The sequence below is a fragment of the Zootoca vivipara genome, chromosome 15 (assembly GCF_963506605.1).
Source record: "Zootoca vivipara chromosome 15, rZooViv1.1, whole genome shotgun sequence".
Lineage (NCBI taxonomy): Eukaryota > Metazoa > Chordata > Lepidosauria > Squamata > Lacertidae > Zootoca > Zootoca vivipara.
This window is the reverse complement of record NC_083290.1, coordinates 18,181,722-18,315,775: the sequence shown is the minus strand read 5'-3', so window position 1 is coordinate 18,315,775 and position 134,054 is coordinate 18,181,722. Positions and strand designations below refer to the sequence as shown.

Below are 134,054 nucleotides of genomic sequence, written 5' to 3'. Positions count from 1 at the left end.
ATAATAATAATAATAATAATTGGGCCTTGTTTTCCCTTGGAAAAAAGTTCCTTTGTGGAAGGAGTTCTACCCCTGCCACCGACAGCCTTCAGCCTGGAGACATTGCCAGATCCTCAGTCTCTCCTTTCTGTACAGCTGTATAGCTCAGTGGCAGAGCATCTGCTGCACATGCATAAGGTCCTAGGTTCAATCCTGGCAACATCTCCAGGTAGGGCTAGGATTGCCCCTTGCCTGAACCCCTGGAGAGGTGCTGCAGTTCCTGTAGGCAACCCTGAGTCAAATCAACCAACCTATGACTCAGGGTAAGGCAGATTCTTGTGGCCCCAAGAGACCACAGGAAAGGGGTCTATATAACTGGTGGATTTGTGGCCTGAACTACAGTGGGGGGTTGGCGTCTGGCCACAAAATCCTCAGGTAGTCATTCTTCTCAGCATCTGTCCCAGGAATGGGTTGGCCCTGATGTGACACTGTTGTTCCCTGATGGACTTAGATCATCTCTGGGGGGAACTTTTACTCCCAGTACTCTATACCTTACAAAGCCCGCTTGCTGCTGAGCCAGGTTCAAGCTTCTTGAATTAAAATTCACAAAGCCCTGAACAACGTGGTTCCGCGGTACCTCACGGATCGCTTGAACCCTTCTATTGTAGCTCGAGCACTGAGATAATTTGCAAGAGCGTCGCTGGGCGTCTTCTGAGTTAGCAAGGCTCATTTGACAACAACAAGGAACCAAGCCTTTGATGTCATCGGCCCAGCCCTGTGGAACTCTCTGCCACTAGAGATTCAGCAAGCACCCACATTTAAACACCCGCTGAAAACTTTACTGTTCTGCCAGGCAATTTAGAACACATATCCCACAGTGATTAACTGATGTCTGCTTTTAGCCTTTTAATATGAATTTGTATTGTGCGGTTTTAAGTTTTTATTGCTGTAAAGCGGTTTGATATATATATTTTTAATGACGTAGCAGTATACGGATATTTTTATAAATATCAGGGTGGTGCCGTGAAAATGGATGTTTTCTGCCGTTGCCCGGGTGGCATTCTAGGGATCTCTTCCCTCTGCCTTCTGTGAAACATCATCCACCAGTTGTTTCAGAGGTCTTGTAAAGACAACCCTTTTGGTGCGGGCTTTCCATGACCCATAAGATCAGAGCTTGCTACTACCGAATCTCTGTGTTTATAATAACGTTTTGCTGTTTTTTTGTCTGCATGCCTGTTTTTTATGACCCTCTGACTCTTCTTGTAACGGTAATGTGTTTTAAACTGTTTTTTAATACTGTGTTCTTAAATTGCCCCAGGACCTCATGTTGGAAATTGAAATTATTATTATTATTATGTTGCATCCCACTGAAATTAATGGATGTAGCCAGCCATGTCTATTAATTTCAATGGGTCAACTGTGAGTAGGGCTATTAATGGATGATGATGGCGACTTGGAGGTATTAAAATATTAGGTGGTTTTAAAAATACTTATAAATGGAATGGTTTGGGGAACAGAAGCAGAGGAAGATCAGGGAAAGCAAGGAGGAAAAAATGCTCTAGATGATATGGCCTACATAAAGAGATGAATCCCTTGTATCTACGGGGAAAAAACCTTACACTGCCTTACAAACGCTGCCTACTGGATGGGTGGCAGCAATTAGGTTTCTTCGGGAGGCAACGTTTGTGCGTCATACAGTCTCAGTTATCACAGCCTTGCCGCTCATGAAATGAGTAACCACAACAAACAAATGATGAGGAACAATAAAAAGGTGACTTCAGGATGCCTTAAGAAAAAGGCCTGTCGGCACAGGTTCATTTCATAGTGTCTGGATGAACAGCCGGTGAATCAGGCCCCAAAGGACTTGGTTTTCCGGAAAGCGGGTAGAAAGAGAACAAAACAAATCCCCCCCCCCAAAAAAACCTGGGTTTGTACGATTGCGCCTCCAAGTTCTGTGGCCTATGGAGTAACTTTCTGTGAGCAGGAACTTTGGGTTTTATTTATCTATCACGATGCATGGCTCAAGTCCCCCAGCAGGCGATGGCCCAGGGATTCCAGTGCTGTATTACCAGGGTTCAGTTTCCTGCAGAGTGCACTCACTGCAGACTGGCTCATCTCTGGCAAGACCTGCATTTATTTACAAGTTTATGGGGTGGGTGTGGGTGGAGGCTCACAGCTTAAACCACACCGGCAGACACCCCAGACATCTTGCATAGCTCCATTGAGCTCTCTGCCCCTCACCCTGATCTTGAGAAGTTTGCAGTGCTTACCGCGTTCCTTAGAGGAGAGGACTGCCCTAACGTATTTTGCAGCTTGAGGTAGGGTGGCCATCTGTCCTGCCTTGCAGAGGACCTCTGTTTGTAGGGCTGCCTGGTCCCACGTCCTGTTTCAACAAAAAGAACCCTAAGAAAAGAGAGTAATAAGGGCTGACAAACAGCTCAATGGGTGAGATGCAGTGTTCGTTTGTTTATAGCAGGCATCCCCAAACTTGGCCCTCCGGGTGTTTTGGGACTACAATTCCCATCATCCCTGACCACTGGTCCTGTTAGCTAGGGATCATGGGAGTTGTAGTCCTAAAACATCTGGAGGGCCAAGTTTGGGGGTGCCTGGTTTATAGTAATAGGGCTAGACTCAACTAATCCGGCACACTAGCAGAAGCCAGAGTAAGGATACTGCTAGTGCAACAGGGATTTCCTCTGCTCCCCTCATGCACAACCTCCCACCCCAAACTGCTCTGGAGTGCCAGGAGAACCCCCAGAACAGCATGCAGGGAAGATCATTCTGTTTGGCAAGCAGAAATTGATGGAATGATTCCATTAGTGCCACATTGAACTTCACCCAAGCTTTCTAAGCATGCATCTATGCATATACAGTGGAACCTCGGTTTATGAACACCTCGGTTTACGAATTTTTGGTTTACGAACGCCGCGGACCCATCTGGAACGGATTAATTCACTTTCCATTACGTTCAATGGGAAAGTTCGCTTCAGTTTATGAACGCTTCAGTTTATGAACAGACTTCCGGAACCAATTACACCCATGCTTCGGGTTAAGTATGCTTCAGGTTGAGTACTCCGTGGACCCGTCTGGAACGGATTAATCCACTTTCCATTACTTTCGATGGGAAAGTTCACTTCAGTTTATGGACGCTTCAGTTTAAGTACTCCGCGGACCGTCTGGAACGGATTAATCCACTTTCCATTACTTTCAATGGGAAAGTTCGCTTCAGCTTATGAACGCCTGAGTTTATTAACAGACTTCCGGAACCAATTGTGTTCATAAACCGAGGTACCACTGTAAATCAGCCCAGGGAAATGTTATATGAATCTGTACCCTCTTTGGGGGGGGGGGCAAAAAAACCCCAAGATGGCGTCCAGCACCTTCCCATGTTCAGAAGCTGACTAGACTGTTGAATCACTGCTGGAGCCGGTGACAGACCATCATTTTGCCACCCTGGACTCCTTTTGGAGGGAGGGAGGCAAATAAACTGGATAAATAAATAAATAAATCTCCCATTGCACCTGGGAGCAGCAGCAGGTTAGTTCAGGAGGCGAAGGTTCAGTCCGTGTGTGGCACAGACATCTCTGGCTTGGCTTCCAACACCTCACCGCCGCTTCCTAGACTCTGCAACCTGAAGCAGCCAGCTCACTCTGCCCAATAGTAGGGCCCTGCCCCGCCCCACCCCCTGAGCAAAGCCTCCCACTTGATTTGGATAGAGCCACCAATTCACATTGTTCTCTGCAGGATGACACAAACAGGAAGGTAAGGCTTTGCCCCAAGGAGCTTACAATTAAAATTTTTGACAATGCGGGAAGCAAAATTACGCACGGCATGGAGAAAGTTGACAGAGGAATGTTTTTCCTCCCTGTCCCGCAACACTCATGGACATCCAATGAAGCAGAATGTTAGAAGATTCGGGGCAGATAAACACAAGGACTTCGTCGTGCAGCGAACTATGGAACTCCCTGCTACAGGAGGCAGTGATCGCCACCAAACCTAAATGACTTTAAAAGGGGACCGGACAAATTCCTGCAGGAGAGGACGATCGAGGGCAACTAGCCACAATGGCTACGTCCTGCTTCCATGGGAGGGGAGAGTGCTCTTGTGCTCGAATCCTGCTTGCATTTGGTTGTCCAGTGTGAGAACAGGTTGCTGGACCAGAGGGGCCATTGGCCTGATCCAGCGGGCTCGTATTATGTTCTGGTGTGTGTGTGTCTCAGCAGGGTAGGGAAGAGGCAAGAGGATAGAGGAAAGTGTGGGGAAAGGCAGAGGCTGTGAGGGTGAGCTCTTTCCACAGGTGTGCCCACAGGCTGTTGCTCCGTCGCTGTTCCACATACTATTACTCCTTCAGTTACTTCCATGCATTGTATTCCTCGTGAGCAGGGCTGCCGAACTGCCAGGCAGTGAGAAGAGCTGCCTCACGAAGAAACCCAGGCCGAACAAAGAGAATTCCTCCCGTCTCATTAAGAAGCGAGTCATGATTTTGCTGGCTAAGTGCTATTTTTCATGTGGCATACATTACGGCCCACTTTGAAGGCCAGACCACGGTCGCTTCTGCTAGGGAGCTGGCCCAGACTCAATTTCCCTTCTCCCCCTCATGCGTCCGTAGGTGAGTTCTTTGTGCTTCTGCAAAAGTATCGCAGATTCCGCTCGAGAAGCGATACGTAGAAAATAAGGAGCCTGCTCCCCGCGACAGGATCATCGTAATCCATCAGCATAATAGATAACATAAGCCACTATTAGCCTTTAAGAAAATATTTTAATTAAAATACCTGCCTGGCGTTGCCAGCTTGAAAGCCAGATTAATGGTGCGCTTTAGAGTGAGAATGCAAAACAGTAGGAAAAAGGTCTTCAGGTGTCAGGGGGCCCAGAGAATTCTTGGCACCATGCCCCGTTCTCCACTTACAGACCTGCCCTACAGGGCAAATGGGGAGCTGCTCCACCAACCTCAAAATTTCAGACACACCTGCCTTCTTATTTGCAACGTGGCCAGGGGGTGTCACTCCTGCCTGCAAGCTTCCTCGTCGGTCTCAATGATGCTTTTGCAAAACCCATCAGGCCAGAGAACAGGGACAAAACTAGACTCAGTTGGTTCTGCTTGCCATTGGCTCTGGCGCCCCCTACAGTTGGGCTCCCTGCCTTCCATCCTACCAGTTGCAACGGGCACAAGACACCACTGCCTAGGGCAGTGTTTCCCAACCAGTGTGCCTCCAGATGTTTTGGGACTACAACTCCCATCATCCCTAGCTAGCAAGACCAGTGGTCAGGAATGATGGGAGTTGTAGTCCCAAAACATCTGGAGGCACACTGGTTGGGAAACACTGGCCTAGGGGAGTGCTACATGGAAAATGGATTTATTGACTGCATTCAGATCCCGCCTTTTTATCCAAGGAGCCCAAGGTCTTCCCCTGCTCATTTAATCCCCACAACAACCCTGTGAGGTAGGTGAGGGTGAGAGAAAGCGACTGGCCCAAGGTCACCCAGTGAGCTTCATGGCTGAGTGGGGATATGAACTCTGGCCTTCTGGGTTCTAGTCTGACACTCTCACCCAGCCTTTCTCAACCATGGGTCCCTTGATGCTGTTGGGCTACAACTCCCATCATTCTTAGCCAGCATGGGCAGTGGTCAAGGATGATGGAAGTTGTAGTCTGGGAACATATGGGGGGCTACCTACTATGCCACATTGGCTATAAAATGAAACAGTGGTGATGTGGAGGGGGAATGTAGGAAGATCCCTCCTCTTCAGAGAGGGGGGAGTTTGCGAGCGGGACCCGCTCCTCGCTGCGAGCAGGGGGCGGGGCCGGCCCCCTGCTCCACCTTTACCTGCCGCACTCAGGGCTGGCCAATAGGGCCAGCTGGGGGGCGGGGCTACCAGGTCTTTAAAAAAGTGTGGCAGGCTCCAGATCGCCCCTTTTCGCCCCTGCGCCTCATCGGATCTCCCACCCACCCGCCCTTTAGGTCTTCCCTTAGTTAGGATGTTCGCTTTGACCTTGCTATGGACTTCGGTTGGTCGCCTTTGGTTGCCCAAAGAGTCCTGGTAGGAGTTTTTTATCCAATTGGCTAATTGGCACCGGCCTCTTGGTTTTTCCGCCTACCTCATAGCAATTCGTCACAACTTCTTCGGTATTTGGCGGTAGGCATTGGAATATGGAGTTGTCTGGTGTGTTCGAGGACTGGTTGTGGCCATCATCCAACCCTCCTCTTATAGGGGTATCCCCTTAAGGGATCCGGTGGTCGTGGATCCCGCCCTACGCCCTGCGGGTGGCTAGGGCCATGGCATGACCCCCAGTGACACCAGGGGGAGCTTTCAGTTGTATTTGCATCAACAGGCTCCTTCCTTGGGGTGTTAACCTGATATGACCCCCCCCCCCCGGCAGAGCGGGGTGGAGTCACGCTTGGTAGTGAGTCCAATGCCTAAGCCAATACCTCTCACTTGCTTTAACCAATAAAGTTGTGGCCTTATTCTACCCATTAACCCTAATACCATGTGTCACTGTGTCTTCATTTATCGCGGGGGGCTGGTCCTCGAACCGCAAGGAACAGCTACAGAACTATTTTTCAGAGCAAAAGCAAATGCTATCATCTGCTGTAGCAGCAGGGAAATTGATGGTCCTTCCTTGCTCTGGCAAGTGAATGAGGTGATAACGAGTCTTTCAAGTTTTAGTTATCATTTGCGACAGATTAGCATACAGGAAGTCAGAGAATGGGGAAAAGAATCCAAGAGAGGCTGAATACTTCTTCTTTCCTTTGGTGGGGTTCCAGGAAGCTTAAATGGTATTACTTCTGTGCAAGATGCCTTACCTGTCTAATTAAATACTCAAGATTGCATTAAAGCTGGCTGAAGACCTTTTGTTAAAGGTCCATATGCTTTATTACAACACGGACACAGGAAGCTGCCTCATGCAGAGTCAGACCACTGGCCCACCCAGCTTTGCCTTGTCCACACTGACCGGCCATGGGTCTCCGGGATCCTTCCTAGTCCTACCTGGAGATGCTGAGATTCGAACCTGGGTCCTGTGCAGCCAGACGTCAACTCCACTGAGTTCAATGGAGCATAGCCCCAGGAAGTTACGCCCTGGATCACAGTCACCCTGATTCTCAGAAATCTATCTGATGTGTGCATGTGAAAAAATATGGAGCAACACAGCAGCCTGCATTTCTGACTCTCCTTGGGGACGTGGCGGTGTGGGTTGTCATAGTGAGAGCCTGCTCTTCAAAATTTAACTGCACCCAGAAAAAAAAATATATATACACCCAGGGTTCCCAGTACTGCATGTTCCTCCTAAGGAAAATGCATGAGGACGTTTGACAGAGCAAAATTGGGAGCTGGGCAGGGCTTGACTTTCCCTCACCATCTTGTGGTCCTCTGTAAATATCCCTGGGGCTGCTTTAAAGCTGCCTCCCACACTCACCCATCTCAGGCTGGATCCTGTAATCCTGAGCACATTGTAGGCAGGTCCTGCTCTTGTAAGGGATAATCAACAGGCAGGGGAGAGGGGGAGGTGTTAAGGCCCCCTCCCCCTGCCAATCATCTTCTGCAAATGGGCTGTTTTGAAACTGCGGGGCCCCCACTATGGATGGCAGGCATGTAGTTTGTTATGTACTGCAGCTCTCCAGATGTGGCCAGATGTGGCCAGGTCCCAGGCAGCATGACCAGAGGGTTAGGGATGATGGGACTTGGAAGTCCAGCAACATCTGGAAGAGATGAGAGGCGGCGTGGTGCAGTGGTTAGAGCGCTGGAGTAGGGATCTTGGAGAATAGGGTTCGAACCTCTTGCACTCAGCCTCGAAGCTTTGGGCGCTTTACCGAACCTACTTCACAGGGTTGTTGTGAGGATAAAATGGGGAGGAATGGAACAAAGTACGCCACCTTGTGCACCCTGGAGGAAAGGTGGGATATAAATGCAAGCAATAGATAAATAATACAGGGAGCCACAGGTTTTCCCCCCATCTGTTTCCCCTTTACAAATATCTCACCATCAAATGTGGGTAGGGGTCCACACACATTTCCTATGGCGAGGCTTACTTTCCTCAAAGGACCCTACTTAGAACTGCCCTGCTGGACTCCATCGGGCTTGTTCTCTAGCAAGCAGAACTACTTAGAAAGCAAAGTCGCAATGGCCATGGGTTAATCTGCCAGATCCAGAGGTATCATGCGTCTATATTATAATTTCAGTTGCAGCGGGAGAGCGTCTCTCACTGCCCTGACATTCTGCTTGCAGACTTCCCAGGGGCATCTGCTCGGCCACCGTAGGAAGATGGCTGCTGGATTAGAGAGACCTCTGCTCTGAATTGCAGGACTTTTCTTAGGTTTTTGTTTCCAGCTGGACTGAGGCCAGCCTGGGTGGAGGGAAGCTGGCTGCCCCCATAGCTCAATGGCAGAGCATCTTCTCCGCATACAGAAGGTCTCAGGTTCAGTCCCCCATGGCATCTGCAGGTAGGGTTGGGAATGACCCCTGTCTAGAAACCCTAGAGAGCCACGGTGTCTTAGAATCTTAGATAATACTAAGCAAGATGGACCAATGGTCTGACTCAGAGGAAGGCAGCTTCCAAAAAGAGTTTTTTGTTTGTTTGTTTTACAGAGGAACAGATTCCCTCAGAAGGTGGTGAGCTCTTCTACATTGGAGGTGTTCTAAGCAAAAATCTGCTCTTATTCCCTTATGGGGTACACAAGAGCCTTATTGGGTTCTCCATCGGTCGGAGAATATATAACAGAGGCCAACCAGAGAAGTTTGAGAAGCAAAGCCTTTATTTGCTGTTGCAACAGGGTCCTTCCCTCACGCAGGAGAACAAGGAAGGAATCCAGAACAAAAGAGAACCTCCACTTTTATCAGTTTCCCCATCACCAAGAAACGCCCCCAATACATCATTCCTATATCACAGCTATGTAATCAATACCTCACAAAAAAGGAGGGTTCAAGGTAGAAATCTGAGCACTTTTGACACCTCTCCTAGTCCTCCTATCACCCATCCCAGGTGTGAATTCCTAAACACAAAGAGAAATTAACATTTGATCACTGTCTTTTGTTCAGAGGAGTCTTCCATTGTGAATGAGATACCACTGACAGCGAATTATGGCTCCCAAGTTGCTAGTCATGTGGAAATGTGCGCATATGCTGATCCTTAAGCCTTCCTTAAGGCAGGGTTGAGTCCAAGCGGGAGGGGTGCGGGTCTCTGGAGTGGAGCAGAGGCGAAGAAGGTGGTGTTGCGAGGGATTCTGGGTAACTGCAGCTGTCAGGTTCGGTCACCCCTCTGTTCATTAGTAATGGTGCCCTGCAACCCCCCCCCAATATTATTTTATAACAGAGGTTTTTCAGCAGAGGTTGGGTTATAAGAGTTAAAAGGGGTCCTTCTCCGGGAGGGAGCCTGGACCTCCAGCAGAGCACAATTGAAATCCCCTTACCGGACCAGACCACAATTCTAGTGAAAAGCAAGGTGGCTAGTTAAGCCTGATCTTTATTAAAAGCTGTTGCAATAGAGACCCAGAACAAAGGTGTGCAAGCTCTTATATAGAAATTTTAAATTGCCCGCCCTGGAGTCCAAGACCGCCCCCAGAAACATCATAGATACATCGCAAAAGAAGAGGGACGCAGGTGGCGCTGTGGGTTAAACCACAGAGTCTAGGGCTTGCTGATCAGAAGGTCGGTGGTTCGAATCCCTGCAACGGGGTTAGCTCCCGTTGCTCGGTCCCAGCTCCTGCCCACCTAGCAGTTCGAAAGCACATCAAATTGCAAGTAGATAAATAGGGACCGCTCCGGCGGGAAGGTAAACGGCGTTTCCGTCCGCTGCTCTGGTTCGCCAGAAGCAGCTTTGTCATGCTGGCCACATGACCCGGAAGCTGTCTGCGGACAAACGCCGGCTCCCTCGGCCTATAGAGCGAGATGAGCGCCGCAACCCCAGAGTCGGACATGGCTGGACCTGATGGTCAGGGGCCCCTTTACCTTTTACAACAGAAATCTGAGTGCATTGTTTTTATCCTGTCTGGCAAGTTACCTGTTAATGGTCATTTGACTGGATTACCTAGGGAGCCTGGCCAGTCTTTTGTAATGATAAATACTTAGTTCCTGAGCCAGGTCACAGGCTCACACCCTATTCATATCTTAAATGTGCCCTTAAGACAGGATTTGTGAGGACAAAAGACAATGGGGAGGTTTCCCACTTTGACCTTGCAGAGAAATATTTGAGGTCAATTTGTTCAGGACTTTTTTTCTGTGGGGTTTTAGACATGTGGTTTATATATACAGTTATGAACATTTATCTTTTTTATATATATGACCTTAAAATTCTTATCACAGTGTCCATCTGCCAGGGCTCCTTCCGCTGTGTTTCCTGCATTGCAGGGGGTTGGACTGGATGATCACTGGGAACCCATCCAACTCTGCGATTCTGTGATGGAAAGGCTCAGCTCCCTCACCTCACGTATTACACTTTTATTACAACCTTGCATACAGTTGGATTCCTTTTATTATCTTGCCTTGCCATTGAACCATCACTTTTAATTAGAATTATCCCTCTGACCTCGCACTCAGTGGTCTGTCTCCTATGAACCAAGTGTCCTTATCTCCAAATTATCCCCCAGAACCAGAGCTGAAATTAAGCTTTCAAGGGTAATTCAGGTGGTCAGGATTCTATCCAAATATCTGCTCCTTTCCCAAGTGCAGATCTCACAGGTAGTTCTCATTGGAACTGACCAATGATATAACATGGCAATTCTTCATGGCTGCATCATAGGATGTTGTAGTTACAGGTAGGTAGCCGTGTTGGTCTGCCGTAGTCGAAACAATTTTTTTTTTTAAATTCCTGTATCTGAAGAAGTGCGCAAGCACACAAAAGCTCACACCAATGACAAACTTAGTTGGTCTCTAAAGTGCTACTGGAAGGAATTTTTTTTATTTTGTTTCATAGGATGTTGGAGTTTGGTAAATATATTGCAGTTGGGTATGGAAAGAAAAGAGTCTGGTAGGAAGGAAAACTTCAGATTTACGTATTAGTTGTGGCAAGCAAAGCCATTCTATGTACAGACTGTTTTTGGTTTTTTGTCTATAGTATATCCAAATGGAAGATTCAGCAACCCTGCTTAGGTCATATCCTCCCATTGTCAGCAAAGTCAACTTTGTTCTCAAGCTTCGCAGATAAGCCTCCCATTACTCCTGCGCCTCCCCCCCCCCAGTTGATTTCAAACTCCTGGAGTCAATTTTGGCTCCATCTCCGAACTGTCTCGTCTGCACGGATTATTACAAATGATCTCACCTTCCATTTCAATATTCAATCAGGGGCCTAATTAAAGTGCTCCTACTTTAAAAAAATGTACTGAAGGCTGACCTGATTACATCCTTTCAACTGAAGTGCTTAAAAAGAGAATGGAGGGATTTTGCTTTTTTTTCTTCACACTCACAGACCTCCCTACAAGCAGCAGTCTGAGTCTGAAAAGAACATAAGAAGCATAGCTGCCAGGTTTTCCCTTTTCTCGCGAGGAAGCCTATTCAGGATAAGGGAAAATCCCTTAAAAAAGGATAACTTGGCAGCTATGATAAGAAGAGCCTGCCAGATCAGGCAAGTGGCCCATCTAGTCCAGCATCCTGTTCTCACAGTGGCTGAACAATTGCCTGTGGGAAACTAGCAAGTAGGATTGGTAGTTTGTGGTATCCAGCAACTGGTATTCAGAAGCATCGCTGGCGCTGACTGGGAAGAAAAATTCACAATTGAGGAGCCACCACCGAGAAGACTCCATCCCCGGTCATCTTCACCAATGGTGGGCCAAAGATTAGGAACTCTGAGGCAGATCTTAACATGGGTTAACATGGGTTCTGGTATTCCTTCAGAGAATCTGGTCCTACCCAGTTTAAGGCAGAGGCGGGGAACTTGTGGACTTCCAGATGTTGCTGGACTCCAACTCCCACCAGCCCCAGCCAGCATGGTCAAGGATGATGGGAGTTGTAGTTCAGCAACCAGCCCTGCTCTATGGCTTTAAAGATCAGCGCTCCTTCTGCTTCGGAAGATGTTGGGAAGAGGTGCTGCACAGCACAACAACCCCATTCTGCCTTATTAGCAAAAACTTGATTCACTGTCAGATTTGGGCTTAAACAAGTCGTGCCTGAGCTACTTACACAAGACACCCTTTGGAAACACCCCCAGCTTCCCAGTTCCAGCTCCCTTCCAGCTCCACCTTTGCAGTCTTGACTCTGAAATGCAAACAATTGTGGCCATAGGCGTTTCCTGTTTGCATCATACCAAGGGCTCCTCCTTGAACTTTGGCTGCCGTGAAAATAAAGGGAGCCATCCTGAGTTTTAAGTAACCAGCACCATCACAGTTAGTTATTGATTAACTCGGCAAATATCATCTTGAAAACTGCATCTGGAGAAAAATCCATGGATAATTATATTACAAGTTGCTTGGGAAAGCCAAAATGCCTTCCTCATTTTGGATCAATGTTCTTAAGCAACAGCTTCATTTTTCCTTTACTTTCATAATGGGCCCTGGTCTCCTGTGAATTCCAAACAGTGTTTTTACACTACAACTCTATAGTACTATATAGCATGTTTGCTCACAAATAAGTCCCACTTGGTTCAAGGGTGTTTACCCCAAGTGTGTGTAGGATTGCAGCCTTAAGCACGTGACACTTTCATGCCCTCCCAACATTTCTCCAGCGGTAATAGGGACATCCTATCCATACCCTCCAACATTTTTTTCTGATGAAAATAGGCATGTCCTAAGAAAAACAACAACAGGACATTCCAGGATGGTTTCTGTAAATCTGGGCCGTCCCTGGAAAATAGGGACATTGGAGGGTCTGCACTTTATATATACTGTAATTTTTTTATACAGTGGTACCTTGGTTGTCAAACATAATCTGTTCCAGGTGTCAGTTTGAAGTTGACTCCTGAAACGGTTCAAAAACCAAGGCACGGTTTCCGATTGACTGCAGGGGCTTCCTGCACTCAATTGGAAGCTGGAGAAGCCATGTCGGACATTCGTCTCCCGAAAAACGGTTGCAAACTGGAACACTGACTTCCGGGTTTGTGGTATTTGGGAGCCAAAACGTCCGAGTACCAAGGCGTTCAACAGCCAAGGTATGACTCTATAATCTCCTGCACAGGGACACATGAAGGCTGATCCTATGCATGCTTACTTGGAAATAAGTTCCACTTAAGATCATAGGCTCTTTCCCCCAAGTAAAAGTGCACAGGACTGCAGCCTTAGCAATGTGACTTTTTAACCTGCAAACTTCCTGCATTACATCTCACAACAACTACAAATTACCGTAGGTATGCAGCCAGTGTGGATAATAACTGCAGACCTACCTCAAACCACATATGCTGTAGTGATTACTGGCATAATGAGTCTCAAATGCTTTTAAATTTCAAATGTGCTATATATAAAGCATGTAAATACCATTAAGCACCAGCTTATCATACCTGCTGTAAAATTCTAGGTGCGCCTTAATAGGTTTACAGCTAAAAGCAACATCCCTCCAGAAGCATAAGGCTGTTGCAACAAGTGACTGACTGAGGCGGAAAGAGGGTGGCCAGCTTTTTAGCAAACCTTGCTCCTGTGCTTTTCATAACAGCTGAATCTGCAGGCATTGCCAAGTCATTACACTTTTGTGGCAGGAAGGCAAGTGCTTTTGCTTGCTAATGCTTGCAAATCAAGTTGCTGTTACAGGTGCATTTGCAGGCCAGTGTGCTGCTCAGATGCAAACCTTTTAACCTGCTCCTTTCAAACCTTGTTTCCTAGGACTAGCAGCACCAAGAAATTAATGTCTAGTTTGGGGTGTACCAAGGGCTGTGCCAGGGCAGTGTTGCAAAGCATGACGAGAGCCTGGCATTTGAGCGGCATTCTAGTGGTGCTGCAGGCTTGCACGCTGGCATAAACGCTGAGGATTAGGGTGCCAGAGGCTCATATAATAGAGCTGGAGAGCTGGAAAAGACACAATGGTCCATTTACTCCCAACTGCTGGTTGTAGCAAAATAGTTTGTTCCGAAAGCAGATGCCCTGGAAATCTCCAATGAAAAAGGACCTCCGGCCTCCTTTGGCAGCTTTTTTATTATTACCAAACCGCTTTTACAGTTAGAAAGCGTGTCCTAGACCACACACAATTCCTCTAGCCTCGAAGGACGATAGCAATGGGGAAGAAGCATAGCGGAGTGGTAGAGCATCCTTTCCATGAAGAAGGTCCCTGGTGCTGGGACAACTCTGTTGCTAGAACATGAAACTCTTTATCTCCAGGTCATGGAACTTGGGCCCACATTGGGCAAAGTATTCCTGTAGCCCCTTCCAAATCTACAATTGTATGATTCTATGATTCCATCCCTTGCAGCATCTCTGGGGTGGGGGCTGGGGAAAAACCCCTATCTGAGGAATTGAAGAGCTGCTGCCAGTCAGTGTGGAACAATACTGAGCTCAGGTAAACCAATGAGTTGACACTATATAAGGCAACTTCTTATGTTCCTATGTCTGGATTAGAAAGGTGATTCTTTAGTGGCCCCATTGCCCTTTTCTGTTCAGGAGCAACATTGTTTCCAGTGAGGCCTGCTCCCCTAGTAAGGGGAGCCCTATGGCAGGGTCTCCATTCATCCTCAGATCAGGAATCACACAGTTGTGTTGCTGCCCTTTAATGGGGTTGGTGCCCCTGGCCAAGGCTAATGGCAGTTGCAACCCCAAAGAGCTGCAGGTCTTAGCTAATCCATCCTCATGAGAAGCGTATGAGCTAGGTTGTCACAAGAACATAATGTTGTTGTTGTTTAGTCGTGTCTGACTCTTCGTGACCCCATGGACCATAGCACGCCAGGCACTCCTGTCTCCCACTGCCTCCCGCAGTTTGGTCAAACTCATGTTCGTAGCTTCGAGAACACTGTCCAACCATCTCGTCCTCTGTCGTCCCTTTCTCCTAGTGCCCTCCATCTTTCCCAACATCAGGGTCTTTTCCAGGGAGTCTTCTCTTCTCATGAGGTGGCCAAAGTATTGGAGCCTCAGCTTCACGATCTGTCCTTCCAGTGAGCACTCAGGGCTGATTTCCTTCAGAATGGATAGGTTTGATCTTCTTGCAGTCCATGGGACTTCATGGATCAATGCCTTGTCGTGGCGAAGGGGCTTGAAGCTATGAGCTATGCCATGCAGGGCCACCCAAGATGGACAGGTCATAGTGGAGAGTTTTGATTAAACGTGATCCACCTGGAGAAGGAACTGGCAAGCCACTCCAGTATCCCTGCCAATAAAACTCCATGGACAAAGACAACAAGAACATAATACTGTAACATAAAAAGTGCCTGCTGGGTCAGGTCAGCGGCCCGCCTAGTCCAGCATCGTGCTCTTAACAGTGGCTGAACAATACCTGTGGAGCCTGCAAGCAGGACCAGAGCACAAGAGATCTCTCTTAATATGCGATTGCAGAAACTGGTATTCAGAAAAATTGCTGCCTCCCCCTGTGGAGTCAGGCCTAGTAGCCATGAATAGCCTTCTCCTTCATGAATTTATCCAATCCTTTTTCAAAGTTGGTGGCCATCACTGCCTCCTGTGGGAGGGAGTTCCATAGTTTAACGATGCGAATGGAGATTTCAATTGAGACGGCATGAAAAGCAGCATTTGCCGTGTTCTGACGCTTAGCAACCCCCCCATATACACCCACCCGCCCTGACTGCGATGAATTTATGCCTCTCATTTTTTCTCAACGCAAAGACACCCGCCAGGTACAGTTGGAACTACAGCTCCCATTAGCCTTCGAGAGTGGCGCAACGCCCACTTAGGCTGCTGGGAGTCGTAGTTCAACGACAGCGCCAGGTTGCGCAAGCCCCGCCTCCTCCGAACACCGCATTGTGCTGGCTCTCGCCCTCGATTGGCCGACACTGGCGGGGCGGAACTGGAGCGGAGGAAAATGAAAAAAGGAAAGAAAAGAAAGCGAGCGCCTCGATCTCTCTTATTGGCTAAGAGATCAGTCTATTCAAAGCGGGGCGGGGGGGGGGAGGGGAAGAAGCTCTTTCCCTTCTCCAAGCCCGGCCCACGCAGGGGCTGTTGCTCCTCCCACGCGGGTGACGAAGGCGGCGCTGAGGCTGGCGCGGCGGCAGTTGCTTCCAAGCGGCGGCGGAGAAGGGTAGCCTCAGAAGTAGAGGATGGAGACGGTGACGGCGGGGGGCAGGACGGGCACCACCGAGCGGCTGGGATGGTCGCTGCTGCTGCTTTTGGGGCTCACCGGCCCCGCGGCGACGCTGGCCGGCTACATCGAGGTAAGGAAGAGGAGGAGGAGGAGGAGAGCACCCGCTGAGGGAGCCGAGAGCGCTTCCATGGCTCCCCTCACCACGCGCCTCCTCCGCACCGACCACGCTCGCCTCAGTCGGGGGACCTGGGAGGGTCCTTCTCCGGCCAGGCTCGTCCTTCCCTCCCCTCAGATCTATTTCATTTTTAGCCTTAATTCCCCCACCTTCCAGAAATCCTCCTTATTATCTATTGATTCATTGTGTAATCCTAGGATGAGTGATTATAAACTAGGTTTATTGGTATTTATTTTATTTATTGCATTTGTATCCCAACCTTTTTCTTGTTGCTGCCATGTCCGCAACAACAACCCTGCGAGGTAGGTCAGGCTGAGAGGGGCAGTGACGCACACATCACCATCACCAGCAAAGCTCGCATCCAGTGAGCTTCATGGTGGCTGAGTGGGGCCGGGGATTTGGACCCCCTGGTTTCTTCCGAGTCTTAGCCACTGACCACTGCCCCCCACCCAAGTATGTAGCATAATTAATGTTTTATCATCATCAACATCAGTGATGTTCCTCACAGTAGTAATGAGAGCGAGTGATTATCATTGTCGTTGTAATTTTTCTGCCCTTCACTATAAGGTCCCAGGGTTGCAACATTGAAACAGGTACTAGTAATGGTTTAAAAAGACTTACAGGTCCGAAATATATACACCTCCAATGTTAGAAGCCAGGGTAAATAGGGGATCAGTGCTACAACATAGTACTGTATTCAGTGTATATGGAATGCTTCTGTGTCGCCAGAGTTCTCCAGGATTACCCTTACAACCCCCTTGCAAGGTAGGGCTCTGCTCCACTTTGATCCAGCAGGACTTGTCTTTAATACGGGATTTCACCTTGTGTAATATGTTGACGGGTAAAAACAAGGCAGTGGTGCCTCTTGGTGCTGCTGCGTACAGGTTCATCAAGATTTCATTAGGACAGTTCCTCCAGTGTAGCATTCATGCCCTTTAAATCTGAAGACTTCAAAGGACTGGGTTGTTTTCAATTAGGATACTTGAGCTAAACATTTTAATAGGGAGTTGGACTTGATGACCCTTAGGGTCCATTCCAACTCTACAGTTCTATGACTCTACTTCCTCCTCCTCCAGATTCTGTAACTTACCATACCTTGCCCTTCAGTGCCTATGGCTTTCTCTCTCCCTCCCCCCCAGTCTTCCAGGAATTTCTCTTGCCCGCCCTGCTTTCCTACTTCCACCTCTGTGTCCTCCATTTGCTTACAGCCATTTCCTTTCTCTCTCCCCCACCCTGCCACTTCAACACTCCCACAATGAGAAATCCTGTCTCTTTCTGTACAATCTGCCTTAAGCAACAACCCCTTCAATCAGAGATTTTAGTGTTCTGGAGGTTTTTGCCCCCCCCTTCCCCGCCCCTCCCAAAAGAAGAGAAAAGAGCTGCGGGGGGGGGGGGAGAAGATTGTGCCTCATTTTCCACTGTCCTTAATCTATCCCTTCTCCTGGCATACCTGGCTCTCATGACGAGATAAGGAGGGAAAGGCCCAGAAAGAACCCTTGCTGAGATTTCTGCAGTGCATGGCAAAATGTCTCACTTAACCATTTCCAGCATTGGTTTCGGATTTGCATTGTATATTTTGTGTGTGGAAAGTACCTTGCTTCTGCTGTATTTGTGGTGTTGTTCTCAGTTCTTTCTCAACCTGGGGGGAAACACTGCTGTGCTAGAGGGTGTGTCATACTCAGCCCCTTCCTGAGCCTCCTTGGATACTGTAGTTTTCCACTTTCCTTGAAGCGTAGTGATCTCAAGTCTGTTGTTCTGCAAGCTGAGGTGTTCCTTACCTGCTTGCTTTGACAGTCTTTCTGTGTTGGATATGAAGCTGATCAGTGTGTCCGGTTTCATCCAGCATTTTAAGTATTCTTATCCAAAGATAACGACTTGGTAGAAAACAGTGCTGCAAAACTAATTTACGATGTTGCCGGTATTTTATATTCTAAATCTAGCAAGCTCTTACCTCTTCTGGTGCCATTTCATAACAGGATTTTGCCTGTGTTTGTGAAAGCATTTCAGGGCTCTTGATATGTAAGGCATTGGGGGCTTAAATGAATATGGGTTTTTGCCAAACCTTTATGGGATAAAAACAAATGGTTTTCTGTAGGAGTTCAAGAAGGGATGCTGTAGTGGTATGCCAAGAATTTGGATTGCTATCTTAAGATTGAGTCTGAAACCTATCTTCTGAGTCTTTGTTTTACCCTGGATGTGTGCTTGCAAATGCATGAGAACTGACCTCTGCATTCTTGGCACAGTAACAAGAAATGTGAGTGTCAGATTGGTCTAGAAGCTTAGAGGACAACTTTGTAGGGAAAAATCATTTGTTTTCTGTTATCTGCTTAATATATCCTTTCTAAATCTTCTGGTTTCAACTGCCTATTTCATTGTCTTTCAGTTTCAAGCTTTATCAGAGCATAATGGGTATTTATGAAACATTTAAATACTTCCTCTTCTTAGATGACATGGAAGACCTGCCTTCCCATCAACATTATTTTAATTCTCAAGGTCCACATTAAAACATAATACAGAAATTTCTGCACTGTAGGATGGTTTTGGGCAGAAGTTAGCTAGAGAAGCAGGATATAGCACATAGGTAGTTCAGCAGAACTACAGTAAGTCTACCTTACACAAATAGAGATGTATATACCCATCAATAACATATTCAAAAGTGTTCAGAAACATATTTCAGACATTAACTCAGCTTTCAAAGCAGCCCTGCAGGGATAATTTTTCATGGATTATTTTAAAAGAAGATCATACTGTTTACATGGGAATTGCCTTGTTCACATTGCTAAATTCTACAGAATATGATCTTGAGCAAAAAGATAGACTCGTATCTCATATTTTGCCCTTCAGAATTCACTATGAGGCTTCCCAAATTCATTGGCTTCTCAAGTTTTGCTTATATGAAAATTATTCAGATTCCTCAACAATTGTTTGCAATGTGATGACAGTTCAGTGACAATAACTGATCTTGAAAAACCTGCCAAGATTCTACCAGGTTGATAGCAAGACTCAATGAGGCTGGGATTCCAGCTAAAGCCCCTCTCAGATTACTTGGCATGGAGGGGGGGCTTCCTGATTATGGGATTAATCCCTCACACCTGTTAAAATCTCTTCCAACTTCCTCTCGCATATCCGAGACAACTTCAGCTGCTTGTTTGTATCCTGTCTGGAAGCTGTATCATGTGCAGGAATTAGTGGCAAAGGCCTGCCTTACTTCCTTCCAGTATAGAGCTATATATGCAAAGCAAAATCTCAAGTATGTATTGATTACGTAGCAGCCATTGAAGTGGAGGCTGTAGCTAGACAGAAGGCTGCCATCTAAGCTTACAGCTTTGTGTGGTAGGTTAGCAATGGACCTTGCCGTCTAAGTTCTAGACATCCGTGTTGCTATTTTAATCATGAGAATAAAGAGAGAAATTGGGGTACTTTGGGTCTGAAAACATATTGCCCAGAGTAACTTTTGTTGGTTTATGCCCATTTGCCTTCCATAAGAGGCCTTAATAGTGCTTAATAAAGTTTAGTTCTATCACCGAAAAAACAACGCAACAGTAGATTTGGCATCTGTCAGGTGGATTTTCTTTCACTCAATTATCTCAGATAACCAGTCCCTGTCCCCAGGACACCCATTAATCTGTTTAACATCTACGACATGCCTGTTTTCAGTTTGTGCCTCATGTTTGGATGTGCATGTATGTGAAGTTCAGAATGTTGAGTAAGGCATTCTTCATAGGCCGTTCAATGGAATGGCAAAAGAAAATTGATCACTACTTCTTAGCTGTCTCTTCCCAGACAGGGCAGATTTGCTGGGTTCTACTTGTTTAGACACTTCTGCCCTACATTTTGGCCACAAAGGTTCCTAAGGTAGTTTACAATGAATAAAAAGGCCATTATCAAAGATCCAATCTATAAAAAATATCTATAGCAAGGAGGAAATGGTTCTAAGGGCTTGGTGGAATAAACTTCTTGACAATTTATCTAAGGGTCAGAAGAGAAAACTAGGCATGCTGTTTTCCTCTTTTAAATGATCTTATTAGCACGAAATGGTATTTTTGCACACTGGCATGCAGGAAGAGATGAAATGAACTCAAACTAGATGCTTACCTGCTGGACTACTAATATATTTAGAGCTGCCCTGAAATGGAAACTGGCTGCACTGAAACAAATCACTCTACAGTATTAGTGTGCCTTCTTTGAAGGGGTGAAATTAAGATTGTTGACTTTGAGCTGCAGCTCTGTCTGTTAATGCATTCTGTATACACGCTTTTTGAAACTATCTGTTTCATTTAATTTAGCACATGGTTTCTGATCTGTAAATTCACCTACACATTAAAGAACAAAGTTATGTCAGGTTCCAAATTGGATATAGCAGCTCATGAATCAAATATATATATATATATATATATATATAGAGAGAGAGAGAGAGAGAGAGAGAGAAAACATAGAAGCTATGCTTCATATAGCTTACCTTGACATTCTTTGCTGCAGCAGGCACATAACTTAAAAAAATGGGTTTTTAAAACAAGTCATAACAATGAACTTTAAACAACATTAAAGGTTATAATACAACTTTGTCCATTGCTTGTCTTCACTGCAGATCAAGTTACATGAAAGAAATAGAACTTGTTGCACTCAATTCTGAGTAATAGTTGGAGTAATTTGAATTAACATTCTGACCCTGTTGGTGTTTCATTGTGGAATTGATTTTGCACATTTACATTTCTAGTTGTTACTCATTCCAATAAAATTTCTACAGCTGGAATTTTTGTTGTTATGGATGAGTTGCCTTCTGGAAGGTATTGTACATATAAGGACAGAAGATGGATGTCACACAAAAATCTAGTTTTGAGGAACTATGGTATCCTCTGGAAATGGCAACTTCCAGCTTTAATAGTGTCTTCTAAATCAGAACTTGCAATTTGTTTATAGCCTTCAGCTATACACTCTATGCATTCAACCTTTTTATAGTACACAGCTCATTGTGCTCAATTGCTCAATACGTTTTGAGCTAGTAACTTTACCCTTGAAGTCTTATAAGCAGCATATACAGCTTCTATGTACTGCTTCATTAGTTCCATTTTCAAGTGTGCATTAACTTTAGCCCCTGTTCTTAAAATATTCCCTTTCACATCTTTTGTTCTCTGCACAGCTTTCTCAGGTCATGAAACAGAAAAGGTCTTGAACAGGCGATCTGCTCTAAATGTTTTTGCTTGCTTACCTTTTCTCATATACTTCATTCTGCTTTGGTGCAGCATTATGGCAAAACTTATTACTAGTACTGCAGGTATGCAAAAGCTACAGTACTTATCACACCTATCTGTAACTATTTAAATCTTAGCAGATACAAGAATGCTCATTGATGAGGTTGAAATTATGTCTTGATTTATTTTTCTCTGTAGGAATTAGAAGGCAAAACTAATGGATCATGCAAATAGAGATTTGCATGATGTGCAGTTGAAGACTATGGGCACAGTCTAGCCCATGTTTGTTGTATGACGTGAGTTGTATTCTAGCATGTATAGACTTGGCTGGTTGGCTAGATTAAAGTAATTGTTTAAAACTGTGTATGTGCCTGTGAAATGGATTGTGCACAGAATAGCAAGCAGATCTAGTAGCTAGCTGTTCTTAACTACTTATTGTAGCAGAGCTTACTGACATACTGCTTTAGAACATTTTTAGGTGCTGCCCACAACCCTTCCCTGAATTGCAGTTTTCTTGGAGAACCACTGTACTTGCTGACCAGAGTTGAAAACTAAAAGCTGAAGTCAGACTTGACATATGATAATGGGTTATCAGTAGTAGGTCCACCACATTTTCCTCCATGATTGCAGTAGTGCAAATTGTCGGCCAGCATGTAATGCTTGCTAACAGCTGTGGTTTTGACAGCTTAAGATACTGTCCATGGAGGTAAAGTGGTGAAAGAAAAACCCTTCTGTCTTCTAAAATGTGGCCTGTAGAGGTGAAATAGGAAGAGTTGAGATCTATGTTTGGTAGATTGGTAAAGCTCTGTTTTTTTTTAAAGCCAAAAGCCACATACCTACCTATTGGAGACAGAACTGTAGCCTCCAGGCTGGCTGCTTGCTTCTGTAACCCTGGTATGGATGATTTATGCTGTTTTATCCTGTTCAGGTGGCATATTTTCTGGACGATGATTTTGTTTTTGGTCTGTTGGCGTTGTTTCACTGATGTATTACATTTTATGTTGCTCGCTATAACCTTTAGTCTACAGCAAAGTACACATTGTCTATTCTTATATTGATACAGCATAGTTTGCAAACAGCAAAACACAATAAAAATGAGTGTAAAATCTATTTAGACACAATCATCTGTTTCCTCCTAAAACTGTTATGTAAAATGCTATAAGATGTTTTTTCTTTGTGGCAATGGAAGTGTGTTAATTTTTCTTAACCCTGCTTCAAGATATAGTCTAGTATTGCAAATCACCCTAAATGCCTGGCAAACAAAAAGGTACAGTACTAGAAATTGCAGCTGGAGATTCCCAATTAAGTGCAATCACAAACAGAATGCACTGAACATCAATTTTAGATGTGCTTCAAAAGACTATCAGTTTGCAGGTAATACTTAGCTACCAAATATTTTATGTTTCCCCTTTGAAAAAGTACGTATTTAATCCGGTATTGTTCATGTCCCTCTTCTTGGTATTTCCACATTTGATTTATTTTGATCAATTATGGTATTATTGGAGATAGTATGTTGGATTTGATAATAGAAGTTGGCACATGGCCATCAGGATCTGTATTTAGCAAGTTTACTTTTCATTTGCAAAGCCCCCCCCACAAATCTTTGTTTTGTTATGTTATCCAAATGCTATAATCTGTTAGCATTTAGTATCGGTTGTCAACAAGGCTGTGGTCTGTTAAATTTGTGGACACTGGGAATGCAGTGGCAATATGTACAGTCTTTTGGGCAACTGTAATCAAGCTTTATGTATTTTTGTGTTGAAAGTAATTTGCTACGTTTGATAACTGGCAAGTGTAACTATTGGGCATAATTCATGTCTAATTCATTGGAGACAGTTTATTTTTGTGGTTGGCATGCATACTTTTGAGTTTCTCAGTGGTCCATGTCTAAACTAATCAAATCTGACATGAATATCCCCCATTTCTGATCTTAAACTGGAAAACAGTCCAGTTTAGTACAGTGTCTTCATGCTTTTGCTCATGGGGGAAATCTTTAAAATTATTCATCATTTTCCTAGCCATGGGCTACAAGGCCTCAAGATCATCAGTGCTATAATCAATTTGCCCTTCAGACCAGCTCATCATTGATGGGATAAAAATGCATGGTGACAGCACACTGACTGATGTCTGAGTCTCTTTCATAGTGGAAGGAAGTTAAGACTGGTGGTATGCTTTTTCATTCTTATAAAAATTGGTTTACAATTAATTCTGTTGCCTGCATTTTGGGGAAAGTGTATTTTTGGCAAGATGTCCAGGAAAGTCTTCTTGTAAGCTTGTAGCAGTTTTTATTTTGTAATTGCTAATTTAGAAACATCTGAGTATTAAGAGACTGAGGGCTAGCATGCACAGTATTCTTTCCTACCATGGCATCACTTCCTGCATGTTCAGCTGGAAAATAGGTTCATGTCCACATGTAGGCACAGCAGTGGCTAGTTGGATGGGTGAGATGATCTTGGAAGGCCATTGTCCTGCTTTTGCCTCTTTCTGGTGAACTTGAGCTCTAGTCTGACTTCTGCCATGTAACAACCAGTCTCTTAATTTAGTGACTTAAATCTAACAATTTGTAAGGGAGCTAACAGCTTCTGTGGTTAACCATACAGACTGTGGTAGGCCTACTGCAGTCAGGATAGAACAGCAATCCAGAGGTAAAATTCTTCAAAGAAAATGTCATGTTTCTCCACTTGAAGCAGGAAGCAGTAGGGCAATTCTTCTTGCAGAATGTAAACCTCACATTTTAGAGTTTCTTTAACAACAAACCATAATCTGCCATGGTGGAAAGAATTAAGAGACATCAAAGAAGGCATGCACATCTAGAGTTTAAAAGTTTAACAAATTTGCTCACAGCACATGCACTTGGCAGTTTCTTGTAATGATTACAAGAGTGCCTGCTGAAAATGTATAGACTGTTTTTCAGGATCAAACAAAACCAGTTGAACTGGCAGATTCTCTTTGCCAAGCACTGTAATTTACTTCTTAATTTTATATTACCGTTAAGCTTTTTTCTAAGCATAGATTTGTGTTGCCTTTGGCTGAACCATCCTTTGAATTTTGTTACATTGTTGCCCTGGTATACAATTTTCATAACTAAGTATGGATACCAATATGTGATTCAGAAACTTGTTAAAGGATTGGCTTGCTTAGTGATGATATTAATACCATCATGTTGTTGAGACTTCTCTTTCTCTCAGCATCAACAAAAGTGGGTCTGAGGGAAGAAACAAATCCTCTTCACTTTTTACTTTGGTCATGCAGGTGTAAATGAAAGGTTAATTCTTGTTATCGGCAGATTTATTAGTGGTGGAAGGAGATGCAGGAGTTATAGGACTCTGCATTTCAATAGATATTAAGGTCCTGTCTGGACCTTGGAGCCTATAAAACCACTAATTGAAGGACTGTAGTCTTCCTGTTCAGGTGGGAATGCAATTTTACAGCCAAGCTATTCAAATAACTGCAAATCTGATATATTTTAATAAAGTTGCTGTTCTTTCCGAGATGTTTCTCTTTGCGGAAGTAAACCTGACGCTTTCTTCCTTTTCTTCTCTACATACTTGCATTATTTCTTTAAATAAAAAGTTGCAATCAGGGCTGTATTTGTTCCTCTTGTCTTTGTGGTTCTTAGCATGATATTTAAAGTTTTATCTATAACTTTAATATAATGTGTTAAATTTAAATATATTTTTATCTAGAAGCCCTTTATAATTGCAGAGAGAAATTTCATAGGGTTGTAGGAAAGAACCAGAAAGTGGTTTGCCAAGAATTGGGAAGTAGTGAATCACTGCTCTTTAGAGCTTCCCCTTTTCGTAACTTCTTCTTCTGACATTGTGGGCAAGATTTTAAAATGGTGTTTCCCAAACTTGGGTTTCCAGCTGTTTTTGGACTACGACTCCTATCACTCCTAACTTTCAGGACCAGTGGTCAGGGATGATGAGAACTGTAATTCAAAAAACAGCTGAAGACCCAAGTTTGTGAAACCCTGTTTTATATATATATATATATATATATATATATATATATATATATATATATATATATATATGCCTCAGGAGAACAAAGCAGATACTCCCAGTGTAACACATGCGCACAGGTTTTCCAGTTTTTGTATGTGTGAGAGCACGCAGATTTGCCTCTGTGGATATATTCCGAAAACTCTGGCACCTGGAGAGTGTACACTAAAATCAGTTGTATGGGCTGCTTCATACTTTATAAATGTTGTCCATGGAGTTGCTGTATAGGAAATAATAATATCCTTTTCATTTGTGAAATGTGTTGCCTTCATTTTGCCAGGAATGCATGGGTCAGCTAGCAGCTGTTGATTCATGACCCCTGCACTCAAGGCAAAATAAGCATAACACACTTCATAAGGTGTTCCTGCCCTCCCTCCCTCAGCTTAAGTATAAATGAATGGCTGTTTCCCTCACCTTTATTGCATTTTCACTGAACGTAGGGACAGTGCTTTGTGCTAGCAAGTAAATACTGAGTCACAGGCTCATCATTGTATTAATCAATTCAAAGCAAGAGTTAAGCCTTATATGATACCAATATAACTTGTTCCTGTGTAATGTAGGTGGTGGTGCCAGCAAATATATGAATATATTGACACCAAGTGTCATTTTGTAACAAAAACATATTTCAGTTGAAGTTGCCAAGCTATCAAAAGCATTATCAAAGTGAAATGGACAAAGATGCACCTTGTCGATGCAATGGCAAGAAATTCAGTCTAGGGTTTATCCATCCATGCTGAACGGTCCTAAGCAATATCTGCTCCATGACTTTGAGTTACTGTTTCTAGTCCTCTTTCATGTAGTAAAAAGGAGACATCTATACTGTAGTCTGGAGCAGTGGTTGGCAAACACACCTTTGGCTAGGGAAAAAAAGCTCATGGTTCTCTAGGCCATGGTTTTGATGTGTTATCTCTGAAATGCAAACAATGCTTACCATAATAAGATAATCCCTTGCTATGGTAGACTGGGTGATGACTTTCTATACGCCTGTGCCAGTTACAATTATCCTTGAAAGACTGATATGCGAATTCAGCACCATTTTGCAGATCAGATATCTTATTTTGTGTTTCCTCATTAACTGCCTCATGCACCTGGACATAGTCTCAAAGAGGATATGACCTCTAATCAGTAACTAAACATGTAAATATTCAGAGATGTTAATTCCAGCACTGAATATGTATAATTGTTGAATAGAGTTGGGCACCTGTAGTTTTCCATTGGTTTTGAGTGGGGTGTGTGTGTGTGTGTGTTTATGGCTATATTAAGTGCTGGATAGCTTTTTTACTCTTCCATCATAGCTTGATCTCACTACTTTGTGACCACTGAATTTGTTAGTTTGGGGGTGATGTGTGGCTACACAGTGTTTGCCTTTAGGTTCCTGTTAAGGATAAGAGTTCGCTGAAATCCCGGGGTGCTGGGCATTTTAATTAAAAAAGCTTGTCTTTTATTTATTCTCCCACCTTTAGAAGTGAACTGGGTGGACATGAGACAGGTTCTTTTCAGTTGTAGCATTGTGTTTTTTGAATTACTTCCTGAGGGAGCCTGCCTTGTACTGCTTGCTTTTCCCTAGCCTTTAAAGCAAGCTTCTAGATCTGGGGTCAGCAAACTTTTTCAGCAGGAGGCCAGTCCACTGCCCCTCAGACTTTGTGGGGGGCCGGACTACATTTTTTTTTGGGGGGGGGAGAATGAACAAATTCCTATGCCCCACAAATAACACAGAGATGCATTTTAAATAAAAGGAGACATTCTACTCATGTAAAAACATGTTGATTCCTGGACCATCTGTGGGCTGGATTTAGAAGGTGATTGGGCTAGATCTGGCCCCCGGGCCTTAGTTTGCCTACCCATGTTCTAGATGCTGTTTCTATGATGGTGCAGCATTATGTGTATTTTTCTGCTGCCTTTATATTTCATTGTACTATTCCTAAGGGGGCTATTAACGGGCTTGGGGGAACCCTAAAGTTTGCAAGAGTAGAGTTTTCCTTTTAAAAATTGGGTTGAATTGAGGGTGCATAGTCACTGGTAGGATGACAGGTGTGTGAGAATGAGAGAACCACTGGATGAGCAAATATTTCTTGAGTACTTGGTAAGGGCGAAGATGTTGAAAATCATGGTTTGGCCCTGGCTGTTGGGGGAAAAGATGATCCCAAGATCTTTCCCAATTGATGAATGTGTGTGTAATGTGATGGTAGTAGTAATAATAATAATAGCAATAATAGTTGTTGTTGTTATTAATTTGTATGGTTAGATTTTAGTGCCTGCTGTGTCAGCAACAGACAGACTCATATTATCCACATAGATCAAGCAGAACTGCAGCATATCTTAGTAATGTTTTTTTTTAAAGTTCTCATTGCAAAAGAGAAGTCCTACTTTTGAAGCTGGTTGCCCACAGTTGAAATAATCTAGGTCAGGAGCAAGGAATACCTAGGAGTCTAAAGACTGTTCCTGGTGCTCACCTTTTTAAAGGAAGTTATGAACTCCTTGTAAAAAAATGTTTCTGGGGATGCTGAACGATTGTTAAATGTTTTATTACATTGCAGGGGGGAGCAGGGAGCAGACGCCTTCCAAAAAGTGCGTAACTCTAAAACAAAGGCAACTTCTTTAGCTTTCTTTGTGGATTAAACTTTCATAATTCCTGTGGGAAAGCGGTAATTTATCATCCTATAAGACTAATTACAGAGGTTAGTGGGAGGAGGAGGGATAGGTACTAATCCAGTCACAGTAATTACCATGACCTTGAATGAGTCCTCTGGCTTTGCACTAAATTCTACCAGTAAAACTGATCTGTTTATCTAATGCACATATGTATCAAGATTTGACATTGCTTCAGTAAAACAGGAGTCATCTAAATGCATGCAAAAAGAAAATAAACTCCAGTAGCAACATGCACCACATTTAAAGGAGTATCACTAACTTTGATTCGAGATAAAAAATACCATGGCTTGACAGTTAATTTAGTTGATTAGTCTTGGGACAAATCTTGTATCTGATGTCCTGGTACTGTCATATTCCTTGGATATCCAAGAAGATTGAGGAATTCAAAGAAAAATATATTTTTGCTTACATTTAAATAAGTAATGTTCCAGACTGTTTAAATTACTGTTTTATGGTGGCATAAGCTGTTGTGAACAAGAGCCTACCTTATCAAATGTTTTGGTACACACAATTCACACTCATGCACACAGGCAAGAGAAACAAAATATAAACATGTCAATGATATACAGTACATGATCTGAATGTCATTTTAGGGGAATTTTTGCAAATTTATTCAGTGGGGGGTCTTTTTTTGGGTGTGAGGAATTCAAAACTGCTATTTTTTGTGATTGGACAACATTTAGCTTGGTAAATCTATGTTTGATTAAAAAGTGCATAAATTGCTATAAAAAAACCAAAGAATTTTTACTTTACCTTCTAAATATGTCAGGTAATGTTTTTTAAAAAATAGTTTCTCTGCATAAAACATATCCTGATAAGCATACAACATTAGCTTGTCATCATAAAACAACATTAGGAAGTAATTACAGTACATCAGTTAATAAGATATACAGTATAAACAAGTTTCATCAGTTTTTTTTAGTCAAGTTTAAGTCGAGTTTAAAATTATTGGAAATGTCACAAAAACGTTCAAAAGTAAATATTATGTATGTATTTACCAAGCAAAACAAAACTACTGTATATTTAAACACAATATCTTTTGAATTCCCAAGTCATGTTGCAACTTTTTAGCACCCCTCATTTTGGGAATTTGAAATTGGATGAAAAATTCAATGTGTCCTAATTATGTACTGTGTCCATGCTGAGGAAGCAAAACTTATTCAAACAGTGCAGTGTATATCCACAGCAACTTTATTATAACAATTATAATTAGAAGTACTAGTATCCATATTGATAAACTATATTGAAGAAAAATGCAGCCATAATGTTCCCAACATCCACTTCTGAAATGTAAAAATTCGAAAGGCTGATGCGTTCTTCCAAGGTATTTTTCTGTCCAAGACTACAAAATAAAATAAGCTGAGTTGCTTACACATGACTGTGCTGCCTCCTAAAAGGCATTAAGATTGGGTGATGGTAGCATATTCCCTTGAACCTTGATGTTGGCCGTAGAGTAGATCTGTGCACTAGGGTTTCCTATAGAAATCAGGTGAAACGAATTCCAGAAAACCAGAGAAGTATCGGTATGCTGTTATGCACCGTTTCAATTCAGAGTCACTGAGTGGCTGGTATTATCTAGGTGCACCAGATATGACTACAAGCAATAATTATTCTCCTCTTGCCTGAGTATGTTGTTGCAAATACTAGCTTTTAAAAAGCTAAAAAATACTAAAGCTTAAAAGAGTTGCTCATCTTTAGATCTATGGCTTGTTATGTTAGGCATTAATTAGTTTTCCTGAGCTCAAGCCATCTAGCTGCTGAATAAAGGCAGGAAGAGCAACTAGGAAAAAACAGTTTGAAGCACAATGCAGAATTCTTTCCGCGCCAACAATAATTTCAGAAAACTGATGGATTAAAAACCTTCTACATCTACCTCCTTAGTCTCATCCTAAAAGGCATGCACATCACAGGTGAACCATATATGAACCTGAATCATATGTGAACTTGATCTACTGTATTTGTGTAAATTATTATTATTATTAATAATAATACCATCCAGTGAATGTATGACTGTGACCTCAGAGATTAAAGTCTACAGCCAGTAGAGGTTTGTAGTCTTGTGTGTTCTTTCTGCCTCCCAGTGTTTTTTCAAGTGCTGGGGAGTTGGTGCGGAAGGGAATACTTGAGGCTAGCTCCTGATCGCATACTATCTCTAAGGATCAATTTCCTAGGAACAAATTCTTTGTCCTTGCTGAAGAGAGTGAATTACATCAGTGCTCCAAAGAAACTGCTGGAATTTTCAGTACACTGAAGTAAAGTGAGAGCTAATGGATCACTGAAAGGTTATTCAACCTCTGAATAGTTCTAGAACAGACATTCCCATGGGCTGAGTACACTGAAATTTATGGCTAAGTCTGCATAAGATCTAAAGAGTAATGTAAGCGTACTTCATACTACAGACTGGCTCAAACTACACTTGGCTGGTTTATTTGCAGCATTTGCTTCATGTAACAGCTTTTCCTGGCTAAATCAAAAGTAATGGCAGTGATTAATTCTTTTTACATCTAGCTTAAATGAAGATGGATCATAAAAGCTGGTTGGTCAAAGTTCTTGATGTAATGAAGTAGTTGTGACTTTAAGACAGGGCAGAGAACCCGTGACTCTTCAGTTGTTGCTGGACTTAAACTCCCAACATCCCCAACCATTGACCATGCTCTTGCATCTACGGCTATTCTCAGTCTAATTAAGGCACAAGTCATTGTTGTTCAGTTTGATTAATTTCACTCATTTGTTTTAGTTTAGTTAAGTATTAAAAAATCTAAGTGGTTACACAAATTACAATTGAAACCACAAGCAGTGAATCGATACATAACAGCAAAATACACTAAATATCCAGGAAAAAATTAGGCACAACATTAAAGAAGAAGTGCTGAAATTATGCCTGTGGCCTGTTACAATGCTTTGAAGAAAAGGCATACAGTGGTGCCTCGCTTAACGAATGCCCTGCTTAACGAAATTTCCGCTTAACGAAAGGTTTTTTCCAGCGGAGGTTGCCTCGCTAGACAATATGAAAAATTTGTCTAGCGAATCGCGGTTTCCCATAGGAATGCATTGAAATTCAATTAATGCGTTCCTATGGGCAAAAAAAAAAAGTCAAAAAAAAATTCAATGCATTCCTATGGGATTCGCTAGAGGAAATTTTCGTTATAAGAAAAGACCTGTGGAACGAATTAAATTCGTCTAGCGAGGCACCACTGTAGTGACCGACAACCAGGGGCGTAGGAAGGGGGGTGCCCCGGGTGCCATCATGGGGTTCCCCCCAAAACAAATTATCAAGGAACAATTACTGCCCTACTAGGGCGGTTCATAAATAGCTTTTTTTTTATTTTTAAAAAATGCCTGCTCCAAAGGTCCTATCTTTGGGATTATATAGCTATATATTAAATTTCATGCATATCAGTTAATACCTTGACCCTCCTCCACGGAAATAGCTGTTTACTTGGCCGTTTTCCTATGTCGTGAAGGCTGAAATTTCAATTCAGTGGAGCTGAATGAATAAAACAAAACCTCCCCTTCAGTAGTTTCAAGCACTACTACAGGTTCCACATAATATCTGTACTGCATTGTTTACTGTGACAGCACCTGCACTTTGGAACTCCCCACCTATTGCTACAAAGCACGTGCCTTTGCTAGACACTTTTCAGGCACCTGCTAAAAGCATTCTTCTTTAGACGAGCATACCTAGATGCTTAGGAAGTTGAAGTAATCTTAATCTGAATATTTTAGCTTTTGTATGTTTTAAAGTAGGATTGTTAATTTTTCTTGATTTTACTGCTGTGGTGTTTTTTTGTTTTTTAAAATAAATTTCATTAAATACTGTAAATAAACAATAAATATAAATAAAATAATACAAGCAAAAACACAATCCATCCTGTAGATTTAAGTATCTGTCCATAGTCACCTACTTGTTATCGGAGGCCCAGAATCCACATTCCTTTGTTAGAAAATACGAAATAATGTAAAACCATTTTTGCAGGCAAAAGAAGTTGGGGGGGGGCGAGAAATTTTCCGCACCGGGTACCACCTGACCTTCCTACGCTTCTGCCCACAACCCTAAAGAGTTACTAATAGTGAAGGCAATGCTGGACAAACATGGCAGCCTCATGTGCTCCTTTCATGACATCATTGGAGGAAGTTGATAGGATACCTACAAACTCAATGAATGATCCCCCCAACTTCCTTTAAGGATCAAACTCTTCCCATGAAATAGTTCAGTTCTTAGGTCCCAGCACCTAGTGTTATTTTAGGAGATAACTATTGCAGCTAACCAGTGGTCACTCTCTCTTTTGCAACCAGCACATTGACCTGCTCAGTTGACATCTTACTGGGCAGCTTTTCACACTCTTGACAGCTCATCCTTGACTGAGAACCGCAGGACAGGAGCCCTTTTGTTTGCGTTCTTGCCAGACATGAGGTTTAATACAATTCAAAACAAGGAGCCACAGCTGAATTATTAGTAGCAGTTAGGACAACTCCTGTGTCCACATTGAGCCTTTCTGGTTTATCTAATTGCAAACAAACTGAAGCTTCCAGGTGGGCGCATACAGTGTGCTTTTGATGCTGGAAGTTTACATTCAGTGACATCGTGCTTTCTGGAACACTTCTTATTTTACTTACACATATTTACTGTCTCCCCAGCCTGGTAAAATCAGTTTCCGGCTTGGGTTATTATCTCTAGCAAAGATTAGGTGGCTGGCTGGCTGGCTGGGTCTGGGAAGTGATCTCGGCTTCATTATAGAAAATTGGTACAGCTGCTGGAAAAGCTTACCTTGAACTAGTAATAGAAGAGGAATTTGTTTGGTCCACATTTTACAAAGCAGTAATCTGATGACCAGAAATTGCTTATGGATCAGAGTAAAACTCAAAGTCACATTACACATTTCATGAAAATTGTGTTGTAGCATTTGGTGAACAAAAAGTATGTGCACATGTATTATTTAATATGTATTGTATGGATGAATACACTGAAAAGGGTACATTTTACGCAAGTATGTTCACAATGTGTACAGTTTAAATGTGAACTTGTCTTTCCGCAAAATGGGACAGAATGGGACCTTTGATTGAATGCCATAAGGCTGAAATGGGAACAGGATTAGGCTGTTCAGACTGTCACACCATGGAACCCAGAATATCTGAGCAGCAACAGGGTGGTAGGTAATATCCCTTCCTTGGGCAAGGTGCTGGAGTGGGTGGCTGCTAGCAAAATCCAAGCACTCTTGGATGAAATAGATCCATTTAAATTGAGGTTTAGTCCTGCTTTTAATATAGGGACCCAGGTGGCGCTGTGGTTAAACCACTGAGCCTAGGGCTTGCTGATCAGAAGGTCGGCGGTTCGAATCCCTGTGACGGGGTGAGCTCCCGTTGCTTGGTCCCAGCTCCTGCCAACCTAGCAGTTCGAAAGCACGTCAAAATGCAAGTAGATAAATAGGAACCGCTACAGCGGGAAGGTAAGCGGCGTTTCCATGTGCTGCTCTGGTTTGCCAGAAACGGCTTTGTCATGCTGGCCACATGACCTGGAAGCTATACGCCGGCTCCCTCGGCCAATAATGTGAGATGAGCGCACAACCCCAGAGTCGGTCACGACTGGACCTAATGGTCAGGGGTCCCTTTACCTTTACCTGCTTTTAATAATGAAATAGCCTTGATCACTCTGTTGGATAGCCTTTGTGGGAGATGGGTGTGTGTGTGACCTTGTTTATTATTCTTCACTATCCAGTTTTTAGATCTGATTTAAATCTTTTTAGAAGTCTGTGGCTTTTATTATGTGAGCCTTCCAGATAATTTCTTGTTTTAGGGTCGCCTATAAATAATGTAAATATGTTGGTAGAATTACAAGTAAACAAATCTCCCCCTGCCTCCTATATTGCTTAACTGTGCAGTTGTTTGTACAAAAGTCTTTCTGTTCCGAATAGCCTTATATAAATTGTCCCAGTTTTAGTGCCTTGGGTTAATCTATTTCAGTTTATTCCAACCCAAGTTAATGTGCACAAGTCTGTGATCCTGCTGTGTGCCTTCTTAAATATTAGAACCAATAGTCTCGCTCTTCCAGTTAGTTCATGCTGCAATTACAAGATGTGACACCAAGTGTTTGCTTTGACAAATCCTCTTTGGTGTCTCATGGGTGAACTTGAATCCAAGTTTTGTTAGAAGTGCTCTGCAGAGTGACAATGCATACTAATCTCAGGAGTTTATTGCTATTGTCTAACGTAAAAACTTGTTCACACAGCATCCTGCATTCAGAGGTCTTCCATTAGTCTCTCTACTTAGTTTTTGTTGTAGTGGAGTCTGGGGCCTGCTGACTAATAAAGTCAAATGCAGATGGGAATCAGGATGATTGTTGGGGAGAATTCAAACTGCTGTTCTCTTGTTCCTCCATTAATCCCCCTTCCAAAAACTTAGCTTCTAACTCTAGGGTTACCATATTTCAAAAGTTGTTGAGCTTTTTTTTGGGGGGGGGGGATAGAGTTGAGCCAAAATCTACACTACTGGCATGGGTTGCCATGCACAGTATGTAAATTGTACATTTTTCCCCCTGTTCGGTTTACAATACTAACAAGTCAAATGAACGTACTAAATAGGATCCACCTAGGGCATCAGAACCTTTTCCAATTTTTTAAAAAATTGAGATTTCACATCACTTGCCTCATATGAACCACCAGGCGGGGGTGGGGCTGGTTAAAAGCTGATGTAAAAGCTCTGGTCTCAGTATTGGTTGATTTTGAGGCTAAATGATGAGGACTAATGTCAGGGGTCCATTTACCTTTACCTTTTAATGTGCTTTTAAGTAAACATTCTTTCCATGTGTACTTAGATTGCACCAATAATCACCATAAATACTTGAGCAAGCACTCACGACAAATTTTGCATCCTGCATAAAGTAAAACAAAGAGCAGTTAGGCCCCCACCCAGGACAATGAAAATTTCAGAGACCTGCCTCAGCTGTGCAAATGCCATCGTAGAACCTGCTGCTGTTTTGAAGGAAACACATAGTTTAGCAGCCTGTTGGCTGGATTAAGATTCTCTCCATTCCAGGGGACATGATTAAAAGTCTTTTCATCTCCACTGGCTTCCGGTGGCATAGAAACTGTTGTAAAGTGGAGCAATTAAGGCAGCTAGACATTAAAAATGAAAAATAAATCAATATTGTGGTTGGATGCAAAGACATTGAAAAAAACACAACGCATCCTGGAATTTTCCTCCCATCCGTGCCCCATTCCAGCCTTCAGATTAATGTCGATTCTTGATCATTTATTTTGCAACCCAGTGGAAATTTTTGAAATTGACTTTGTTCAAGAAAAAAAAAACAAGCTTCACCAGCTTTGCCCTAGACTGGGAAAATGCACATACTGTCCATTTCAATGAAGTTACTAAAGAGCAGAATATGTCTTTGTGGAAAGCAAATTTGCAGCAGAATTTGGCAGAAATTGCCCAGAACATCTAAAGAAAAGCCTTGAAGGCTTTTTGCAGTGGTGGTGGGAGAGCAACTAGTGGGATGTCACAGATGAACCTAGTATGAGGTTTCTCAGCCACATATGAGAGTGAAACCTGCTACAGTCATACCTCGGTTTACGATCGCTGTGGTTTGCGATCGGTTTGCAACCGCCGCGGACCCGGAAGTGCTTACATCTGGGTTCCGTGGCACGTGGATGCGTAGAAGCTATCGGCGCTTCGCGCACGCGCATAAGACAATTGAATGCTTTGAGCAGCCTGATTGGACTCTGATGTTCAAAATGTTGTGTACATGGTACTGGCTAAGCACTGACCTGTACTGCTGGACATGAAATGTTCTTTTCTGTGGTTCATATATCTACCTGAAATTGCTTTAGGTAACAGGAACATCTTGAGGGTGAGTGACTCATTTAGCTTATTCACTTGTGAATAAGTATTTTAAATGTCTCTATGGCAACCTGTCTCCAGTGATATGCAAACAATCCAAGGAGGAGCGATACCTTTCCCTTAGTAATGGGATATGCTTCCCTTAGTAATGTGGCGATAAGCTGAAAAGATGGCTAAAATAAACACTTCAGCATTAATGTTTAAACACAGCATCCTCTTGACTTTAAGATCTCTGTTTGAACAAAGTTCATGCTGGTTCAGAACATATTTTGGATGAATTTCTAATAGGCATAGCTGACTTTGCAGCTTCTTGCACTTGATTTTGCTGTATACATTTGTTAGTACCATTCTAAGAAAGAAAATTACAGTGGCTCACAGTAGGATAGACCTTATAAATCCTTTGCATGTTATAAGTCAAAGTCCAGGACTATTTTTGCACAATGCAGCATGTGAACACCCAAGGTTAACATTCCAGACACGCCCTGTCTCCTGTTTCTCCTGGCACTGAACACTGTTCCACCCTCTCTTTCTGAAACGTTTCATTTGCTTGCTAATATGGTCTTCAAACGACAGGCATTTGCATTTGTCCTCCCCTGATATTTGAGTAATTCCAGGTTGTTCAAGACCTGTATGTGAATACCATAGTGTGTGGTAGAAAGGCTCGTTTTAATCAGCCTACAGACTAGAAATCAGTGTGCCCTGCATGCAACTTTTGTCAGTTGTAAACAGATTTTGCTTAATGGAGAAGCTACATGAAGGCAAAGAAGGGAGTACAACCTTTATTTTATATTCATTTCAGACTCCCTTTACTTTTCTGTAGTACAGTAAATGGATTCTGTAGACTAGGAAGGCAATTAAGACTGAACGTTCCAGGTCTGTAGCAGGTACTTTGAAAGTGGGATACCATAGCTCAAGGGTAGAAAAAATATTTGGCTTCCCAGTAGATGGAAGACTGCCTTTGAGCCCAAAGTGATAAGGAGGGGAAAGTTGTGTTGTAAGAATTTAAGAGAATTATCTAGATAAAGGGTCCGATTCCGGGTGGAATCCTGAACCCTGGCAAGACGGTTTTAGAAATCCCTGCCAGCGCAAAATTAACAGAGACCAGACCAGAGGTCTAATGGAAAGCAAGGCAGATAGTTAAGCCTGATCTTTATTAAAAGCTGTTGCAACAGGGTATTCCCCCCCCCAACACACAGGAGGGGGGTGGGAGAGACCCAGAGCCATGCATGCAAGCCCTTATATAGACAATTTAAATTCCCGCCCTGGAGTCTAAGACCACTCCCAGAAACATCATAGATACATTTTTTTTTATTTTTTAAAAAGGCGGTCTCCAGCAGAAATCTGAGTGCGTTGTTTTGGCAAGTTACCTGATTGCATTATTTGGCTTGACCACTCTTTTGTTATTATAACTACTTAATTCCTGAATCTAGGTCACAGGTCACAGACTCACACCCTGCTCATATCTTGAATGTGCCCTTAAGACAGGATTTGTGAGGACAGGATTTTGTGAGGAAAGAGACAATGGGGAGATTTCCCACTTTGACCTTTCAGAGAAATAGTGAGGTCAATTCATTCAGGACCTAAACTGTGGGGTTTCAAACATGTGGTCTTATATATACAGTTATGAACCTTAAAATTCTTATAACAATTGGAAGGGTTTCCAGAGGACATGGGCACAGGGAGCTGGTGCTTTGTTTGTTAGTACAAATGAGAAGCTACACAAGTGTGGAGAACAAGAGGTTTATGGTGTGGATTCTCAGACTTGCCTGCAAGAATTCAATTCAAGGGATCAGGCTCCCTTGACTTGTTTGTACAGTGACTTAACAATGTGTTCAGAGGACAAAACACACTCATAACAGGCTGGTTATTGAGGCTAAAGTCAACCATTTATCAGTTAATGTGCAAGATTGTTTAAGACAGAAGTCATTCCTCTCAATAAATTTGCCAAGCTGCCCCTGAAAGAAGTCTCTTATCCCAAATATTGAGCCTTTATAAACGAATCTCTCTGTGCCATTGTGTTTTCTTCTTTCCTTCCTGTGAATATGCTGTCCCTCCCTTCCCAAAGAGAATATGAGGCTGTTTTCTAGAAGTGTTAAGAATGTTCCTGGTGTTGGGGCCAAACAACTTTCTTCCTAATTTAGACAAAGTATTGGAAGGAATCCTCTTCTGAGAGAACAAAGTAGTAAATCACAAATTCTCCATTTGGGTCACTGGTCCAGTTGGTGTATTGATGTCTGGTTTAGGTTGAGTTTCCAAACTTTTGTACCTGTAGTATGTCGTATAAGCCGAAGTTTTTGGCTTTCCTTGCATCAGGTTCAGGCCCTAGGCAGAGAATAATTTGTTGGCCTTACTAAATATTTGTCATCTTCTTTAGAATGTGTTATGGAAAACACTGAAACCATCATGGGATATATTATTAAATGATTAGTCACCAAGTATACTAGGTTTATTGATATTGGATTCTCAAAGGGAACTGAAAATTGTAATGAAGGTTGAAAATGGCAAACAGTAATGATGAGATTCTGCTTCACTATCTAAAATTGTACCCCTCAAGTTGATTTTATTTGGGGAACAGCAGCAGAGTGAAGCTGCTATAAGTGAAGCTCTTCAGCTCTGCTAATTCATAACTTCTGGCATTGACAGTGAATGCCATTGCATCTTTACTGATCGAGTCCTCTTTCTTCAGGGGCAGCTTAATTTAGCCTGAAAATTTCTTGTCTTTTTGAACTGGTTCGGGCAATTGTATCTTGCCTTGTTAAGTTGAGATATGCAGCAAGTCTTGCTTGTGCATGGAGCCCCTTGGTTCCTTGCTTTCCTTTTAACTATACTGTAGTTTCACATTTAACCCAAAGTGGGAAAACAAGGTTAGTAGCTTCAGTACAAGCCAGGAAATTAAACCAGATTCAAACCATTGTTTAGTATCTTGGCTTGTTCTGAACCTGCAACCTTCTTTTTCAGTCTGGAAGAAATAGCTAAATACCGTATTTTTCGCTCCATAAGACGCAACCCCCCCCCCAAAGTAAGAGGAAATGTCTGTGTATCTTATGGAGCGAATGCATGGTCCCTGGAGCCGAATTGCCCAGGGCGGAAAGCAGATAGCCTTTAGCTCTTTCTTTTAAAAAAAAGCGTTAACAAGAGGGAAAGAGAACTCAGCTGATTGCAAGAGATCAGAAGGGAGACAAGAGAAGCTAGCTCCCTTCCCGGCCCCACCCCCTTGCCCAGGCTTCCATTGTTGTGTTTCCCCAGCAACATGTGACTGGCTGATTAGATTATCTGTCTGGAAACTGTAGAAATGGCTCCCTTTCATTTTCTTTCCTAAAGAAGCTGCAGAACTGTGAGTTGAACTCCATAAAAACAGGGTTTCTCCCCCTTTGCAAGGTAAGCTGCACAGCTTTGAGCTGATACTCAAAAAAATTGGAGCTTTCCCCCTTTGCAAAAAAGCTGCACAACTGTGAGCTGATCCCAAAAAACAGGGCTTTCCCCCTTTCCTCCTCTAAAAATTAAGGTGCATCTTATGGAGCAAAAAATACGGTAGTTATAGTAAAATAGGTTTGATGGCATGAGGTCTATGCATGAACAAAAGACTTGCACATATCTTAGTTTAATAATCTTAGATATGATGCTCCAAATGTGGCTGTTAGATATGCATACTTGGACGTATACACACTTTACTTTCCTGATTAAGGAAATGTGTTTTGAGTTCCTTTGTCTGTTTTGAAATGCTGCAGAAGGGTCACATTTATCAGTAAAGAAAGACATGCATGACACACACACACATCAGTGGAAGGAATTAAGAGGTGGCTTTAAGGACCAGTTTGCCTTGTATTCGCCTTCCAGTGGGCAGAAGGAGCAACAGCCCCCTGGAAGTGTGGCCATGCAGCTTAGTTTATTAGTACCAGTAGCAGGTTTGGATTGGTCTGTCATGCTGCATTGCAGTGAGAGGAAGTTTTCAAGTTCTGAAGGCTCATCATATGCATGGTGCAAGAGAGGGTAGTTTTTATGAAGTACAAAGTTCTTTCCTCAGTTCTTTTCTTTCCAAAGTTCTTTTCCTCAACATGGTGCAAGTGTGGTGGGCTTCTAGCTGTTGCTGTTTTTAGTTTTGTAATTGGATTGTTTTATATGTATTTTTAACACGTTTTATACTTCTATTCTGTTTATAACCTCCCTTGGAAGATCTTTGCCATGAAAGGTGGGATATAAATTTCTTAAATAAAAATATGGAAAAGCTAGTTGTGTGTAACATCAACTTCTTTTTCTCCATAGGCACTTGCTGCCAATGCCGGCACAGGATTTGCTGTGGCTGAGCCTCAGATTGCCATGTTCTGTGGTAAGCTTAATATGCATGTCAATATCCAGACTGGAAAATGGGAACCTGATACTTTTGGGACAAAGAGCTGTTTTGAAAGGAAAGAAGAGATTCTGCAGTACTGCCAGGAGGTAAGCAGTCATTCTTTGTAGCTGGTGCAACCTTTGTTTAGATCCTGGTGACTCATAACTCAGCTAAATTTCCCAACTGCAGTGCAGTCCCTTCCGCAAAGCACTTTGCCACAACAGTTTATGTAGAGATCATGAGGAAGTACCACTTGTGACGTAGTTCCCCTGTGCATGAAAACTAGATTTGTGTTGCCCTTGTCTGTTCAGCATTTTGCAAAGGCTTCCATTGTAAAAGGTTTGGGGATTGCATTCCTTTCTCTGTCTAGCTATTCTGAAGTATTTGCAATGACATACATTTTCTGTGTGTGTGTGTGTGTGTGTGTGTGTGTGTGTGTGTGCGCGCGCACACACACACACACACACACACACACACACACTGCATATCTCTAATTGCCTTGTTACCTGAGGTAAATAGTGATAGTTCAACCATCATTTAGATCCTGATGACTGCTAACTTCAGTGATAGTGCATCAACAAGAAGAAGTGACAAAGAATGACTGTAAACTGCAGATTCTGGCCTGATACAATCGCATTTCCTGTGTTTTACCTGGCCATGCCAACCAGGATACTAACCCCAAAGCCATCATAATAGCTGTGCTAGACGATTGGTGTTACAACAGCAGCACGTTTCAGCTTCTTTAAGGTGCTGCATTGGTAGCAACAATCTGATAGTGCCCACCCAAGCAAATAGAGGAGGAAGATTTCAGCATATGTGTAAGTCATGCATATGTTTTTGTGCTTAGGAAGCAAAGAACCAGCAGCATTGTGTTGGCAGTTGTGAATTTTGGGAGATTTTTTTTCTTGACAGGTCTGTTTTACCCATGATAAAATTTGATTTTTCTGCAACTTCCAAGGCTGGAGTATTTTCAAGCCCAGAATAACTACCTTCAGGAATTTCCTCATCTGTATAGGAGATGGTCAGGTCTGAGTGGTGTTCAATTTAAATATCTACCATTTAAATATCAATTTAAACACCACAAGACACAACCAGAATTCACTCATGCAAACTATAGTTTGCTTATTCAAGTGTAGAAGTAAGTTATGGTTTCTGTTAAATAAAGAATTACTTAGGAAAGCAGAATATGTGAAGTGAAGGGGGAAGGAGGAGGCAAAAGGGAATGTGCGAGAAAAAGGGTCGTTCATGTAATGCCAAATTTGGATTTGGCATTACATGTGAACTGGCTTGTTGTTGACCTAGTTTCTTATTTCGATAAACATAACAGGCTTTTTGCACATTTTGTGTCCCTCAAGGAGTCATCTTTCCTTCTTAAAATGTTGTTTTTTCCTGTCTCCTGCCAAGAGTCTATCAATTCTCCATGTGTATAGTATTTCTTTTCACTTTTAAAATAGATTTATCCAGAGCTTCAGATTACAAATGTGGTGGAAGCCAATGAGCCAGTCAGCATTGAAAACTGGTGTAAAACAGGCAAGAAGCAGTGCAAAGGCCACACCCACATTGTTGTTCCCTTCAAGTGTCTTGGTAAGTACTTCCGTTGACATGCCTGACTTTTGTTAGTGTCTATTTCTTTTAGTTATTACCGCCCCACCCCCATATTTGCATGTAGAAACTTCATAACAACATTGACTGTGCATATTGATCATGCCAATGGTGTTTCTTTCAGTAGCAAATGTTCTTTCAGTAGCAAATGTTAAAAATATTTATGCAGAGAGTGCATAGAACACCTTTTCTATATTTTTTAATTCTGGCTGGTTTAATGGAATTAATATGGTAAGGCTCATGTCGTTGATTTAACTATGATTTGTTTAGTTGATTGTTACTTGCATTGAATCTTTGGGCATAAAATGAACCCTGGAATTTTAAGAAAGTGCAGTGGATCTTTCATATACTTAAGAGCTACCTAAGAAAGGAGTTTTGGTTGTTGTTGTTTTTTGTCAGGGTGGGCATATTTCAAGCTTAGGAATTCTCCTTAGTTTTTTCCTAGAACTCCGAGGTCCACCAGTTTGGGGCCAAGTACAGGCTTAGAGAGAGAGAGTGGGATAGGCATATTGTTAGAATTGAGGAATAGTGTACCAGCCTGAAATCAAAGAGAGCCACTTCCAGTCAGTATATACAGTAATGCTGAAAAGCCCACCAGTCTGACTTAGTATAAGGCTGCTTCCTATGTTCCTTAAGCTGGATGGCTCAGTCTTGCCAGTAGAATGTCCTTTGCCTTATAAGCATGAAAAGTCCTGTCTCTGTTGCTGTGGAGTCTCATGAGAAGCACCTCTCACAATTGCCACCTGAAGCTGCCTCTGCGGCACCTTCTCCAAATTTGTGAATGGCTGTGTTAAGACTGCTCCTTTTAGTGTGGTATTTATTTTGCTGATCCTTTGTGTCTCATACCTGATCATAGTTTATTCAGATCGATGTCCTAGGTTGTGAAATGTGGTTTAAAGGTGAAAATGAACAAAATGGGGCGTTTTCCCTTGTACCAGTGCAGGCAGGTAGTGGCCATCATTTTTATGGCATCCGAGGGAGGAAGAGTTTGTGGAGAATCTTTACTGGGTGACCCCTGACAAGCAACACAATGGTTTGCCACTGGAGCATGTCATGCAAACAGAGTCTGTCTCTGCATGGCCATATTGTGAAAGGCTTTCTCCAGTTTCCTAAGTCAGTCACATGTACCAATATCCTTTAAAGAAAAAAAAACAAATTAAAGTGAGCTCAGATTGTGGGAGATTTCTGAAATTCTCTGCAGAGTCAGTAAGCATAAGATGTGCTTCTAGATGAACTTGGCCTGTGAAAGGTCTAGTTTCAATGAAAACAGGCCACTACTGTGTACTGTGATTGTGCTCCTTCTCTATCTTCTGTGCAGCCTCAGTTTTTTTGTTTTTTTTTACAGAATTTCAGATGCAGGTGGAAACTTAACCTCATACACCTTGTAGATAATTAGCTTTGCTTTTCCTCTAGTTTCCCTTTTCCTATGGCTGTGGAGAATGAGGCGCAGTTGGCACTCTTGCTGAACTGTAAATATGTGAGACAATAGGTTGATGGGAGTGGGAGCAGAGCTAGGCTTGGTGAAGAAGGAAAAGCAGACTATATGTAGACTGTTTGGTTAAGCTGCTGTGTGGACTAGAAATGCCTCATCTGTCTGGGCTTAAATGTGAAGTGTTAGCTCTATTAGCAGTGTTCTCGAAGGATAGACATGCATACCGCAGCTTGGGTTACTTCCTTAAAAACTACTGATCCTTCAATATATAGGAGATCATTTTAACAGGAACGAGAAACTTCTTTAGTTGCACAGCTGAGTTGGAATTCATGTGTGCCCTTTCTAAAATTAACTTCATTCACATTGTATTCTGGCTTCCATGAATCCATAAGAAGATATAGAGGAGACATATTTCTTTCCAGGTTCATTGTCCTCACTGTGTAGATGTGCAAGCCCTTGTTCTTGGCTCTGATACCAAGTCAAAGCAGACTTTGGAACAGTTTAGAGTTGGCAGCAAGTTAAATGAAACTGTAGTGGCAAATACTGTATTGTTGGGCTTTTTGGCATGGATGCCTTTCCTGTACATTAAAGCAGGTGAAAAACACTAGTGCAGTGTTTCTCAAGCTTGGATCCCCAGCTCTTGTGCTACAACTCCCATGATCCTTACCTAGCAGGACCAGTTGTCAGGGATGATGGGAGTTGTAATCCAACAACAACTGGGGATCCAAGTTTGAGAAACACTGCACTGGAATCTATAAGTTTCTTTTTATTGCGTTTATCCCACCTCTCCTTCAAAAAGGACTCCTCCTTGCAGGTTTTTTTCTTCTTCAGAAGAACGTTATAAATAAGAAATCAGTGTTGCATGTTGCACTGTGAACTTCTGTGTCATGATTAAGACCAGGAGGGTGAGAGGCACAAGCAGCTTCTACAGAGCCAGTGTGGTGTAGTGGTTAGTCTGCTGGACTAGGACCTGAGAGACCAGGGTTTGAATCCCCCCACTTGACCATGAAGCTTGGTGATCTTGGACCAGTCACTGCTTCTCAGCCTATCCTACTTCACAGGGTTGTTGTGATTAAATGAAGATGCCATGTACCCTACCTTGAGCTCCTTAGGGAGAAAAGTTGGGCTAAAAATACAATAAATGCAGTAATAAATAAATATTTCCTAGGCCGTGGTTGCCTTTTGGCTACTTGGTGGTGGCGTGCTTCCTTCTCTGGGCTTTGTTGTTGCACTTCTCCATTTCAAGGAAGCCAAGGGTGAATTCCCTTCTATCACCACACTGGCTCATCCAAGCAAGCTGCGTCATTCTGGTGCTGTGGAATAATATAGGAACACTTGCCTAATACTGTTGGTTTCAGAATTGCTTCTGCTTATGGCAGGAAATACCCATTGACCCTCACGCCCTTGCTCCTTAATTCTACCCCTCACTGCTGTGCTTTCTGCCACACGTCTACATGTGGCATAGCTTCTCTGGCCCTTATCCTGCCACTTCTGATACAGGGTGGTGATGCAGATAGTATTTGTTATCAGGGGACTCTTGCTTCCACTTCCCTTGCCCCACCTGAAGTGAGATGAAACTGCACAGAAGCTTGTGGGGGGATCACAGGGGGCTCATTTTGTCAGCCTCAGGTCTGCTTTTGGGGCATGAGGCGTGTTGTGCTACCTTAAGCACTGTATGCTTTAATGAGAACAGGACTAGCAATGAGGGCATCACCCCAGACAGAGGCCTTTCCCATCTTGCCTCTCACAGAGCTTTGCTGCCTAGAGATGGGCATGGGAGGGAGGAGAGGTTGTAGTGAGGACACAGTTTCTTGGCTGGCAATCACAGTGAAAGGAGCTCATTCTGTCACTAGGGGGTAGCATGCAGAGTCGTACCTAGGCTCCTTTGCACCCTTGGCAAGGAGCTTTATTGGTGCCCCCCATGCTCTTGGCAAGGAGCTCCACCAAGGCTCCTAGAACAGCCAGAGTGGAGAGGTACAATTTTTGTGTCCCCCTGAGCCTGGGCCTTTGGTGGGGGCCAACCTTGCCATCCCTTAGGTGCACCCCTGGTAGCATGCCTAAAGAGCCTTGTCGTTCACCTTGCTGTTTGGGAGTATAGCTGGAATCCCAGTGTGGGTGGGAGTCTTACCTCAAACGAAAGCAGGATTTTTAATTACCGGTTTTTACCTTTTATTTCTTTAGAACATTTTTATATCCTACTTGTCAGCCAAAAAGGCTCTAAGAATATCTTAAAGGTAAAGGTAAAGGGACCCCTGACCATTAGGTCCAGTCGTGACTGACTCTGGGGTTGCGCGCTCATCTCGCATTATTGGCCGAGGGAGCCGGCGTACAGCTTCTGGGTCATGTGGCCAGCATGACAAAGCCGCTTCTGGCAAACCAGAGGAGCACATGGAAACACCGTTTACCTTCCCGCTGTAGCGGTATCTATTTATCTACTTGCATTGATGTGCTTTCGAACTGCTACCGGTAGGTTGGCAGGAGCTGGGACTGAGCAATGGGAGCTCACTGACCTTCTGATCAGCAAGCCCTAGGCTCTGTGGTTTAACCCACAGCGCCATACAATCAAAACAAGACAATACATACTCATAGGCTTACACTTAAAAAGAACCAAACCAAAACCCACGATACACAATTTGTTCCTATATGGACCAGTTGACGAAGTTCAGGGTCAGGAGGCACCTGGTGGAGCTTGGCCTCCAGAAAAGCTGATGGACTGAGCCTTCTGTTTCCTGTCTCTCCCACTGAGGCAGTCTGATGGAATGGCTGCCCCCAGATGACAGTTTGAGGGAGAGGAGTGAGCTCTGCTTCCCAGTTCTCCCGTTGCTGGAATAGCTGCCACCACATCACTGTTTATGTATAGCAGGGGTGGCTCACCTGGTGGCCCTCCAGCATCACCCCTGGCCAGGGATGATGGGAGCTGTAGCCCAGCAAACACCTGTATTTCAACAACTTGCTTCCTATTAGCTACTGAGCCTAATTCAGTGTTTTCCTTAAAGCAAATTGGGACCAGGATACCTAAGCAGGATTGGCTCTCCTGGACCAAGCTGGTTTTTCATTTTGCTTTTGTTTTATACCCTGCTCAGTTTTATTTGTGATACACAGTTGTATTTTGCATCTATCTAATTTATCTAGCCTTTATTACACTTTATTGAAACCTCTATTTTTTATTTGAACTGCTTAGATATTTATTAAGTGGCATAAAAACTTTATAAATAAATAATGCTTCAGCTGCCTTGGTTGGAGACTGCTGTATCTTTTCCTCTTGTTATGGTACTTGATTTGGGCTGTTAAATGAACTCCTGAACAGATTGCTTGATATGGTTTTAATGTTGTTGATATTATTAGTATTAAATGCTCTTAATTGACATATTAGTATGCTTTATGCTTATTTGAACTTTATATGATTTGAATAAATTGTTAATTCATTTGTCAATGCTAAATTGCAACCTATTATGCTTTTTATTGTGTTTGTGCTACTGTGTTTTAATTGTCTATTTTCTGTGACCCACCTACTCAGAGTAGGCCCACGGAAATCAATAAATTTGACTAGCTTAGACCTTTTAGTTTTAATTGGCCTGCTCTAAGTAGGACTTTGTTGGATGCAACCCAGTGAATTTGTGAAAAATGTCATATATAAATAAACTGACTGCTATACTTGCTTTTTATTCAAACATTTATTCAACAGCTTATTGCCTCATCTGTTGTGCAGCTTCTTTATTTAGTCTCAACTTCTTCTAACTTTTGTCACTCTTCCCTTTCCCTTTCCCTTGATTCATCTAAAACCCAGCTTAGATTAGTGGAACACATGATATAGGCCCCATGCAACATTGGGACTCCCAAATGCATGAGGTTGAGCAGCACACTTAAATGGGCCTCAACTCAGAATCTCCCTGCATGTGCAAAGTTGGCATAATACTATTTGCGTAGTCTAGTAGTGCCCAGAGGACATAATGTTCCGTGTAGGACTTGGCATGCTGTTAGCACTAAACAAGTGTTAAAAAATAGCATTAGTAATAATAATAGCCGTGTCCATCTTGGATACTGGACAGTGAAGTGGTTCACATGTCAGGCTAAGTCATAATGGCTCCAACAAGACTTTTTCAAGCCTAATTATTGGGGGTAGTACAAGCTTGCTGGAGTGTGCAAGCTGGCAAAGGAAAGTTAACTCTTTCCTCCCCAGCTGCACACTCCAGGAAGGTCCAAATCCAAATCACTTTATTTCAGCTTTAAGCTCATAGACATAATAAAACAAGAACAGAACCACGCACGATTACCAGGAAGGTCTGGCCCCCCCCCCCCCGGACCAAACTAGGCTTGGTAATAAAAGCAAAAATATCATTTTCTAATTAATTACTGAGTGGGGAGGGAGGGAAGTATGTATGCAGTGTGTGTGTGTGTGTGTGTGTGTGTGTGTGTGTGTGTGTGTGTATGGTTCTGGCAACAGTTTCTCCAGTTTGTACATATACCTGCATGCCCCGAAAGGTTACTGACCCCTGGCTTAATTGCGAATGTGACACAATCAAGAACAAACTGTGGCTTATTTCTGACTTAAAACAATCTGTGTTTGTACAACATGACAAGCCATAATATGGCTTGGCTGTACTGCCCATGCAGTATTTGTGAGATGGGTATGGGAGCAGAAGCATGTTCATTGTTTAAGATGGGCTATGGCTTAGTGTGGCATGTGAACATGGCCAGTGGCTGTAGCCTTTATTAGAGAACAGAGTACTGATTGTTCCTTTCTGGTTAACTTTCTTATTGTATTGGGTGTTCAAAGAAAAAGTTGAAGTAGCTTAGGGTGCAGACCTATTCATACCGGGCTTACTCACAGGTAAGTCCTATTTGTGTGACTTACTTCTGAGGAGACATATTGGATTTTGATGTCAATCTCAAGTTTCCAATTATCTTCAAATGCATGTTTTAAAAGCCTTAGTCATGTCCTCTCCCTGTTTCAATTAATTTAATATCCTGAGCTCCTAGATAAAATTGAAAATCCTGACAGTTGAGAGGCCTTCTAAATATAGAGATATTTTACCATTGCTATGGATCCAGTTGCATCCTTTTTCTGAGACATGAAACTTCAGTAGCATCAACAAGGCATCCTGTGGTACCTTATAAGCTAACAAATTTAATGTAGCATAAGTTTTTAAGGTTGATGGTCTACTTCATCAGATGGAAGTAAATGTCTCTAACTAGAAAGTAAAGCTTGGGACTTGTGTGAGAGATATGATTTTGCAGTTGACTTGTGCTCTTTCCTTCTCCACAGTGGGTGAGTTTGTCAGTGATGTCCTCTTGGTTCCAGAAAAGTGCCGATTCTTCCACAGGGAGCGGATGGATGTGTGTAAAAGTCACCAGTACTGGCACACAATATCAAAAGAGGTACGGTACCTTGGCTGCAAGAGAAGGAATGCTCAGGCCTTCTCCCATAAGATGCCATGAAGTGGTATTTGAGAGAAAGCTTGAAATACAGAATTAGAAATGCCTTTCTTCTTTCAAGGAGTAATAGAGGGGAGAATTTGAAGAATATCTTCAAGTTACAAAGTTTTTGACTAACACTGAGCCACCAAAATGAAGCAATTTAGATCCTGGGTGTAAATCATTGTTCAGCCTGATTTACTAAGCAAAACAACAACCTGTTTTCCACAGAGTCATGATTTCACTAAGTTAGCCGTTTGAGAACTCCAGTTTGTGCCAGTTTCATGCAGGCTTTGTTTGTCATAATTGTGGAGTTCTGTTGACATTTGACTCCCTTGCTGCTAGGACAGAGTAGCATAATTGGGGCTTCAGGGTTCTCAATTTGGAACACTGGAGTTTTTGGTCCAAGTTTTTGGAAGGCAGATCTATTTTCAGATTTTTATTTGAGCATCATCTTAACATGCTTCTAAAGCGTGATTCCTAGAATGATAAGGAATGTTCACCCTTTCACTTCCTTGGTTTAAAGTGCAGAAGTAGTATATGCTCTTCATAAAATTACTGTTGAATTGCACAACTTGGTTTCAAGCTAAATTGTGCATTGCATTAATATGTAACTTTGCACCAAGGCTGTTGAAGTTATAAAGCCCCAACCCCTGCTGGAAGGTCTAATTGAGTCAGCAACAAGTTGGTATCTTACTTCTTGGATGTTATGTGCAGTTTCAGCTTCCAGGCATGGACCTTCCTCGACATTCACTGCCCTATCCTTAGTACTACTTCTAAACAATCAGCAGTTTTATTGCAGATGATTCTAGTGACCCTTTGCAACCTAGGCTAAGATGCAACGCTATACCAAATCTGTGTGTCATCCTTTAAATATGTGTGTGTGTGTGTGTGTGTGTGTGTGTGTGTGTGTGTGTGTGTGATGGAAGAGGTTCACGCATTAAAACAGCCAAGAGTTTCTGTTCTGACCCATTGCTTTTAATACTTATTCCAGGCCTGTTTGACTGAGGGGATGATCCTGCACAGCTATGGCATGCTGCTTCCTTGTGGAGTAGACCAGTTCCATGGCACAGAGTATGTGTGCTGCCCTCAGGCCAAAATTGTTGATGAAGCTCTTTCCAAGGAAGAGGAAGAAGAGGAGGAGGAGGAAGAGGAGGAGGACGAAGACTATGACAGTTACAAAAGGTAATCGTTACAAGCTCTTTCCACATTTTATTGCAACGTTTTCTTCCCATTGGTTGGGCAGAGAAAAGCTTTGTGAGGATCATTAAGGGCCACCTTAAGAGCATAAACATGGGATGGAATCATGCTAGCTTGTTACGATCCATAGATCATTAGCATTACTGCATGGGGTGTCTGCCTGGTTCAAGAAATGGGTTTTATTTTTGTTGAGCTCAATGTTTTGAAATTCTGTGCTCCTCTTTACTTCTCCCCCTGCCTGCTCCTGGGTCCCTTAAGTGTGGTTGGGCAGGTTGAGGGTCATGGACTACTGAGGTGCTGGCTGTTGTGAGTCTTTGGAAATAGACCCATATAATAAAACTTAAGAGCCCATCTTGGAGCCACTGCTACAATAGCTTGTGTAGATGCAATAGGGTAGTTTCCAGAACTGAAGTTGGTTGGGCTTCCATTCTTTTCTTCCAGTTCTTTTAAAGTTGAGGTGAGGAGACCCAAAGCCAAATCGCTGCACATTCATGCCTGCAAATAGCAGTTGGTTTGCCTTCTAATTGTATGTATCTTTTTTAGTGAGTTCCCCACTGAGGCAAATACAGAAGAGTTCACAGCGGCAATAGCAACAATGGATGACGAAGAGGAGGAACAGGAAGAAGATGAGGAAGAAGTGGTGGTAGATCGGGATTACTATTACGATGGCTATAAAGATTACAACGAAGAGCCTCCGACAGAACCAAGCAATGAGAAATCGCTTGCTGAGAAGGAAATAATGAGTGATGTGAAAGGTAAACAGCCACATTGCAGCTTCACTCGGCTCTTCTTTATTCCAGTAGCTGTCAAATTGATCTTGCCAATCCATATGTTGAATGTTCCACTTCTAGTCTAGTAGCCTTTTTCCTATTTAGATGTTTTAATTGCCAAATAGGTCAGTGGAGAAGAGCTTGTATGCCATTCATTAGAGACTAGTCTCTTCCTGGCCCCAAATTGTGGGACATATAGTGCCTTCTTGCCAACTGTATCACTGGCAACTCTTAACCTCTGGCACTCTTTCTTGAGACTGCCTGGAAATAGCTTTCTGCTATCTAATTTTGGAAAACATTGCAAATCAAAACGTTGTTGTTTTTAAAATATGGGTTACTTGGGTGAAAAGTTGTTCAGATTTTCTCCTTCATAGAAAAACTAGGAAGAATACTATCAAAAATGATGAAATGGTTTGTCATTTATACATTTCTTATGTATGCTACAGTTTATCCATCAGTCAGCCCATCTATCCCAAAGTGGGGCAAGCTTAGTATAAGCAGTTCTGCTTTTGGCTACATGCTCTTATAGTGACATTTACAGCAGGCCAGTTAACGGCATCGGCATAAAATGTAGATAAATTCAGATTGTCAAACAGATGCCAGCAACTCCTGTAACCTTGCAGGTACAAACTCTTTGGTAATCTTCCAGAATACTGTGATTTCACTTGCTGGAAGCTTAGTTAGTATGTGTGGAAGGGCCACCTGGGATCTTCATGCTTTTCCAGCTGCTTACTCTTTCCCCCTTCAGTATGATACCTTCAATATTTCAAATTGCACCAAGTAAGCACTCTTCCTCAAACAACAACAACCTGAAAACTACAATTGAGTAGTCAGAGGTTTTTTGGGTGGGTGGGTGGGTGGGGTGGGGTTTGGGGAAAACACACACACACACACACACACACACACACACACACACATTTTCTGACTCAAACAGTGTCTCCTAAAGCCTCTTTAATGTGAAGCAAAAGGGATTAAGGTGCACCAGTTTTTGTGACTGATGTATGTCAGTTCCAAATTTTGGACTTCTCAACATGGTGCAAATACATAGCCAAGAGGAAGCCATGCAGTAGGAAATGCTCTTGAGGAATGTAGAAATGCTTTAGCCTCCTTGCTTCTGCCTTCTGTAATTGTTCCTCAGATGACAAAGTACACTTTATGACAAATACACTTTTGCTATGTAGAAGAGCAAATTCTCAATCTGAAATTTATAACATTGTCAGCAAGTAGGCTTTAAATCCAAAAGTAACTTTCTTCTACGTGCGTAGCGTTAATAGTCAAGTTGTTTCTAAGTTTCCATTCAAGTATATTGGGAGTACAGAATGCCATCCATATTATGTGGATGTATTTCAATGCTTCAGAGAGAAATGGTCTCAAATTCATACTCCCCTCCTAAATTTACTGTGTCCGTTCCAGGTTTATCGCCATAAGTGAGAACTAGGGCAGAGCCTCAGTTTTTAGGAACTTCTAACCCAATGATTCCACTCTCCTGAGGTCCCTTGAAAGGGAAAGGTGGTGGGCATGGTTGCAGCTACCTAATCTGCTACCATATTGAAGGTCTTTTTCTTACAATGTTCTTTGCTTTTAACCAGTGTGGCCTGGCCATTTAGGACACCCCCTCCCCCTCTGAATGAGGTTATGGGCTTACTTTCCACAGTAGATGACCATTTCATATGCCCAAAGCAGTATTTGTGGATTCTTCAGACCGTTTTCCAAGTTGCACAATTTACCTAGTTTCCAAAGAAAGGTGCTGAAAGGTGGCAGATACAAAGCATTAGCTGTGGTTGAGAAAGGGAAAGGCTAAGCTGAAGGAACTGAGGCAGCAAAGGAAATCCCCCATCCACCAATATTGTCCTTTCTGGGAAGCAGGAAGAATAAAATCTTTCGCCACATAACCTGCCTAACCTGGTTGCTAACCACAGAACATCTTATGCATGAACTGAATGGAAGCTTTGGGACAGTTGTTTGCATGGTGCAATGTGGCCTAGATGTTTCTGTGCTACAAAATATTTTTTTCTTCCTACTTCCCCTTTGTGGAAGTGGCACAGATGAAGTTGAGTGGGATAGCGTTATCATCGCTGGGCCTACTTTTGGCCCTAGTAAACAGATTTTTCTTTTCAGTGATGGGAAAGCTGGATCTGTAGCACCCCAGGCAAATGTCAGTTCTTCAGCTAAGACTAACCTAGAGCCATCGCTGCTGTTGTAATAGCTTAGCTAAGCTGTGCTTGTCACCAGCTGATGCTTTAACCATCTCCCACACAGCTGTCTGCTCCCAGGAGGCGATGACAGGTCCCTGCCGGTCTGTGATGCCTCGTTGGTACTTCGACATGTACAAGAAAAAGTGCATTCGCTTTATATATGGAGGCTGCGGAGGAAACAGGAACAATTTTGAGTCAGAGGACTATTGTATGGCTGTGTGTAAAAAGATGAGTAAGTCCTGCCTCCCACCTGCCCTCTTGCAGCAAGCTGTTGTCCTGTCTGTCTTCTCATCCTTGACCAGGTCAAGGAAAGAGCTGTGTGTAGCCTTGTTCTATGAATCCTGGTGTCTGCTGAAACGCTGTCTGTCCTGCAGTAGTCTTTATTGTCTGTGCTGCTTTAGGTTTTAGGTCCAGCTTACGTTTCTGCAGCTTGGGAAGACTGGCTTCCCCTTCACACACAGGTCTGCTTCTCTAAACGCACCTCACCTTTGCAAGGTCAATGAAGGCTCAATTGATCTCTTTCTACTTTTTGTAGTTGGAATTGAACGTTTTTGTTTGTTAAAACTTCTGCCCTGTTCACCTCAGCCGACCTCCTTTCTTGCTCCCATCCCATGGAATCCTGCATCCTTTCAAACACTTCCTTCATATGTCGCTACTGGTATGAGATACACACTGGTACTCTCCCTCTATCCCCCCCTCTTTTTTTGTATGGAAGATACTGCTTCATTTTCTGCACCATTAGAAATATGAGCTACAGCTTGATGACTCTATTTGATAGCTTGAGGCTTTTGCCTGCTCTCACAATAAAATATCCCCCCCAAATTAAGTTATTGTTAAATTCCAGCACTTTCCTTTTTGGCTGTTGCAGAGGCCTTTTGAAAGGCTTTTTTGTGCTTTCTAGGGCTTGGCAGTCTGTCTATACAGCAGTAATCCTGTTTACAAAATGGGTTCCATGCAAATGCTTTTGATTAGGTTGATCTGATTGAAGTGGTGGAATAAAAGATGTGGATGTCAGGAGCTTTTTGGACAAAAGTTCATCCCATCCGAGGAGGATTTGGGGGTGGAAATTGGAGCCTCCATATCAAAGCCTGATTCAGAAACACTAAACAGTATGCGACACATCCAGTCTTGGCTTCCATCTGCAGGGAGAGAGAGAATGCCTTTTTACATGTGCAATGTGTGCTGTCTTGCCACTGTTTCACTTAATGCTTACCATGTTGAACTAAAAATGTTGTGGGTTCAAGTGCCGTGTTGCGACTCCCGCTCAGGGCTTTATACAAGGTATTGGATGAAATGTGCAGTTCTATGAACAAAATCTTTCTGCTTGAAAGCAGTTCAATTTGATATGAGATTTATTGACTTCAAAATGGATTGATCCAGGTGATCAGGATTTGTGATGAACTTATTCTTGCAGAGATATTGAGTGATGGCTCTCATTTACTTAAAATATATTTTTATTTCCTTAAGACATTAGTACCCCATCTTTTTACCAAATGTAGGCAATGCAGCTAACCAAATAATTGAATAAGAACAATATTTTGAGACTAGCTTAAAATGCTTCTGGAGGAAGAAGATAAAAGCCCAACAAGATATAAGTCTGTTACTCATCTTCTGGGGAAAAAAATATTGGAATTCAAACTCTGGAATGCAAGCATTGGTTGCGACAACAGGAAAAAGTCCTTTCCCCAGTCACTGTATTGGTTCAGGTAGCATGGGCACCAGGAGCAGGACCACTGATCTCTGCACAGAAGCATGTTTATATGAGAGACAGCAGTCCTTCAGATATCCTGGTCCTAGATGGTTTGATGATTCCTAGCACTAATTGCTCTTAGCTGCAGAATGGGTCAGGATGCAGACCATGCCCCAGCGATAAGCTGGAAAAGGCATAACCAACAACCTGTCACTTAAAGATAATACTGTAGCCTGAACAACTGTTGTGTCCTAATGGCACAAATATGGTAGTCTCATCCTTTCCACTTTGAAAAGCTGTCCAATTTGCTGCACAAGTCATTGTTTTTACTATGCCTCTTTGTGCTGCATAGCTCTCTCTCTCTCTCTCTCTCTCTCTCTCTCTCTCTCTCTCTCTCTCTCTCTCTCTCTCTCTCTGTGTGTGTGTGTGTGTGTGTGTGTGTGTGTGTGTGTGTGTGTTTGAGAGAGAGAGAGAGAGAGGCCATATCACCTGATAAAGCTATTGGGGTAAATGAAGTTTGAAGTGTGTAAATCTCTCCTTGGGGACTGAATATCTGAAAAATCTGGACATTTCTGCACTAACGATCTGTGGGTAGTTTCACTGAGCAACAAATGTATGCAGCCTTGCATAAACCTCTTGCGAGATTAAAAGCAGCATTCTAAGCAATGGTTTGGTTACTGATCCTGCATAATACTTGCCTTACTGTTGGAGAATGGGGTGGTTTTAAAGATATCCCAGTATGTTGCTTGTCTTCCCGTAATACCGTGTGAGGTGCTGTAGAAAATTGTCAAGTGATAGAAGCGAGAAAGGAGTTCTGGAAGGGATTGTTAAAGCCTGTTTCTGAGAGGGGAACCACCGGCAGCATGTTCCCCCTGCCCTGGCACCCTTAGTTACAGCAGCAGCTGACTGATCCAGGGCCATTGACACAACGGGTCCTGCCTTCTGTCATCTCCCCAGTTCCTCCTACTCCTGTGCCTACTGATGATGTGGATGTCTACTTTGAAACACCAGCCGACGACAATGAGCATGCGCGTTTCCAGAAAGCAAAAGAACAGCTAGAGGTTCGACATCACAACCGCATGGATCGGGTGAGCCTCCTCTTAAACTGTAGCAGGGCTGCCCTTGTTCTACAAATTCAACTCTGCAACCTCGTTGTGGCTAGCCAGCTGTTTCCAAGCCATCGACTTCAGGCTTTTGCTTTTTAGTTGGGCCAAGTATTTTTTTTAAGCTATCTTTTTGGATAGTAAAAGCAATAAACCCTCCAAGCCAAATTGCTCCTTTGAGAGCCTAAATTAGAATTTTCTTTCCACAACAGGAATTTTTCTCTGCAGCTTTCTGTTAAACCTTTAACAAATAGGTTTCTTTTCTTTTTCTTTTTATTTGTTTTTTTATAAAAAAAATGTTTATATTTGAAACAGCTGTGGAAATTGTATTGAGTGGTGTATTAAATAACCTAAATGAAGTTGGTGTGTTACATGTGGATCAGCCACGCTTGTCCTCACGGACCAGATTTGTGTCTCTTTCTGACCTGTTTAGGTGAAGAAGGAATGGGAAGAAGCAGAGCGCCAGGCTAAGAATCTCCCAAAGGCCGAGAGGCAAACTCTCATGCAGGTAAACCAGGGGTCAGCAAACGTTTTCAGCAGGGGGTCGGTCCACTGTCCCTCAGACCTTGTGGGGGGCCGGACTATATTTTGAAAAAAAAAAAGAACGAATTCCTATGCCCCAGAAATAACCCAGAGATGCATTTTAAATAAAAGGACACATTCTACTCATGTAAAAACATGCTGATTCCCGGACCGTCCGCGGGCCAGATTGAGAAGGCAATTGGGCCGCATCCAGTCCCCCGGGCCTTAGGTTGGGGACCCCTGAGGTAAACTATCGGAGTGAAGAGGGTTGTTCTCTCCCAGAGCATGAATGGATGGGTGGGTTTTACAGTTTCTCAACAGTCAGAATAAGACCACAAACTTGAATTGTTTTTGCCATCTAGCTGTTGACCTAGGGATGACTCGTTTCTCATTCATGGGTTTCCCCCCCATTCTTGGATTCAGTGCTCCGTAGTACCTACTGCTCCTCTGGCTGGTAGTAGAAGATGAAATCAACCACTGAGCATGTTGGTGGCTTGCTAAAATAGAACTGTAGAAAACCAGCCATGTTTGCTTCAGCTGAGACTGCTCAGATGTGGCCCATTTGAAGAACCCACAGATCTTGTTTGTTCAAAACTGGTGAAAAGCCATGAGGATGAGGAAACCAGCTTCCTGGTAAAATAGTTTTGAGAATAAAATCTGCTGTGACTTTTTGTTAGTTGTGTGCTGGAAGTTGGTTCATACCAGCCGAGAAACATGTAGAGAACAGAACGTTTTGCAAATGAACAATTCCAAATTGATTTTCTTCTATTATCTTTTTAAAATTGTGTTTGCCTTTATTGCCTTTAAATTGGTTTGCAGTGGCATAAGCAAATTTGTTTTCTCTTCATGGCAGAAAATCACAAGCATTTTTTTTTCTAATTTAGCCTTATAAAAATGCAAAGTTTCATACAAGCTACTAGCAAAAAATGCAAAGTTTCATACAAGCTACTAGCAAAAACACACACACCAGCCTCCTATTCTTCTAAAATTAAACTGCTCAATCACTTCATCCTGAAGGATTGTAAGATTGAGGTTTGGAATCTTAGGAAGTAGTTAATGTGCTGGACCCTCAATTCAGACATTATTTATTTACAGTATTTGTAGCCCACTCTTCATTGAATGTTTTCAATCCCAGAGCAGAGAACACATTAATAAAGATGAACAGAGAGAAACAATATACAGTCAAACCTCGGTTTACGCCTGCTTCGGCAAGCGACCACCATGAACCCGGAAGTGTTTACATCCGGGTTCCGCGGTGTCGGATGCGCAGACACGATCTGCGCAGAAGCGCTCTTTCGGCGCTTCACGCATGCGCAGAAGCGTGCCTTCGGTGAGCGACCGCCTCCGCGGAACAGATTGTGGTCGCAAACCAAGGTACCACTGTACACAAATTACAAAATCATATAAACAGGACAAATAAGCAACTAAATAATTCAATTATAAGGCAAACAAACAAACTTACAGTAACATAAATTAATATTTCCAATTTAACAAAATATGGACCTCAAGGTCAGCATGGGTGCCAGGTAGTGATATTCGGATGGATTTTCTGGCCTACCCCATCTTTCTTCTCCTTACCAGCTGGTAGAGACAGGATCCTTCAGGGTCTTGAAAAACAGTGCCTTAGCAAAATAAAAAAGTTCCTTCCAGTAGCACCTTAGAGACCAACTAAGTTTGTCGTTGGTATGAGCTTTCGTGTATCTTCAGATACCAACACGGCTACCTACCTGTAACTAGTACCTTAGCAGAAATGCATGGGTTCCTGGAGAGGATAAAGTGGCTGTTCTGCTTCCCCAATGTTGTGACCGCCACTTCCTCTCTGAGAGTCTGTACATTCGCACTAAGCCATGGTTTGGCTTCGGACTACATTTGAATTGAGCCATTGGCAGGCTTTTGGCAAGCCCTCAACCTGTTTGCTGTCACTAAATAGGCAAATGGTCACCAGTACTAAAATAGTTATTCAATTCTGTATCCTGAGAGTGACTGCGGTGTTAGATTGTCCAGGGCCAGTACTGCTCCTGTTCAACTGACTGCAAGGGTTTTTGCATTTTCTGCTCCAAAACCAGTTTTGGACTAAGTTGCAAGGACCGCTACTCCACCTGCAGAATGCACCTACCATAGATTAAGAAGCCAAATCTGTCTCCCAGGTGTCTTTCAGGTGCTGTCTGACTAAATGCATCTGAAAGTAGCTAATCAGAATAGCAGTAATCAATTTCTTTGCCACCTGTTAACATGTGTTACTGCACCATTTTCCTTCTGCAGCGATTCCAGGCAATGGCTAAATCTCTAGAGAAGGAAGCAGCCAGTGAGAAGCAGCAGCTGGTGGAGACTCACCTCGCTCGTGTGGAAGCCATGCTGGATGACCGCCGTCGCATTGCCCTGGAAAATTACCTAGTTGCTCTGCAGACCGATTCTCCGCGGGTACGTTCCCCTTGGGATGTTTCAAGTACATGCATTAAAGGGAAGGCCAGGAGTGTCTGGAAGAAGTGCAAACATTGACAGCTAGTGGAAGAAAAGGGTGGGTGGGTGGGAAGAGAGGCAATAACTGATTGAGCAGCTGTAAGGCAGACATTCTGGGCGTATAGCATTAGTATAATGGCTGCTGAATTTTCCTATAAATCTGAATCCTGTCCAGATATGTCTTACCTGGCCTAGCTCCAGCTTCTTGCCTGTGGTGCTGCAGCAGCTCATGTGTCTTGTGCTCGCTATATCACAATATTTTAAGACAAGTGTACTTTGTCTTGCTTTTCATATAAAGCAGATGAACCTCAAGGGGCACAGTTGAAATCATTGGACAGTCTTCCATTCTCTATTGGCTCACCAGTTTGGTTTAACTTCTACAGCCTCACCGTATCCTGCAAGCCCTGAAGCGTTATGTCCGGGCAGAGAACAAAGACCGCCTGCACACGATCCGCCATTACCAGCACGTTTTGGCTGTTGATCCAGAAAAGGCAGCGCAGATGAAATCACAGGTGCAGAGTAATCCCCGGGAAACATTTTTGTCTAACGTTTTAAGACCCACTCCTAGCTGGGTGTTGCAGTTTATCTCTTCTGCCTAAATGTGCAGGCTTTGAGCTGGTTTGGACATCACAATGAGCCATTGTCCTTCTGTGCATTTTTGGTATTAACGTGGGCTGTGCCTGTTAAACAAAAATAGTGCCTATTTACATTTACCAGAGTTACACAGCTTTTGGGTGCCAGCTGGAACATATATGAAACATGGCCACTTCTTAAACTGACAGCACCCATCCCTGATGCATCATTTATTTTGTTGTGTCCATACTGACTCTGCGCTTGTCCAGCCAGCTTGTTGACAGTAATCACTTTCTTGCATTTCTCATGCGTCTTTTGCTTTTACTGTTTGCCAAAACTACCTCCCCTTCTTAGCAGTAGTATAGCTTGAGTAAAGCATAGATGCATTTGATCGCTTACCTGAGGCTTCGTTTTTGAGGAGCAAATTTTCCTCACTCTTTTCGATTTAGGGAAAGGAAATTGCAACAACTCTATCATGCATTATCCACCAAGCTACTTCTCTGAGCAATTTTGCGTTCCTGTTTTAAATTTTGTTTCATAGCCAGGATATTCTTCTTTGTGACTGAGAGGGTGAGAAGAAAAAAGGGGGAAGGCATTAGAAGGCCTTGCCAAGGTCAAACAAGGTCACTAGCAGAGCTGGAAGCCAGTTTTCTGTAAGATGGGTGCCTTCCTGCTAGACAGCGCTGCTTCTGAGCTCTGCCAAGTGATGTTCTTTCAAAGAAAATAGCTGCCAAAGGTGATAAGTGGTTATTTTGCGTTGAATTCAGTAACTTGCATTGTCTGCTTGAGAAGCAGGACTGGAGCATGAACCCAATTTCACCCAGCAGCAGTGGAAAATGCTTTCCCATTTGCTTAGATTGCTTAGTTTGGTAATGCTGAAATCGATGCTGCAGATCTAAGTGTATTCATATTTGTACTCTCAAGTGCTGGGCAGTTTTCTGAATATTTTCCCTTTAGTCATTTGACTGGCAAATGTTTCCCTATTCTTTAGTTTTGGCCCATCCTACTCGGATACCTTTTGTGTCATGCAAACTTGTCTTCCCAGGGGATGGAGTCCTGTCTTCACACAGCCAGCTCACTTGATTGAGCAGTGTCCCTGCTTGTGAACTGGAGGCTTAGGCCACGGTGGGCAGGCTGTGTCATTGACCAATTGACATGCAAGGGACATGGGTGATCCCTTTTGATTCCTTACATTTTGGATTCACGTCAAAGCTCCTCGATCGATCCAGGAGATTGACAGGCTGCCACATGGAAAATTAAATTGCTTTCCTTCTTCCCTTTAAAAGTCAGATACACTTCAGACCATAAGAAGCAGTTCATTAGTGTTCCAGCTTGGTTATCCATATTAATGCAGCTCTGTAGAATCCGTTAATGTGCAGCACCCTCTGCAGGTCAAATACATGGTAGCCATAAATTCAAGAAGCCAGTGGGAAAGGTTGTGCCTGTGTACAGAAACAGGAACCTGGGTTGTAGATATGAAACCACACCCGGCCATTTTGTCCAGGCAAGTCTCCCTGAACAAAGGCCAGCATTGTAAGAGAATGTCACTGCCTCTGCTTTGAACAAAGTGCTGTTAAGCTACGTAACCTCTCCTGAAAAAGCTGTTGCTTAGGGTAATGTCCTGTGGGGGAGTATTATTTTATGCTAGTTTTATCGGAAGCGTAAGCATGACCCTTCAGATCTATATAGACCCTTCAGATCTATATACATAGATTCATGCAGATTTTTCTTCTGCTACATAATAGAAATTATTGCTGGGTGTGGAAGGAGTCTTCCCTTGCCAGGCACGCAACTGGACAAACTTCTGAGGTTCTCAGGGTTATGGCTTAAATTGCAGGGAAACTGGGTCTTCTCTCACTGTAGAGAACCTGCTATTGTTCTCCTTTTCCTTTTCCTCACTATTGCTTTAGCAACAACAAAGGTTTTCTTACATCCTATATTAGGGTGAAACCCAATGCCTGGGTTGCCCAATTAAGGTGACCTACAGGTGAGAGCATTGCTTCGCACAGCACATAGTTATCTTATGGGTTCCTCAGTCACAGCATGTGGTGATGAACACTAGCTTAGATTGCCTAAAAATATTCCAAGTGTGTGTTTAGCCCTATTAAATGGCTGAGTTAGCTGCCTTGAATATCAGATGATGAGACAAATAAAGATCATGATTCCTTTCCTGACATACTTAGGCTATTCCAGAGATATTTGTGTGCCATCTGCCTAGAGATAGTATTCTGGGCAGATGCACTGGCCTGATCTGATATGGCAGTTAGGTTTTTGCCATTCCGTTTAAGACTGGTTTTATGAGGTTGTGTTGTATCTTTTTATGTAAAGATTAAGAACAGCCCTCCTGGATCAGGCCAAAGGCCCACCTAGTCCAGCAGAATACAGTAAACTAAAACATCTACCATGCAGAATACAGTACAGTAAACCAGATACTTCTGGAGAGCCCAAATGCAGGATTTGAGCGCAAGAGCACTCTCCCCACTTGTGAATCCCAGAAGCTGCCTCTGACAGTGGAGGTGGAGTATAGCCATCCTGGCTAGTAGCCAATGGCAGCAAATATGAGGTTTATCTCTAGAGCAGACTTACTTGTTTAAGTAAAAATAGAATTGATACTCTTTGTGAACTCTGCCCTCTCTCTTGGTAGGTGATGACGCATCTCCATGTGATTGAAGAGAGAATGAATCAAAGTCTGTCCCTGCTCTACAAGGTACCTTATGTGGCAGAAGAAATCCAAAGTGAGATTGGTTAGTACCTTTGACCTCTTTTTACGATCCCTAAGCTAGTTCGCCAAAAGCGCCAAAGCATTTTGGCACCTGAGATCAACAACAACAACAACAACAAAATAGTAGTACAAACAGAGTATATACAGTACTTGTGAAAAGTTCCACCCCGAGTATCTAGCAAATTATTTCCTCCATAGATGAATGAAAATAATCCTGACTCAAATTCAAGAGGTTGTGTTGAGATTCTTGGAAACATCTTCTAGGACAACGCTTCTAACTAACTGAGCACTACTGCTTACAGATGAGCTCCTTCAAGAGCAGCGGGCTGACATGGACCAGTTTACATCTTCCATCTCCGAATCCCCTGTGGACGTCCATGTGAGCTCTGAAGAGAGTGAAGAGTCTCCCCTTTTTGATGGCAAGCCCTTCCGTCCATTCCAGGTGAAAACTTTCCCAGCCTCATTGGAAAATGAAGGTATGTAGAATTGTGAAAGTGCTGCTGTATCTGGCCTGAGCTGACACCATAGATCAGGTTAACATACTTGTCTTCACTTTTATTCTGGATATTTTTCTTGCCAAAGCTGCTTTAAAAGTAGCTCCTGACAAAAGAGCAAGTAGGAAACTAGTTTTGTGTCAGACGTCATGTTGAGGCACCTCCAATTCTGTATTCCTTTTTAAGTTTAGAATGCTGATTTTAATTTGTCCACAAGACAATGCAATAATGATCTAGCTTTGCTTTCTTCCCCGGATGCTTTGCTTACTTTATTTTGAAACTTGGCTGTGAATTAATTCCCATTTTCTTTCATAGGGCCCTTTGCCCAAGCTCAGTTTCATTGCACCTGTTGCTTGCTTTCTGGTGTTCAAACGTTGGAATAAAACAAAAGAAGCTAGAACTTGCTATTAATCGCTAATCTAAATGTTGCCCAGGATCTGAGTTAGAAATCGTACACAAGCCTTTTTCTTATCTCTCCTCTTAATCTCCTTTCTCTGCTATTTTTTTTTTGTTCTTGTGTTTTCCTGCCTGCTATAGATTCTCAGCCGGATTTGTACCATCCCGTGAAAAAAGGTTGGTTCTAAGCTGATCCCTCAAAACGCCTTCTGTCATGTCCCCAGCCTTTCCAGTGTGTTCTGATAGCTTTTGCTTTTAGTTTCATAACATCAACTTCCACCTCCTTCTGCTGATATAAAGCTTCAGAGATTAAAGCAGCCACCCCCTGTGCAGAATGAGTCAGTTTGGCTGCCCCTGATTAGTTGGCTAATGTTCCAATCATGGTAAATGGTATACATACAGTGTTGGCAACAATGTAATACTGGCTTTAGATGTGAGAGTTTGGTGTTCTCTAGCATTGGTAGGAACATAGTGCTGTGAATGCTAAATCAGTTTGTTTTTAGAGCTGCTTGGGTGAAATATCAGTTTTATTTTAATAGCCCTTTGCCATCTGTTCTGCGTCATAAACTTTATATGGAATGGCAAAGCTTGAGTTGGGCAGATCTTTTGGAATTCTACAGGTTCAAATATGTTATCTTACATTTTGAATGTCCTGCTCTGCACAGAAAGACAGAATGCTGCTATTCCATATGAAATGCCTTGCAAGGCGTCTTGACCCACAGTGTTTCCAATGGACAAGGCATATTTGCCAAAATGCAAATTCCAAGCTGCAAATTCCATAAGCCTTCCTTCATTCGGGTTGGAGACCCATGTGCAAGATCCTTTCCTCAGTTTCTCTTCTGGTGTGTTTATTTATTCCAAGTCCTGCTTTGTAGCAAAAGCTTCTTTTGAAACAAAAGGTGCAACAACTGCTTAGAGGTTGTCCTCTTCTCAATGTGGGCTGTGTTGCATTTCAGCACCTCATAGTGGTATTAGGAACTGACACTCTTTACTATTTTCTATAGTGTATCAGGCTTTGTTTTATAATTACTGACTCTGAAGCGACTACAAAAATCTTAGCAAGTCTCATGCTCCTTGAATCAAGTTTCAACATGAATAAGCAACTGCAGCTGCTTCAGGAAAAGGGTTATACTTATTCTGAGAGCTGCCTTGGCTAGGACAGATGTTCTACTCCAGACCAACTTCAAGGGCAGTCCCACATAGAATGCATTGTAATAGTCTGATCTGGAGGTCACCAGAGAATGGAATCCAGTGGCCAAGACATTCCTGTGCAAAAAGAGCAGGAGCTGGTGCATCAGCTGGAGCTAGAAATAGTCTCTCCTGTCCAACAAGGCCACCCGAGCCTCCAGCAACAAATGATGGATTGAGGAGTTCTTGCAAGCTATGCACCTGCTCCTCCTTGTGGGCAGCAACCCTGTACAGAGCAAGCCATTTCCTTGCAAACATAACACCTCTGTCTTACCTGAATCCAGCCTCAATTTATTGGCCCACATCCAGCCCATCGCCACCTCCAAACCCTGAATACAATGGAAGCTCTTGTCCCTTGAAACTGATTTGTTCTGTCTTCATAACTGCCCTGGAGTGAGCTTCACCTCACTGGGTCAACACGGCTGACCCAAACCAAGAGGAAATGGAAAATTTTGCAGTCCATTCTCAGCTGAGTTGAGGCAGCTGTGAAGTGTGGTGCATTTGTTTCTGCCTTCTTTTCCTTTCCTGTTGTTGTTTTTAGCACAGTGCCTGCCAGCTAGTGCTGCTTTTTACCCAGAGATGTATGTGAGATATAAAGAGCTTTTCCTCCAACAACTATTCCACTTAAGGCTGCTAAATGGTGCAGAACTATCTAATGGTACTTCTCTTAGCTGCCGAATTCCGTGCCTGAAGCCTTTGCTGTGCTGGCTCCTGAGAACTGGAAGTGCCAGATAAAGGCCTGAGGTTGACTAACCTGGAATGGTTAGGCTGAAAGTCTTTAGAAAATATCAATGATTGACTTTCACACACACAAAAAGCTACCAGGCTTAGTGAGCAAGGTGGACTTCCTGGAGCGTGATCAGAATCTGAAATAGCATTTCCTGAGCAACTTAGGCAGAGGCAGTAAAATCAGACACTTTGTCGTCATGGATTGCTTTTAGTGGAACAGGTGAGCTGGGTTCTTTGACCAAATCAAGCACTTTGGTTTAAATGCAACCAATTCAGTGCTTATGTAAATAATAATAATAAAAAAATAATAATAAATACATTCTGATATGGATATCCCCTCATATCTGCTCCAGCTTTGAATAAATGGGTTTTTAATATTTACACTGTTTCCTTAAAAACTAATATTCTCAATTTCGAGAAAATGTTCCTAAAGGTGTTAGTGAGGTCCCAGTAGAAATAGATGGCAAATGTAAATATAAAATGGATGCATATAGACAATGGAGGCAGAACAAGGCACGTGCATGTCCACAGTGTAATTTGAAATCCTTTAGCATCTCTTTAAATAAATGTACATAAGCAGTTCACTTGAAAAGGTTACACAGTGTAAATCCTTGCTCAGCCACAAATGGGGAAGACGAGAATTATGCATGCCACTTGGAGTTCCTTGGAGGAAAGGGGGGATAGAAATGTCAACAACGATACTGTTTTTGGAAAATAATTTCATATTAATCAGTGGTGTGACATTAACGCCAGACATTCATAACCCCCCACCCCACCCCACCCCAGATAAACCTGCAGACTTCTTGATCACGTCTGCAAATTGACAATGTATTATGTGACACGAATATAGCAGTGTACTATATTTATATATCAGTTTGGAAGCTAGCATGGCTTACGTTCACTTTGTGAAGTATGTCACAACAGTTAGCCAAGATGGATTTTTCTAAAACAGTTTCCTTCACAGTGGCAAAGAGCTGCGGTCAATTAAGGCTGGCTTTGTAGCACCTGCATAGGTCTCTGCATCCCCTCTTACAGATAGCCTTTCCTGTCCTGAGCTTGGCCAAGAACGATCTGGTTGCCCACACCTCAGTCATTGGGATGTGTTACAGGCAAGATGCATTGGCGCCGAGTGCCACATCTGTGCTGGCTTTCGTGGCCATGACCTTTGGCCAGCTGCCATGTTCTGCATCTTGACATGTATTGGCTTCCTCGTTTGAGCGTACCTCAGTGTGCCTATTGTCCTACGCCTCCCTGGTGAGCAGAATACAGTGAGCCTGCAACTTACACACACTTAACTCGTGCACATTCAGCTTTATGTGCATAGCCAAAAATTAACAAAATTTGGAAAGGAGGAAAAACAACTTTTGCAATCCCACCCACCATTGAACCCAATGTGTTTTCCTTCGCTATATGTGACTTTGGCTTTAGGTGTGGTTCCCAGAATGTAACCCCTATGTAAGTTTGCAGGCTTACTGTACTTGAACCATGAAGGTGTTTGCCTTTTAAAATGAGCTAACGTGTCACCAGCAGATGGAATAGGCACAAAGGGAGCTGTGTCAGTTTACTTGGCACCCTTGATGCAGAATCAGTCCCCCACCACAACGCTTTGTCTCTTTCTGCTTGCTGTTTTTAGACTTCCTTTGGTGTGGGCATCCTATACGATGTCTAACCTGCCCACATGCTCTAGGCAAAATGTGACTGCGCCACTATTTGGCATTTTCAGGCAGTGAAAACAAAAGAAAGTCACTGTGACAGATGCCCCAAAACACAATTAATCATTCACATGCCCTCAAAGAACCTTGCTAACAGAATACATGAACTCGTCCCTGAGCACAACAAATGGTAGGGCAAGACAGGCAATCAGTTATGAGGTGTTTAACTGGTGTATATTGTATTTCCTTTGCACCCTACTATGCAAAATTTGGATATGTGGAGCATTTCAGAAGAATCCAGTGGCTACCTTAGTTCCTTCTGCAAACCCATAATGCATGGCGACATTTTGCAATATTCAGATATCAGGTGCTCTTTGTGACTCAAGAGGTTTGACTGTTGCATCAGTCTCTTCTGCTATTCCTCCCGATCAATGTATGAAAGCTCAGGTCTTAATGGAAATGCAGAGCGGGCTTGTTGATATCCTCCTCCATTAACACTTGCAGTGTTTCATTGGGAACAGGCTGACTGATATTTGGAACTTCATTTGCTCCTCCCTCGAAATTGATTCTGGACTTTAGCCAGACACAGGACAGGAATTCATTAAGTTTGCTCAGTGGGTGAGCTGTTTGGAATGACTTTGAGGCTCGTTCCTTGGTTAGTTGCTGATGTGCAGGCTTTCCAAAGGGACAGTGCTGACTTTGCTGTGGCAAGAATATCTCTTGCATGCTGGCTCACATCCTGGATTCATGGGGCATTTATAGCAGCCTCTAGGGACATCTCCCCTGGACCCCCATTGCTTTGTGCCATATCATACTAGCTGACTGTAGAATGGGTGTGTGCTTGAACCTTCTGGAAAAACTTCCATCATGTTTCCCCCATTTGCCACCCCCCCTCATTGTTTGTCTTGCTAGCATAACACTTTGGTGTCCTTCTAACAAGTGCATAATAGAGAGATATAATATGTATATATACAAGAAGCTAGGAATCGTAGTGTGCCATACAGACCGGGTGCCATACAGACAGCACAAAATGGCCTTTCCCATTGTCTGATCTCCTCCTCTGTTTCTTCTGCACAGGATCTGGCATGGCTGACCTGGATGGACTGATTGGGGCAGAAGAGAAAGTAATCAACAGCAAGAACAAGCTGGATGAGAATGTGGTACGTCCTTTTGCATTTTTTTTGCAGATAACACAGAGCCTGAGATGTGGCTTGCTTTCATGTCGCCCGCTGCTTGCTTGATAGTCACTAGACTCATTCCATATGGTGCAGGGGAGGCGCAGATTACTGACTTGCAGCTCCCGCAGGCTTTCCACATGTGTCAGAGATGGAAGGGTAGGAGTGTGAGGGAAGCAGAGCTAGCATCCTCGCCCTGGACAGCTTTATGGATGTGGGAGGGCGGAACAGAACCCTTTGATGCTCTGGCACAGGCTCCACTGACAGATTTGTCAGCTATTTTGAGTGGCAGCATCTTCTGTCAAGTGTAGCAGGCTGTAGTGTTTAGAGCTGATGCTCAGATGTACTCTGTGTTTGCACCGCCTGTCTACATCCTTGTTGAAAACTGTAAATAGGAGCTTCTTTGGAGGCAAATTACTTTTACTCGTTGATGGAATGCAAACCAGGCTTATTCTACTAAAATGTAGCCAACTGACATCTATGTAGCATCACAAGCATTCACCACCACCAGGGAAAGTTTTAAATATAACCTAACCAGACAGACAGACAGACAGACAGACAGACAGACAGACAGATATAGAGATAGATTAGATAGATAGATAGATAGATAGATAGATAGATAGATAGATAGATAGATATAGAGATAGATGATAGATAGATAGATAGATAGATAGATAGATAGATAGATAGATAGATAGAGTGAGGGGGGGAAAGTAAATTTGCCCTCTGACGAAGAAATGACCAGTCCATAATTTTAATAGTAGGTTTATTGTAGCTGTGAGAGACAGAATAACAACAGGAAGAAACCCAGAAGACAAAAGTCAGAGATTAATGTGCATTATAATGAGTGAAATAAGTTTTTGATCCCCTATCAACCAGCCAGATGTCATGCTACCTGGTATCTTCACTGTATGTAATGAGCTGAGATCAGAAGCACCTGCTATAAGGGAGAGATCTTACCTATAATCCCAGCTCATTACAGTACCTGTACAAAAGACACCTGTTGACAGAAGCAATCAATCCAGCAGATTCCAAAGTAGCCACCATGACCAAGACCAAAGAGCTGTCCAAGGATGTCAGGGACAAGATTGTAGACCAAGGCTGGACTGGGCTACAAGACTAATGCCAAGCAGCTTGGTGAGAAGGTGACAGCAGTTGGTGCAATATTTTGCAAATGGAAGAAACACAAAATAACTGTCAACCTCCCTCGGTCTGGGGCTCCATGCAAGATCTCATCTCGTGGAGTTGCAATGATCAAGAGAACGGTGATGAAGCAGCTCAGAACTACATGGGGGGAACTTGTCAGTGATCTCAGGGCAGCTGGGACCATAGTCCTCATGAAAACAGTTGGTAACACACTATGCTGTGAAGGACAGAGACCTTGCAGAGCCTGCAAAGTCTCCTTGCTTAAGACAGCACATGTACAGGCCCATCTGCAGTTTGCCAATGTACATCTGAATGACCCAGAGGAGAAATGAGTGAAAGCGTTGTGGTCAGATGAGACCAAAATCGAGCTCTTTGGCATCAACTCAACTCACTGTGTTTGGAGGAGGAGGAATGCTGCCTACGACCCCAAGAACATCACCCCCACTGTCAAACATGGAGGGGGATATATTATGCTTTGGGGGTGTTTTTCTACTAAGGGGGCAGGACAGGGCACCTTCATCGCATCGAAGGGACAATGGACAGGACCATGTACCGTCAAATCTTGGGTGAGCACCTCCTTCCCTCAGCCAGGGCATTGAAAATGGGTTGAGGATGGTTATTCCAGCATGACAATGACCCAAAACACACGGCCAAGGCAACAAAGGAGTGGCTCAAGAAGAATATTAAGGTCCTGGAGTGGCCTAGCCAGTCTCCAGACCTTAAGCCCATCAAAAATCTGTGGATGGAGCTGAAGGTTCGAATAGCTACACATCAGCCTCGAAATCTTACTGACTTGGAGAGGCTCTGCAAAGAGGAATGGGACAAAATACCACCTGAGATGTGTGCAAACCTGGTGACTGCCTACAAGAAACGTCTGACCTCTGTAATTGCCAACAAGGGTTTTGCCACCAAGTACTAAGTCATCTTTTGCAAAAGGGATCAAATACTTATTTCACTCATTATAATGCACATTCATCTCTGACTGTTGTTGTTGTTCTGTCTCTCACAGCTACAGTAAACCTACCATTAAAATTATGGACTGGTCATTTCTTTGTCAGGGGGCAAATACTTCCACCCCCCTCACTGTAGATAGAGATAGTCACTTGAACCTTCCTACATCTTGCTGGCTGCTGTACAAGCATCTTGCTGGGCTTCCCTGGCAGCCATGCATATTTAGTGTGAAGGAGCCCTGCATGCACACACGTAGGGACTTCTATTTGGGAACAGGAGGCCTGATTAGCCAGGATTCTTGCTTGAGTGGAGGAGTCCCTGGGTACGTGTAATTGTATGTATGTGCGACTCTTTTACACTGAATATGTGGTGCATAGCCACCATAGTTAGTGGGCCAGATTCCTTTCTCTTGTGTTTGTGTGTTTGATGCCTTCTTTTACTGGTTTTGCAAAAGCTGTACCTTTTTAGCCCTGGAAGCTAGTAGGGTTTTGCTAAGCACATGAAATCTGAGCCCGAGAGACAGGTCTAATGACTTAGCAAAGTTTTGCTAGCTATTAGTTTAGTAGAAGCCGCTCCTTTTTGCAAGCCCAAGGTGATTTTTTTATGCACACCTCTGCCCAGTATTCCTCCTTTCTGTCATTAGCTCCTTGTGTAAAATTCCTTCATGACTATTTTCAGGTAATTGATGAAACCCTTGATGTGAAGGAAATGATTTTCAATCCTGAGCGAGTCGGTGGACTGGTGGATGAGCCGGTATGTATATAGCCACCACCCCAGGCTTGCTGTTAGGGGATTTCATGCCCTGACCTTGGTGTTAAGTAGCACTGTGTATACCTCTTCTAGTTCTGAATATGCCATGAGCATTGCAAAGAGCAGGAGGCCCAGAGTTTCCCGGAAGAAATGTTTTGTTATGGGCCACGTAGGAGACACGTAAGCAGAAGAGGTCCCATGTGTGTGTCGCATTATCTGAGAAGGTGTTTTGCAAGGTGCCCCCCGCCAGCCAGATCACAGAGAGAGGGATCAGGGCGAGACCCATGACCAGGCGCATCTCATGCTTGCTGTGGCAGTTGGCCAAAAGAAGGTGCCTCCCAAGCTGGTTTATTCATGTTCATTTCCAGCTCTCAGCCCCTCCACATCACTTTCTTCCTGTGCAGGAAAACGACAACGCGCTCCGTGACGACTTCAGCTTCAGCAGCAGCGCTCTCATTGGTCTCCTAGTGATCGCTGTTGCCATAGCCACAGTCATCGTCATCAGTTTGGTGATGCTGAGGAAGAGGCAGTATGGAACCATCAGCCATGGGATCGTAGAGGTGAGAGGGTCTCTCAAGATGCATTGCCTCTAAGAGGGGGGGGAATTGGCTCAGCCTGCTGGGTGGGGGAATGGGGTGGCAGCAGTTGCTCTCTGCTGATTTGAGTGTTTGGCAGTCAGTGGTGTCCAAACTCTTTTCCAAAGAGGGCCAGATTTGATGAAGTGAAGGGCCGTGAGGGCCGACCAAAGAGCCACCCAAAGTTGTTGAGATTTTTTTGGGATTGAAGTTGTTGAGATTTTTTTTAGGATTCTACCCCAGGAAATAAACTGGCACAGGGGCTGGATTAAACCAACTGGCGGATTAGGCCCCCCCCCAAAAAAACGGACTTTGGGCATGCCTGTCTTATGTGGTTCAAAGCAGTTCTCTAAAGGTATAGCTTTACAGAGAGAGAGAGAGAGAGAGAGAGAGAGAGAGAGAGAGAGAGAGAGAGAGAGAGAGAGAGAGAGAGAGAGAGAGAGGACTTCTAATATCCTCTCGGTTCACACATGCACAGAACATACAAATCATCAAGTTCAGAGTAGCCACTGTCATTTTAGCCATTGGCTTGATCATGTGCAATAAGGCATGTGGGAAAGAGCATACAGACGGGAGTTGGGGCTGCTTTTCTTAGGGAGATGGTGGAAGTTGAATCTCTTGCAACGAAGACCTCAGTTTTGATATCCAGAGATTAATACCCTTAAATTTTATCTAAGGGACAGGCCCCACAAATGTGTTTAGCCCAAGATGCTTGTATACCTCCTCTTTATTCACTTACTGTTCATTCTCTTCTTTGAAGGTTGACCCGATGCTCACGCCAGAAGAGCGGCATCTGAATAAGATGCAAAACCATGGATATGAGAATCCAACTTACAAATACTTGGAGCAGATGCAGATTTAGAAGTTGTTGAAACTACCACAGCCCTGACCAGTAAAGGATCAGGGTAGGAAGGGCCAAAAATGGTCCAGTATTTTGGATCAGCTGCTGACCAACTTTTGCTTGGAGAGGACTTCATATTACATTCAGAGCTCCTGGATCATTTAAGACTTAATTACTACTGTAGAGTTGCAAATTCCATTCTTTTAAATGGGTGAGGAAATGATAATATAACAATATATGATATATAAACCTTAAATGGGAAAATGGATCTATTGCAGATATTTGAGATGTAGTTTTTTTTCTTTTTTAAAGAAACTTAATCTAATGAGAGAAAACCCCAGTGCTGTCGTATTGTCTGATAACAAACTCTCTGTATAAATGAGAAATGTTGTTTTATTTCTGATATACCACTTATATATTCAAGGTCATGTACCAACCGCATTGTATAAACAAGACATTTGTGGCTCTTTGGTCATTCTGGCTTTTATACACACACACACACACACACACACACACAAGCAGTATTCCTTTTTTTAAAATAAAGTTTTCACCAAAAGTCACCCCAAAAATTGAAATATTGGGGTTTAGGGTCTTTGGGAGACAAATAACCAGGGAAGCAAATTCACAGTAATGGAAACCTTATATAAATTCTCAGATGCCAGTGACCTGTGCACGTCGTCTTCTGCTGCTGTGTGGCTTGGTTTTCAAAAATCCTAGACCCTGTAGAGGTAAGGAGAGGAAATGCTTCTGCCTTAGTGAAATATTGGGACCTGGTTTGTGCAGATGGGGATTGCATACTTTGCCAACTTTCTGAACCTGGTCCTTGTAGAATTGGAAGCCTGCAATGTACGACTTCAAATCCTCTCCTTGCTGCCTCAGCCAGCCTCCCTTGGCAGCCACTATTGCAAGAGAGCCCATCTTTGTTAATGTACCCCAGGCCCACTCCCTTCCTGGTAAATCATGACCGTTACAGATTAGGGAGGCTGCTGTGTCTTCCCAAGGAAGCTGGAGTCGACACTGGGGTGTCTTCAAATAGCCCAGGCATTTGGGGGAGCCCATGAATTATTGCCACTTTGCTCTCCATTATGGGTGGGGTTAGGGAGGGTAGAGGGGATAATGTCTGAGCGATGGACAAGGGAAGGGAATTTGTGAAGCGTCACGGACACCGATCCGTTCACCACCATGTCTTTGTAATGCTTGTATAGTTGGTGTTAATGCTCACAGCTTTTTAAAAAAAATTCTGGAGGTTCTGGTAACCTGTGGTGTATTATTTTATTTTCTGTGACCTTTCTTTTACCCTCCATCCCTTACCATGTCTCTTCCCACTATGCACAGATTTACTTAACCTGCAAACTCCTTAGTGTGGTCTGTGGGGAATGTAAAAAATTGGAATCACATCAATAAACACTTTAACTTCCAGATCGGTTCCTGTGTCTATCCATAAAGGCGCCTGGTGGTCTCTCATATTTTCTAGCCAGAGCTCTGGGAAGTTGTAAATGTAACCCATAGCTTTAAATTGGGTTTGCCATAAACCTCAAGGACTCTCGAGAGTCTCTTGCTACCGAGAGGAGGCTCTTTGCCTTGGCCTCCTCTAGCTTTTCATTAACATTTCCTTACAGAGCAATGACAGTGCCGAAGTGGTTGGGTTTATTGTAATGGCTGTGTTGCCAAGTTGCAGCTGCTCTGTTGTGAATTGATTTGCTCCCAGAAGGCACTGTACTTTGCTAGACCGATCATAAATACAAAATTTAATGCTTGGTGTAAGGGATAAAAAAGTGACAAGAGGCCACTAAGACCCATTGGGTCATCCTGACATTTTTTATCTCGGGTTATTCTTGTCGCGAATTCCTTCACGGCGCTTTAGCAGAGATGTTAAGAGTTCCAGTTTCTTTAGTGGAGTATATTTATTGTGAGCTATATACAAATATCTACAGGCAGTTCATACACTCTCTCTAAACCTCTCACTGACCACACCCTTCTACAACACCACCATCATTGCAGGAAAGGTTTTCCTTTTAAACCACTGACAGCACATTACTGCTGAGTCATTCTGACCCAGCACTTCTACATAAAGTATTGCATTAGCCAGTTTCACTTTACTAGTACACTCAGGCCTGCAGACTTACTATTTCACACAGCATTCTGTGGATCCCAACAATTCTTTCCCATGAACAGTGGAATGACACAGAGCAGTTGGAAACACCCAAGATTAAGCATCTTTAACTGCAATTCTGGAGGAGTTTGTTTAATGCTGCAGGTGCCCAAGAGGCAAATTTGAACTGAATGCCAAAGCTGCGTGTGCGACTAAACTGTATTATTATCCAGGGGATTAGGATAGATTAAAAATACCTGAAAACACTGTGTTCAAATGTGAATCCAAAGAACGTAACCACAAGCTTACCTGAAACCATAACCAGGCGCGTAGCAAGGGAGGGGCGTAGGGGGCGCGCCGCCCCTAGCTCCAGTCTGGCGGGGGCAGCACACGGGGACAGCGCCCCCGGCCCCGAGCCCACCCCTCGCCTCCTCCGCCTGAGCAGGAAGCAGCAGAGTGCGCTATGGAGCAGGTTGCCGGGTGGCGGCGGCAAACTGCTCTGTAGCGCACTCTGCTTCAGAGTGCGCCAGCAGAGCAGCAGCGTCAACCCGGACGGACTGCGCATGTGTGAACATGTGCATTGTGTCCTGGCGCGTGCGTCATGACGTCAAAATGCATGCAACATGACACATGCGCGCTGCGGAGCGCCGCCCTGGGCAGCCAAGCAGCACCGTTCGCCACTGACCATAACAAGACTAAAATGTCCCCAAATAGGTAAACTTCTCAGTTACCCAAAAAGAAGGATGCTGTACGCCTGGAAGTCCTGTGAAATTAATAGTGAAGCTATCTATCCATGGATTTCTATGTGGTTCTGCCAAAGTTGTTATGGAGATTCTATGCTTGCACTTACACACAGAGGCCTGGTTTGCAAGCTGAACTGCGGCTAGGTGTGGCCAAGCAAGTATGCAAGTGCTTGGAGCAAACATTGTGTATTGTGTACCATATGTCACTTCTCCCTCTGCTACTTCACCACCAGGAGTAAAGCCATACTTTGACTTACCATTGTGCTTGAACCTGTGCTTGTGGTTTCTCTCATTCCAGCCCACATTTTCACTCTGGGTGGCAGCAGGAACTGGGAAGGTCCTCCCATTTTTGCTCCTTGCCCTCGCTTGCTAGTTCAGTGTGCTGAGAAGTGTTGGGAGACTTCCCTATCCCACCCCCCAGATACAGTTCCTAGAATTCCCTGGGGAAAGGGGTTGATTTTAAAACCACTCTGAAGATTATAGCTCTGCACCCTTAAACTTCCAGTATCCTTTGGGAGAAGCCACAACAGTTTATAATATCATGATACTGCTTTAAATGGATAGTGCTGATGTGGCCTAGAAGATACTTGGTTATGTTGATGTTCCAGGAAGCTGTATATATCACACTGTTGTTATGTTTCCAATACATGTGTGGAAGGTGAATGAGGTATCAATGTTCAATAGACATCATATAGATTGCTCCCTTGAAAAGTCTCTGCAGAAAACCACCCTTTATTGGCAATACACATATGTACACATATGCATATAGATGAATTAAACTGCATGCAGAAATTTCAATACAGTATCAAATGTACCAGTCAGAATCACGATCTGGACAACTGCCATTACAGATGTGGCTGTAGCTCTAATGGACTCCAGAGTGGTTTTTATAATGATCATGCCTAAAGGGTTTTGCCACTCATTTAACTGGGCAGCTTGACATCCAACCCATTGCTTACAACTAAATCTAATTACAAATTGCATGTCCCATGCAGTGTAAACACAAAGTCCTCAAAAGGTCACAAGATTTGATGTTTTTTTTTTAATAGCCACAAAGTTCATTAGCAGGACATTTTCCAGGGCACACTTTGGCCCTCGGATATAATTTTTTGGGAAGTTGCTGAGGTGAGTGTGCTTGCAGCTAAAGGCTTTGTGAACACTTACATAAGAGGATACAGCTTCTTCCCTTTTGCCGTTGATTACTACCGGTATGCTTGTTTTTAATATAAGGAGCACCCTTTATGTCAGATGGGAACTAGAAACTTCACAGTTTTTTTAAAAAATAAATCTTGAAGATTAGGGGAAAATGAGACCCTTCATTTTTCATCTGAGATGTTCTTTGGTTTGAGGACAGGGTCCATAGACAAGATGCCAAGTCTAGTTCCACTTTGACGTTTCCATAGTTTACTCCACATCCGTTACTGCAGCTGCAGAATGCAAACCCCCAAATATATTGATAGACGCAAACAGGGAGAAACAAAACCCAGTTCAGCAAGTGCTAAGGAACTGACAGCAGCATAATTGTTGACCTCACGCCCTGTTCCCATGGAGCTTGCAAAGCAATGGTCAAGCGACACAGGCTGGCACACAGTGCAATCATGACGCCAGCTGTTGAGCATTGCTTGACGTCTGGCTGTTGTTACTCCACGGGGTTCCTTTGTCTGCATTTCTCTGCCTACCACCTGATCCTTTTTTTTTTTTTTTACTGTTCTTGGTAGTTATTCCGTTACGTTTTTACAACAGCTTTTTAAAAAATATTGAACTGTTTTATATTGACGGGAGCTTCTCAGAGAGTGCGAAGAAGGGTGGATAAGGAGGAGGGATTTTAAAAACACAGTACTGGCAGGCGGGGGGGGGGGGCGTATTTTTGAGCCACACACTGTGTCAAAGAATGGATGTTACTCCTTTTCAAACTGCTATAGGAACAATGTGCCACAGATGTTGTCAGTGTGTAGCAATGCACTGGCTTGATGTGCATGACTCATCAGTATTGGTATGAGATCAGTTACGCGGGTGATGCTGTGGTCTAAACCACTGAGTCTCTTGGCTTGCCGATTGGAAGGTCGGCAATTGGAATCCCCGCGATGGGGTGAGCTCCCATTGCTCTGTCCCAGCTCCTGCCAACCTAGCAGTTCGAAAGCACGCCAGTGCAAGTAGATAAATACACTGGTACCTCGCGAGACGAAATAAATTCGCTCCACGAGTCATTTCATATTGCGAAAATTTCGTCTTGCGAAGTGCGGTTTCCCATAGGAATGCATTGAAATTTAATTAATGCATTCCTATGGGCAAAAAAAGCTCTCCTTTCAATGAAATGGCGCCATAGCAAAGCAGCTTAAGGTGCAATCCAGCGCTCACAAACCCCGACTCACCTGCCGAGCCCAGGAGCAGCCACAGAAGCCACATTGCCCCCAAGCGCCACGGCCGCTCCGGAAGTTTTAAGGCTCTGGGGAGGGGGAAGCAAGAGGAGGGCCAGGGAGAGGCTCCCTCCCTCCCTCCCTCCCCCAGCAGCTGGACCCTTGCACCCAACCACACAGCCAGCCCGTTCGCGCGCAGGCAAGCAGGCTGTCTGGTTGGCCTCTCCCGTTCACGCGCAGGTGGCTTAAGGGGAGAGTGAGGGGGGATCCGGCTGCTGCTCGGCTCCCGGCAGCCATTTTGGTGCGGCGCCACCAATCACCATGTCCCTGCGGAAGCTGGGCAGCGGCGGAAGCGTGAGGCGGGCGGGCTCCCCGGAGGAGGCTCGGTCTGACTTTCTCCTCACGGCACCCTGCTTCGTCTTGCGAAGTTTTCCATGGCACGGCCATAGAAAACTTTGTCTTGCGAGTCTGCCAAAAAATTGCAAAACGTTTTCGTCTTGCGATTTTTTCATGCTGCAAGGCGTTCATCTAGCGAGGTACCACTGTAGGTATCGCTGTGGCAGGAAGGTAAATGGCGTTTCCATGCGCTCTGGTTTCCATCATGGTGTCCCGTTGCACTAGAAATGGTTTAGTCATGCTGGCCATATGAACCGGAAAGTTGTCTGTGGACAAACTCCGGCTCCTTCAGCCTGAATGTGAGACAAGTGCCACAACCCCATAGTCATCTTTGACTGGACTTAACCGTCCAGGGGTCCTTTACCTTTTTTACCTTTTTGTTTAGTCGTTTAGTCGTGTCCGACTCTTCGTGACCCCATGGACCAGAGCACGCCAGGCACTCCTGTCTTGCACTGCCTCCCGCAGTTTGGTCAAACTCATGTTCGTAGCTTCGAGAACACTGTCCAACCATCTCGTCCTCCGTCGTCCCCTTCTCCTAGTGCCCTCCATCTTTCCCAACATCAGGGTCTTTTCCAAGGATTCTTCTCTTCTCATGAGGTGGCCAAAGTATTGGAGCCTCAGCTTCACGATCTGTCCTTCCAGTCAGCACTGGAAGGGGTCCTTTACCTTTTTTACCTTACTATTGGCTATCACAGGCCTGAAGTGGGGAGGGAGTATGTTTCAGGAGTGACAAAAGGAGAGAAGTTACTTGTTTCTCTCCTCTTCCCACAACTTTTTACACTGCTGTTTGAGGCTAGAGGATATGTGCCCTCTAGATGTTGTCGGGAACTCCCAACTCCTGGCAGATGATGGGCCACTAATATATTCCAGAAACACCTGGAGGGCCCACAGATTGCTCATCCCTGCCCTAAGTAGAAAAGATTGAACACGGCCAAGACATAAGTAATGTCCATCCTTGGACTACCACTAGCCAACCGTGGCTACCTGTTCCCACATGAAGCATTCCACTGGATCATTTTGGGTTCACCCACTATCCACCTGATGACCAACACTCACCGCTGACTGATGAAACCATTGGCTGCTATCACTAGAAGGCCAACAGCATATTGCCAAACAGAAGTCCATGATCAGGAAGTTCTTGTTTCCATGCTCCTGTTTCCAGCCTGGACATCCCCATGGTGGATAAAGAACAAAGCCAATCTGAGGGTTGCAAAGAGAGATGTCATATCATCCAGAACTACAGAAGTATAATATAGGAGTTGCCAGGATAGCACCCACTGGCATACAGGTGCCCAACAGAGGCCTTCCCTGGTACCCTCAGAATCCCCTCCTCTTCCCCATCTCTGCTGAAATTCAAATGAAGTGTTTTGTTGCAGCCAGTTAAAGTGTGTGTGTGTGTGTGTGTGTGTGTGTGTGTGTGTGTGTGTGTGTGGCGCCCAAGAATGCTTCTCCAGTTTGCAAATGAACCCTTAAACTCAGAAAGGTACTTTGGTTCACAGAAGTGGTGCTGTTAGCTAATCTTAGGCTGCATTCACACCAAACCTCTAAAGCCCTGTGATGATACTACTTTAAACAGTCAGGACTTCCCCTCCATTTTTTAAAAAGGGGCTGTTGTTTAAGAGTGGTAAAGGTAAAGGGACCCTGACCATTAGGTCCAGTCGTGACCGACTGGGGTTGCGGCGCTCATCTCGCGTTATTGGCCGAGGGAGCCTGCATACAGCTTCCAGGTCATGTGGCCAGCATGACAAAGCCGCTTCTGGCAGAAACGCCGTTTACCTTCCCGTGTTGGGAGTCCTTTATTCCTTTCTCAGAGCCACAGTTCCCAGAGTGGTTTAACAGTCAGTCCCTCTCCAGAGCAAACTCTTGGGAAATGTAGTACAGTACTGGGACAGAAATAGGAGACAACTCCCAGCACCCTTAAACACAGCTTCCATAATGCTTTGGGGGGAAATCCATGACTCTTAATTTAAAGTTCTCCCATAGTGCTTTAAAAGGATGGGGTTAATGCTCTCCTCCCTGCTCTTTTTAGATGGCAATGTATGTGATAAGCCTGCCTTGCTGCACTTGAGGCCCCTCCTGGTCATTTTGCTGAGTGGATCCCTGGACTTCTGCCCTAAGGTCCTGCCCTGATGGTGCCACTGGCTCACAGCAACCTTTTATTATTCCAGTGCATTTCTCAGGGCAACACTTTTCTTGTGGCACACACTTGCACTCCCACACATGTTGTCTGGGGATTATTGAATTACCGTAAACATTTCACAGACCTGGACATTAAATCTGAAGCAAAGGCATCGTTTCCTCCCAGGATCTAACTAACTTGCCAGAACCAGGATCCTTGGAGGATGAAGAGCTCCAGGAGGCTGTGATCTCGTTGGAAGACCTCCAGTGAGGCACAGAGGGCAGCTCCAAACACAGCGATGCTCATGAGATGACACCGTCAATGCGGCATCCTTGTAGTCATGGAAATGGAACAGGAAGCCTGCCAGAATCCAAACCATAGGGAACGATTACTCAAGAGCATTAGCAAAATTGGACCTTCAAGGATTCTTTAATCAATACGCGTTTGGAAGCCTGCCTGCATGTTAAGCAGGTGTTTCCCCTCTGCTTTCTATGTGTGGGCAGCCAAAGACCATTTCAAGCTTTGGCCCATTTTGTCCCTGGCTGGCGGTGGAATATATTTTCAGCATGTCTCCCAAGCTCCTCATTCCATATATCCTGGGGTTGCTGCACTCTAAACGGATGTGGCGTTTTTACTCAATGAGCATTGCTCATTGCACTGCAGCTCTTCGAGCTTTGAGATGATCTTGGCTGCAGAATGTGAGCATTTGTGAATCATGGTGTCTCTAGCACCAAACAGCTGTCATAGGGCGGTCACTTTACTTGTTGATGTGTGCGTTGCATAATTCTCAAAGCGATTGGGGGCTTTTTGGTTTAGAGGAAAGGCAAGGAAGAGGCAACAAGATGGAAAATTTGTGAAATTATTCATGGCATGGAGAAAGGTGGACAGAGAAATGTTTTTCGCCCTCCTTACAACTAGGGCATGTCTAGCGAAAATGAATGCTGGAAGATTTGGGGCAGATAAAAGAAAGGAATCTCTTCACGCAGAGCATAGTTAAAGCATGCAACTCATTGCCTCAGTAGGGCAGTGGTGCCCACCAACTTGGCTTTAAAAGACAATTGCAAATGGAGGCGAGGACTATCAATGGCTACTCTTCCTGGTGGCTGTTCTTGGTCTCCACAGTCAGAGGCTGTTGCTGGAAATCACAAGAAGGGAGAGGGTTCTGGTGCTTCAGAGAAGTGCGAAAGACAAAAAGTAGCTGTGTTGTGGTTCACATACGGATTTGGGAAGTACGAAAGGGGTAGGTTCACATCACATTGCGAGCTGAACAGATTTCATCCCTTAAAAACAGGATTGTTTCTTGCCACCCTGCTAACATTTTCATTCGATAGCAACCGATTAAGGTGGAGATCTGCAACACAGGAGGCTTTTTGCTTAGACAGCCTTTGGAAAAAGCAGTCACTGAAGGTGGGGAATCACCAGCTTTGCATGCAGAAGAGACTGTGTCTGGTTCTTGCACTCTTAAATTATAAAAGGATATAGAGCAGCTGGGCTGATTGTGGGGGGAAGGGGGAGAAATACCCCCTGAAAAGTGTTGGAAAGGTGCTGCTAAGAACAGACAGTACTGATCTAGATAAACACAACAGTCTGACTCAGTATAAGGCAGCTTTGTGTGTCTGGTTATTGCTAAATTAATACATCAGGGTACATTCAAAATATTTTTTTAAAAGCTGGGGTAGGAAACTATAATGGAAAATAAACTAGCCTCTTCCATAAAACGTAATTGCCCCCTAGTGGCCATTTTATGTAAAAAAACTGCTCACCAATTCTCCAGTGCCTATTTGCTGCGATTAGGTGATCTGCATGTATATTCAAGATCACATAATAGAGTCTTGCTAAGCCTCAAGTACTTAACGCCCCATGATTCTGTGCTTATAATGGCTAGCAAACATTAGAATTACCGCTCCACACTTGAACGCATGCTAAAAAGACGGAGGAATAAAGCCTTTCCCCCCATGTCCCTAATTATGTGTACAAAAGACAGTTACACGTTGTTATAAGAATTTTAAGGTCATATATATATATAATAATTGTTCATAAAACATGTACATGAATGTACAGAAACATGTCTGAAGCAGCACAGGAAGATAGGCCCGACTGACACCATTTTGACTCTCTCAGACCTGGCATTCCTCTGCAAGGAAGAAGGGGGGGGAACCTTCTCATTGTCTCAGGAATTAAAATGATAACCCTGGCATCCTGATACCTGAGTGCCAGACAAAAGGGTGTGATTAACTTGGCTGGGAAACAGGGAAATGTAAATATCTCTCAATTTTGTTGATTAGGTTTTGGGGGCAGGGGGCAGGGTCCAGACTGCTCAGATTACTGCCACCAGACCTCCCCGTTCATGATGTGCCTATGATGAATCTAGGGAGGGGGGGTCTTGGGCTACACCCCTTCTGTGACATATGGATGATGCTTCTGGGGGGTGGGCTGAAACCAATTTCAAATCTCTTTTTAAGGACAAGACATCTTTGTTTGGGGTTCCTTCCTTGTTCTCCTGTGTGAGAGGAAGGACCCTGTTGCAACAGCGAAAATAAAGGCTTTGCTTCTCAAACTTCTCTGGTTGGCCTCTGTTATATTCTCCAACCGATGGAGAACCCAATAAGGGAATAAAGGCAGATTTTTGCCTATATCAGATGGCGACCACTTGAGGGACTTTTCGGTTACCCGGATTCTGGGGGCGAGGAGGGAATGATGCTCCAGCGCGCACCAGGCATTTTGCCAGGAGGAGCAGCACTCCTGCAGCGATCCCAGGGTCTGGAAATAACTGGAGTTCTGGCGGGGCTAACCAGAGGAAGCAAAGTTTTATCAGGCCGGCCTTAAAACAACCAATCAAGAAGGAATCAAGAATCAAGAAGGAATCATCAGAAACAGAGTGTGATGGCGGAAGTGAGTATAGTATTAATAGGTTAATAGGGACACTCAGGTGGGCTATTACTGCAGCAACTAAAAATCTAAAACTTCACTCTTCACTGTTCTCTCCTTTTCTGTTTCTTATCTTGGGCTCCAGTTGCAGCTAAGCTGTAAAGGCATAAGGGATAAAGAAGAATTGGAGCCTTTTGGGATCCGTCCTTTCGTTAAAACGAAATCCCTAGAAGGACGGACCCAGCTCGCTCCTGCCAATCTGCGCAGGAGTTCTGAGCAATCTACCCAACCTTATTCCGTATTCCTCTGCTCTTAATCTTCAGGTGAAGACGCCCCCCTGCCACAGCGACCCTTGTTGGGTAGGACCCGTGACCAGGGAATGCAAGTGCGCCTGTTCCTTTCCTACTCTGTATTCCTCAGTTCCGACCTGACATTGCGTAGGCAAGCGTTCAGTAGGATCTGAGCCTAGTGTGTAAGAGGCAGGAAAGTTGCTGCAGGACCCTAGGCAATTAATGACCAGGAGGGGGTCCTTAGGTATCTAGCCACACCAGCCACCTAGTTAGCAAGTGCACGCAACAGGTAGGCAGGAGACGGTATCGTCTGTTGAGTGAGTCTTAGACTCAGGAGTTTAAGGTATAGAGTGTCCCGGATTGGAGGGTCTTCTACCCGCACTGCAGTATAAATAGGCCAGAGAGTTAAACATGGGCGCCCAATCTTCTAAGGAATTCCTACCCCAAACTCCCAACCGGAGCAAAGCACAGTGGAAGCTTGGCTCTGGTAGGGACTTTGAGGGAGAAACCCCTTTACAATTTGTCCTCCAAAGTTGGAGTGATATCCCTGGAGCGGACAAGCTAGACAGAAATCGCTTGCAAAAACTTTGCAAAAAACACTGGGTCCGCTTTACCATGGACCACCCAGATGAGGGGAAATGGCTACCAGGAGGTTCCTTTAACATACAGAGAATCTCCACTTTAAAATTGACCCTGGAAGACCAGTACCCCCTTCAGAATGTTTGCATGTTACATGTTGTCTGTGTTGTCTGTTACGTGTATGTGCGTCTGTTCCTTGTGTCTGCTATAGATAGTGTGTAAAGGTTTGTTTTAAAGAGGCTGTAGAAGGCCATTTTTTCCTTTCCAAAAGTAAAAAGAGGGGGCAGGATGAAGGAAAATAAATGCTTGCTCAATGCCTTGAAAATATTTTAAACTTGAAAATGTTCATAAACTCCAGCTATAAGTGGATAAGAGATGTACTCAAGGTTTAGAATGTTATGGGGTGTGTTTAAATTGGCTACAACATCCATAGACTGCCTTCTTAAGTGTGCATAGTTAAAACTGCCAACTTCTTTAAATTTCTAGTATAGAAACAATGTTGAACCGATCAATCTTAAACATTATAAATATGAGAATGAGGTGTGCAAATGTTTGTTATTGAGAGAGGCTCCAAAGGGGAGTCTTTCTCCAAGTGACTAGATGAAATATTGACTAAAGGAAAATTGAACAGCTATTCCAATAAAGGTGATTTGTTTGTCAAAAGTAGAGCTTCCATAGCCAGGAATTGTCTATCTGAGTCTAGTTTTAACTTCAATTGTGTTGGACAGAAGGGTTATTGTTGGGCTCCTAATATCAGTCTCTTAAGGAAAAAACTCATCTGCTAAAGGGTTCTGTATAAAGTTGGTATTTTCATTCAAATCTTGTGAATCCTGTATCTTAGAGGGTTAGACTAAATGACCTCAGGGTCCCTTCTAACTCCCATTTTAGAGCTATGTGAAAGGCAATGTGTCTGATGTGGTGATGGGTTGAAATTCAGCCCAGCTCTGCTTTCTGGCAAGGAAGGATTATTGGTTTTCAGAGTTGGAACAAGAGTGTAATTGTTGTTTTTATGGAGTGATTATATAAGTTTTTATCACTTTCTCTATTAAGGTTTAAAGTCTAAGCACATATGAAAGTCTTCAACATTTCCCAATCTGTTTGTGAACTCACAATATTTAAGGTCTGTGTCACAAGGGAGCCATGTGCTCTGTATGTAATGTTTCACCATGTGACTATGGAATATGGTGTTCCTTCTAGGGAAATGTTATTAAAAGTAGAGGCTCCATAGCCAGCAAATGTCTATCCGAGTCACTTTAACCTTGATTCAAATGGACAGAATGGTTTTAGTAAGGAAGTAAATTCCCTCTAAAACTGTTTATCCAATCTTAAGGTTTGCTAAAGGCTTCTATATAACGTTGGTACTTTTAATCTTCCCCTTCCTTATTTTTCCCTTAGTACACACGTGTGCTTCCGTGATAGGGCATAGCCTGTGTTTCCTTCCCAGTCAGGCGTCTGTACTCAAATGTATGTGTATCCTAAGGGCAGTGATAGTGTTGAGATCCCCATATTTCAGAAGGGGTGGACTAGATTACTCAAGATCCCTTCCAACCCTTTCCAAACTTGCAAAAAGGAGGGAGAGAAAATGTGTTTGTAAGCACTGAAAAGTGAGTTTAAACCCTGGTGGTATAGTGAAATGGCCTGAATTCAGTCAAGCATTACTCTTTGGTGGAGAAGGATGGAAAGATAGATTTTTAAAGTTTGGCATGAAGAGTTTGAGGTGCCATTCAGAAAGAGGTAGAGATGGTATATCATGCATTGAAAATGAATGTCTGGTGTTATTTTTTCCACCATATTGTCAGCTATTTTTTTTTAACTGCAAAACTCCAGCCAACAGTTCAAGCACATACAAATTCATAATCAAGCAGAATGAGCCTTGACCATCCCTGTAAATAAAGGGCCAGAAAATTTTGTCTGGAATTGGTAAGGCTGAAAATCAATGAGAATGCAAAGGATTTTATGAATTCTGGCTCTATGGCCATATTACCCATAGATAAAGGGGCAGAGAATTTAGTCTGCCATGGCTGTAATAAATTAATTAAAAACAAACAAACGAAAACATTTGCAATTACGAATTCACCCCGAACCCTGTAGATAAAGGGGGCAAATCAAGATTTATTTTGCCTGGGGTATGAGGTGTTTATTTGGTGACTTCATTAGGACTTTAATCTGACCCAACTTTTATTGCAGCTTCCAAGTTAGTTTAATATTTTTAAGCCTGCTTCTTAAGCAGCAAGAAACAAGAAACAATGTATCAAATTGTATTAAGACTCCAAACTAGGAAAACGAATTTAAACTGGCTCTGGAAAAAAAACAAAAACAAAAAACACTGCTATGTTTCTATCTTTTGTTTGAAACCTAACCCTACTTTAAAATCTACTCTTTCCCCTTCCCTTCCTTTATTCAGATGGTAATTTGGTCAAGAGGTGCAGCACTTTAAAAAATGGTATAATAGACTGCCGAATCATGAACTCTGTACATGCACAGAGGCTATGTCAGCTTGAAGAGGAAAATAGAGGAGAAAAAAGGAGGTTTTAACTAAGGGGCGAAAAAGTTATAATCTGCTCATGAAATATTCTAATTACTTAATGTAAAGCTCTGAACCACTGAGGGAAAACAACCTCATGTGTGTTACTGGTCCATCAAGGTTAAGTGGTTGCCAAGTTCCAAAAATCTAACATGCTAGATTCTTTCCACAGGTATAAATAACAGAGTACTCCTACTATATGTCTGTCTCTTGAGTACTTTATAAATTAATTAAGAGGTTCAAGGTTATGCTTTGCACATGAAACTTAAATTTTAATTTCCTTATGTAAAAATAAATAGATAAAGAACCATTGAACCATCAACTGTTTAGAAGCTGCCAATTCCAGTTCAACATGCAAAACTTTTCACAGTTCTCCCACTGTATACCTATACATTTTAGGAACATTTCCTGACTGATTTTCACATGAAATAATTTTCCCTTTCCAGCAGGATGCTGAGATTCAGGGTGCAGAAATTCTTTCAGGACCTTAATGCAAAATTATCTCCCAATGGGGGGGGGGGGACACGCCACCTAAACAAGCCCCCTCCACACTTGGAAATTCATAGAAAATTGCTGTCTACCAGTTGACAGACTATGCAAACAAAAGGCTCCATTTCTTTCCTAGCAGGTACTCAGGATGGATACTTATCTCTCATTTGCATTTCACCCCGAAGCATTACCCTATGTTAATATAACCCTCCCTTTTCTAATGTAGCAATGATTGAGTGTTTTGCCAATTCTTTTCTTCCACAGCAAAAAAAAAAAAGTGAGGAGTGAGGAGATACAAACAGTAATTTCATTTCTCTTTGGCGCTTCTCTTTAGCTTATAAATAATCTGCTTCCATTTATTATATCAGTTTTTCCATTATGTCTATGAAATTATTCTAACAATAACCAGGTAAAAATTGTTGTGTGAGTGGTAATCTAAATTTTATTATTTTATTTTTGTATCTTTTTTGGTATTTCTACTTTTTCTTTCTGTACATACAAATGTAGCATCTAAGTCATTCTTTCCTGTAAATAATAATAATATTAATCCCTTTCAAACAAGATACGTGAACCTCAAAGAGAATTCAGAACCACATAAGGAAAATGTTAATAACTTATCGATTGGGTCCTAATTAACAAAATTTTTGTCCTTTGTTTCCTCCACAGCCAAACTAGGTGAAGTAAATTAAACAGACTGAGTAGACAATAACAGCAGTAATTAAATAACTATGATCTTATATTCTTTGCAGCTTCCCAAGAAGAAATTTCTAGAATATTCTCCCCTTTCTTGACTATTGATCATTATTATACTATTGATCATTATTATTTTTTAACTAATTATATCTTCAGGCCCCAACCCCCTGCAGGCCTATTTTCAAAAGGATGTTTTACAGGAAACCAAATTGACATTTTATCTCTTTGATCACAACCTAAGAAGGAGGACCTAGAAAGCTATAACGTTTCAGCAAGGTTAGAAGTGCTGTTATAGAAGTACTGTTAGCTTCCTCCCAGTGACTCGAAGGCAGACAAGAAAACCCCCTTGTTGGAGATACATGCAAAAGCAGCAAGAATTATCTCAAGTTCACCTGATTGCCTCAAGATATACAAGTGGCGTATAATTAATAATTTGAAGGTTTTGTGCATTATGTGTTATATAGGAATACTGAAATGTGTCAAATGACTTTGGGACAAAGGGGGAAAGTGAATTGCAAGGACATTCTCTCTCCTTGACCTCAAGACTCTGTGCCCTAGGATTTAAAAGCAGCCGGAATTGTCTCAAGATCATGATGGCCTCAAGACATACAACTGATATATGATTATGTTTTATGTTGTGTGATATTCGACAGAAACATTGAACTATGTCTGACAGTATGTTATTTCCACAAGGAGGGGGGGGGGGTGAACCAATTTTGTGTTTAATTGTTTTTTAATGTTTAATGTATAGTGTCCCAATGTTTTTTTTTGTATTATTGCCATGCATTGTATGCCTTTTAAAGGATCAGGATATTGCATAGTTCAGTATTTAGATTAGATCAAATTATGACCACATTTTCTTGTCCCACCTGGCACTCTGCAGTGTGCCAGCCTTCTTACACAATTTTAGATTGTTTTAAATCATTTTACCAAGAATAAGCCCCAAGATCCATGAAACACCAGATAAATGAAGGTATTTATGTCTTGATTTAACAGGAATGATCCCTTTTAGAGTTAAATTTGACTAATTTGGACATGTTTTATGGGGCTGTATAAATTTTAATTTGGCTTCAGTTCTAATTGGGCAAGTGTATCCAAGGTGCAAGTAGCTTTCTTCCTTTAAGAGCAACTGGGCAACTCCCTACAGTGCAAGGCCAGAGCCTATAATAATAAAGGCCCATAGGAAGCCCAAGGCAAAGGCATCTCTCTCATGACATGTCCAAACCTGTGGCAGCTATGGTGAGTGCCAGGCGACATGGTCAATATGAAAGCCCTAAGGGGATTCACCAGGGATTGTTGCTGCTGTGCCACAATGGAGGTGTGCAACCAGAGGAGAGCTAGCTTTTGACACCTGAGATACACACAAAAAAGACAGAAACAAAGCAGAATGTATTTTTCAGTCTTTGCTTAACCTTCCTCATAACTCTAAAGCATAAACCACTACCGAGAAAATGCTTATCACAAAGTGCTAGAATGTCACAAGTAATTTTAGTAACAAACTGCACTTTCCAGTCAATATTGGTGGACCATCCTGTTAAGTGTAATACATAGACCATTTTTGAGAAATGCTTCTCCCAAAGTACTAAAACAACACATCTGGTTATTCTTTTGTGGGGCAACAATTTTTAAGAAAAATTATAGCCCCAAATGGGGGATATTGTTATAAGAATTTTAAGGTCATATATATATATAATAATTGTTCATAAAACATGTACATGAATGTACAGAAACATGTCTGAAGCAGCACAGGAAGATAGGCCCGACTGACACCATTTTGACTCTCTCAGACCTGGCATTCCTCTGCAAGGAAGAAGGGGGGGGAACCTTCTCATTGTCTCAGGAATTAAAATGATAACCCTGGCATCCTGATACCTGAGTGCCAGACAAAAGGGTGTGATTAACTTGGCTGGGAAACAGGGAAATGTAAATATCTCTCAATTTTGTTGATTAGGTTTTGGGGGCAGGGGGCAGGGTCCAGACTGCTCAGATTACTGCCACCAGACCTCCCCGTTCATGATGTGCCTATGATGAATCTAGGGAGGGGGGGTCTTGGGCTACACCCCTTCTGTGACATATGGATGATGCTTCTGGGGGGTGGGCTGAAACCAATTTCAAATCTCTTTTTAAGGACAAGACATCTTTGTTTGGGGTTCCTTCCTTGTTCTCCTGTGTGAGAGGAAGGACCCTGTTGCAACAGCGAAAATAAAGGCTTTGCTTCTCAAACTTCTCTGGTTGGCCTCTGTTATATTCTCCAACCGATGGAGAACCCAATAAGGGAATAAAGGCAGATTTTTGCCTATATCAACGTCAATAAATCACAATGGTCATAGCCCACAGGCTTTTGTGCTCTGGTGCTCAGGGTAGGAGTGCCATTTCTTACGTAGTCCAAATGGCATCACCCTCCTGCAGGAGAAGAGGTATCAGCAGGCACTGGGGAAACTGTGGTTTGCAGAAGCGCAGCTCATAGCAACCATGGCGCATGCTTTCAGTTTCGTGGGCCCAACTCCATGGAACTCCCTGCCACAAGAGGTTAGGCAGACACCATCTTTACTGAGTTTCAGATGCCTAGTTAGAACTTTTTATTTCAGAAGAGCACTCTGGCTTCCAGCAACTGGTATTTCAAAGCATTATTGCCTTTGACCACTGAGGCAGAGCACAGCCATCCTGGCTAATAGCCATTCATAGCCTCCCCCTGCCTGAATTTTAAAGCCATCTAGGTTGTTGGCCCAAAGCCACAGCTTTGGATTCAAGCAGAGATCCACCATTTCTCTACCTCTCTGGCTTTTCTGCTTGCTACCTTGCTTCTCGGTCACATAACTGCTAACTCTCAACACTGCCTTTATTCATTCTCACTGTCTGTGAGCTGAGAGATTTGCATCTCTCACAAAGCTCCTTCTTTTGGTCTGCTTATGCCTCACCAAGAAGCTAGCCTGGCTTGATTAGCTTTTAATACCTGCTGAATCCAAGTCTGGCACCCAGCTTAAATCGCCACATTTACTGGATCCAGGGATTAGAGAGGTCTTGCACCCACAAACTCAAAACAATATAGATGCAGAGGCAAACATCAGGCACATTTGGCAGTTTTCCAGAGACCATTTGTCAACCCACAAACCTGCAATTTCGTACCCTGAATTTTTTGCTTTGAGCTTTTATTTTATTTTTGTTTCAACTGCAGTTATTATAAGCATAATTGCAACACCGTCTTTCACTCTGCTTCTCTCTGCAATTTAAGCCTAACTGTATATATCTGCATGCTTGCCAGGTGGATAACTACTTCCACAGCAAGGTCTGCATGTTTTCCATCTGCTCAGCTCCACTCAAGGGACTGGGGAGGCTTTAACCCTTCCTGAAAGAACCTTGTTCCTCCCCGTGCATAAATTTGCTTGCCCGCCCTGAAATGGCACTTCCTCTGCGTTCATGCACCCAAAACGCTAAGCCAATTTACGCACATGAAAGCTCTCTAACACATAGCATCAACATAATTTGGCAAAGTATGAGGGCTGTGCTGAAGGAAAATTGCCATGGTTTTGAAGTGCATAGGGAGTCTACATACAACACATTTCCCAACAGGAAAAAAATAACCCTGTTGTGCAAGGAGGACGGCACACTTCCTTTCCAATGTGGCAATTAATTTGGCGGACCAGTACCAGAGCCAGGCTTTGAAGAACCCATTTAATGTCTTCAGTATATATCACCAACCAGTGAGCTGCAGAGTCAAAAGCCCAGCCAATGATAGTCCTAATCAGAGTAGACCTATTCAAGTTGATGAGCATGAATAATTGCAGCTTGTTTGTGGAATGCTCTCCCCAGGGAAGCTTCCCCAAGCACCTTTATTGCATTTCTTTGGGTGCCAGGAATACATTCCTTTTCAACTAGGCATTTGGCTGTTAATATATGGCATTTTAAAGTGGGTCTAACAACCACACCACAACCACAACGACAACCACAACCACAATCACAACAAACCGTGTTATGAGAGAGGGAGAAAAACTTCTTTAGCCACTTTCTCCAAATCACGCGTAATTTTATAAACTTCTATCATTCCATGCTGCAACATTCTATTGCAAGTCCCACTAGTTTCCTCCAAGGAGCTCAAGGTGGCATGCAATGGTCTCCCTCCTAGAGAGGGAGAGGGAGACAGACTGGTCTAGTGGGCTTCACGGCTGAGTAGGGTTTGAAGAGGGCTGGATTAAGACACACTGAGGTCCCAAACTATGCCAATCTAAAGATCCCCCATAGCAGCATCAAAAAAGGGAATGGACAATGAAAATAGAAATAATAAAGTAAATATTTCTTCCACATCAGAATAACAATGTCTGATTTAGCCTCTGTAACATTATTTTCCAACTGGACTACTGCAGGGCACTCTGCTTGGGGAAACCCTTGAAAGTTGTTTCCTGTTTCCTTTCCCGAGTTATGCAAAACTTCAAATTCAGTCATTCATTTTGTATTTAGAGGCTCCAAGCTGAAGCTTCCCGAGTTTGTGCATAAATCTGCTGGTGGTTTTGAACCTGGGTCCAGTTCCGGCACTTCTCAGGTGGGTGCCATTGCCATTATAAGACAACAAGGGAGGTGTTCATGGTTTGTTCCAGCACCTCTTTATCTAAAAAACAACAACCCACCGCCTCAGTCCCCCCCTATGCATTCCCCTACTTTTCTCTACCAGATTCTGTTTCAGAAATACTTGCTCCGTAAGGACGTATGTACATAATGAAAAACGTCCCTTTCAGGAGGTCACAGTGTGGTACTTACTGGTGCGGCGGATGTTTCTTTTGCTTAGGCCCCCGGCAGATCCTGCCAAATTGATCCTGCCAAATTCAGGCTCTCAAGTGTGAACTGTGGCAAGCAGGTCTGTGTAGGAGTAAATCACAGCAGGCAAGGGGGGGGGGGCAGGGGAAGGAAGATGCTGCCCTGCTGAGCTCTCCACCCTATACATCAGGCATCCCCAAACTACGGCCTAGGGGCCGGATATGGCCCGAAAGCCTCATTTACCCAGCCCACGGCAACCCCCACCACACGCTGCCGCCGCCTGCTCTTACCAGCGCAGCGCGGTTGCCCACTTCTGGGTCGTAGGAGCACCGGAAATAGCTTGCGCCCATGCGCAAGCGTCATTTCCGGTGCACTTCTAGGTCAGAGGAGGCCCGTGCGCATGTGCACAAGCTATTTCCAGTGCTCCTGCGACCCAGAAGTGCGGCAGAAATAGTGTGTGCGCACTCGTATGGGTGTGCGCTCCCCCGCCCTCCAGCCTGCCGCATGATCGGCTGCAGGCACCGGCCCACAGCACAGTAAGTTTGGTGACCCCTGCTATACATCATTTAAACCAGTTGGCACACATTTGTAATTGGATATGCCTTCTGGAAGCCAAGTGGTCAACTTCTCAGGAGACCACAGGCACACAGTCACCCCAGCATTTTTGTTGTTGTTCAATGGCTTCCTCTAACATTTTACACACTGTACAACACGTCATAGCAGCACCCAATTCCTGGAAAACAGGCATGGCTCCAATAAAGTTCTCACCTGTCCTTCCTCCTGCAATTTCCATCCCTTCTCTGAGCTGCATCAAGCGGCTGTTTTCCTTCTCCCAGATGGGAATGTGTCCCGTGTGTGTTTCTGAGTGATTTTTCAGAATAGTGGAATAACAGGAAGAGCAGCAGCAGCAATAATCATCATGCTGTATTTGCCATCCTCTCCTGGCAGTTACCAATAGGAACAGGGATTCCCTCCCTAGCCACCCCACAGTGGTGGTTGTGATGGGGTCCCTCAATCCCAATTAACAACCCCCATTGCTGGAAGTTCCTGCCCCCACTTGGCAAATGGCTGCCTGCATTCGCTTCAGTGCCATCAGATGATGCAGGTAATAAACCCAGGAGCCCCAATTAATTGCTCTGATTCAAACAACTGCCTGGTTTCCCAACCACAGGGAAATAGCCTGCATTGCTAATGGCATTTTCCTCCTGCAGAGAAGGATGTGGTAGAGGTAGTTGTGTGCACGCGTGCATTTAATTAAAGTTTTGTCAGCAGCAGATTGAGGGGTTCTGTTGTTCGTTGGCAATGACCATTATTAATCTGCATGAAAATCCAGAGGGAGGCAGGGGACCTGTGTGTGGGCAGGGCTGGTTCTGAATCACATTATCCCGTCTTGCAAAACATCTTGCATTGAAGTGGAGGAACCAGTAGGAAGGTAAGAGTTTGGTAGGAAGGTTAGGAGGAAGAGGAAAAACCTGCTAAGTGTCAGGAGCCAGAGTAAACTCTTTATTCGGAGAAACCCAAACAGCTCAGACCTAGTGATCACAGAAACTCTTCCCAGTAGGTCTTGTCCCAGTGAGCCGGTTGTGAGAATTGAAGGTCTCCACCTTCCCACCACTGTCTAAGGCTCCTCCCCTGGTTCCTTCCCTAACAGCCTAATGCTGTGTCACCTTGTCTCTCTTTGCTCTGCCCTCTTCATACCTCTCTTGTTCCTGGGAGACTAGGGGGAGGGGAGCTGGTCACTGCAAGAGGGGGAGACCCCTTGGCTTCTTCAGCAGCCTGACTCATCTCTGCCTCTTGTCCCCCCCCTTTTCTCCAGCTCCCGCTTCTGCCTCCAATTCTGGACTGCTCTCTTCCACAAACCTTAAAGAGAAACCAGCAGACCCTTTGCTTGGAAATTAAACCATTAAAGGTTTCCAGACTCAAAAGAGAGCAGGGCAACTAAAGGCACAGAAGTCCTGTCCTCTATTGAGTCTGGCAACCCTACTGACCACTCATTGCTGTCCCACTACCAATCCCCTGGCTCTGAGCCTTCTTCTACTTGGGGGTTCCCCAGCTGGTCCCTCCCACCCCTCCTCTGCATCCAAGCCAATATAGGACATTGGCTTGAATACTGCTAAGATGGAGGCACTGTGGGTCTGTAGCTCCCACATCCTAGAAATGGGTCAGTTGCCTACCCTGGATGGGGTTTCACGCACCCTGAAGGAGCAGGTTCGCAGTTTGCGGGTGCTTCTTGGTGCAGGTCGGTTGCTGGAGTCTCAGTTGCTAGAAGTGCCTTTTATCAGCTGCAGCTAATTCTACAGCTGTGGCCATTCCTGGACCGCGAAAACCTTGCCGCAGTACTAGTTCATACGTTGGTTACCTCAAGACTGGATTGCTGCAACGTGCTCTGTGGGGGGCTTCCCTCGCACTTGAGCTGCAGTTGGTGCAGAATGCTGCAGCGCCATTGCTGACACTAGAGCTCAGTGGTCTGCGCTATTTGTGCTGATTTGCTACTGGCCCAAGTTCAAGGCTGTTACCATTAGTATAAAAAGCCTTTAGCAACTTGGGAACTAGCTTAACCTACGAGATATGTTCATCCCACCTGTGCCCACTCAACCACTTGGATCAGTGGAACGACCACAGCTGCAGGTGCCACATAATCCTCTTTCCACATTTGTAAGAACTTGGTCATTCAGTGTGTCGGCAGCTACACTTTGGAACTCCCTGCCTCTTGATATCAGGCAGCTGCCTTCACGGTACTCTTTTTGGCACTAGCTAAAAGCGTTCTTGTATAAGTAAATTATTATTATTATTATTATTATTATTATTATTATTATTATTATTAAGCTGAGGTAATTTTGATCTATTTTTGCATTTTAACTTCTGTATGTTTTAAAGTCTGGCTGTAATTTGTTTCTTTATCATGTTATCCTTTTGTAAACCACTTTGAGAGTTCTCTTTAAAAAAACACAAACAAATGATCAAACTGTGTCTAAATGTTATGAAACAAACAAACAAACAAACAAACAAACAAACAAACAAATAAATAAATAAACAAACTCCCATCATCCCTCACCATTGGCCCTGCTGGCTGGGACTAATAGGAGTCCAACAGCACAGGTTCTCTGTCCCTGACTTAGTCCGTTATTTTGCATCCTGTTAGCTGCTTCTGGGAAGCTCAGAAGCAGGTGCGAACAATGGTGATGCAGCCATTTATTCCTGCACGCTTCCTTATTTATTGGAGTCATGGAGGGTATATGGGCTTGTGATCATGAAGAAATTGGACTCTGTTTCCCTTTTAAGAAAATTTGCAGATTGTTTTAACCAGGAAAATGGACGCAGAGACTCAAAAGTGCAGATTGATTAAATGAAATAAAGCCCCCATCTGCAAGGTATATTTAAAAGAGTCTCTTTTTACCACTTTACACAGTCATGACTCCCCCCAAAGAATCTACGCTAGAAAGTGCAGTTGAGAGTTGTTAGGAGACCTCTGTTCTCCCACCTAGAGCTGCAATTTACAGAGTACAGTGGTACCTCGGGTTAAGAACTTAATTCGTTCTGGAGGTCCGTCTTAACCTGAAACTGTTCTTAACCTTAACTTTAGCTAATGGGGCCTCCCACTGCCGCCGCACGATTTCTGTTCTCATCCTGAAGCAAAGTTCTTAACCCGAGGTACTATTTCTGGGTTAGCGGAGTCTGTAACCTGAAGCGTCTTTCCAGGGAACACCGAGAATTGTATCTCTGAGAGGGAAGGAGGGGCCTCCCATCGCCCATAACAAACTACAGTTCCCAGGATTCTTTGGTGGAAGCCATGCCTATTTAAAGCGGCATGGGTTATTATGGGTTGGAACTAAGACCCCACCCTTTGGTTTTGCAGTTCCTTCCATTTTCTTGTGTAGTAGTATGTTAGCCTGTTCCTCGATAAACAGCCTCTTGTTCTGGGCTTATGAAATTAGCAACCCTGCCTTATATTCAGTGGGGCTGGCCTGAAACATAGAAGCCCAATCAGACTGGGTTTCCCCCCCTTTCTTTCTTGGTTGGGAACCCTTCTCTGATGAGGCCTCTCCAACGGTAGATTGTGTTGGAGAGAACTGCTGCAGTCTTTTTCAGGGGAAAGATTGATGGTGTGGGAGGAGGAGGAACAGACCAGGAGGAAGACAGAGAGAGAGAGAGAGAGATGGACAGGTGTGTTCAGGTAAGATGAAGACCAAGTCTGAAGAAGTATCCTGTATTACGCCACAGTCTCTATGGCTGCACTCATCCCATACATTCAAAGCCCATGACTTTCCCCAAAGAATCCAAGGAACGGGTCATTTCTTGATGGTGCTGGGAATTGTAGCACTGTGAAAGGGGAAACTAGAGTTCCTAGGACTGCATCGAGGGGATGTCATGCGCTTTCAATGTATGGCGTGGTACAGTAATCTACAGTATGTCTTTACTGAGGCTCTGCTGCCCTCTTTTGGTCCTGTAATTTTTTATTTTTATTTTTTTGCACTCAGAGAACCTTTTGAGTCGTGTTCATCACATTAAAATAGCAATGCTTTTCAAAAACAGAAACTGGAGCATGGGAGAGGCAGAAGGTCGATGTGACAGATCTCTGGGTTTTATGATACAGTGGTACCTCTGGTTAAGAACTTAATTCGTCCCAGAGGTCTATTCTTAACCTGAAACTGTTCTTAACCTTATGTACCACTTTAGCTAATGGGGCCTCCCGCTGCCGCCACGCCGCCGCATGATTTCTGTTCTCATCCTGAAGTAAAGTTCTTAACCTGAGGTACTACTTCTGGGTTAGCGGAGTCTGCAACCCAAAGCGTTTGTAACCCGAGGTACCACTGTAAAAACAAAATTGCACACACATACCAAATTTGTACCAGTAACATCATCATCATCAACTTTATTGCACTAGCCAAAGGCCATGGCATTTCATTCACACAGGGAACAAAAAGAAAAGCAACAATAACCATAAAAAGCAAAAAAAATCAGGCACTGCAAATACAATAAACCGCGATCACGTCTCCTAAGAATTATTTGTTGCATACAATAGAATAGCAAGGGGTTCTCAGGTAGAATGTGACAGCTTAAATCTCTGAATCACCTTTGCAATTGACTGCTTCTTATCTAGTTCTTTTATCCTGATCTTCTTAGCTCTCAATGCATATTGCATATAGTGCTACTTTATAAGTTACGAAGTCATCAGTATCATTCAGCAGCCATTTCACCCTTTCCACCCTGTTCGAGTGTGTTCCATTTGTGAGCAGGGGTTTTATAAATTGCTCTTTTGGTTCTATATATAGCGGGCATAGCAATAAATAATGGTTCAGGTCCTCTACACAAGGTTGCCCACGCAGACAAAGTCTCTCCTTGTACTGTACTTTGCCGTACCGACCATCCACCACCGCCGAGGGCATCGATTGGAATCATAATTCTGTAAAAGCGATTGTTAGTATGGCAAGTGGCAGCTTTGTCAAATAACTAGCTCGAATGTGCTCCGTTTTGATAAGTGGGAACCATGGTGAACTTTTGGTAGAGGCAATCGTGGTTAAATCCCTTTCTGCATTGGACCTGAAGAGACAATAACTTAAGGGCTTCTTATCCATCTTCATGATCACCTGAAGTTCTTGTAATTGATATTGGGTCAAGAGGCGTTTGTAGTACTAGTAACATGAAGGAAGCTGGTGCAGGTGAATGGCTTAAGTATCGTCAGGAGCAGATTTTGTGTGTAGAAGGACTCAGTTTCACTAAGAATCTGACGTTATCCAGTTCACTCAAAAATGGTGCCAAACAGTTGCAAATTCTCCCCTGAAATGTTTGGCGGTGGAAACAGAAGGGTTTTTTATCATACGCCAATAAATCAGCCCTCGATGCTTTAACCTGCAGAAAAACATTTTTTTGAAAAAATCCCTAACCTGTTCGGTCACAATTTCACTAAAAATCTGACATCTGATTAACTAAAAAATGCTGCCAAACGGTTAGAAATTCTCCCCTAAAAGGTTTGGCAGTGGAAACAGAAGGGTTTTTTATCATAGGCAAAAAAATCAGGCCTCGACATCTTGACCTGCGGAAAAACATTTTTTTAAAAAAAATCCCTGACCCCCGCGGGTCAGAATTTCACCAAAAATCTGAAGTTATCCAATTCACTCAAAAATGGTGCCAAACTGTTGCAAATCCTCCCCTGATATGTTTGGCGGTGGAAACAGAAGGGTTTTTTTTATCATAGGCAAGAAAATCAGGCCTCGACAACTTGACCTGCGGAAAAACATTTTTTTAAAAAAAATCCCTGACCCCCGTGGGTCAGAATTTCACCAAAAATCTGAAGTTATCCAATTCACTCAAAAATGGTGCCAAACTGTTGCAAAGACTCCCCTGATACGTTTGGCAGTGGATACAGAAGTGTTTTTATCAGATTTTCTTATCATTCCCCAAATATCAGGCCTCGACGACTTGACCTGCGGAAAAGCATTTTTTTGAAAAAATCCCTGACCCCCGCGGGTCAGAATTTCACCAAAAATCTGAAGTTTTCCAATTCACTCAAAAATGGTGCCAAACTGTTGCAAAGACTCCCCTGATACGTTTGGCAGTGGAAACAGTAGTGTTTTTCTCATAGGCAAAAAAATCAGGCATCGACGACTTGACCTGCGGAAAAACATTTGTTTGAACTGCTGCAAATCCTCCCTTAATACCTTGTTTCCCCCTTTTTAAGCCATAGTCATAAAATAACCCATGGCAAGATTTTTTAGATTTTTAAAATACTGTATAAGACATACCCTGAAAATAAGACATAGGTCTACCTGCAGGCGCCCAGCAGCGAAGGTGGGAACGGGGCCCGAGGACGCCTCTGGCCAAAAGTTTAAGGGGTGTGTGTGTCTGGAAGTTCCATTTGGCGAGGGGGGGGGAAGTTGGAGGGAGGGAGACGCCGCTGACCAGGCTCATTGCCTCTTTTTTCTTTTCACGTTGTTTGTTTCTGTAAAATGCCCGCAAGCCGGCTAAGCAGGAAAGAAAGGGGAGAGGACTCACACATTCTCTCTCTTCGACAAACCTTTTCCCTCTTTCTCCCCGCCCCCCAACCACCACCCTGGGAAACTTCCTCGATCTGGTGCTGGGCCCCGACGCGGCAGGCCGCTTCCTGATGATGATGATGATGATATTAATAATTTATTATTTATACCCTGCCCACTCTGGGCAGCTCCCAACAGAATATTAAAAACACAACAAAACATCAAACATTAAATACTTCCCTAAACAGGGCTGCCTTCAGTTGTGTTCTAAAAGTCAGATAGCTGTTTATTTCCTTGACGTCTGAAGGGAGGGCGTTCCACAGGGCAGCCGCAACTAAGGAGAAGACCCTCTGCCTGGTTTCCCGCAACCCCACTTCTCGCAGTGAGGGAACCGCCAGAAGGCCCTCGGCACTAGACCTCAACTTTACATCACTGCATCAGTCTAGAGCAGCCTTTCTCAATCTTGGGTCCCCAGATGTTGAAAGTAAGAACACGGTGTCAACCCTTTCCATTGTGCAGAGCGGAGCAGCCGCCTCTGTTGGCAGGTGCTGGTGTGTGTGTGTGTGTGCGCGCGCATGAGTGTGCTGTGGCAGCCACAACACACCCAGGCTCTTTCTTCTGAACCCCCTGAGCACTCTCTTCTTTTGAGGGGTGGGACTGTGTGTGCCACATAGCCACCCCTGTACTACCTGAGCTGGCCTGCTGCCCACAGCTAGGACAGAGGAGCTTGCCCCATTCTCAGCGCTGAAGTTACTTACCGAGTTAGTGAAATATGCCACCTATAAAGATGTTTAATTTGGACGTGCAGGAAAAAGTGTAGGTTGAGGCGGTGCATAACTTGTCATGAAGGGTAGAGATGGGCAACAGTTTTGAAGAGGCTTGAGAGATGATCCCAAGAAGTGCACATGCGTGCAGTACTCTCATCTCACTGCCTATCACTCCTAGTTAAATGAGGTTTGCTAAATTTTTGAAACGGTATCCAAAATCTTTAAGCAGTGGTGAAAGTGGGAAGAGTGTATGCTGGGATGGGAGACCTGTGGCCCTCCAGATGGCCTTAAGAAGAAAATATATTTCCAAGAGGGTGACTTCAGTATCTGCACAGAGCCTGCTCTTGGGCCACCTCGAGACTTCATGGCCTCCATAAGTCTCTCTCGGGCGGTCATCAGGCCAACACACCAGGCAGGGCACACTCTTGATCTGATCTTTGCCCCACTGTAACTACCGTGTTTCTCCAAAAATAAGACACCGTCTTATATTTATTTTTCCTCAAAAAACACACACGGTGGCTTATTTTCAGGGGATTATTTTCAGGGGATGCCTCTTCCTTGGCGCCCTCTAGAACTGCGCCTATCACTATGTCTTATTTTCGGGGCATGGCTTATATTGCGCAAATGCTTAGAAATCCTGCTACGGCTTATTTTATGGGTATGGCTTATTTTAGGAGAAACAGGGTATGTCAAGTTTTACAGCCTGTGCTTTCTGACTGATGTATGGAGAAGCACATGAACCTGACCTTTTAAGAGCTTGTAAGTAAACCAGATTTTAACTTACCAAACATGTGGCCTTTTAGGGAAAATGGGGAACTTTGGAAGGAACTTGAAAGGGCAGTTTAAAAGGTCTAATGGTCTGTATTTCCATGCTTTACTTTGCTGCATGTTTTGTGATTTTAAATCTCTGCTGGGGTTCTCTCACCAAAGAATACTTGCCACAAACCGAGATCTTGGCATCCAGGAATTCTCGTTTGATACTTTTTCCTTGCCGCCAACACCTTATGCTATATCATTCTGCTTAAAGATTGTTTCACTGCTTTTTAGTCCGTATTCAAGCCTGATAAGAGCACTGAAATTCTTTCCACTAGTGTTACTGTTGCTACCGACTCCAGAAGAACTCTTGCGTCTGGCAAAACATTTATGTATTTACTGTAAGCCAGAGCAATTAATTAGCAGCTGCTAGAGTTGTAATGAGTTACAAACTGAAATTCAAAGGCATCTCATTGACGAAATGGATGATGAGAATTTGGGATCTGCTGCTTGTGTGGAAACTTTGCAAACACTATTGCAATCGCTGAAGTTAGACTGGGAAACAAAAGCTTTGTTGAGTAATTGACCATTTCTGTTATGCTTTAGAGCAGTACAGCGTCGGGTGAGGTTCTGTCTTGTCATTTACTGGGAACACTGTGAAACAGAACATGTGAAACAGGGTTGTGATGAGATAGAGAGAGCAGGATATGAACCCAGAAAGCTGTTGTGACTTATTTGAAAGGTCAGAAAAAAATGACATAGTTCTAGTATTTATTTATGTACGAACCCTTCACCATAAGAGCAACATCATAACCATACAGATACAAAAAACATAAAACGATTCTTTTGATGCCACTCACAATAAAAGCAACAGCACCAAACCTTCATGCTCATTTCCCCTAAGAAATTTGCGAATATGCAATTGCTGGTATTGAGATTAACACTAGAGGGGGCTTTGAATTCACAAATGCCTTCAGAAACCCCCAAAGGAGCTGAAAGGAGCTACAGTATTCTTGTCCATTTTGGAGGCAAGGGAAGAGATCAAGGGCACCCTTCTGGAAAGCAACAGGGTGGGGGGTGGGGCAAAGTTACCTAATTAGCCCTCTTCGAAGCAATAGATGAAGCGAAACACGATTATCTTCCGAAATTTGCAGTTACCTTTGAATGTTACGATGCAGCACAGAAATGTACATATTGCTGTTGGAGAGTATCGGTCCTCTACCCATGCTCATCCTGTACATTTGTATATAAAATGCAACAGTATCCTGTGGCTTCTTTCCAAAGAAAATGAAACCTGGTCAAATGCTGTGCCTCGGGGAAGTCCCAACAGTAGGGAAAGAGGGAAGAATGTAACTCCCGTCTGTTGAATTGGGATAGCTCACTTGACAGAGCATGAGACTCTTAATCTCAGGGTTGTGGGTTCGAGCCCCACATTGGGCAAAAGATTCCCAATGGCCCTTGTGGTCCCCTTCAACTTTACAATTCTATGGTTTTGATTGCCCTTGGTTGTCGTGCTCAATTACAGCGGAACCTCGGTTTATGAACACCTCGGTTTACGAATTTTCGGTTTATGAACGCCGCGGACCTATCTGGAACAGATTAATTCACTTTCCATTACTTTCAATGTGAAAGTTCGCTTCAGTTTATGAACGCTTCAGTTTATGAACAGACTTCCGGAACCAATTACACCCATGCTTCGGGTTAAGTACGCTTCAGGTTGAGTACTCCGCAGACCCGCCTGGAACGGATTAATCCACTTTCCATTACTTTCAGTGGGAAAGTTCGCTTCAGTTTATGAACGCTTCAGTTTAAATACTCCGCGGACCGTCTGGAACAGATTAATCCACTTTCCATTACTTTCAATGGGAAAGTTCACTTCAGTTTATGAACGCTTGAGTTTATGAACAGACTTCCGGAACCAATTGTGTTCATAAACCGAGGTACCACTGTATTGATTTCAGGCTTCCTATATAGGTTATCTGTCTGTCTAATCCACGGGGGAACTGTGCTTGACAGCTGCTTGTCTACAACTCCCACCATCTCGGACTATTGGACATGCTGGGTGGAACTGATGGGAGTGGGAGTGGCTGGGGGGAGGGGGTGGCACTTTGGGACTGCAACTGTGAGGTTCGGGCAATGCACTGGCAGATTCAATCTAGTGCTCCCTTTGCCCCATCCCTGCCCATTCTCTTCCCTGGTACTTGGCGACAATGCTGCTGAGCCAAGGGGCCAGCTCCTTCCCTGCTGGCTGCCCTTGGATGGGAGGTGGATCCAGCAACGAGGGCCACAGGTTCCCCCAATTCCCCATCTGGGTTGGCATGAACCAACCAAAGATAAACACGGCATAGGTTTGGACATCATCGGGTCTGCCGATCAGTGTGGTCCAGTAGGCTTGAATAGGGCAAATCAATCTCATAGGTAAGATTTTTTAAAAAATTGTGTCTAAAGGCAGTTAACCTGAAAAAGCGGAAGAGGCATCCATCAGAAAGAGATGGCCTTTGCAGTAGCCAGCCTCTGATTGCCGAACCAGGTTCAAGGTCCTTGTATTAATTTAAAAAGCCCTGTACAACTGAGGTAAGGGATTGCCTGAACCCTTCTATTCCAGCTGGATCACTGAGATCATTTGCTGGGACGCTGTCAGTCATTCCCCAAGTTGTCAAGGCTCATTTGGCAAACAAAAAACAAAAAAAACACCAAGCCTTTATTGCCACTTGCCCAGTCCTATGGAACTCTCTGCCACTTGAGATTCAGCAGGTGCCTTCTAGGTGAACTTTTAAATGCCTGCCGAAAAACTTCTATTCCACCAGGCCTAAGCAGGCAATTAAGATTACACCCTTCCACCACGGTTAACTGATGTCTGTTTTTTTAAAAAAATACTTTGCATGGCGTTTTATTGTATGGTTCTCATGGCTGTAAATCGCTGTAAATTGTGAGACACAGCAGTATACAGATATTTTTAAAAAACAATAATAAATAAAACAATGAATACGCAGTTTCTGCTTGATTCAAGTTGGTCTGCCATAGTCAAAATAAATTAAAACATTTTTTTAAAAAAGATAGTTAAAAAGACTCTTCTTAAAAACATAAAAACTCCCTTCAAGTCTTTGAAAAAGTTATATGATCTAAGAAAGTCTTTAAAGGAATCCTTCCAGAAGAAATGAAAAATTAAAAAGTAGCACCTTATAGACCAACTGAGTAGTTTTAGGTATAAGCTTTTGTGTGTGCGCACACTTCTTCAGATAGTTCTTCAGATACCGGTAGTTTCTCCTTGCCAGCCGTGTCAATGCTCCACTGCATGTACTTGCACCAGATGGAAGTTCAACTTCCCAAGCAAGTCGGTAAACAAGTGTTGGAAATAATTGCGCAGTTGTCACCCCCGTCATTGAGCAGAGCTCTATTTTAAAACGCCAGTTTAGCCCCGAGGTTCGGGAGGGAGGGTAGGGCAGTTTCTGGCAAGGCCCAGCTGTCTGAGTGCAGCACAAACTGGGCTCTTCAAAGCACCAGGCCGGGTGTCTCAGCGCCAGACTGTCCTGGCTGGGAGAGCAGGGAGGCTGAGAAGAGCAGGCAGGCCTTGCTAATGGTGTTTTGACGTATCACTTCAAGCACAATCTGCGCCGCTCGGAAACAGCTGCTCAGAACCCGATGCTGGATGATGGAAGAGAGGAGGGTGAGACGGAGGTTGGAGGTGGAAATTAATGGGAGGTCTAACCTTTTCCATGTGTGTGTGTGTGTGTGTGTGTGTGTGTGTGTGTGTGTGTTATACAAAATTATGCAAAATACAGCATTACAGACCCTTCAAGTACTCTTGTTTTCCAGGGAGACAGTCCTGGATTTGCAGAAGCCATCCCAGTTTCTGATTTGATCCTGGGATGGTCTCCATTCCTTAGGACGTCTCTATTTTCATTGGAGGGTATGGAATAGGTTGCCCTTATTTTCATCAGAGAAATGTGGGAGGCAGGGGCGTCTTTAGCAAATGTGGTGCCGAGGTGCAAATATCTGCCCTGCACCCCCAAATTACCATGGGAGGAGAGCTATCCCCGCAGAGGCTTGGGAGGGAAGCTGTGTGCCCGCCAGCCTTATGGTTGGTAGGGCGCAGCTGCCGGGTGTGCAGGGAAAGGGGAGGCTGCCGGCAAAGCCACACATCTCCCCCACTCACTGGGGCGCCCCTGAGAGGCCGGCACCCTGGCGCGACGCACCACTAAGCCCTATGGGAAAGACGGCTCTGGTGGGAGGGTATGGCATTATCAGACAGGACCTGATGGCAATATACACAGTCCACGTACCAGTGGCAGACTTTGGGCTTTTAATATATCAGCTGCACCTTGTGTGATGCCAAAATTCAGCTCCTCTTCCCTCTCGTCTTTTGTTGCCTATTGATGCAGCATTTTCTGTGGCGCTCTCTCAGCTCGGCACCCACTGCAGGGGAACTGGTTGAGCTCCCCTAAATCTGCCTCTGCGTGTCCAATTATACATCAAATGCAGACATAAAACAAAACAAAAGTAAATAAACCACAGGTATGCGAATGCATGGAAGGTGGTGGTAACTGAAACTACGGATGGCGCAGACATCATGATTAAACATGGCAAGGCTACAAAACATAAACCCTATTATACCAAGGGAAAGTACCGTATTTTTTCACCTATAAGATGCCCCCATATATAAGACGCCCCCTATTTTTTTGGCAACAACCAATCGCCAGTCCACCATTGGCACTTACTGTGTCCCACTGATTTTTTACCTTATTTTTTTTGGGGGGGGGGGAACCTAGTCTTATACACAGAAAAATATGGTAATTAAAGTATTCAAAGGCCCCAAGTCACCCATCCAGTGGTACCTCAGTTTCCGAGCATCTCCGAAGCCAAATGTTTCGGTTTTCGAATGGCGAAAACCTGGAAGTAAATGCTTCTGTTTTTTAACGTGCCTTGGAAGTCGAACTGCTTCCGCTGTGCCCCCCCCAATTTTCTCCATTGGCTTTGCAGACCGCCCCTTTGCGCCTCGGTTGTCGAACGTTTCGGAAGTCAAACGGTCTTCTGGAATAGATTACATTTGACAACTGAGGTACCACTGTATTTGTTTGTAAACTGCAGGGGTTCCTCGGCCAGGTTACTCCTCGCTCAAAATGAAAGGAAGCCAGACCAAACAGGTGAAATCATCCATTTTTTTCATGATTGCTTTTCCCTTGGCTGCTAAGTGGGGCACAAGGAAACCAGCTGCTCTGGGACCTCTGCTCTTCCTCAGGAAAGGAGGCTTGGGACGAACAATCTAAGAGTAGAGGAAGGGGGGAACCTCTCAGAGCCAAACCAGAAGTTACCTGGGAAAGTATCCCAGCTGGTTTATTTTTGAACAGAAAAGCAGCCTCGGCAGGTGAGTTCACGAGCAGCACTGAGGATGGGGACACGTCAAGATTTCCCTTCTTGCCATTTTCCCACTCTGCATTGCCCCCCAGCAACCCCCCCTGCCACGTTTTCACCTACAGGGAACAATGTTTACTGTTCAAAGCAGAATGGCCAATGGGTCGGTTGTGACTGGGTGGAGCAGGTGAGTTGTTGGACGTAAGGTACAGATGGGGCCCACCTAGTCACCTTAAACTTACAAGTAAGGCTCTTTTGCTGCACACTACTCCTTCCAACCTAGCAGCTCAAAAGCACCTCAAAGTGCAAGTAGATAAATACGTGGGAAGCTAAACGGTGTTTCCGTGCGCTGCTCTGGTTCGCCAGAAGCGGCTTTGTCATGCTGGCCACATGACCTGGAAGCTGTACACCGGCTCCCTCGGGCAATAATGCGAGATGAGCGCCGCAACTCTAGAGTCGGTCACGACTGGACCTAATGGTCAGGGGTCCCTTTACCTTTACCTTACTACTGCAAAAGCAGGGAGGGGGCATAGTGTTAAAAGAGGTATTAGATCAGGATCAGCACCCCCGTAAGTCATCCTAGGCTGCAGTCCTAGGCAGGGCCGTCTTAACCCCATCCAGCGCCCTGCCCCCCCGCTCCCCCAGCTGGAAAGCCGGAGCCACACACTGTCTTGGGGGCGCATGCGCGCATGTGCACGCTTCATTTTAGCAACTGCGCCTCACGCACCTCCAAGGCGCCGCTCCCCCCCGACGATGCACCATCGTGCCTTCTGCTTCTTGCCCGCCGCAAGTAGGACCAGCAAGGGCAATGCTGGACTCACACTCCGCCGGGCAAGGCCAGGCGCAGAGGGCCGCTGGAGGGGTTGGCCTGACAGGTGGGGAAGCTGCCAGCTGTGGTCCACCTCTGCCTCCTCGGCCAAAGCGGCTGCTGCAGGCGCAGCAGCGTGGTGCCCCCTGGCGGTGCGGTGCCCTAGTGCATTGCTCCACTCAGCTAGGCTACATTCACACCATACCTTTAAAGCACTGTGACACATACCTCTCAACTGTCCCATTTTAAGTGGGACATCCCGGAATTATAGAGGCCATCCTGAATCCCAGGCTGTCCTGTGTTGGTTCCTGGCCCCGAAAGACATGTGTCTTAATTTTCCTGTGCAGCATGTTAGGGCGTATTATGATACCACTTTAAACAGTCATGGTTTCCCCCCCAAAGCATCCTGGGAAATGTAGTTTGTGCAGAGTTGTTAGGAGACCCCTATTCGCCTCATGGAGCTACAATTCTCAGAGTGGTTTAACCCTCCCTCCCTCCCTCCCTCTTCCCAGGGAATTCTAAGCATTGTAGCTTGGGGGGTGGGGAGAGGGATGGGGTCTCATAATATTGCATAGCACCCTGAACGAACTGCATTTCCTAGGATGCTCTGGGAAATACCATATATGTTGAAGCAGTATAAGAGTGCTTTAAACGTCAGTATGGTGAAGCAAAACCTACTCCGGGGAGAAATCGAGGCAGTAACTTGCCTGCTCGTTTCTCCCCCTCACATAATCCATCTTTAATTCCATTTTCTGAGCCAGATCATCCCTCCACAGCCCAGCCTGAAATTCACAGGCTCCCTGAATGTGCAGTACAGGAAGATGTCAGGTTTTCAAAGCTACGGGTGAACGGTTTATATATCCTCAGGCAGTACGTGATGAGATGATGTTGAGAGGAAGAGAGGCAAATCATGCCAAGTGGCCGATTTCAAAGGGGCTTCCAGAAAGTCCTCAATTCCAGCAATACTCTCCCCAAACTTTTTGCCACCGCAAAGATCGGATTTTCTGCTGCTGCACTCCTCTTTCTCAGGAAACTGTTTAATGCTGGAATATGGTGTGGCTTCCAGTTGACCTGTTTACTGAGCACTCATCCTCATTAAGAGCATAACAAGAAGCCTGCTGGATCAGGCCACTGGCCCATCCAGTCCAGCATCCTGTCCTCACAGGGGCCACCGAGATCCCTCAAAAGCAGGACCCGAGCACAAGAGCCCTCCCTCCCCACTACTGGTTTCACCTACTGGTATTCAGAAGCATTACTGCCTCCACCTGCGAAGGCAAAACATAGCCATCAGTACATTTCCGAGCAGAATTCAAAGTGTTGGTGCTGACTTTTGAAGCCCTAAATGGCCTTGGTCCAGTGTACCTGAAGGAGCATCTCCACTCCCATCGTTCTGCCCAGACACTGAGGTCCAGCACTGAGGGCCTTCTGGCAGTTCCCTCACTGTGAGAAGTGAGGTTACAGGGAAGCAGGCAGAGGGTCTTCTCAGTAGTGGCGCCTGCCCTGTGAAACGCCCACCCACCAGATGTCAAGGAAATAAACAACTATCTGACTTTTAGAAGACATCTGCAGGCAGCCCTGTTTAGGGAAGTTTTTAATGTTTGATGTTTTATTGTGTTTTTAATATTCTGTTGGGAGCTGCCCAAAGTGGCTGGGGAAACCCAGCCAGATGGGCAGGGTATAAATAATAGATTATTAATATCATCATCATCATCATCATCATCATCATCATCATCATCATCATCATCAGTAATCTTATCCTCCATGAATTTGCCTTACCCTCTTTAAAAGCTATTCCAGTCTATGGACATTACTGCCTCTTGTGGAGTTCCTTCCTTTCTTTTGTCTGCCCTGCATCTTCCAACATTCGGCTTCATTGGATGCCCCAATCTTTTCTCTATGTATCCACCTTCTCCATGACATGTGCCCCTACAGAGTTTGTTTTGCAGGCATAGCCAGACCTGTGGGGTTTGTCCATCAACTGTAGAGAGAGCTCCCATCTCAACTTTTGAATCCCATGGGCTGTTTTGTGCCTTTGGGGTCCGTGCATGTGGAGAATGTGATGCTGAACTATGCAGACTTCTTGCCCCGATGCCAAGAAAGCGTCCAGATTTCAGGCAACCAACTGCACGCTGTAAAAATGCAGAGGCCGGCGATGACATGACGAGGAAGAGTTCCAGCTTGGTTGGGTCAGGACCCCGTTTGTGCAGGTGGCACGGAGAGAAAGGAAGTTTTGTTCCAGCCGGAGCTCTGAGCACAGGCAGCATGGGAAGGGCTCTTGGTGATGGATTGGCCTGTGAAAAGAAATGGCAGGAGGGCTTTCTGTGCAATTCTCTTTTCTAAAGGTCCCCACCCCATGCCATCATCCGTAAGATTAATCTTATCTTCAAGAAAACTGATCGGAATGGCATTGGTGGCCGCATCCCTGGAACCATCTATCTTCTAAGACAGTGATAGGCAACCTTTTGAGCTTGGTGTGTCAAAATTCACCAAAAAACCAAGCATAACTCGGGTGGTATGTCACTTTGAGAAAAAAAACCCATAATTTTGCGATATTTATAGTTTAAATAACAAAAATGTATAATTGTAATATATAACTTTATTTAATAAACCAAAAACTAATTATTTAATAAAACCAAACCAAACCAAAAACCCCTTATTTATCACAAAGTGCCCAGAGTTGTTGAGCTTTTTGGGGGGAGCTGCTGACCAAAGTTTTGGAGGTTTTTTTGGGGGTGCAAAAGTTGCTTTGATTTTTTTTTTGGGGGGGTGCCCCAAAGCTGCTGCGCTTTTTTTGGGGGGGGGAAGAGAACAGAAATAAATGACAAATAATACCTTCGCTGGAACTAACATGCAGCACAGAACGGGTTAAAAGACGAATGCTGTTACACCCAATCATTGTCTGCCAAAGCGTCAGAAAAAACAGCACAGAAAGGGTTAAAAACCAATCTCTGGCTACCAGCAACAACAACAACAAAAAGGGATCCGGGTTTTAACAGCGGAGACAAGCTCTAGCAGAGACAAGCTGTAGGAAGAGCGGGAGAACAAATGGGGGAAAAACAACAACAACAGCGCTAATGGGCCGATGGGGCGCATGCCAGCAGTGAGGGCTCTGCGTGTCACGCCTGACACGCGTGTCATAGGTTCACCATCACTGTTCCAAGACAAGGAAGAGGGACATTATTTGGGTTTCCTTCAGTCTGCAATCTGTGTTTGTCAGGGATGTTGGAGAATGCTGACAAATTTGGAAAGGGGAGCGGTAATTGGGTGGTGTTGGAAATCAATCCGGCATTCGCTACCGTTGCTGCTTTCAGCCTGCAAGCCATACATGCTTTATTGCTTCCACCCCTCATTTGCACAGCATTTCCTTTGCACAGACAAGAACAGGGTGCAACAATTCAACAACAAAGTGATTTATGTAACTTACGTAAGTTACATAATTTTGCCCCAGCAAAAATTTCATTTTTGGTGGAAGTTGGCCTGCAATGGAATGCAAACAGTGCTGCATGCAAAGAGTACAGGGTGGAGTGGGGAAAGTTGCCTTCTTACACCCCTAGTAGTTATATTTGGCAGCTGTGGACATCTGTCGGCCACACCGTTTTAGTGCCTTTGCTTACAGTCCAACCACCAATATCTGATCACCCCATCTGTGCATATGTAGAAGCGAAAGGGCTAAGATAATAATATGAGCAAAGGTTGTTTCAGCCTTCATCAACCTAGTGCCCTCCAGAAGTTATGGGCTACAATTTCCATCAGTCCCAGCCAGCTTGGCAGAGGTTGGTGTACACATTTTCGTTGCTTTTGTGTGTGTTTTTGTTTGTTTTCCTGGGCCATGTGCGAAATCAGGGTTGAAATTGCTGTGTGCCTTTGTTCTAAACCCACAGTCCCCAAATTGCGGGTTGCTCTTTTGATTTTAATAGGAGCTGAATTTTACCTCTTCTGATGCGGAGGAAAGAGTTTCTATTTATCTGCTATAATGTTCTCGCTCAAGACCAGTTGAAAGGAGGAAAACCTTTTAGAACATTAAGGGGAAGATCTGGACTATTAATTTTAATGGGAGCTGGGTCTGTATATCCCTTAGGCAGCTTGAGCATGGGAGGGGGGAGTCCTACACTTAATGCCATCTCTGCATTTCAAAAGCCTCTAGAATGCCTCTATATTCCTCCCCCCCCCAAAGGTGGTCCTTGAGAGTCGGGCCTGCATGTAGATCTGGCGAGGAAAGTGGCAATTTATCCAGGCCTGCGACAAATGAAGGAATATCACTATCCACTTTGCATTACAACAAGGGGAAAAGGGGGTGGCTTTGGATTTGCTTGTGCTCCCAGGAGGTCATTGAGAGTTGAAGTCCCGTTCAGCCGCTCGCCTCACCAGGTGGAACAATCTGCGCCGCGTAGCCCCATGGCGTCAACACACAACATCCCGATCTCAGCCTGTTTTCCCCATCGGCAAATGCCACAAGCTTGGCTGGGCGGCTGTTGATGTTACAAACACACAGAGAGATGCAGAACCTGTTGGAAAAAGGGAGCCTCTGAATCAGAGTGTCTCCCCCCCCTCCTCCCCACAAGAAATGGGCCGTTTGAGCACGGAGCTCAGCAAGAGGAGAAGGAAACCAGATCGCTGGCTTTGCTCCTGCTGGGTCTTCCTCAGACAAACATGGAATGTGTTAACATCCATACGTCTTCTGAGTTGATGAATGGAGGAAGGGTTCAAGGTCATAAAGTCATGGAGAAGAGCTGCCTCGAAATCCACATTAAGAATGTAAGAAGGACCCTGAGCTGCATCAGAAGGACATCTAGCCCAGCATCCTGTACTCACAGTAGCCAATCAGATGCCTACATGGGAAGCTGGGAAGCAAGACTTGAGCACAACAACCAAGGGCAATAAGAAGCATAGAACTGAAGAGTTTGAAGGCACTGTGAGGGCCATCTAGTTCAACCCCCTGCAATGCAGGAATCTTTTGCCCAACGTGGGGCTCCCTCGAACCCACAACAGTGAGATTAAGAGTCTCAGACTCTACTGACTGAGCTATCCCAATCAAGAGGGCAGAGCAATTCCTCTATGAAGGAGAATTGCAGCATTTGGGACCTCTTCGTTTAGGGAAAAGGCGAGCGACAGGCAACATGGTAGACGTTTATGAAATTATGCGTGGCATGGAGATAAGTTTTTCTCCCTTTATCATAACACCAGAACTGGTGGCCATCTAATGAAGCTCAGTGTTGGGAAATCCAGGACAGATAAAAGAACGTCCTTCTTCATGCAGCGCATAGTTAACCAATGGAACTCGCTCCCACGGGAGACTGTGACGCCCAACAACCTAGATGGCTTCAAAAGAGGATTAGAAAATTCATGGAGGAGAGGGCATCTGGTTGGCCATACGAGAATGGAATGCTGGAGGGGATGGGCCATCAGCCTGATGCAACAAGCTTCTTCAATGTTCAACAGCACTCTCCCAACTTGGGATGCCCAGGAGGAGCTGGTATTCAGAGGCATACTGTCTCTGGCAGTGGAGGTACAGCATCGCCTCCCTGGCTAGTAGCCACTGATAGCTTTATTCTCCATGAATTTCTTTAATCCTCTTTTCAAAAAAACATTTGAGTTGGTGGCCTTGGCTGCACCTTGTGGAAGCAAATCCCATAGCTTAACTAATGCATTGCATGGAGAATTACTTCCCTTTGTCTGCCTTGATTCTTCTAGTCATTCAACTTTATTGACTTTCTCCGAATTCTCATATTGTGAGGGAGGGAAGAAAACTGCTCCCTGCTCACTTTCTTCACACAACACATAGCCCCTCATCCAGCTCAATATCGTCTATATTGGCCAGCAGTGGCTCTCGAGGTTCTTAGGCAGGATGCTTCCCCTGCCCTACCTATTAGATACTAGGGTTGGAACATGGGGTTTTGCAAGGCACATCCTCCATCACTGAGCTATGACATGCCCTGCAACTTTTCTCTGATGAAAATAGAGACGTTCTATCCTATATAATAATGTCCAAGATGTCCCTGCGTCCAGTTGTCCCGTGTGTCCCTGGGTCACTGCGCATGTGCCCCAGGGATACAGGGATTGGACAGCAGAGACTGCGCGCGCGCACTCTCCCCCCACTCTGCCTCCTCCAACCGCCGCTCCCGCCGGACACCGCCTCACTGCAGGGCACGTCAGGGAAGCGAGGGTGGAGGCCGGCAAAGGCCTCCTCACAACCCTCCCTGGCCGTGAGGAGCGGCGGTTGGAGGAGGCGGGGGGGGGAGTGCGCGCGTCCTTCCTGTCGGCGGCTGGGGGAGAGGAAGGAAGGAGGAGAAAGCAGCGCTTTCTCCTCCTCCGTTCCTGTCCCCCTGCCGCCGACAGCAAGGACAGGTCCCAGGGTTCGGAGAAGCGCTGCGCAAGCGCTTCTCCTAACCCTGGGATGTCTGCTTCCTGTCGGCGGCTGCGGGAGAGGAACGGAGGAGGAGAAAGCAGCGCTTTCTCCTCCTCCGTTCCTGTCCCCCTGCCACCGACAGCAAGGACAGGTCCCAGGGTTCGGAGAAGCGATGCGCAAGCGCTTCTCCGAACCCCAGGATACTAGCGCCCGTTATTGAACGGGCTGAAAACCACTAGTTCAATAATAATAATAATAATTTTTATTTATTTATACCCCACCCATCTGTCTGGGTTGCTCCAGCCACTCTGGGCAGCTTCCAACAAATGTAAAAACATAATAAAACATTAAACATCTAAAAACTTCCCTATGCAGGGCTGCCTTCAGACATCTTCTAAAGGTTGTATAGTTACTTATCTCCTTGGCTCGGGGGGTCGCATAACTCCATACCTTCATTTCTCCGATGAAAATAGGGACATCCTAAGGAAAAGCAGAACATTCCAGGATCCAGTCAGAAACCAGGATGGCTTCTGTAAATCTCGGACTGTCCCTGGAAAATAGGGGCACTTGGAAGGTCTGCTACAGCCTGACAAGTGCCTGACCCCCTCTGCAGCCTCTCTCCCTCAACTGCCTTCCCTTAGGCATGAACTAGGTCAGCTTTTGACATGCTGCTAAATGAGTGACCAGGTGGGTACCAACCAAACAGCCCAGGTGAAATACGGCTCACAGAATGCAGGTGAGCTATTAGCAAAGCCGCGGCTGGAGTTTGGTTGCCCTGTTGCTAAGCCCGGGGGCTGTGCTGTCTGGGGTCTGGGCCGTGGTGTGCCTGCCTGGAATCTGGGCCATTTGTGGATTTCTGTGCCATGTTGAAATGCTGGTCTCCGTCTAGGAAAAAGTTCAGGCAGGACCCCTTGGAAGATCAATGGAGGGTGTCGGCGAGGGGTAGGGGGTGGGAAGCAGGTGACCGCTGGAGTCTCAGCCAGACAGGGCTCGTCTTTCAGCAGCTGTAAGCCATTTATTAGTTGGGTTTTAATGTTTCCGAAAAAGCCCTGTTGGGTGGGCAGAGGGGAGAGAGACAAGTGTGGGGAAGGGGGAAAAATGTGTTAATTACCAGTCCATTTGTGTGACGCAGGTCTGGCTCAGTCTGTCATCTCTTCTCCCCCCCCCCCACTAGCCTTCCATTTTCATGCGGGGATCCCGGCGGGGCCTTTGTTGCCCGGGGTCACCATGGAGACGGCAGCTGCAGCTGACTCTCCCTGTTAGAACAAACCGCCAGCGCCTCAGAAACCATTTTGGAAGCATTTGTCCCGACAGCCTCTGCTAATCTCTCTTTCATTTGTAATTATCTTATCACACAAGCATTCTCGCGGTGCTACCATGGCATTTCCTTTCTTCCTCTCCCACCCCCCCTCCCGCCAATGCCACCCACCCCACTCAGCCACAAATGCCCCTCGGGGCACTTGGGTGTGTTAGCAAAGGTAAAGGACAGCGGCAGAGTGCCCGGCCCACGATGGACAGAGCAGGCTTCAAACAGGCCTGAGTCCAAACAGGCTGCCTTGTCATGGGTCTGGCGCGATTGAAGTTGGCCGAGTTCTGGGGCTTGGAGCCCTTTGAGGCTGGCCATGATATCTCTGCCAAGAATAATTGAACAAATAGTTTTATCAGGGAGAATTGACAGCTGTAGAGAGAGAGAGCAGGCGATTTCTAGAGGATTAGGGAAGAGCTGTGAAAGGGGACTCTCACGGGAAGTGGATTCGGTCAGCCAAGAACAAATGTTGAAGGCTTTGGGTTTTTTTCTTATTTTGGGGTTTGTTTTCATTTATTTTTTCATTTGTGAAAAAATTATAACTTGCTTAATAATAATAATAATAATAATAATAATAATAATAATAATAATATCATCTCTGAAAGTGAGGACATAAAACAAAACAAAATACCCTCTTCTGCTATATTGTTGCATGCTATCCCAATCTCTGAGTGGTACCAATCTCTGGTTTCCTCGGAATGAGGGACAGAGGAAATTGTGTGTCTTTATAGAGTTCATCACATACCGTACATACAACCTGAGCCCACGATGGAGGTGGGGGAACTAATTTAGCTAAAAGTTCCTCCATTAAAAAAAATATTATTTTACATAGAAATCTATATACTGAGGAAGAAGGTTCTCGCCACTGAAATCTTCATTTTATTGATCTGAGCAGATACCAGGCTGGAAATCACACCCACAAATTCACATAATATGCAAGGACAAGACCATTAGAATTCCTTCCAACCAATCGGAGCACCTAAAACTAGGAGTCACCCAACGCCAGTAGACTAAATGGCTGAAAACCCCTGGTCTTTGCCAGACATTGAATTTTGCGAATTTTTAAAAAATCCCCATTCATCAGTATTTTAGTGCAGATTTCTTCTAACAGGCACATTTTTGTCAAATATGCACATCTTTTTGGAAAAGCTATTTCTCCTAACGTAATGCATTTATGTATAATATGCTACATCCCCCAGTGGGTGCAAACTTTGCCCTAGTGCACACAGTTTTGTAGGTATCACTTGGCTGGAGACTTGCATGGCAAAATTCAGGGAAGTGCAAATTTCAAAGTGGGTTTGCCTTTAAATGTGAATGGAATCAGATTGCCCCACCAATCCTCACCTCCAAGTCCCAGACCCATTGAAATAATGGCCTTGTAAAAACAACATTTTTAAGAGGGTCACAGTGTCCTTTCTCAAGATGAACAGATGACAGCAAAAGCTGCAAGGTTTTTAACCGGGGCATTTAGAATAAGATCCATTATTTGACTATTGATCCAAACCCCCAAAATGTATTTTATAATATTAACTTTTTACCTTTATCCCATGTATACTGCATTTTGTTTTATTGCTATGGCTGGTGGCTGATGCAAATAAAGATTCACTCATTCACTCATACATTTTTAAGAGCGTAGGCTTATGGGCAGGGGCGTAGCCAGGATCAAAATTAGGGGGGCAAGGGGCGGGGCCAAGGGGCGGGGGGAGGGGCCACAGTAGGGTAAGGAAAGCCATGGTCGTTCAGGGGCGAGGGGGCGCCAGGATCAGCCCGAAATCGGGCTGCTCCGACCCCCTCCTCCCCCTCCGCGATCGGCAGGGGCGAGGGGGCACCAGGATTAGCCCGAAAATGGGCTGCTCTGACCCCCTCCGCGATCGGCAGGGACAAGGGGGCGGCAGGATCAGCCCAAAATTGGGCGGTTCCGATCCCCTCCTCCCCCTCCGCGATTGCCGGGGCGGGTGGAGGGAAAGCTAGCTTTCCCTCCACCCGCCCCACAGCCAGCAAGGGAGAAGGGAGACGTCCCTTCTAGCCGGCTGGCTGTGGGGCGGGTGGAGGGAAAGCCCCAGAGCTGCGCAAAGCATTTGGCTGGCTTTCCCTTCACCCGCCCCACAGCCAGCCAGGGAGAAGGGAGACGTCCCTTCTAGCCGGCTGGCTGTGGGGCGGGTGGAGGGAAAGCCCCAGAGCTGCGCTAAGCATTTGGCTGGCTTTCCCTCCACCCGCCCCACAGCCAGCCAGGGAGAAGGGAGACGGCACCGGGCGGTGGCGGGCAGCGGGGCAGGCTGGCCAGCGGCCCTCCTTCTGGGGGGGCAACTGCCCCCTCCTGCCCCCTGCCTACGCCCATGCTTATGGGTTATCAAACGAAGGAAATACTTAGCAGAGACCAGAGGAGGAAGGGAAGAGGCTAGGAACAGGATGTCAGGCCAGAAAGGAGGAGAATCAGGAACAACTGGCTTTCGTTCATGGGAGAGGATGAAGCCAGACTTGATCAAGGCCTGGGGCTCGGCAGCCTGGGATATGAGATGTGCACTTTTTAAGCAAACAACTTCCCCAGAAAGAAGGATACTCATAAATAATAATGTTCTGGCATGTATGAATTCATGAAGCGCCCATGACCGGAGGGATGAGAAAGAGCGAGGGGGGGGGGGAATGCTATTTATTCTGGAGAACTTTAATTTAATTTGACAAATAGACATCATGGCAACTGACACCATGTTATATCCATTTCAAGAGGCAGAGATTTACAGTGCAACCCAACCACAGATTTGCAAAGATTGGGAAGGTTTGGATACAGCTCACCTTGGCCTTTTCTCTAGAAACCACCGAGACTGATATAACGGATGAGGCTCTGCCTGTAGCAAAAAAAGACATACAACGCGATCCAAAGGGTTCTTATTCTGAAAACAAATATTTGATTGTTTGCTTGAGTCCTGATCTCTCAGCTCTCATCTCCAACTTAAACCAAGCTGAAGTTTGCTCACATCCGTCCCTTGAAAGGGCTGTAACTGAGTGGGAGGACACCTGCTTTGCCTACAGAAGGCCCCAGGCTCAATCGCTGCTGGCATCTCTAGTGCACAGCTAGATGGACCAATGGATCTGACTCTGTATAAAGCCACTTTCTAGGTTCCTGGTTAGCTATCTCTCCCTTTGCTCTCTCCCCACTGTCAAAACTGAGCTCTTCTGACCTGACCCCTCCACCCCTCTCTTTTGCTTGTGATACTCCATATACATCAGACCCTCCAAGTGTCCCTGTTTTCCAGGAACAATCCCGGATTTACAGAAGCCGTCCCAGTTTCTGAGTTGATCCCAGAATGTCCCACTTTTCCTTAGGATGTTCCTACAGTATTTGCATCAGAGAAATGTTGGAGGGTATGGAGATATGTGACCCCCCCCCAAAAAAAACCCCAAGGAGATAAGTCACTATACAACCTTTAGAATACATCTGAAGGCAGCCCTGTATTGGGAAATTTTAAAATATTTAATGTTTTAACATGTATTTATATATGTTGGAAGTTTCCCAGAGTGGCTGGGGATAGCCAAACAGATGGGCAGGGTATTATTATTATTATTATTATTATTATTATTATTATTATTATTATTGGAATGTATGCCCCTATTTTCACCGGAGAAATGTTGGAGGGCAATACAGTGGTGGTGCTATATAATAATAATTAATAATATAATAAATACTACTACTACTAATAATAATAATGTTATTATTTGGCTATTTGGGTCCAAACATGACACCTGCCCATTGGCTGAATGAAGAAGAGAAGAATCCTGTGAGAGATGGAGAAGCCTCGCTTTCGTATTAAGAGCGTTGATTGCTTATTTCCCCAACACAGTTCAGTCGCTCTGCTTATCAAAGAGCCCTTCAATCAAATCTCATTACATTAGTTAGTGCTGAATTGATGTCACTGCCAAAGAATTTCCTCTTGGCTTGGCCTGTCTGCTGCAACATGCTGATGGCAAGTTGGAGACATCTACATATTTGCAAAGTTGAAACTCCTTGGATACATCCTGTGTTTGTTTGTTTCCCTTTAAATGGAAGTGAATTAGTTTTTTTTTTGGGGGGGGGGGACATTTTGAAATATTTGGAGAGTCTCCTGGCAGTGGTGCACATGGGTGCGGTGACCTTGGAACATGGATGCGCACATCCCAGTATAAACTGCAGAGTGGGCAAGTTGGTAGTATTTAGGGGCAACTACATCTGTCTGTGATTCTGAAGGACAGAACTGCCCAGGGCTGGAGCCACCATGATGCTCAGGAATGTACAGAGCAAGGCTCCCCGACTCAGGTGGTTTCCCATGCTGCAATGTACACCTGCCATGCTTCTTGCAGAAGCACGCTAAACATTTTCTGCAGCTCTGAACATAGCAGCTTCTGCTGCCCTCAGAGAGGAAACGGGAGCTTGCGTTCTGCTTCTAGTATATTTGCCTGCTCTCAATTCATTTTATTGTCTTTCTAAATTTTGTGAGCTGCCCTGGAAATTGTATTCAAGGGTGTGATACTATTCCCTCGACTAAATTACTGGTAATAATCCCAGCTGTAGTAGAAACCAGGACACTGATAGGCCAAGACAGGTGGCAGTTGTTGCATGAGTGTGGTGGCGAGGTGTTATAAGAGAGCCTTCCCATGGCCCCTAAGCTAGCCTACTGCTCTCAGGATGATGCTGTTGCAGTGTCAAAATAAAATTCAGCTGCCGATCCAATCAGCTTCTGTATCTGAAATGGGGGTGCTATCTTGTCCTTCACCTCAGGCTGCAGAATGCCTTAAGCCAGCCTTACGAGCCAAGTCCTAGGGGCTGAGGTTCCTTCGGACCCCCAATTAAATATTTGAGAGGGGCCAGCCCCTTCAAAGTTGATGGACATTGCCTGGCTCACCCCAGTATTGTATCCAACTAGGCTGGATGGGAAACTGGGGTGCTCTCCCTATGGGTAACTACATTTGGGCACGTCTTGTGATTATTTCTGACCAATGGAACTGCAGAGGCCTAGCCTGTAGTTTAGCATTGGAATTTTATGGTTTTTTTTTTTTACTAGTTCTGCTGGTGAGAGTTCCAAACCAAATGAGTGGAATGTCTGAGCATAGACCTCTGCACATATATGTAAAGGTAAAGGTAAAGGTACCCCTGACCATTAGGTCCAGTTGTGGACGACTCTGGGGTTGTGGTGCTCATCTTGCTTTACTAGCCGAGGGAGCCAGCGTTTGCAGACAGCTTCCGGGTCATGTGGCCGCCATGTCTAAGCCACTTCTGGTGAACCAGAGCAGTGCATGGAAACACCATTTACCTTCCTGCTGGAGTGGTACCTATTTATCTACTTGCACTTTGACATGTTTTTGAACTGCTAGGTGGGCAGGGGTCTGGCACTGAGCAACGGGAGCTCACCCCGTCGCGGGGATTCGAACCTTCTGGTCGGCAAGCCCAAGGCTCAGTGGTTTATACCACAGAGCCACCCACGTCCCCGCACATATATGTACTCAAATCCAAATCAAGATATGGAAGATCCTTGCAGATCTTGGTGTAAATGGTGTTTCCAAGCAAATAAATAAATCCACCTTCCTTGCAACCAGGATCTGTTCAGGAACTTCCTGTGCTTTGTGGGAGCTTTAGACCAGAAGCACCAAATGCCTAGCTGCTGTTGTGCTCCAAGCACCATCAGGCTTAACCAGCTCAGTCAACAGTCTTGGATGACAAGAGCTGGAGTCCAACAACATATTGAAGGCACCATGTTGGCTTTGGAGATGATGTGCTATAAGGACCAGGTATTTTATCTGCAGTACAGCATTCAGCCACCAGATGTACCTGTACACTCACAGAATACACTTTTAGGGCACAGCGACTGGGGAAAGAAGAGGACATGGATCCAATTTTCCTGCTCAAGTGAGAATCTCTGTGTAGGGGGGAAAGCCATGCACAGTTCTTGAGCAGAAGTGTGCAGAAAGTGTTGAGGCAACTACAGAGGTCATAAAGCCACTCACTGCATCAAACGTATGTTTGTGGAAGGATAAAAATTGATGCTATTTTTCTGAAGTTACGATGTGCAAGGCGAAATCGAACAACATTATGTGTGAGATGGGACTCCTGTCCAACGTGGCAATACACCACGAAGTGGCCATGGGGAGGATTTTCGTCTGGACCTAAAGCAGAAGCAAGCAGATTTTAGGCTTGTTGGATCTCTTTTGTGTTCCGCTAGAACCCCAAGAACTACCAACCAGAGCCATGTGCAAAGTACATATAAGTAGAATTAAAGCCTCTCAGAACATTCTGAGCCTAGGATTTTGTTTTCACCAGCAGTGCTGGTAGATTATTATTTATTTATTTTCAACAGCTGAATTTAAGTGGGAAATCAGTGTCTGAATGGAATATCTCCTGAGAACCACTTATAGATGTCACCTTGGGCTCGGAAGAAAGGTGGAATATTCATGTAAGAAGATGTATTTATTATTCACTGTATGTATAGTGAGTGGTCTTGGGAATTCTTTGACATCTTACTGACATAAGACTAGGGCTTCCCCCCCCCAGCCAGAACTCATTGGAACTCCATTCTAGCACCTCTCAAGTGGGCACCATTGCCATTATAAGAGAACAAGGGAGGTGTTCATGGTGAGTTCCGGCACATTTTTTAATTTCTTAAAAGAAAAATAGCATTGCATAAGACGCTTATAGTATTGGATCCTTGGAAAGATGGGTTGAGCCAGGAGGTTGTAAGTTACCTCAGAGTTGTGTCTATGAATTGGCTATCAATAAAATCCTAGCTGTTTCCTCTTGTCTTTCAGTTGTATTGTTTCTAAGGATATGATTCCAGCTCTTCTGAATTCCAGGAGGCACACATTGTCTTGACTCATCATGCATGTTCTTTGTAACCATAGCAAGGTTACCACCTCTAGGATTCTCCTTTTTCAGAGGCATGGTGAACACATGTCTCCAAAAAGGTATATATCTTAATTAGGCAACACACACACGCGTATATGTATATATATTGCCTAATTTAAAAATGCATTAAACTTAATTAGGCAGTAGATAGTTAGACATGGCTTAACTTGGCTGATGGAAATATTTATATCCAGACCCAAAGCAGCTTAACAACCATCCTAAGAAACAGTGAACAACACACACCAATCAAACCAGCAGCTGGAATAACTATGGATAGGGGAGAAATTCAGCTAAGTTTGCATTTAAATACTTTCCCCCGCCCCCGATTCACACGTCCTGAAACAATAACTGGAACACCTTTCCTTCAGAGTTGCACCTCTGACTTGTGCAATGCAGTTCTCCAATTAAATGACATGTGCGGAAAAAGTTATATTAGGGGAAAGAATGTCTATCAATGCATGTAGTAAAAATAAGGCACCAAAAATGCATCTTATTTGGGGAAATACAGCAATGTGTATGTTTCCCTCTGGCTTCTTATTCTTCAATCTTGTTGGAGTACTTAAATACTTTCTGATATTCAGGGTTGTAATTTGGTGTACTGGTTTGCTCTTGTTAGTTCATTCTGCAACTCCGTATTGCTTTTCCTTTTCCTTTGTCACCTCCTTCATTCCCCCCTGTCTATATGTAATGAAAATTCAATAAAATGCATTTTCTAAAACAAACAAACAAACAAACAAACAAACAGACAGACAATATGTATGTTAAGAGAAAATGCATATCTGAGGAAATCTGCACTAAAAATTGAATGAATTTTCCAGAGCACATTTAAAAAAACAAGTAAATCCCAAACTGACGTCCGCAATGTGAAGAACTCTAAAGCTGGAAAAATGAGAAACGCAGGAACCAAAATGGACAGATTTGTCTATCTCTTGTAAAAGCAGACACAAGTGATATTAAATTATCCAAGAACACCCTTACTGAAAAGTATATCTGAAGATTGTTGATGTTGTTGGTTTTAGTTAATGCCTACCCTGTTTCTCATATTTTAAGACATACCCATAAAATAAGCCATAGCAGGATTTTTAAGCATTCGAGGAATATAAGCCATACCCCGAAAATAAGACATAGTGATAGGTGCAGCAGCAATGCCAGCCGTGGCAGGAGGAGGAGGAAAAAAATAAGACATCCCTTGAAAATAAGCCATAGTGTGTTTTTTTGAGGAAAAAATAAATATAAGACATGTCTTATAATATGAGAAACACGGTAAATCAGTGATGGGCAACCTTTTGAGCTTGGTGTTCAAAATTCGCCAAAAAACCCGAGCATAACTCGGGTGGTGTGTCACTTCGAGAAAAAAACCATATTTTCACGATATTTATAGTTTAAATAACAAAAATGTATAATTGTTTCCCCTTTAAAAAAAAGGGAAAAGGGGAGTGAGGCGTGTCAACGAAAATGGCTATGCGTGTCAGTGCTGACACGCGTGTCATAGGTTCGCCATCACTGGCCTAAATTAACAAAGAGAAGGAGCCATCTGGATCTCCTGTAACATGCCCAGCCTGGGTGTCACCAACAAGGCTGGGTGTCACTGATCAAGCTGGGTGCCACTAACCAGGAAGACATGGGAGAAAATGCTGGGGTGCGCTTGGGGATGGCCCTGGTAAGATCAGCTCTTTTCAGCTCCATCCCAGTGGTTCCCAAACCTTTTCCGGCCACCGCCCCTTAGTTCCACAAACCCATTCCCAGTGCCCCTACCCTATACAAAGCATTATTCATTATTTGTTTTGCACGACCCACTAAAGGAGATAACACAGCAAAATTCAAAGCAGTAACAATTAATTGCACATTTATTCCAAATCCAATTTAAACTGTTTAGATTAATTAATTCAGCAAAATGGATGGGTTTGATCCAGTGATACCAGTTTTTCGAATTCTGATAGTCAGCGTCCCCCTTGCCTCTTAGCAGTGACATAGCATGGGTTGCCGGTGCCCCCGGGCTGCTCAGAGGGGTGTGTGGGAGGGAGGGAAATGGACAGTGTATGCATGAGCACTCAACTGCCTAATGGCGTCTGTGTCACCCAAGAGATCTCAGCCGCAGAGATAAAAAAAGAAGAGTCATTCTGTTGTCTGGTTTGCGTGGAGAAGCCGATTTCAACGGAGCCCAGCGACGGAAGCATACAGCTGATTTGAGGCAGCACCAGGCGTTGAACTTTTTCGCCCCTAACAATTTTCCACCTGGGGCAACTGCCCCTGTGCCCCCAAGCTACACCACTGCCTCTTAGCACCTTCCCAGGTGCTGCCCACTCTGGGAACCACACGGCTCTGTCCTGAGTTCTGCTTCCAGGTCATGCTCTCCTGTGATGAGATGCTGGCGAGTGGAGGGCACACATGCAAAACTGCAAGCTTGTAACTTGATAACCCAGGCGTTGGCAACCTGCGGCCCACGGGCTGGAAGCGGCCTGTGGAGGTTGTTTAACCAGCCATGAGCCGCCCAAGAACCAAGCCGCCCACTTGGCTGTAACCAGCATGGCGTAGGACTCGCTTCCACGGCATTGGAAATCACGTCTGCTCACATGCAGATGCCGGAAAACGCATCTGCGCATGTGCAGACTCATGCAGACGCCAGAAATTGTGTCTGCGCATGTGCCGACTCGCACAGACGCCAGAAATCACAGGTGCACGTGTGAGCTGTCCAGCTCACAGAGGGGGCTCCATGGGACTGATCCAGCCCAGGCAAGGTAAACTTTGCCGACCCCTGTGATTAGAAGTCCAGAAATAAACAGTAAATTGCAAGAACTCGGGCCAGGAGGAAGATGAATTTCAAGTAAGTCTTCAAAAGGTTTTATTTATGTAACGATAAGATGAATTCAAATAGGAATCAATTCCAGTATGATAGTGAGGCAAATAAAGATAAATTCCAGTGAAAAAATCCCAGGACAAGGCCCTGTTTTGACAATTCTTCATCAGCTGGAATGCTGAAAAATTGAACATTAGAAATAAATCTTAGAGTAATTATCCTTATAACAAAAATACGTTCTGATTTCTAAACACAAAGTTTAATCGTTTGTAAAAGACAGAGATAACTATGTTTTAAATGAACATTGAAGGTATATCTAAGAATAACTATCCTTACACCAAAATTACATTCTGTTTTCTAAATACAAAGTTATATTGCTTATAATAGGCAGAGGTAGCTTACCAATGTTTTAATGGTCAGAGTGTACCAAGTATGTTTGCCTTGCTAGCTCAGACTGTTTATCGAAACAGGGCCTTGTCCTGGGATTTTTTCACTGGAATTTATCTTTATTTGCCTCACTCTCATACTGGAATTGATTCCTATTTAAATTCATCTTATCATTACATAAATAAAACCTTTTGAAGACTTTCCTGAAATTCATCTCCCTCCTGACCCCTGTGATTATGCAATTGAGTAAGAAATTATGATTGGGATTGCAATTATTTTCACTTACGAATCACTTCCTCCGAAGTACCTCAAATATAAGTAAGGCAAACTAGGCTGTGCTTTCCCCCACAACACCATCTTTATGAGCAGTAAACAAATGAGTAGGCTCGGAAGGGGGTTAGGCAAGTGCTCTCAGGGGTGTGTTGTCTGGATAATGACCCTGACTTTGTAGCCCAGGAGATGAGCCACCACACAAGCGATCCCTTGTGTGCTCCTCTCCCGACTGGAGGTCTTTTGTCTTTATCTCGGAACAGAACAGCTGGGTTACTTGAGCCAAAGCAATGCCTCTTTTAAACCCAAGAGCCAGGCCGGCTTTGAAATATTTCCCTGGTAATGGGGGCTGCCAGGCCGTGAGCAGCCTCTTGGGCAATTTGCTCGTACAGAGTTTCATCTGTTGCTTAATGAGCCCTGGAAGGGTCAAAGCACTTGAGTTCTGCGGTCGGAAAAAAAAGAGGCCCCCACGAACTGATGATAGCTGAGTATCTTAAAATGGAAAGTCAGGAGGAAGGGATGGAGGGGGGGGGGGACACACACACACAGAATGAGCAGTAAATCATGGTGGGTTGTTGACACATTGCAAAAAAAAAGAAGAGAGGAAAATGTTGCAGGAGGAATGGAGGAAGACTGGCCTGGTATGATGTGCCTGTGACAGTTAAAGAGATTTCACAAACTGAGAAGCACACTGGTTGTAGTGGTTAGAGCGTCAGGCTATTAAGACCTGGGAGAGATCAAGGTTCAAATCCCTACTCGGCCATAAAGCTCAGTGGGCCCGGTCACTGCCTCTCTCAGACTAACCTACCTCAGAGGGTTGTCGTTGTGGGGATTAAATAAGGACTAGGATCTTGGAGAAACCAAGGTTCAAATCCCCACTGGGCCACGGCGCTCACTGAGTTGCTGCCTACCACACAGGGTTGTTGTGGGCATTAGATGAGGAGGGAGAGAACCGCATATGCCACGTTGAGCTCCTTGGAGGAAAAGGTGGGATAGAAATATAATAAATAAATAAAATTTGCAGGGAGGAGGAAGGAGAATTTTAAGGTTTAAACCAGGCCATCCCCAACCTGCAGCCCTCCAGATGTTTTGGCCTACAACTCTCATGATCCCTAGCTAACAGGACCAGTGGTCAGGGATGATGGGAATTGTAGTCCCAAACATCTGGAGGGCCGAAGGTTGGGGATGCCTGGTTCAAAATGTTTCCTCAAACCTCTTCATTGTTCCTCCCAACCCCAGCATTACTTGCACTCGTTCTTTCCCCTCTCCACCGCTGGTTGCTCTCCTCTTTTCTTGAGTCATCCCAGCCCAATCAGAGATCCAGTGATAAGGATGCCAGAGTGCCGCCTTTGCCAATTAGACTTGTCTGTGTGACAACAGGCGACAGCGATTCGGCGTGAGGAGAAGAAGTGCTGAGTCGCAAATGACACCCATGTCCCACCCTTCATCCATAGTGTATGAGGCTCCTCACAACAACCCTGTGAGGTAGGGCTATACTGAGGGTGTTGACATTTTGTGCCCCTAGCAATTTTGCACCCGGGGCAACTCCCCCGGTGCCCCCACCACCACGCTACATCACCGTTGTGAGAATAGGGCGCAGGCCTAGACGGTTGAGACAGATTTATGAGAGCGCAACCAATTTGGTCACACTGAATGCAGAGAGAACGCAAGAGATGCCACAACTACGATTTAGAATGGAGCACAAGAGGCGGAGGGGCACCAGATTTTGGCGTCGCACAGGGCACCGTTGACATTTGACAAGGTCCACCCCTGTAGATGCGTCATTGGACTGATCCAGCAGGCTCTTCTAATGTTCTGACATTCCATGGATAGAATCTGACCGGACGTGTTGTTAAATCTCCCTTCAGTACCAGCAGTAAGGTAGTTTCCCTCACTGTACCTGAAAGCAGCAGGCAAAGCTTAGGAGGGATGGTAGGGGAACTTTCTGCCATTCCAGGTAAGTGCCACCTGAAGCAGCTGCCTCAGCCTACCTAACGGTTGGACCTGCAGGAGAGAAGGTGCGCTCTCACTCCCTTCTGCATAGAGGTACCTTTGCTGCTTGAGAAGCACAAATTATTAAATGCAAAGAAAATTGAATTGTTCTCCTCCCCCCGAGTTTCCCCCTCCCTTACAGGGCTCTCGACAGTTCCATACAGCCTCCCCTCCCCGCCATCGTCTTCACCCCTCCTTGACGCACGTACAAAACTTCTTTCCCTTCCGCCCAGATGCACACCTGCAAGAAAACTTCCTGGCTTGCTCTCCTTTGGAGCTGTCATGGAGTCAAATAGTTTATGAGTCACTCGATGACAGATGAATTAACTGTGGAGAATGCGAATGACTTAATATATTCTGTGTTTTAAAATTACTTTTATACATGAGGTGTCACCGTTTAATTTATAACTCAATCTGCACGGTTTATGTTAGGAGCCGCAAGCTTCCTTAGGTTCCTGCTATCTTAGGTGGCACCCAACTCATTTTCCTTAAAAGACAGACAGACAGACAGACAGACAGACAGACAGACAGACAGACAGACAGACAGACAGACAGAAGATTGTTAAAATGTAAAAATTTAAAAAACAAAACATTTTTCGTTTAACAGCTCTGCAGATCTAGGCAGAGAAAAACTATGAAGTCTAGTCGGAATCAAACAACAATACTCTTGTTAAAAGATGGGATAACAGGCAAATTAAAAGATTGGATAATGGGTCTGTTTCCCCCCTGCAGGGTAAACAACAGCTACAGAAGGCTGATCCAGATTGGGAAAATTGAGAGAGAGTTAAAATCCTCTCCTGCAAGCCATGTCTCCAATCTGATTCAGCCTGCCATCAAAAGCTGCTACACGTTTTTTTTTAAAAAGGGATCTATCCTGTCAACGGATCTCCCTTGCTTCACATCTGATTTCATCCTGAGTTTGTTCACCAACCTGGGACTGATTTTGCAGAAATGCATGTATGTTTCCTTATTTTCTATCCAAGCCTGTACATGTCTACTGAAAAGGGAGCCTCTCTGAGTTCGGCGGGGCTCACTCCCATTTATGTGGGTGTAGAATTGCAGACTAAATGGGGATTTCACACCATGGGTATAATACAGCAGGGGAGAGAGAGAGAGAGAGAGAGAGAGAGAGAGAGAGAGAGAGAGAGAGAGAGAGAGAGAGAGAGAGAGAGACTACCTTAGTTATCTCTACAACAAACCTGTAAGGTGGATCAGTATTGCAGACAGGGGCTGAGGTTGAGAAATGATTCCCATGTTAAAAGAAGCATCTGCTTGCTACAGCCTCTTCCCCAGCCAGGGCACCCACCCCTCCATCACGCCTCTCCAGTGACCTGGGTTGTTACCAAAATGTGCACCCTCCTAGCTTGGAAATGCAAATATCAGTACTGTATTTGCAATGCCTGCCTCAAATGTCAAGCTGGGTGGTACCGAACACATGGGGTGGCATTCAACGCTAGTTTTACTCAGAGTAGACCCACTGAAGTTAATGGGCACGAGCAGCTTTGGTTCATTCGCTCATATGCTTTATTTGTGGTCAAGGACAGTCACTAACCCTTTCATTTGTATAGGCGTAAATTCTTAGAATGTATTTTGTAAAGCCAACCGCTTAGTTATAACTGACTGCACTTTATTGTATTTGATTCCTTTGCTGTGGTTTGTGGCTGGCACAAATAAAGATTTTTTTAAAAAATCTAATTTTAATGGGTCTACTTCAAGTAGGAGTAGCATTGAACGCAACCCATCTGATTAAAGGCGCATTTTCTTGGGCTGTAGGATCTCCCAACACAAGCTCTCTTGGCATGAACGAAAACATTCTTCACCACTGGAATTCTTCAACAGTAAGGATTGGCATTGCAAACTGCCATTTGCTGATGGATCTAAGAGAAGCAGCTTTCAGAATCTTTTCCAAATATACAGTTTCATTAATAGCTGCCACAAAAGCTTCCTGTTTTTCTGGTTCTTTAATTTCGCTCTGAAGGGAGGACTGATGACAATAGGAAACCAGTGAGCCTCGGCTATGGGAAGCTTAAAACACCTGCAAATGTCTCCTTGAACAGGAGGTGATACAAGAAAATAAACCAGCAAATCCTCAGGAAATCAAGTATCTGACAGCGAATTAGCCGGCTGAGACCCTGCTTTGGTTCAGGGGGAGTTCAGGCATTCTTTGCTCATCAAAGAGTAGGAACTGGCTCTCTTTTTGAACATTCCTGTTGGTTGCAGATGGAAAGGCATTTAAAGCACAGACTAAAATCTCGGTTACACCTTCATTTTTCTGTGTCAGTATCTAGCTTTGTACACCTGACATTAGCAGAGTCCTATTCTAGTAAACGGCTCCATGAAATTTGTAAATAAAAAACCCTTCGGTTGGCGTTTCGTTTGAATCCCCTTTAATGCCTGACCCAAAACCAAAGCTGGGTCAAAGTTGTTATTGTTTTTAAACTCAATTTTATGAGATGTTTTCAGCATATAATACAATGAAAGTCAAACAAAGCTAATATCTAAAGAGAACAGAATAATAGGAAAAGGAGAGAGAGAGAAAAGGAAGCAAAAACAAACAAACAAACCCGCATACAAACAAGCACTAAGCAACAACAAAGCTGAGTCAAAGTTTTGATCCAACAATTGTATTATATTGAGAGAGAAAAAAATCTATATATCCCCCCCCCCCCGATCTGTGGCATTCTGCCGTTATGGCACTTCACTTTCCTATCTTGTTTCTGTTTAAAATATACAAGTTTGTAAAGCATTCATACTTCCAAGATTTAATGTTTTACTAATAGCAGGACTTCAGGAAAATCACATTTCCAAATAGGCTGCGCCCATGTAAGGTGGGAGTCCCTGAAACCCATGTGAACTTTTTTGTACTGTAACTTCTACTTTGACTTGAGTTGTCATGTAACTTACCCTCTTCTGACTAGTTTGCCACGGCATCCAGAAGATTTGTAATGCCCTGTTTATTAGGCAAAGTCCCATAAATCACCGAACAGGTGGCTAACTTTTTCCTAAGTGTCGTTTGCGTAAGAGTTCAATTGATTGGTTGCAATACTTAAACTGGAGAAATGGCACCTTGACTGTATTGTTGTTTGTGCTCTGGGTTTTAACCCGAACTTGGATTCATGACTGTAAGAATAAACCAGAGATTTCAACAATCATGAGTGAGAGTTAGAGCACTTTCCACACTGGGTCAAATGTTAAAGTTTAGCAAATGGATGAAATGTGTTCCAAGCAATTTGAACACCTCTGGCTGCCTCTGTGCTGGTCTGAATGGGAACCATTGACTCTAAATAATGCTATTGGGTGCTTATGCAGCACCATGCGCATTCTGGACAGACCAAATTAATTTCACTGTTGTGGCTGATTCTGCATTCCAAAGTTTAAAAGCAATCAGTTTAAGAGAGGAGCCAGGCTGCGTCAAAATTCACTAATGTATATCAGAAAGCACAGCAATTGCAAGTTAAGGCACTGGGGCTTAACTTCTGCACTATGTAATAAATCAGGCATAGGCAAACTCGGCCCTCCAGATGTTTTGGGACTACAACTCCTATCATCCCTGACCAATGGTCCTGTTAGCTAGGGATGATGGGAGTTGTAGTCCCAAAACATCCGGGGGGGGCGTGTTTGCCTATGCCTGTAATAAATAAACACTTTCTACAGTATCATTGTTTACGCTCCCCTGCAGCAGCAGGGATGCAGAAACTTGGGCCCTCCAGAAATCCCAGGACTCTTGCTCCAATCAGTCCCAGACAGCATGGCCAATGATCAAGGATAGCTCAGTTGGTAGAGCAGGAGACTCTTAAACTCAGGGTCGTGGGTTCAAGTCCCACATTGGGCAAAAAGATTCCTGCATTGCAGGGGGTTGGACCAGATGACCCTTCCAACTCTACAATTAGAACAGCCTCTGGAGGGCCAGAGATGTCCCCCACCCTAGCAGGAGCTGTTTCAGGCATTAGGTCTTAAGAGGGAAGCCCCAGCGCCCTGAACTGGACTTGAAAGCAAATGGGTAGGCAATGTAGCTCTTTCAGAATTGGTTTCTGTGATCCCATCTGGCTACACCAAAATGGGTGATGCTCTAGCTCCGCTATCAGAGGCATTACGCCTCTGAATTCCTGTTGCTCAGAATCGCAGGTGGGGAAGATGCTCTTGTGGTCAGGTTCCACTCATTGACTTTCCATAGGCAGCTGACTGGCCACTGTGAGAGCAGGATACTAGACTACGTGGGTCTTTGGCCTGATCCGGCTGAAGGCTCTTCTTATGCTCTTGTGAACTAGTGACTATTCTGACAGCGACACTGTGTGCCGATCAAAGCTTCCAAGTCATCTTGAAGGGCAACCACATGCCATGCATTACATTCTTGAGGTAACCAGAGCATAGGAGACCGGCTTACATTAGGAACAGCAGCAAAGGGTGTTGGCTGAGTCTGATCTTTGTGAATTCTGAGATGAACGGACTTGGTCTTCACCTCCTGGATTAATATCAGAACTTGGGGGTTGTAGCCAACTAACATTGACCTAGAGTAGACCCATGCAAATTAATGGATGTAAGTTTGCCATGTCTATTCATAGCAATGTGTCTGCTCTGGGTAGTACAGTCATACCTCGGTTTAAGTACACCTCGGTTTGAGTATTTTCAGTTTAAGTACTCCGCGGACCCGTCTGGAATGGATTAATCCACTTTCCATTACTTTCCATGGGAAAATTCGCTTCAGGTTAAGTACGGACTTCCAGAACCAATTACACTCATACTTCGGGTTAAGTACGCTTCAGGTTGAGTACTCCGTGGACCCGTCTGGAACGGATTAGTCCACTTTCCATTACTTTCAATGGGAAAGTTCGCTTCAGGTTAAGTACGCTTCAGGTTAAGTACAGACTTCCGGAACCAATTGTGTACTTAAACCGAGGTACCACTGTACTAGCAACTGAGACAACCCCTAGGCTGCGATCCTAACCTCGCTTATCTGGGAGTAAGCCCCCCTGAATTCAGTAGGTCTTATTTCTGAGCAGTGGAGGTTGGTCCATTAGGGCCAAGGGGCACAGCCCCACCAATCCCAGCCTGCCCTCACCCCATCCCTTCTTGCTTGCCTTCCTACTTCCAACCAGCCCAGGGGGTGCCCCTGCCTGCCAGCTTCCTCCTCCTCCTCCTCCTCCTCCTCCTCCTCCTCCTCCTCCTCCTCCTCCTTTTCCTCCTTAGTCTCGTGGTTGCCCTTGTAGAACCCAGCGGGGAGGATCATGGAGCAAAACTAGAAATGGTTGGCTCCGTCTGGTCATTGGCTCTGGCGCCCCCTACTGTGGGTCTCCCTTCCTCTCATCCTACCCGTCCCCAATGGGCACCAGCCACCACTGGTGTAGCTCTGCCTTGTGAAGCTACCAGCTGCATGCAGCTTATTTTATGACTACATCTTAAAATAGGGGAAACAGGGTATTCTTGCACTTAGCTTGCAATCTGCACATCCTCCACTGGAGGCTAAGTGTCTTGCTTTGCCTGCAATGGATCCACGTTGCTCTTCTCCTCTGCAGAAACTCTTGAGTGCCTTGGCTGATACCTTTAATCCACTCCCTCCCCATGTGCTTCCAGTTCCGTGAGATTCTCTTTGCACTTACGACAGCGGCTGTCACCCTGCTGGCTTGCGGCTCCCCATCAATTTATGCACAAATAGGACTAAGAAGAAGGAAAGCCTTTGTCTGGCAGATGCTCCTTCGTAAATCCGACCACAAATGATTATTTCTCTACACCTATCGATGACTAACTCTTTTGTAACCAGGATGGGAAAGTGTCTTACCTAACTGACGTTTAATGGGCTAAGTATTTCTGCGGTATTAAATCACCGGGGAATAATTGCTTTATTTAGATTTAAATGAAGGACACTTTGTGGGCTGAGGAGATCTATGAGAAGGTGTATTCATTTCCTTGGGTTCCCACGAGTAATGCACATTAATCAATGACTAATCGGTTTGTGCATGTGTGCACTGAGACATGTACAAGGATGAACAGAAAACCAGGTCCATTTCTATGACTCTCTATTTTCCCTTGAGCACCTGGGAAAGTTCTAATCATCCCTTTTTGACAGACGACTCCATTTTTCTAAAGGGAAATGCAGATTTCCAAAGGACAGCTGTGCTTCAGTTTGTGTGTTTGCTTTGAGAAGGTGAAGCTAGGTAGGTTCATATTAAGATGCAAACTGGATGAACTTTTCTCCTATCCCCAATGTGGGGCCCGCCTGCTGCAGTTGCTCCTTGGGTTACCTGAAAACCAGCCAGCTGTGAGTCCTGCAAGATGTGTTCCTTGATCATTTCCATCTGGCTTAGGATGGGGGAGCCCTGCCTGACTCCAGCTACAGATGCTGCTAGAACAGATGTACCTAGAAACCATCAAACTGGAGTCTTAAGAACCTCCCCATCTGGGCATCACAGTTCAAGAAGGATACTGACAAGCTGGAAAGTGTCCAGAAGAGGGCAACCAAAATGGTCAAAGGCCTGGAAACGATGCCTTATGAGGAACGGCTTAGGGAGCTGGGTATGTTTAGCCTGGAGAAGAGAAGGTTATGGGGTGATATGATAGCCATGTTCAAATATATAAAAGGATGCCATATAGAAGAGGGTGAAAGGTTGTTTTCTGCTGCTCCAGAGAAGCGGACACAGAGCAATGGATTCAAGCTACAAGAAAGAAAATTCCACCTAAACATTAGGAAGAACTTCCTGACAGTAAGAGCTGTTTGACAGTGGAATTTGCTGCCAAGGAGTGTGGTGGAGTCTCCTTCTTTGGAGGTATTTAAGCGGAGGATTGACAGACATCTGTTAGGAATGCTTTGATGATGTTTCCTGCTTGGCAGGGGGTTGGACTGGATGGCCCTTGTGGTCTCTTCCAACTCTATGATTCTATGATTCCAGTTTCTGATGCTGAATTGGCCATTGAAAAGATCCCCTGCTAGATTTCTTTTTTTAAAATAGGGGTTTCTATTCCATGGTGGTCTTTGCCTGAAAACAATATACCCATTTTTGGAATTTTCTGTGTGCATCTGTGGCTGCTGGGAGTGTGGAAGTTTGTTCCTTTTAAGCTTGTGAATTCCAGAAAAGAGATCACGGATTTTATATTTTTCCGTTGAGTTATTTTTCCATAGAGAATGACAGGCGTGTGCAAGAAATCTGTGTGACCATTACAATCACCACCTTGAACCATCATTATGTTGTTGTCATCTTGTGTGTCTCCTAAATCCACAGTAATCTAGCTCAGTGTTTCTCAACCTTTTTTGGGCCACGGCACACTTGTTCCATGAAAAAAATCACGAGGTACACCACCATTAAAAAAGTTTAAAAAATTAACTCTGTGCCGCCCTATATTGACTATATAATTATGACTGTAAGAAACACTTGCCAATTGCTGTGTTGGTTGCAATCTCCTGTAATAAGGCTTCACAAGCTGCTGATTTCTCTGCCAGCACAATCCTTTGCTCAGCAAGTTTCAGGTTGAGCTCATCCAGCCAGCTTCTTTAAGTTTGTCTAAAACCACCCTCCAGTCGTTTGCACTGAGCTTTGGGAAATAGGAGGAGAAATATTGCTTTCCGGTGGGTCAGTGCTGAGTATTGGCGGCCGCCAGGCACGTAACAATGCAAATCGCCCTTCTCGTCGCCGCACGTCACGGCACACCAGCCAGCGTCTCGCGGCACACTAGTGTGCCGCGGAACAGTGGTTGAGAAATG

At 44.3% G+C, this 134,054-nt stretch overlaps 1 protein-coding gene across 4 annotated transcripts; it reads left to right on the top strand.

The window, feature by feature from the left end:
- The first annotated feature begins 16,037 nt into the window (after nt 1–16,037).
- On the top strand, nt 16,038–73,258 carry APLP2 (amyloid beta precursor like protein 2). 4 transcript variants are annotated; one of them, XM_035138844.2, is made up of 18 exons: nt 16,039–16,199; nt 40,192–40,365; nt 41,713–41,842; nt 48,559–48,671; nt 49,702–49,892; nt 50,451–50,662; nt 52,937–53,104; nt 55,520–55,650; nt 56,099–56,173; nt 58,450–58,608; nt 59,031–59,159; nt 61,865–61,964; nt 62,245–62,418; nt 62,974–63,009; nt 67,479–67,561; nt 70,352–70,426; nt 70,828–70,983; nt 71,759–73,258. In XM_035138844.2, the coding sequence occupies exons 1-18, from the start codon at nt 16,086–16,088 to the stop codon at nt 71,858–71,860; spliced, it is 2,322 nt and encodes a 773-aa protein (XP_034994735.1). In that variant the 5' UTR covers nt 16,039–16,085; the 3' UTR covers nt 71,861–73,258. The 4 variants fall into 4 exon arrangements, with proteins under 4 accessions (XP_034994737.1, XP_034994735.1, XP_034994736.1 ...); XM_035138846.2 differs by lacking the exon at nt 52,937–53,104 and having other exon boundaries at nt 16,038–16,199; XM_035138845.2 differs by lacking the exon at nt 62,974–63,009.
- Nucleotides 73,259–134,054: the final 60,796 nt, after the last annotated feature.

Excerpts from the sequence above, each read along its gene's own strand:
- APLP2 (XM_035138844.2), top strand. The coding sequence starts at position 16,086 with ATGGAGACGGTGACGGCGGGGGGCAGGACGGGCACCACCGAGCGGCTG. Across the intron at positions 58,609-59,030 it reads TGCAGACCGATTCTCCGCGG|CCTCACCGTATCCTGCAAGC; the intron begins GTACGTTCCCCT and ends TAACTTCTACAG. Across the intron at positions 62,419-62,973 it reads AGCCTCATTGGAAAATGAAG|ATTCTCAGCCGGATTTGTAC; the intron begins GTATGTAGAATT and ends TGCCTGCTATAG.